This window comes from Sus scrofa, chromosome 5, assembly GCF_000003025.6.
Source record: "Sus scrofa isolate TJ Tabasco breed Duroc chromosome 5, Sscrofa11.1, whole genome shotgun sequence".
In the NCBI taxonomy this organism is placed as follows: Eukaryota; Metazoa; Chordata; class Mammalia; order Artiodactyla; family Suidae; genus Sus; species Sus scrofa.
In genome coordinates, this window is record NC_010447.5 from 43219833 (window position 1) to 43364011 (window position 144179).

At 39.9% G+C, this 144179-nt stretch overlaps 1 long non-coding RNA gene across 2 annotated transcripts; it reads left to right on the top strand.

The window, feature by feature from the left end:
* On the top strand, positions 3271-69960 carry LOC102167067. 2 transcript variants are annotated; one of them, XR_002344058.1, is made up of 4 exons: positions 3271-3721; positions 8286-11212; positions 64991-65035; positions 65852-69960. It is a non-coding gene; the product is annotated as an uncharacterized LOC102167067 (long non-coding RNA). The 2 variants fall into 2 exon arrangements; XR_002344059.1 differs by lacking the exons at positions 64991-65035; positions 65852-69960 and adding an exon at positions 32400-33129.

Sequence of the window (144179 nt, forward strand, 5' to 3'; positions counted from 1 at the left end):
GTTTCTGTTTTCCCCAGTCCTATGGAATTCCTGGGGAACCTGACACGGGGTATGGAACTCTCACTCCTTTAGAGAGCCTCTGTGATATAGTTATTTTCCAGATTGTGGGTTGTCCACCCAGCAATATGAGTTTTGGTTATATTACAAAAGTGCCTTTCCTACCAGGATTTGTTATGGTCACATTATCAGTGCCACATGATAAAACCACCTCCAAATATTTATAAAACCCCAACAGAAAGGACTGTGGATATTGCAACATCCCTCAAAATTAGGCCATATGCAGGCACTCCAGGAAACACCAGTTCACAAGAAAAACTTCAGAGGGAATTATAGGCCAGACTTTGAGAATTGCTGATCTAGAACATTCTTTCAAACTTTAAAAATAATCTTTTGTGAGATTGACATTTTGGAAAATTTGAGTCAATTCTTTTACAAAATGTTCCACAATTTGGATTTTCTGTTTTTTTCCTCATGTTTAGAATTCAGGTTAAATATTTTTGGCAAGCATGCTACAGACATGATGTGTGTGCTTCCTATGCTATTACATCAAGAAACACTTACTGTCTGTTTGGCCCATTATTGGTCTATATTACTTGATTAAGGGAGTGCCTGACAGATCTCTTCATTGTAAAGGTTATATTTCATCTTTTAAATCTGTAGTATAGAAATTGACACACAATCACTTCTGAAATCAGACTTGGAGACCATGTGGATATTTTGTTCTGCACAATGGTTTTAGCATTTGCTGATAATCTTTGCCTAAATTGCTATTACATTGGAAATTGAAAAATGGTGAGTTTTGAATTCTGTCATTTCTTTTACAGTTATTAACAAATGTTATTATGTATAGAAGTATTTGTTATCTCTTCATTCCCACTGTTCTTTTTATAGACTCATGGATTCTTTTAAAAAAATTCAGTAAATTAATTGGGCAAATGGGAACACCTTTGGAGTGCTATCGTGTCCTTTAAACATGTTTCCATCAATCTTTCAGCACTTTCTGGCTTTCTGGTATACGATATTCAAGATTCATTTTCTATTTTCTCTGGAAAATCTCAGAATCAGCCATCTGTCCCAAGAATTTGGCTCCTTCTTGTGGGAATGGTATTTAGATATCAAGATCTGGGCAGAATTTTATTCATTGCTTGGGTGTCATTGTTTTTATATCTATTCAGTAGAGAGAACTGAAATATCTATATGCTAAAAAATAACAAATTCAGAATTATTCATACATGCAACAACATGGATACATTTCAAAAAATATTACACTGAGTAAAAGAAGCCTTGGAAAAATCCTATAGAGCTGAACCAGAAGCCTGGAGTCCAGATTCGCTTAGTTGAGCCCAACCTAGATCAGCTAAGCCCACAGCCCAGCTTCAGATATGTAAGTAAGAAATAAACTGGTGGTTTTTCAAGCCACTGAGATTTGTACAGCATTATTGCAGCCCAAAACCTGGAGAATGAGAAAGAAAGCCTAGAGAGTATGTGGTTTTGAAAGTTAAGAAAGTGCTTCAAGGATGGGTAGTAATAAATGGTTTCAAATACTGCTGTTCAGACTCACAGATAAAAAGAGAACAAACTTGTGGTTGCCAAGAAGGAGAGGGGAGGGAGAAGGATGGACTAGGAGTTTTGAGATAGTAGGTAGAAATTATTTCGTTTAGAATGGATAGACAATGAGATCCTCCTGTATAGCACAGGGAACTATACCCAATTTTCTGGGATAAGCCATAATGAAAGATATATATAAAATGGAAAAGTATATATGAAAAAAAGAATGTCACTTTGCTGTACAGAGAAATTAGCACAACACTGTAAGTCAACTATGATAAAAAAAAAATTAGGATCGTTAAAAAACCCCAATACTGCTGTTCAGTCTGTTACACTGTAGACAGGGTGGGGATACTGAATTCAGTGCCCTGGGAGTTATTGGTGAACTTAACGAGATCAGTGTCAGAAGGCTGGTTGGAAAGTCTGATTAGAGCAGGCCTAAGAGAGAAGGGGAGATGAGGCATTGGAAACAGTGAATTAAGAATCAAGTTTTGGGAGTTCCCGTTGTGGCTCAGTGGTTAACCAGTCCCACTAGGAACCACGAGGTTGCGGGTTCGATCCCTGGCCGTGATCAGTGGGTTAAGGATCCGGCGTTGCCGTGAGCTGTGGTGTAGGTTGCAGACGTGGCTTGGATCCTGTGTTGCTGTGGCCCTGGCGTAGGCCGGTGGCTACAGCTCCGATTCGACCCCTAGCCTGGGAACCTCCATATGCTGTGGGAGTGGCCCAAGAAATGGCAAAAAGACAGAGAGAAAAAAAAAAAAAGAATCAAGTTTTGTTTTGTTTTCAATTTAGGATGGGAGAATAGCAGCAGGTTTGTATGATGATGGGGCAGTCAGGAAGAGGGGTGATGGAGCTGAGGTCGGGAGTTCGGGGGTTTGCTGGTGTGACCTCCTGGAGTAGCAGCACCTTGTGGAGTCTCCTGCACTGACTTCTCACAGGAAGACTCTAATGAGTGTCCATCCAGCATCACTCACAGCACTCAGCTCTCCATAAACTATAACTGGATTTACTGGACTTGAACATATTTTCAAAAAGGCTGGTGAAGAGCAGTATATTCCCGGAGGGTTCCCATCATGGCCCAAAGGAAATGAATCTGACTAGGAACCATGAAGTTGCCAGTTTGATCCCTGGTCTCACTCAGTGGGTTAAGGATCTGGTGTTGCAGTGAGCTATGGTGTAGGTTGCAGACGTGGCTCGGATCTGATGTTGATGTGGCTGTGGCATTGGCCAGCAGCTGCAGCTCTGATTAGACCCCAGCCTTGGAACCTCCACATGCCTCAAGTGTGGCCCTAAAAAAAAAAAAAAAAAAAAAAAAAAGAGCAGTATATTCCCAACATTTTTTGGACGTGAAACCCAATTCATTTGATGGTCTCAGCTCAAAATCTGATGCAATAGTGCTTCCACATGATAAATACTCAGATCAGCAATTTTCTCCTTAATTCCCAGTCCTTTCATTTGGATACCACCTATGAAGAAGTGGCAAATTTCATCCAAATGGGGAAAAAAGAGAACAACAGGCCAGCAACCTCAGCTTCTAATCCATTAAATTGCAGTGACACACCCCAAATTAGTATTTCTTATTGTTCAGTCAGATTTATTTCCCTCAAAATGAAATTCTTATCTCTCTACAGAATGCTTTTTTTCCAATAAAAACTTTGTTACCAGCATCAGAGTTCCCACTGTGCTGCAGTGGGTTAAGAATCCGACTGCACTTTTAAATCTGAGAGGACAAGATGGCGGAGGAGTAGGGGGACACGCTCGCCCTCTCCCACAAACACAACAAAAAAAAAACACATCTACAGAAGAAATGACTCGCACAGAACAACAACCAATCGCTGGCAGAGGAACCTAAACTCCAATAACGGCAAGAAATTCGTGACATTATTGGGCAGAACGGGAGAAAAGAGGAGAGTGAGAGAAGGTGAATCCGAGCGGGACCGGCGCTCCCGAAAGGGAACTGCGGAGGAGAAAGGGATCCCGCACCCTGGAAAGTCTCCTACCGGGGAAAGATCAAACCAACCGGAGGAATCTCCAGATGCAGAGAAGAGTGTAGCAGTAAGTCGGAGTACGGAAAAACGATCAAGAACCCAACGGACCATCTGAACTACGGGCACAGTCACCAAAAATTGAGACGCCTGGGTGGGGGCTGGGCACCGAATCCTCGGCTCCAGAGGTTAGTCCCCGGGAAAGGGCCGGGGGACGCCTGGGTGGGGGCTGGGCACCGAGACCTCAGCTCTGAAGGTTGGTCCCCGAGAGGGGGCCGGGGGACACCTGGGTTGGGGCTGGGCACCGAGACCTCGCCTCCGAAGGTTAGTCCCCAAGAAAGGGCCGGGGGACGCCTGGGGGTGGGGGCTGGGCACCGAGACCCCGGCTCCAGAGATTAGTCCCCGGGCTAGGGGGGCGGGGAAGAGCGGAAACTGCTTGGGAGGTCTCTAAACCATTTGACGGGGCAGAGACTGCCTGGGAGACTAGAAAACAAAGCTGTCGCAGAGGAAGGGAGCAATACTCTAGGGGCGGGGAAGTGGAAAGCCGCCTCAGAGGGAACCTGGGAGAAGAGCCTGGTCTGCGCCCGTGCTGGGGAGGGGAGAGAAGAAGGGGTGGGTCCCCATAGAATACCCCCCACGCCACAACAAGCTTACAGGCCCGCTAGCTAGCAGAAAGCTGTGCTTCCCAGTGCATTCCCTCCCCCCACCCCCGCCACCCCCTACGCTCTCGCCGAACCTGGGGCTGCCTGCCATCCAGGAGGGCTGGCCTCAACAATTGCCTGAAGCCTACCACCGCAGGGGCTCTCCCTGCACAGGCCTGCTTGCCCTTTGGAGGGGCTACACTTCCACAGAGCAGCACCAAACACCACCAGCCCCCTAAAAAAGGCCTGCAGCCCAGAAAAGCTAGAACAAGCCTAGCCAGGCCGTGAATAGATCGACCTAATTCTCCGACGGTTTTTCTGAGACGGGCTCCCCCGGGGAGGAGCCTCTTGAGTCTCCAAGGGCCTTGCTACACGCCCAAGACCCCAGGGGGTGCTAAGACCTAGTGGACCAGCTGCATAGGACTGCCAGCTCCAGGCAGGACCCCCTGCAGCCCAGAAAAGCTGCAACAAGCCTGGCCGACTTGGGAAAAGATCTCAGACGATCTTTCTGAGTCGGGCTGTCCTGGGGAGGAGCCTCTTGAGCCTCCAAGGGCCCTGCTACCCGCCCAAGACCCCAGGGGGTGCTGAGACCTAGTGGACCAGCTGCATAGGACTGCCAGCTCCAGGCAGGACCCCCTGCAGCCCAGAAAACCTGCAACAAGCCTGGCCGAATCGAGAAAAGATCTCAAACGGTCGTTCTGAATCGGGCTGCCCTGGGGAGGAGCCTCTTGAGCCTCCAAGGGCCCTGCTACCCGCCCAAGACCCCAAGGGGTGCTGAGACCTAGTGGACCAGCTGCATAGGACTGCCAGCTCCAGGCAGGACCCCCTGCAGCCCAGAAAAGCTGCAACAAGCCTGGCCGACTTGGGAAAAGATCTCAGACGGTCTTTCTGAGTCGGGCTGTCCTGGGGAGGAGCCTCTTGAGTCTCCAAGGGCCCTGCTACCCGCCCAAGACCCCAGGGGGTGCTGAGACCTAGTGGACCAGCTGCATAGGACTGCCAGCTCCAGGCAGGACCCCCTGCAGCCCAGAAAAGCTGCAACAAGCCTGGCCGACTTGGGAAAAGATCTCAGACGGTCTTTCTGAGTCGGGCTGTTCTGGGGAGGAGCCTCTTGAGCCTCCAAAGGCCCTGCTACCCGCCCAAGACCCCAAGGGGTGCTGAGACCTAGTGGACCAGCTGCATAGGACTGCCAGCTCCAGGCAGGACCCCCTGCAGCCCAGAAAACCTGCAACAAGCCTGGCCGAATCGAGAAAAGATCTCAAACGGTCGTTCTGAATCGGGCTGCCCTGGGGAGGAGCCTCTTGAGCCTCCAAGGGCCCTGCTACCCGCCCAAGACCCCAAGGGGTGCTGAGACCTAGTGGACCAGCTGCATAGGACTGCCAGCTCCAGGCAGGACCCCCTGCAGCCCAGAAAAGCTGCAACAAGCCTGGCCGACTTGGGAAAAGATCTCAGACGGTCTTTCTGAGTCGGGCTGTCCTGGGGAGGAGCCTCTTGAGTCTCCAAGGGCCCTGCTACCCGCCCAAGACCCCAGGGGGTGCTGAGACCTAGTGGACCAGCTGCATAGGACTGCCAGCTCCAGGCAGGACCCCCTGCAGCCCAGAAAAGCTGCAACAAGCCTGGCCGACTTGGGAAAAGATCTCAGACGGTCTTTCTGAGTTGGGCTGTTCTGGGGAGGAGCCTCTTGAGCCTCCAAAGGCCCTGCTACCCGCCCAAGACCCCAAGGGGTGCTGAGACCTAGTGGACCAGCTGCATAGGACTGCCAGCTCCAGGCAGGACCCCCTGCAGCCCAGAAAAGCTGCAACAAGCCTGGCCGAATCGGGAAAAGATCTCAGACGGTCTTTCTGAGTCGGGCTGTCCTGGGGAGGAGCCTCTTGAGCCTCCAAGGGCCCTGCTACCCGCCCAAGACCCCAGGGGGTGCTGAGACCTAGTGGACCAGCTGCATAGGACTGCCAGCTCCAGGCAGGACCCCCTGCAGCCCAGAAAACCTGCAACAAGCCTGGCCGAATCGAGAAAAGATCTCAAACGGTCGTTCTGAATCGGGCTGCCCTGGGGAGGAGCCTCTTGAGCCTCCAAGGGCCCTGCTACCCGCCCAAGACCCCAAGGGGTGCTGAGACCTAGTGGACCAGCTGCATAGGACTGCCAGCTCCAGGCAGGACCCCCTGCAGCCCAGAAAAGCTGCAACAAGCCTGGCCGACTTGGGAAAAGATCTCAGACGGTCTTTCTGAGTCGGGCTGTCCTGGGGAGGAGCCTCTTGAGTCTCCAAGGGCCCTGCTACCCGCCCAAGACCCCAGGGGGTGCTGAGACCTAGTGGACCAGCTGCATAGGACTGCCAGCTCCAGGCAGGACCCCCTGCAGCCCAGAAAAGCTGCAACAAGCCTGGCCGACTTGGGAAAAGATCTCAGACGGTCTTTCTGAGTCGGGCTGTTCTGGGGAGGAGCCTCTTGAGTCTCCAAAGGCCCTGCTACCCGCCCAAGACCCCAGGGGGTGCTGAGAACCAAGTGAAATCTGCTACCATCGTGGGGTGGACCTCCCAGTCCTGTCTGCCCTCAGGAAGTCCTCCTTTGCTTCAAAGAAACACTGTTAGTCCCATCAACACTCCAGAAAAGCCACACTGTCTCAAAAAAAAGATTGACCAACAACGACAGCCCTCAGGAAATATTCCAGGGCAGTGACAAGGCAAGCACTACCCGATAACGGAGAGTACAACTCCCTCAGGAGAAAGAAGACAACAAGCAAGATGAAGAAGCTGAGAAACCACCCCCAGTCAAACCAACAGGAGAACTCACCTAAAACAGTCAACAATGAAACTGATCTCTGCAGTCTGACAGACCTGGAGTTCAAAAGAGAAATAGTGAAAATACTGAAGGAATTAAGAGAAGATATGAACAGCAATGCAGATACCCTCAGAAAGGAGCTAGAAAATATAAGGAGGAGCCAAGAAAAACTAGAACATTCATTTGCAGAGATGCAAACTGAACTAGGGGCAGTAAAAACCAGAATGAATAATGCAGAAGAACGAATCAGTGATATGGAAGATAGAATAATGGAAATCACTCAATCTGGTCAACAGACAGAAAACCGAATCAAAAAACTGGAAAGCAATATAAGAGACCTATGGGATAATATAAAACGGGCCAATCTACGCATAATAGGAATTCCAGAAGGAGTAGAAAAAGATAAAGGAATGGAAAATATATTTGAAGAAATTATCGCTGGAAACTTCCCAAATCTAAAGGATACTGGATTCAAGATACAAGAAGCACAGAGGGCCCCAAACAAACTGAACCCAAACAGACCCACACCAAGACACATCATAATAAAAATGGCAAAAGTTAGTGATAAAGAGAGGATCCTAAAGGCAGCAAGAGAAAAACAGAATGTTACCTACAAGGGAACCCCCATAAGAATATCAGCTGATTTCTCTGCAGAAACACTACAGGCCAGGAGGGAATGGCAAGAGATATTTAAAGTGCTCAAAGGAAAAAATATGCAACCTAGAATACTTTATCCAGCAAGAATATCATTTAAAATAGAAGGGGAAATAAAAATTTTTCCCAACAAACAAAAACTTAAAGAATACAGCAACACAAAACCCAGGTTAAAGGAAATATTGAAAGGGCTTCTCTAAACCAAAAAGAAAGGAAGGAAAGGGAAGAAAAAAGAAAAGAAAAAAAAAAAAAAAAAAAAAAAAAAAAAAAAAAAAAAAAAAAAGAAGAATCCGACTGCAGCATCTTGGGTCACTGCAGAAATGCAGGTTGGATACCTGGACTGGTGCAGTGGGTGAAGGGATCTGGAATAGGTTGCAGCTGTGACTCAGATTTAGTACTTGGCCTGGGAACTTTCATATGCTGCAGGTGCAGCCATAAAAAAAAAATGATTTTATTACTAGCATCATGAGCTCCCTCAAGACAATCGGGAATCACTGTGATAAGTAGCTGTTATTTCCTACGCACCCTGCTAGAGCAATCTAATGAAAGCCCCACAGTATAATTCACTCCCTCAAGCATCTACAAGGATTTCGGGAACTTGCCCACAAGGCGCTGGGCAAGTTCCCTGGATACCAAGTGCTCCAGGATGGGGTGATGTAACTTTTTCTTTCATATCATTCTCCCAGACAGATTCCCAGGAGGAGTGTAACACCTGCTGATTTGACGCTTTTCCGTCTAGCCATTCCATGGCATGGAACAAAAATGACAAATATGGGTGAGTGTTCCCAGCTGAAGGAGGATTGCCAGATTTACAACAAACAAACAAATGAAAAGCAGGACCTCGCAATTACATTTGAATTTCAGGTGAAGAATGATCATTTTTCAGGATATATATGTCCTAAACATTACATGTTTCTTGAGAATCAAATGAGCCTTCCCTGGGTAGCATTCCCCAGCTGGCTTACCCCTGGAGGCTTTGCCTACTTTGAAATATCTCTCTTCAGAGTTCCTGTCATGGCTCAGCGGAAGTGAGTCCGACTAGCATCAATAAGGACACAGGTTCGATCCCTGGCCTCGCTCAGTGGGTTAAGGATCGGCTGCGGTCTAGGTCTAAGACAAGGCTTGGATCCCACATTGCTGTGGCTGTGGCATTGGCCAGCAGCTACAGCTCTGATTAGGCCCCTAGCCTGGGAACCTCCATATGCAGCAGTGTGGCCCTAAAAAGATAAGAAAAAAAAAAAAGAGAAAAATCTCTATCCTTCAATAGTAAGTGCTCTGTCTTTGCTGCATCCACACTTTTGTCTTTTTGGACATTAAGGGCTAAGAGACGGAAGTAGGTCCCCAGGTTGCAAGCCTAGAAAAAGGTATAAGTGGAAGCTTGAAATGAAGCATAAATGGGTAAGACATTAGCTGTTCCCCATCCCTTTCCCTAGTTGCTCTTTATATCTTTTGCCCCAGAAATGCAGGTCTCGGCGTCAGAGTTATCTGCTTAAGTCTCCAAATGTGTCACCGTGAATTCGGAGTGAAAGTTCCAATGGTCGTTCCTTTGCTGGTGTGCAAGCAAGTCCTCTATCACTTTTTTCTCTTCCGGAGGTACCAGCACTGTCCCACAAGATAGCTTGTGCTGGGGCAATTGTTGTCTTGGTAGGGGAGAGGCTCATTCCTGGTGCTTCCTCCTCCACCATCTTCTTGGAATTCTCTGGCTCCTCTGTTTTGTTTGATTCTCAAGAACTCAGCGGAGCTGGAGCGAGCTAAGCTTCCAGGTGCTAGAGTAGCTGAAGATGACAAGCCCAAACAAAAGAAACAGTCAATCAAGCCTTTGAACATGTGTGGTGGTGGTAATGTAAGCAGGAAGCTAAGCTGGGGAAAGTGCCGACTCTTTTGCTTTATTTTTCCCCCGGAAAGGCAAGCTGGTAGAGGGGCAGGGGGTGCATATCTTCCTACTGAGGAAGCCCAGAACAAAGCCTCCTGCCCTCTAATGGGGTTGCGGGGGGGGGGGGGGAGGAAGAGAAGGGGAGGGACTAGGAGTGGACAAGTGTTGAGTGTGGACTCAGAGTAGAGAGAAATGGACAAAAGATGGTAAATCTTTATTTTTGTTAATAAATCCAAAAATAATTCGTAGCCCTTCTTGGCTGGAAGAGTCATCAAAACTAGGTTTTGTGTTGAATAAAAGGAGGAGAAAAAGCAGGACTATTTATCAGTAAAAGATCAGGAAGGAAAAAAAAATACAATGAATAAGAATAGGAATTCTTGTTGTGGCTCAGCAGATTAAGAACCCGATATATTGTCTATGAGGATGTGGGTTCGATCCCTGGCCTCACTCAGTGGGTAGGATCCAGCGTTTCTGTGACCTATGGTGTAGGTCAGCAGCTACAGCTCTGATTTGTGACCCCTAGCCTTGGAACCTCCATGTGCTGTGGGTATAGCCTTAAAAAGGCAAAGAAACAAACAAACAAAAAAGACAGAGGAGTAGTATTTAAAGTAACTCTTTAGAAAGATAAACACCAATAAGTACCAAAAATATCACTTTTATGTTTAACATGACACAAGTGAACTTATCTATGAAACAGAAACAGACTCAGAGACATAAGGGAACAGACTTGTGGTTGCCAAGGGGGTGGGAGAGGGAAGGGATGGAGTGGGAGTTTGTGATTAGCAGATGCACACTATTATATATACAACAAGGTCCTACTGTATAGTACAGGGAACTATATTCAGTATCTTGTGATAAACCATAATGAAAAAGAATATGAAAAATAGTATATACATGTATGACTGAATCACTCTCCTAAACGGAAGAAATTAACACATGGTAAATCAACTATATTTTGATAAAATAAATTAAAAACCCTACCATATAGATAAAAAATAAAGTAACTCTTTAGTCTTGCCATTTGAGTCAAACTATGATTTAAAAAAAGCCAATAGGCTTCCAATAGTTCACATGAATTAGTCTGTAACCGCTTCCTCATTCGTGATTCTATTTGTGGTCAGTAAAGTCATGGTGCCTCATTAATACGCTTTTTTGTTTATTTGTTTTTTAAAAGCACAAAGGATTCATGATAGTCAACATCCGGATACATGAAGCAGAGCGCAAACTGCTATTTCACTTTTAACAACCATATTTTTAGTATTCAAAGAATTCAGTGAGGATATAGGTTTCTTAATAACTTAAGAGGGAAGAAACATAGAAAAAAGGCAAAGGGAAACTCCAGTCCACGTGCAAGTGGTTTATTTCTTTTATCCTGATGTTTTGGATTCTATCCATGTTCATCCAGGCCTGTGCTTAATCTGGATTTAGTTCCATGGCTGCTTTATGGGTCTAGTTGAATGAGAAATATCTTCAGGGTAGGAAATAAGAATCTATCTTTAACACTACTAGGTTGTGGAAACCACTCTCTACATATACAAAAACTTCAATGATTAATACAATAATTACCACTATTATTTTCTATTGTTTAAATACTAGAAAACCAGTCATTATTATTTTGCAAAATGCCGCACACAAGCACAAGGTGTTGATTCTAAAGTGAAGGAAACTGAAATATATGATTTCCCAGCAGAGGGACTCTTGTGGACTTGAAGAGGTTGAAGAGACCTGCAGGGAATCCAGGTGAGTTTTATTCTAGCGTATCATTTCCTGATGGCCTTGACTTGTAAGAAAACCGTGCTTTTCAGCTCTTGTAAAAACCGTTAAAATGGAGTTAGTAAGAAAATTTTTTTCTCCCCATTTTTTTTTATTGTGGTAAATACATGTAACATAAAATTTACCATCTTAACCATTTTCAAGTATATAGTTCAGTGGTTTTAAGTACATTGTTGTGCAACTATCATCTCAAACCATCTATAGAACTTTTTTCATCTTGCAAAACTGAAACTCTGTACCCATTAAACAACTTCCAATCCACCTTTCCCCCTCTTCTCACAACCACCATTTTTCTTTCTGTATCTATGCATTTGACTACTCTAGGCACCTCATATGAGTGAAATAGTGTATAGTATATATCTTTCTGTGACCAGATTATTTCACTTAGTGTAATGTCCTCAAGTTTCATCCATGTGTCAGATTTTCCTTCCCATTTAAGATATTAAAATTATATTGTATGTATGGACCACATTTTTTCTTAGCCATTCATCCATTGATGGATTCTTGGATTGTTTCTACATTTTAGCTTCCATAATACTACTACTATAACAGTTATTCAAATAAAAAATACAAATGTATAATGATTATACAAATACCTCTTTGAGATCCTGATTTAAATTTTGGGGGTAAATATCCAGGAGTGGTATTATTTAATCAAGTGGTAACTCTATTTTTAGTCTTTTTTTTTTTTTTTTTTTTTTAATGGCCACACCTGCAGCACATGGAAGTTCCCCAGCCAGGGATTGAACTCAAGTCACAGCTGCCACCTACACTGCAGCTGTGGCGATGTTGGATCCCTAAACTCACTGTGCTAGGCCAGGAATCCAAACCACACCTCGAGCCAATGCAGTCAGATTCTTTCAGTTTTTTGAGGAACTGCCATTCTGTTTTCCATGGCAGCTCCACCATTTTACATTTCCATGAAGGGTTCCAATTTCTCCACATCCTCTCCAATGGTTGTTATTTTCTAGGTTTGTTTGTTTGTTTGTTTGTTTTGGTACTGCCATCCTAATGGATGAGGTGGTAACTCCTTGGAGTTTTTATTTGCATTTTCCTAGTGATCAGTGATGCTGAGTATTTTTTCATGTGCTTATTGACCATTTGTATCTCTTCTTTGGAAAAATGTCTAAGTCCTTGTGCATTTTTGGATTGGATTTGTTTCTTTTGTTGAGTTTTAGTAGTTATCTATATATTCTAGACATTTATCCCTTACCAGATACGTGATTTGCAAGTGATTTCTCTCATTTGTGGGTGCTTTTTTTACTCTGTTGATAGCATCTTTTGATACACAAAAGTTTTCAATTTTCATGCAGTCCAACAAGTCTATTTTTTTTTGTTGTTGTTACATGGGCCTTTGGTGTTATATCCAAGAAATCACTGCCAAATCCAGTGTCATGAAGATTTTTCCCTAGAAAGTATTTTCATTATAATCGAACCTTAGAATAATCACCTAACCTGCTCAAGACCCAGTTCAGTAACATATCTTTTTACATCACTAATATGATCACCCAGCCTATGCTTAAATGTCTCCATGATGATATACTCAATACTTTTTAAGGAAGCCAGGATCATGAATGAAAGAAAATCTAGAAGGACTAGAAAGACTAGAAAGTCTTTATTTTAAGGTGTATGCCTCTGGCATCTACTACTCAGTTTTAATTTGGTACTCAGTCTATCTAGAGAAACACAAAATAAATTTCTCTTGCTGCAGAGAATGTGTTAAAGTGTTTGAGGAGCATCATTCCACCCTTCCCAAGATTGTTTTTTGGTGGGAGACACAAGTATCCCACTGAGTATTATATATGCTGAGAGTTTAAAAAATTGTTTTGCAGCAAAGGAATAGTCACTGTGATTTTTTCAATTTCAGCAGAGCAATTGCTGTAGACATATTAATTCAAAATAATAAAGCCAAAGTTAGTAATGGGACCCTTAGTTAGGAATACTTATTTGTACATATTAAAACTGATACATATATTTTAATGCTTACAACATGATGTCTTATATCTTGTAGAAGTTTAATATCTATGGCATGAAGTAAACCTTATATACAGTTTGCTCACTGCTAAGTCATTTACAAACAACAAGGAAACATAGAAATGCCAAATCTGGCCCACCCCTCATCATGCTATTTTTATTAAAAGAGGCAAATAATGAAGAAATATGATGGATTTTAAGAGAAATGGTTAAAATGAACTTGCACAATATGTATTTGGTGATTGATTAACATTTAACCAGAAAAGGAGTATGGTGTAGAATCTAGTTACATTCCTGTGTTCAAGCCCTATTTCTGTCACTCATTAGCTGTGTTACCTTGGATGAGTTACTTAATCTTTTTGTGTCATAATTTATTTGTAAGAAAGGATAATAATATTACATACCTTAGAGTGCTATTGCCAAGGTTTAAAAATTTGTTAATACATATAAAATTTTTAGAATAGTGTATGTCATACAGTGACTATCCAACACATTTTCATTGTTATATTAGCTCAATATTCTACTCTATATGTTTTTCCTCCATGTAGCGATCATTTGATCTATTGGTAAATCAGAAAAAACTTTTGTGTTCAGAACAATGTCTTTATAATTTTAGTAACAAGTCTATAGTAGTAATGTGTAGATTTATAATGAAAATTATTATGTTGGTAATGACTGTTTAAGAAGATACACAGATCACCACAAGGATCCTTCATGTTGGTTTCTCCCCCCCCTCCCCCCAGGGCTCCACCTGCAGCATATGGAAGTTTCCAGGCTAGGAGTTGAATTGGAGCTGCAGCTGCCAGCCTACGCCACCAGCCTACGGGATCCAAGCCGCGTCTGTGATCTACACCACAGCTCATGGCAACACCTGATCCTTTACCTTCTGAGTTAGACCGGGGAAGGCCCCCAGATCCTCATGGATACTGGTTGGGTTCATAACGCACTGAACCACAATAGAAACTCTCACCTTTTTCTAAACATGCTTACTTCTATCTCAGCTCCTCTCTTCCTCCTAATCCCTGTTTCTTTATTTCTAAAAAATTTATCCTTTTGAGAATGTTATATACAATATTTACAGAGTTGCAGGAAGTTGCAAAGATAGTACAGAGCAGTCACATGTACATTTTACTTATTTATTAAGCAAACTCACAAAAGTAGTTTTACAGTACATGTATAGTTCTAAGTCATCAAACAAGTGCAGATGGTTTTATGCAATCACTGTTGCTGATTATAGTTGAGATTTGTAAAAAAAAAAAATTGAAAATTGAAGGATTGTGAAATATCTATGGAGAAAAACCCAATAAATATTTTAAAATATCAGAAAAGAAGGCTGGTCCTGAAATGTTTACCAGATGAGAGAACATCCAGATAATTTTCATGTCAAATTTGACATTATTATTGCCGTTGAGAGTTCCAAATCAAATTAATGTCTCCAAATGGCTTTGCTCTGCTTTTCAACATTAAAAAAAAAAATCGCTTGCTCATTTTCGGACAAAATTATGTTGCTTGGAATCTTTAGATGTCACAGATTCCAAACACTGGCTTTACCAGAAAAAAGAAAAACATGGTGTTTCTGTTTGTAAATATTTATCAATGAACAAACTGGGTATATTTTATTTTTTAATATTTATTTATTTATTTATTTTTTATCTTTTTGCCTTTTTCTAGGGCCGCTCCTGCGGCATATAGAGGTTCCCAGGCTAGGGGTCTAATTGGCGCTATAGCCACCGGCCTGTGCCTGAACCACAGCAACTCGGGATCCGAGCCACATCTGCGACCTACACCACAGCTCATGGCAATGCCGGATCCCCAACCCACTGAGCAAGACCAGGGATCGAACCCACAACCTCATGGTTCCTAGTTGAATTCGTTAACCACTGCGCCACGACAGGAACTCCCTATTTTTTAATTTTTAAAATTAAAATTTTTTTTTTTGCTCTTTAGGGCTGCACCTGTGGCATATGGAAGTTCCCAGGCTAGGGGATGAATTGGAACTAGAGCTGCCAGCCTACACCAAAGCCACAACAGCATGGGATCTGAGCCACTCTGTGACCTACACCACAGTTCATAGCAATGCTGGATCCTTATCCCACTGAGGGAGGCCAGGGATCGAACCCTCATTCTCATGGATACTAGTTAGGTTTGTTTCCGCTGAGCCACAAGGGCAACTCCTGGGAGTACTTTTATTTTAATGCTGTAGATATTAAACACCTACTGGATGTAAGACAGTGTTTTAAACATAGAAAGAAGCAGTCTTTCTCCTCTAAGTACTTCCAATCCTGTAGGGGACATAAAATATAGACACCTAACACCACAATTTAACAGACTGTGACTTTCAAATGACCAGTGTAGATAGTAAGTATTTGAAAGGTTCATAAGCAGCAGGGTAAGAGTGGCTGGCTGCACTGGCCAGAGAGCAAAATTCTTTGTGGATGAGTGGCTTCTTGGGGTTGGCTATTCTAAGGACATATGCAAGCAGAAAGGTAGAAATGTCCAAAGCATATTTAGCCACTAGTCAACTGGAAATGAGGCTTTTTGTAGGCAAACAGAAAGAGAAAACTGAAAATGATAACCCTGGGGTATTTTGAGAGCCTGAATAATCAAAAACAAAAAGGCTAATTATTTTCTTTTTCTTTTCTTTCTTTCTTTTTTTTTGGGGGGGGGCAGCCCCTGCAACATAAGGAAGTTCCTGGGGCAGGGGTCAAATCAGAGCTGCAGCTGCCGACTTACACCACAGCTCACAGCAACGCCAGATCCTTAACCCACTGAGCGAGGCCAGGGATCAAACCTGCATCCTCATGGATGCTAGTCGGGATCATAACCTGCTGAGCCACAATATGAACTCCCTTAAAGGGCTAATTATGAAAATAAATTTAAGCCATTATGCCCATTAACCAAAAGTTTCATTAGACAAATATGTTGATGATGTTAAATTTCACTGTTTAGGCTTAAAGATTGGAGTCTCAATATTAATTCATAAACATAAAAGCCTTGACAAGCCTTGACTTGATCAAATGTTTCTACCTTGAGAGCTTTGTTAAGAAATGTTTGCTCTTTTAATGTTTCTTTTGTGGACCCTACGACTTTAGGGTCCTTTGATTTCAGCTAAAGAGCCTCATGTACAGCATTAAGTGCCTGCAGAGGTTGAAAATTAAGAGAGAATGAAAGCAGATTAAAGTAAAACCTGCTGAAGTGATAAAATGAATACTTATATATTAGCTGGTATGTATGTCAAATAGTACTGTGGGTGAAATCAAAACATTCACATTTTTCATTTTCCATTCTCAATGACTTTCTCATCGAGAAATAATGTGGCTCTGACAAAGTAATTTCCTTGTACTCCAGGTTTTCCATTTACAGATTGGTGACTATAAAATGTCCCTTAATCACTTTACAGGGAGGTCATTCAATACAGTTGAAAGAAAACAAGATCTGGGGTTGGATGTTTTGCCCAGACCATGTGTCCATCTAACCATCAGCCTCGTCTTAGGTACCCCACTGAGGACAAGATAAGGTGCCCCTTTGCCCCTAGCACCCACTGTCATACGCCCCTGCAGCCAGAGATTCCTTCAAGCACATATCCGATCATTCAAACATCAAAGATTCTCATAGGATGAAGAACAAAACCCTTGCCCTGATCCCAAACCTTGTGGGGTCAGGTCCCTTGCAGCCTCTATGGCCGCATCTCGCTGTGCCCTGCTCTCTCACTGCACCCCTCAGATGTGCTGTTCACTGTTGACACAGGGCCTTTGCATGTGCTCTTTTGCAATACTCAGTTCTCTGAGACTTCTATTAATGACCTAGTCTTCATTTCCACATCACTCCACAGGAAAATCTGATTTCCCAGGCCACTCAGGTTCACAGATTGTATGCTCTCTAGGGACAATGCTGTTCTTTATGACAGAGAGCAGGGCTGTAATTGGTCTTGCGATTACTTGTTTACTATCTATTTCCTCCTCTGGACTGTAAACTCCATGAGGATGAAGACAGTGTCTTTTTCCTTCTCATTATTTAATTCTTGGTACCCATGGAATGTCTAGAAAATAACAAACATTCAAAAATGTCTATTGAGGAGTTCTCAGTATGGTGCACTGGGTTAAGAATCTGATCACAGGAGTTCCTGTCATGGTTCAGTGGTTAATGAATCTGAACAGGAACCATGAGGTTGCAGGTTCCATCCCTGGCCTCGCTCAGTGGGTTAAGGATCTGGCATTGCTGTGAGCTGTGGTGTAGGTCATAGACTCGGCTCGGATCCCGCATTGCTGTGGCTCTGGTGTAGGCTGGCAATCACAGCTCCAATTAGACCCCTAGCCTGGGAACCTCCATACGCCATGGATGCGGTGCTAGAAAAGACAAAAAAAAAAAAAAAAAAAAAGAATCTGATGGCAGTGGCTCAGGTCTCTGTGGAGGTGTGGGTTCAATCCCTGGCCTAGCACAGTGGGTTAAAGGATCTGGTGTTGCCACAGCTGCAGCATAGGTTTCAGTTACAGCTCAAATTCAATCCCTGATCTGGGAACTTCCATATGCTATGGATAGGGCCATAAAAAATGTCTATTGATTTTATTAATGAATTTATTGGTTGTGTGTCTTTTAAAATAGAGATAAAAAATAGCTTCTACAGAAGGTGGTTCATTTGCTTTGCAGGATTATTATCAAGATTAAATGGATCAACATGGATATGAGAAGCCATATGGTGCACAAATGCTAGTCTTTTTTTATTATAAGGATCACTGAGGACAAGATGAGATAATACCACTTAAAATCTTTAGCTCAAAAATACAGGAGGGCTTAAAAAAATCAAGACTAATATCAACTCTACCAGGAAAGGAATGGTCAAAATGGGAGAATAACTAACATTTACGGGGCACATATTGTACACCAGGTTCTGTGATAAACACTTTACAGGATTTGGTGGCATTTATGTCGACATTAATCATGAAAAACATCTCTAGTTTGTATCGACGTTTACTAACTTAAAATTCAGATGTTAAAATTCTTGGAGTCTTACTTCCCATCAAATATCTTAAAAATCAATAATATACTGCACATGGAAAATGAACTTTTTATCATTTCTCTCTCCCCCCCACCCCACATACATATCTATTGCACTGCACAAGTAGAAGTAAAATAGCGGACACAAAACTAATTTCTCAATGACCTGGGTACAAAATCATCTCCCTAGAATTTGTGACTTTCCATGTTAGACAACCTTATAAAGTATCAGGAAGGGAAAAGGAAAGAGATTGTGATGCTTGGGCCAAACCTAAGGCATCCAGTAAAGCAGCTGTTGTCACCTGCTCTTTCTTCTGGGAGAAAGAAAATTTTCTCTACCCTTCCACGTTCTTCCAGGTGGCCTAAGAATGAAATTGACATGAGCTAGATGAACAGGAGAAATTCAAACAAAAGTTTAATAACATGGATACATGAAAGGGACCCAGGAAAACTGAGTAATTCACCCAATTGGCCAAAACCCTCATCTTAAATACCATCTTCAGCTAATGACAAAAGAGGATGTTGGAGATAGTGGTTTGGGACTTCAGAGGGGAGGAAGGCAATTCACATGGAGGTGGAAAAGCAAATGTTTGGTAAACAAACGTTTGCTGGGCCATGCTAGAGGCAATGGAATACAGAGAGGAATTTTAATACACAGACTCTGCTAAGTTCCTCCCTGTCTTTGCAGCTAGTTCATACCATGGTTATTTGGAGAGAGCTCGCTTTCTGGGACAGATCTTCTATCTACATTCTTTTAAGCAATTAGCAGGGAGATCAAAGTTTCCTCCTGAGTCTTTGGGGTCATGGTAATTTTGAAATCTTAAAAATGCACATGCCATATATGACAAAACTCTACTTAAAAGAGACACATGCACCCGCATGTTCATTGCAGCACTATTCGCAATAGTCAGGACATGGAAACACCCAAATGTCCATCAACGGACGATTGGATTAGGAAGATGTGGTATTTATACACAATGGAATACTACTCAGCCATAAGAAAGAATGACATAATGACATTTGCAGCAACATGGATGGAACTAGAGACTCTCATACTGAGTGAAATGAGTCAGAAAGACAAAGCCAAATACCATATGATATCACTTATAACTGGAATCTAATATCCAGCACAAATGAACATCTCCACAGAAAAGAAAATCATGGGCTTGGAAAACAGACTTGTGGCTGCCTGATGGGAGAGGGAGGGAGTGGGAGGGATCGGGAGCTTGGGATTATCAGACACAACTTAGAATAGATTTACAAGGAGATCCTGCTGAGTAGCATTGAGAACTATGTCTAGATACTCATATTGCAACAGAACAAAGGTTGGGGAAAAATGTATACATATAAGAATAACTTGATCCCCTTGCTGTACAGTGGGAAAAAATAAATAAAAAAAATAAACTGTATACTCTGGATTTCAAAAAAAAAAAAAATGCACATGCCAGAGACATTTTGCAGTGGCAAGTTTTGCTCCCCTCCCGTAGGCTTATTGAGGCTCCCTCCCCAAAGGCTGCCCTATTTTCTTTTAAACTCTATAAAATGCAAGTCTATTCCATGTTTTGTGTAATGAAGATTTACCTGACCTTGCAAATACCCAACTGAAGTCCTGGAGAGAACTTAGTCCATATGCTCTAAAACAGTGTTCAAAGCAAGGTCATGCTGATGTGTAAAGCCAAGTGACATGCTGTTTGCTGTACCAGAGATACCTGGCTATCTGGAAGATTCAGACCTCAATGAGCACACTTTTAGGACAGAAAGGGGCAGCAAACTTAGAGTTACCAAAGGGGAAAGGGGGGAGGAATAAATTAGGAGTTTGGAATCAACACTACTCTATACAAGACATAAACAGCAGGGATCTTCTGTATAGCACAAGGAATTATATTCAATGTCTTGTAATAACCCATAATGGAAAAGAACCTGAAAAAGAACATATATATTTTTATCTATTATCTATCTGTCTGTCTATCATCTATTATCTATCTATCTATCTATCTATCTATCTATCTATCTATCTATCTATCTATCTATCTATCATCTATCTATATCTATCATCTATCCATCTAAAAACTGAATCACTTTGCTGTACATCTGAGTCTAACACAACAAAGTAAATCAAATAAAAATTCTTAAAAAAGATAAGACGGGACTCAACATACTTTACTGAAAAGGTTACTCTTTAAGATGTGTGAGGCTTTTCTTTTCAGTCCAGTGGCTCCTAGATGTGGATGGGTGCCCACCTTTGGAACAGTGGCAGCTCTGCCAGGAGTTTAAGTAACACTAGTGCTTAGAGATGCTTTTTCAGAATGTCAAAGTTCCAAATTCTTTTTTAGCCTACATTGCACATTTCATCTGGGAAGTCTTGTGTGTGTATGTATATGTGTGTGACATTTCTTACTGGGACATTTTTGCAGCCTGAGGCTGGTGGCACATGAACTTACCCCTCACAACAATGAGTGTGGGCTTCTCTGCTCTGGGCAGGATGCAAATCCCTCCTGACCACTGCTTAATCCCAACTCCAGGGTCTGATCGGTGCTACTTCCTCTGTGGACTGTTCCTCGTGGCTCCTGCTGCAGGTCTCCAGCATCTCTACTTGCTCTAGGTGTGATCCCTTTCGAGTTCATACTGACATTCCTATCCACGGAGGGTAGAATCATGCCCCACACCCCTGAGGCCAGAGAGTGCACATAACTCAAAAGAGCATGTTTAGTTTGGCCCCAAAAATGAATGTACATTTTAAAATTAGTTGCAAAGACTGACATTTTACATGAAATTCCAGCCTTTGGATTTCTCTTGAAACACTGGAAGATCTGACATCTCAAAAATCACATCCCTTTAACAGATGCACTTAGCAGAAACTGACTGCTTATCACCTGAGGCATATGCTCTTCATTTGAACTAAAGCCCTTGCCTGTGGGTAGCTAGTTAGTCCTTGTTCTGGAAGCTTTGCACAAGGTGCCTCATCCCCCTTGTTGACTGGACCATGCAAACAACAAAGCAAGCTCATCTTCCCCTTTCCCAAGGTGCCAAGTTTATTACAGCAGGCGTGTATGAGCAGAGAAGGGGGGCATGGGGCCAGATGGCAGGAAACCATACATTTTTCAAACAGCAGGGTCCAGAGTGACAGAAAACCACACATTTTGGGGTGATAAGTGCCCTAGAGGCAGACAAAGAAAGGTATGAAAGGGTGTAAATCTCCAGCATCCAAATGTAACCTGTTATTCATTATTCTCTCATTATAATAAAATTAACTACATCTATAAGTAGTACCCATCATGCACCGATGTCATGACACCTCCAATAAAACTAAATAAGGACAAAACACCCTCCTCCCTTTGGGAAGGTGGAACTGGAATGAAGACGAAGTTGTGATTTTCTCCATCCTATTTATTCTTACTTTTTTTAATTTAGAGGAGTCCTTTCAGTATATCTTTCCGAATGGGTTTTGTATTGCTGTACTCTTTCAGTTTTTGTTTCTTGGAAAAATTCTTTATTTCTCCTTCTATTTTAAATGATATTCTTGCTGGGTAGAGTATTCTAGGCCATACATTTTTCCTTTTTAGAACTTTGAATATACTTTGCCACTCTCTTCTGGCCACTCTCTTCTGGTGTTTCTGTAGGGAAATCAGCTGATAGCCTTATAGGGGTTCCCTTATAGGGGTTCTTTTTGTTTTTCTCTTGCCGCCTTTAGAATACTCTCTTTATCTTTAACTTTTGCCATTTTTATTATACTATGTCTTGGTGTGGGCCTGTTTGGGTTCAACTTGTTTGGGGCCCTCTCTGCTTCCTGTATCTTAATATCTCTTTCCTGATGATTTGGAAAGTTTTCAGCCATAATTTCTTCAAATATACTTTCAATCCCCTGTTCATTTTCTTTTCCTTCTGGAATCCCTATTATGTGTAGACTCTACCACTTAATGTTATCCCATAGATCTCTTGTATGGCTTCCACGTTTCTTCATTTGGTTTTCTGTCTGCTGTCCTGATTAGGTGTTTTCCATTATTTTATCTTCCAAGTCAATAATTCATTTCTCTGTGTTATCCATTCTGCTCTTCTGTGCCTTTAACACAGCTTGCAAATGAATTTTCTAATTTTTCTTGGCTCCTCCTTAAATTTTCTAGTTCCTTTCTAAAGTAATCTGCATTACTGTTCATATCTGCTCTTAATTCCTTCATATTCACTCTAAATTCCTTCAGCATTTTTACTGGCTCCTTTTTGAACTTGGTGTCTTATTTACTGCAGAGGTCTGTTTCATCGTTTGCTACTTCAGGTGAATTCTCCTGTTCTTTTAACTGGGAATGGTTCCTAAGCTTCTTCATTTTGCTTATATTTTTCTTATTCTGTGAGTTTAGGGAAAACAACTACTTTAGTCTTGGAAGGCTATTTATATGTGAGAGCACCCCTGGGTATATTGTGAGGGCTTACTACTTATTTTTTGATGTGAGGTCTGCTTCTGGCTTGGATGCTTGCTCTCTCTTTCCTCAGTATGTGTGCAGGCTGTTATCCCCTTGATAGGATGCTGTGTGTGCTTTCAGGGAGATGGAGGCAATAGGCAGGAATAGTAGCGTGGTTGCTGGGCCCTTTACAGTGTCAAGGACCCATGGGAAGGTGGTGCAGGCTGCTCCTAGTTGCAGGGCCCTGGGAAGTGGCAGTGATCCTCAGGCAGGCGTAGATGACACCTGGAGTGTTTGGCAGTGGCAGCAGCAGGGAGTGTGTGTTCCCAGGGAGTGAGAGCAACAATAGGTGATGTTGATTGCAGTGCCCTTCTCCGTCCTGACCTCTGAGGTGACTTCGGCCTCAGGTGGTGCCTAGTTCATGGACCTCTAGTGGTGGTGAGCCATTCCCACCTCTGGAGTTTGAGATGACTGTGGTGGTTTGCCCCCTCCACCTGTAGACCATGCAAGAGGTGCCCTGTCATGCTTAGCCTATGCAGGAGGTGCCACCATCCATAGCCCACCCAAGAGGGGCCTGTTGCCTGTAGTCTGTGTAAAAGGCAAGCCTTGCTGCCTACAGCCCTGCCCTCTGAGAGTACACACATGTGCAGAGAAAGATATTTCTGTGGCAGCCTGTCCCTGCTCCACTTGCCCTCTCCAACAATAGTACCTTGCTTCTCCTGTGGGCCCAGACCTCCTCCAGGGTTCCCTTGGCTGTGGCACTCCACTCTCCAGCCCATGGTACAATGCTCCCTAGCCCATCAGGCTATCTTCACACAGCGAGCCCTAGTCCTCTCCCCAGAACTGACTTCTGGAGCCTGCGTCTCAGTGCCCAGCCCCCTTTCAAGTGTCTCAGGCTGTGGTTCCAGGGGCAGTGGTACCAATGATCTGTGCAGTTCTCTGTTTTGTCCTCCTCAGTTTAGCTGCTGACTTTTCTCTGAGGTTTTGAGGTTCTTCCATCTTGGTAGATCTCCTGGTTATTTAGCTGGCTTCCCAGGGTGTAGCTTCCTTTCCTCTTTCACAGCTCCCTTTCAGGAGTGCTAGTCCTATCCTGCTTCCTTCTCTCTCTCTCTCTTTTTCTTTTGTTCTACCCTATTATGTGGAGGGTTTCTTGCCCTTTATGGAGGTTTAAGGTCTTCTGCTAGCATTCAGTGGATGTTCTCTGTGAATCATTCCATATGCAGATGGTTTTATTTTTTTTTTTTGATGTGTTTGTGGGAGAAAGTGAGTGCCATGACTCTCTTCTCACTTAAATAACTCCTCAATTTTCTTTCTCAATTTCTGTCTTGTTTCTGAATTCCTTCTGCAACAAGAACCTAATCTTTGGGAATATTTTGGTGAGCCAGCCTTTGGGAACATGTTTATTCCTAGTGCTTGCCCTGTTCTATAGGGCTTTTGAACAGCTTGAATAAAGATTTGTTTATTTGTATTTTTCTTTTTGGAAACAGACCAAATAGTTTAATAGTAAGGGGCAGGGTGGGAGACAACCAGCACCAAATATAAAACAAAACAAGCAATCAAGTATTTCCGGAGTTTGGTTTCTGCTGTTTCTTTTAAGCTATGTATATCAATGAAAATGTCCATTTCAAGGGATTGCAACAGGGCTTCCCAGTGAAGAGGAGCTGAGAATGCACTTGGTCACAGAAAATGAAATGAACACTGACACTAACTCAGCTTCTCCAGCCACCAAAATCCCTGGAAAGATGAGCTAGGTGATCCAAAGTTGAATCTTCCTCCACCTGATCCAAAGAAAGATCTTTCTACCTTCATTAAATTCATTTGTGTAGCCCTCACACATCAGAGGACATCACCCTGCTGCTAATTCATTTCTGGTCAGAGTCCTGCCGGATCAACAGCAGCCTCTTCATGTTCATAGTTGTTTTTAACCACAACCTCAGGGTTTCTCTCTGTTCATGAGTTAACTTTTGTGGGGAAGTTTTGAGCCCATTAAATGGAGGCATTTTAAATAATCTTGATTTCACCAAGTGCTTGGCAATCCCATGCATACAGCTCTGCTCCATAGCCTCACACACACCTGTGGCAGGACAGCGTGAGATGCAGGCAACAGACCAGAGCTAGTAAGCCACAGCATCAGGCATGTCCTGGGGCCACTCAAGATGCCCACTGATACAACTTACACTTACTCCATGAACCTATAACCCATGTCAGGGTGGAACCAAGTGTCCTGGAGAGGTTGACTTTAACTTTTTTTCAAAAGAAACTTTTGGGGGTGGCCCAGCTTCTCACAGTGGGTCATGCCTCACCCCATTCACTAGTTAAACATAAGAACACCTATTGTAGGAGTTCCCGTCATGGCACAGTGGTTAACGAATCCGACTAAGAACCATGAGGTTGCAGGTTTGATCCCTGGCCTTGCTCAGTGGGTTAAGGATTTGGCGTTGCCCTGAGCTGTGGTGTAAGTTGCAGACGTGGCTTGGGTCCTGCGTTGCTGTGGCTCTGGAGTAGGCTGGCAGCTACAGCTCCAATTCAACCCCTAGACTAGGAACCTCCACATGCCACAGGAGCGGCCCAAGAAATGGCAAAAAGACAAAAAAAAAAAAAAAAAAAAAAAGAGAACACCTATTGTATAAGCCTTAGATTTCAAACTACACTTTTTTTTTTTTTTTTTTTTTTTTTTTTTTTTACAGCAGGAACACATTATCAGGTTTTATTCACGTCTACATGATAGCTGAATTAATTGCATTTAATTAATTGAATGAATTAAAATTACTGAGGTTCAAACATGATGAAACAATTTCATGGCTTCACAGCACATCTCTGAAGGGCAGACAAAAGCAAGTGACCCAGCATAGAGCCCAAGACATTATTTTCTTTAAGATCTCTGAGTATGGACATTTTTCATAACTTGATGCCAGCTTGCTATTACTGAATATTTAACCTGAACAATAAAAAGGAAATGCAGAGTGATAATTAAATTAACAATTCCACAGAAATAACACCATCAGCTTGTGAATAAAAATGTGTTAGAAATTCACATCGAGCACTGTGATAATCCAAAAGTCATCCCATCTTGCTACGCCTGTTATCTTCAACTTTGTTAACTCCAGCAACTCATGTACTGCAAGATATGATTTAAGAAATTCTGTGGATGCAAATATGGTTGATCTGTTTTTCAATTTTCTTAAATTTACAGAGACTTTATTTGTGTCCCAGAATGTGGTCTATCCCAGAGAATGTTCTCTTCCGCTGCTTTTGGATGGCATATTCTATAAATGTCTATTAAGTCCATCTGGTCTAATACATCATTTAGGGCCTGTATTTCCTTGCTGGTTTTCTGTCTTGATGATCTGTCCATTTCTGTAAATGGGGTGTTAAATTCACCACTATTATGTTATTTTTGATTTCTCCTTTTAAGGCTGTTAGCAGTTGCTTATATATTGATGTGCTCCTATGCTGGCACACACATATTTACAATAGTTATATTCTCTTTTTCAATTGATCCTTTGATCATTATGTAATGTCCTTCTTTGTCTCTTTTAACATCTTTATTTTAAAGCCTATTTTTTTCTGATATGAATACTACTGTTCCAGCGTTCTTTTGATGTCTATTTGCTGGAATATCTTCTTCCATCCTTTTACTCTCAGTGTGTATGTGTCCCTAGAACTGAATTGGGTCTCTTGTATGAATCTGGTTTTTGTATCCATTCAGCCTGTCTAGGTCTTGTAGTTGGAGCATTTAGTCCATTTACATTTAAGGTAATTACTCGATACGTATGTTCTTGTTGCCATTTTGTTAATTGCTTAGGATTTGTTTTTCTTTGCCTTTTCCCCCCTTTTTTGTTCTCTTGTGATTTGATAAGCTTGATTCCTTCTACTCTGCCATCTTGTCTTTCTGGCCATTTGTGTTTTTGTATTGACCTTTTAGTTTAGGAGGAGAAGAAGATAAAGTACATCTAGGATATCTTAATTACAAATGCATGTGGCCTTGAAAACAGTCCTGACAGCCATATATCTGCTGTTCACGAGTCTCTGACCTGTCACCACCTCACACAAGTCAGCCTGTGGGTACTGAGTAAAGGGGCAGTGTTCTGCTGGGGCTCCTCCCCACAGGTCAGAAACCTTTGCAGTGGCATGAAGATGAAAGTGAGCCATGGGAAGGAAATGGGTCAGAGGAAACATGCCCTTCTTATGTTGTAATCCTCCACTGAGTCACGCTTTTTATCTTGAGGAGGGAAAAGGTGGAAAAAGGCAGATCTTTCGAAGAACCTAAAGGACTCTTCAAATTTATTTTCTCTTTTGGCATAACTGATACAGTTGGAAAAGTTTCCTTGTGACTCAAGTAGCAAATTCTTGAAGGAGAAATGGGCATTTACTTAATGGATCATGTGTAATCATATCTGCCTACAGTTCAGAAGTGATAGGGCATGGGATTCCAACCTAATGAAGGGGAGGTGGGTTTGTGGGTCCCCTGGAAACTTGCCTGGTGTCCTGATAACACCATTATGAGAGTGAATCACCTTCTGGAAACTTTTCCACTCTAGCCCCTGATGTGAGTTCTGAGTCATCCCACCACATCAAACTAACTTTCTAGGTTACTACAACTCTAGGAAGTTGAGGACCAGGAAGTTTAGGTTTATGCTTGTGATTTTTCTAAGAAACATGCAATTCAAGTCATATAAATTAAAAAACAAAGCATGGATATTTCTTCTTTTATGCTCTCTATAAAACAGTTCCCCCACTCACCTGTGACCATTATGGACACTTTATGAGAAACAATTTTCAGTATTTGCTCACACATTCATCTTTCATGTACACTTGAAATGAATAACGTAATCTGGGATTCTCCCAGCAACCAGTTTTTTTTTCCTAATCTGAGGTTTTCTCAGCACTCAGCAGAGTGTGATCAACACAACACAGTGACATTTTAAGCAAGAGAGAAATATCACTTTAAAGAGGAAATGCCAGGAATTGTAAATATTAAGAAAAAAGCATGGCATGAGCCATGAGCCACAGAACACAGAGAATACCCCAGTCAGGAGACCATGGCAATGGAGGCGATAAGAGGGGCAGAATAAAATAAAAAGCAAACTGTGTGACAGATAATTGCAGCTTCTGATTTTTCCAAACCTACATTCATCTCAGACACGTCTGGTTTCATTTTCTATACTTCCAGGAATACCAATCCTCTTTCAGTTCCTGGAATCCTCAGGCAAAACACAATTTATGTTGATTTGCCTACTCAAAGAGTAGCATGATTGTCCAAAAATACCCAAGGGATTGGACTTGTAGAAGAAGAGAAATTGACACTGGGTAATTTAGTCTAGGTCTATACTGCAAATTTAGATTTTATTGGTCTAGTTTTCATTTTATTCTTATGCTGGATGAAGTTATAGACCAAAATTCATGAAAGGAAACTATGTGATTGGATGTACTATAAGTTAATTAGTCTAGTTTTTTTTTAATAGTTCAAAAACCTGGGGCTAATAATTTATAGGTGGTCAGAGTCATTAGAAATGTTGATTTTTTTTTTTTTCCTTTTACTGTTGATGACTATTACCTGGGGCAGAACTAGGCAGCTTTTAATGTTTGTGGGCTTGTAAATGTTTAAAAGTCTATCTGTGAAGATGGGTAACAGCCAGTTCTTAGTGCTAAAGGAGGCTCAGAGGAAAATCAGTCAGCAGGGACCATTCTCTTTCTAAATCCAACAGTTTGTCTTACTTCCTCATTTTTTTTGGATTTCTTTGCTAATTTTTACACAGTGTTATCTTCTGTTTGGGAAAGTTTTAGTGTTTAATTTCTATGGTATAGTACTTTCATTGGTCTCTTTTATGTCCTCCTTTTCTCTTCCCTTCCCCGCACCCCACCAGCCCCATTATTTATTATTTTATGACCTTGAGCTAGCCACTTAATTCTGTACACCTCATCTATAAAATGAGATGTTTAAACATATTTCTTTATAGTTCACCTTCCAAAATTCTGTTTTTATTCACTCCCAAGGAGAATTTCTACTTGATTTTATTTATTTATTTATTATTTATATTTGAAAATATATTATTTATTATTTATTATTTATATATGAAAAAGTCCTAACTAAATCTGTATTTCCAGCCTCAATTTCTCTCACTGTCAATTGTCCACATACCATTACCACATAAATGTTCAATTAACATTCAAACTTAAGTGCTGAACTCTGCTTGTGGAAGTGAAAGTTTGCACCCTCTTTTGGAGCAAATTAATAGCATGTCTTAAGTATCATAAAATATATTCATATATGTTAACCCAGGAATTCTACTTCTAGGAATCCATAATAAGAAATAATTCATGATGTATTTATGGAAAGCTATGTTCATTGCTTCCACTTCTCCAAATTGAAAGGAACCTAAATCACCAATATAAAGGGACACATTATTTTGATAAATAGTAAAAAAAAAAACCTATTGAAATACTTTAGTTCCTTGAACATGTGTGTCATTATATATATATAACTTAATATAACAACATATGAAGTGAACCACCTACAGAGTTTTTGCAGGAAATATACCAAAGTGATAATAATTGAGTATTCAGATGGCAGGTCAGTTATGAATTTTTTATTTTGTTTTCTCTTTTTCCAAGCTTGCAGTGATATATATATCCTGACACACACACACACATTTTTACCACTCTTGTAATAGAAAAAAATAATATTGAAAGTTGATCTTATTTCTTTTCTTACCAAAATCTTGCTTCTCACTGGCTTCCCCATGGCTTCCACCAGAGTGTCTTTTCAGGTCCTCTGGTGTTCTGCTCTGGAGTACTAAATTTTGTAATTTTCTTCTCCTTTGACTTCTCATCCTCAAACCATCCCCAAGTGCAGTAGCATTTTCTACAACAGATTCTGTCCATTACCACCATTTCAATAGAGTTCATTAGCCTCCAACAGAGGAATGCTTTTAGCACAATATCTGCCAAAGTATCTTTGACCACTTGGTGGACAAAACAAAGAAATGTGGGCTGGATGATATTATTTAGGTAAATTTGTAGCTAGTGGACAAACTATAAAACTATACCAAGAATGTTTTTGTTTTGTTTTGTTTTGTTTTTGCTTTTTAGGGCCCCAGGTACAACATATGGAAATCCCCAGGCTAGTGGTTGAAATGGAGCTACACAGCTGCTGGCCACAGCCACAGATGCAGCAATGCCAAATCCAAGCTGCATCTGTGACCTACACCATAGCTCATGGCAATGCCAGATCCTTAATTCACTGAGTGAGGCCGGGGATCGAACCCAAATCCTCATGGATCCTAGTTGGGTTCATTACCACTTGGCCACAGTGGGAACTCCTTATATCAAGAATCTTGATTAAGACAGAGATCAACTTGGACAAATGTTTTCTCAGGTCAGTCTCCCAAAGCAACAGAAATAAAAGAAAAAATAAACCAATGGGACCTAATCAAACTGACAAGCTTTTGCTCAGCAAAGGAAACCGTAAAAAAACCAAAAAGACAACTTACAGAATGGGAGAAAATAGTTTCGAATGATGCAACTGACAAGACCTTAATCTCTAAAATACACAAACTTATACAACTCAACAGCAAAAAAATTGCAAATGGGCAAAAAACCTGAATAGACATTTCTCCAAAGAAGATATACAGATAGCCAAAAAGCACATGAAAAAACGCTCAACATCACTGATTATTAGAAAAATGCAAATAGAAAATACTATGAGGTAACACCTCACACCAGTCAGAATCTCCATCATTAATAAGTCCACAAACAACAAATGCTAGAGAGGGTGTGGAGAAAAGGGAACCCTCCTACATTGTTGGTAGGAATGTAAATTGGTACGACCACTGTGGAAAACAGTATGGAGATACCTTAGAAAACTATACTTAGAACTACCGTATGACCCAGAAATCCCACTTTTGGGCATATATCCAGACAAAACTTTCCTTGAAAAAGACACATGTACCCATTGTCTGTTCATTGCAGCACTATTCACAATCACCAAGACATGGAAACAATCTAAATATCCATCGACAGTTGAATGGATTAAGAAGATGTGGTACATGTACACAATGGAATATTACCTAGCCATTAAAATCTAACAAAATAATAGCATTTGCAGCAACATGGATGGAACTAGCGACTCCCATGTTAAGTGAAGTAAGTCAGAAAGAGAAAGACAAATACCATATGATATCACTTATATCTGGAATCTAATACATGGCACAAATGAACCTTTCCACGGAAAAGAAAATCATGGACTTGGAGAACAGACTTGTGGTTGCCAAGGGTGAGGGGGAGGGAGTGGGATGGATTGGGAGTTTGGGGTTAATAGATGCAAACTATTGCTTTTAGAATGGATTAGCAATGAGATCCTGCCATGTAGCACTGGGAGCTATATCTAGTCACTTAAGATGGAGCATGATAATGTGAGAAAAAAGAATGTATACGTATATGTATGACTGGGTCACTTTGCTGTACAGTGGAAAATTGACAGAACACTGTAAACCAGGTATAATGAAAAAAATAAAAATCATTATAAAATTAAAAAAAAAAGAGATCAACTTGGAAACAGGGTACTAATCTAATCTGGTGCTGAACTCTTCACCATTTTTACCAATGACTTAAATGACCAATCAGAAAATATTCACAGCACATTTGCCCAGTTGAGCTAGCTATGTGGTATTCTCTATACAATGAATGTCAGAAAAAAAGAGAAAAAAATCCCCCAAAATCTAACATTTCAGACTAATGTCAGGATGATGAAATACAGATAAATATGAGTACTTCAACTTAACTTTAAGAAATTTGCTACACAACTGCCGGATGGGTGAGACTCGATTTAACAAAAGTTCATGTGGGGAGTTCCTGTCTTGGCTCAGTGGTTAATGAATCCGACTAGGAACCATGAGGTTGCGGGTTCGATCCTTGGCCTTGCTCAGTGGGTTAATGATCCGGCGTTGCCGTGAGCTGTGATGTAGTTTGCAGACAAACTACATCGGATCCTGCGTTGCTGTGGCTCCAGCATAGGCCGGCAGCTACAGCTCTGATTTGACCCCTAGCCTGGGAACCTCCATATGCCACGGGAGTGGCCCAAGAAAATGGCAAAAAAAAAAAAAAAAGTTCATGTGAAAAAAAAATCATCAGAGGTTTCAGTTGACTATATCCCCAATATAAGCCACAAAGTCATATGGAGGCAACCCCTCAAAAAAGCCATTTGATATAGGGTCCAGAGCAAGGGAAGAAAATATTTTCACTTTACCCTGGATTTACTGAACCTGAAAACATAGTTTAATTTGGGGTGCCTTTTTTTTTTTTTTTTTTTTTTTTTTTTTTTTTTTTTGCTTTTTATGGTCCTACCCGCGGCATATGGAGGTTCCCAGGCTAAGGGTCTAATTGGACCCACAGCTGCCAGCCTATACTACAGCCACAGCAGTGCGGGATCTGAGCCACACCTACGACCTGCTGGATCCTTAACCCACTGAGTGAGGCCAGGGATCGAACCTGCATCCTCATGGATACTAGTCAGATTTGTTTCTGCTGCACCACAACGGGAACTCCCTGGGGTTCCTTATTTTAAGGGAGAAAGCCAACAATTTAGAAGTAATAGAAACATTGTGTGAGGAGGGAGGAATGTAAGGAAATCAGGGCAAATAAGGAAGGGCTAAAAAGAAACTAGGTGTTGAGTTTATAGAAAAATCGCATAGGAAGTGCTATGACAGCTCTGCTCAGATACATGACTGGATCTCAGGTGAAAGAAACATCTCACAGATAAAGTTTGAAAACAAGTCTTTAATATATTGCAGGGGTCTGAGAAACTGGATGCTCAACAGAGTGGCACATGAAATGAATTTCTTTGTTGCCAAAGAGTGAGTCAGATCAAGTTTTTTTAATAGCGTCTCTGCGCCTGACATAGTGTCTAAAGTATTCTACAGAAGTCAACACATGAGGATGGAATAATGAAAGCTGGAGAGAGAGATGGCTGCTCTGTGTCTTTGATGCTAAAATAAATTGCCTGTGGAGGTGAAGTCAGAACGTTTCAATCTTTCAACTATATTCACCAATCTCATAGCATTTTAGAGTCACATTTAAGGTATGAAAGACTGGCAAAAGATGTGTGGCTTTTTGACTTAGGAAGGGGTTTAGTTTTATTAATATGCTGTTTTCTTTAAAATTGTTTACACTATCAACTATGTCAAGTGCAAAACTTCTCATCTGTTTACCCTTGTGGTTTATTTAGATGAAACTTATCTAATTATTGATAGGAACTTGCCAATTCTTAAACATAAACGAGGTAAAAATGCATTTTGGCCCATTTTAAAGTTTAACTACTACTAAAAAAATTGTCAAGAGGAAGAATGAATGTAGAAACACAGCAGAAATAGATAAAATCAATTTCAATATCTCTAACTATCTCAATCATTTTCAAATAGTAACTTTTCATGAACTTGGAGCTTATTAATTTAATTTAATTTAATTTTTTTTTTTGTCTTTTTGCTATTTCTTTGTGCCGCTCCTGTGGCATATGGAGGTTCCCAGGCTAGGGGTTGAATCGGAGCTGTAGCCACCAGCCTACGCCAGAGCCACAGCAACGCAGGATCCAAGCCGCGTCTGCAACCTACACCACAGCTCACGGCAACGCCGGATCCTTAACCCACTGAGCATGGGCAGGGACCGAACCCGCAACCTCATGGTTCCTAGTCGGATTCGTTAACCACTGCACCACGACGGGAACTCCGAGCTTATTAATTTTAAATCACTGATCACTTTCAAGGCTAACATTCAGCCCTATCCTCTATAAGACCAATATAGTTAAAACGTCAGGAAATATTAAGAAGGTAAACTTTTCCCCCTCGGATTATATTAACATTGTTATTTGTAGAGAAATTACAGTACTAATTAGAGCAGAGATATAAATTATTAAAGTATTGATTGGTGATTAGTTGATGTTGGAGATACTCAAAAATATTAAACTCAACGAGACATTAAAGATTATGTAGTATAATGATCATTTTTCAGATCTGGAAATAGACCCAGGAGAGGACAAAGCCTGAGCCCTCTGCTGGTTGCTGAAATGCCAGGTCTAGAACCAGGGTGTCCCTGTTCACAGCCAAATGCTCTTCATTATCACACCACAGGGAACTGAAATGCAAAGTGAATTCTCAAGTACAAGGTACTGAGCTAAGCCCTCGCAGGACCTTGCCCTTTTCTTAAAGAAATAGAATCTTAGCTAGGAGACAAGCCTGAAAGTCTGACAATCCAAACAAGGCAGAGTCCAATAAAGCAGTTCTGGGAAGGACTAAAGCAGAGGCACCTACTTACAGCTCATTAGTCATCTTTCATGAAAAGGGAGTCAAGTTTAGAACATGCGTAGAGATCCTGGATGACATGTTCTTTATTTAAGACTGGATTTACATGAGAATTAAGCAGCAAAGCATCCCAGCCTTCAGTTCTTTGGTGAGGATGTGTGTGTGTGTGGGGGCGGGGGGGGCTGTACTTCTTTGCAAGTTAACAAGAGTTAAAAATAGTAACACCTGCAAACAATCTTATTTTTCTCCTGATGGTTTTTTCTCTAAGATGATAGAGAATATATCATTGACCAATAGGGGATTATCCTGGCCTAAAACCCACTTGCACCAGAGGAATAGTGAACATTGTATGAGAAATCTAGTCTTATAATTTTTGTCAAGAAGAAAATTGACAAAATATCAGGTATGAATTAAAGTCTATAGTATGAATATATTGGAGTTCCCATTATGACTCAGCAATAACGAACCCGACTAGTATCCATGAGGACATGGGTTCAATCCTTGGCCTCCTTCAGGGGGTTAAGGATCTGGCATAACTGTGGCTGTGGTGTAGGCTGACAGCTACAGCTCCAATTCGGCCCCTAGCCTGGGAACCTTCATATACTATGGGCGTGGCCTAAAAAGCAAAACAAACAAACAAACAAAAAACCCAAAAAAACAACAAAACAACCAAATAGGAGTTCCCCGTCGTGTTCCAGTGGTTAATGAATCTGATTAGGAACCATGAGGTTGTCGGTTCGATCCCTGGCCATGCCCGGTGGGTTAAGGATCCAGCTTTGCTGTGAACTGTGGTGTAGGTTGCAGACTCAGCTCAGATCCTGAGTTGCTGTGGCTGTGGCGTAGGCCTGGCTACAACTCTAATTAGACCCCCTAGCCTGGGAACCTCCATATGCCATGGGAGCGGCCCCAGAAAAGGCAAAAAAAGACAAACAAACCAACAAACAAAAAAACCAAACAAACCCCAGATGCCTATAGCATGAAAACCTGTGTAATGTTAATTTATAAAATTGAGTTCAATTTAAAAATATCATGTGAAGTTGAATGGAAACAGTAACTGGTTTGTCAACAATGGAATCCTAAGCAAGAGAAGGGCATATTCATTTCCCTCCTGGGACCTATGGATTTTGGGTGCAGGGGAGGAGAGGGAGGGGAGAAAATCTTGCTTGTTTCTTTTTTTTCTTTAAAAAATTTTAAACAGGAAAGCCAGGCTCGCAATTGTTCTAGCTCATTTAGGATTCCTTTGCAGTAGTTTCCTCTGACCTATGCTTCTTTTCCTGGGCGGTCAATCCCCTCCACCCCCCTATTCAAATAACCCTGGAGAGGAATTTGAATGTGTTTATCTGTGGTACAAGTTTCCACTTCTGTAGGAAGTTAAGTAGAGCAAATCGGGTTATGGCTGAGAATGACATTAAAGTATCAGTGGAATAAGTTCTTATTTAGTTTTGTTAGCTTGGGAGGAGAGAACATCTTTATTAACACGTTGTTTAGATACTTTAAGATGAAAAAAAAATCATTTGTTTTGGTAAAGATTTATTCTGCATTTTCAATGAAAGTGGACAAAAAGTAGGGTTCTCAAGGTGCTAACAGAGTCTTTGTCTTTGAATCCTCACCAGAAAGAGTTGTTATGATTTAAGAGGTGCTTTGGGAATTCTTGGGTTTTCTATCTGCATTTCTGATGTGCTGCTTGGGAATTTTGTTCAATACTTTTCAAGTAGTTCACCTTACCTTCGCTCTGCTTTCAGCAGAGCATGGTCCAGGACAATGACTTGGCATCCGTGTCTCAGGGATCTGGAAGATGACTTGGCCTCTAAGTGACTAATCACACCATTGCAGGCTGTGCCCCAGGGAAACAGAGCCACCTGCCCGAGACATGTACGGTCATGGAACAAAGGCAGTAATTTTATACATAATTTATGTGAAAGGATATGGAAGATCAGCTCTCCTAATACAATATTTTTATGGGAAGGAGCTTGTTCTGTCTCCCATTGTTGGCTCAGAGCAGCCTGGAAGTTACCCAAGGCCTCAGAGTTACTGCTTTTTCAGTGAAGATGCTCTCTTGCTGGTGCCACAGGGAGCCATCATCCAGGTGTCAGTGTCTTTACAGGTGTTGATCGCTTTGCTACCACATCCATACCAGTTAATCAGAGTATCTGGGGCGGGGGGTAGAAGCCAGTCATCACTATCTTTAAAGAGGTCCCTAGATTATCCTATTGTGTAGTTAACTTAGGGAACCTCTGCTCTGTGACCTTTCTCCTAGTCAGTAATTCCCAAATTTGAGGGCATAAGAATCATGTAGATTATGTGCAAAAACGCTAACTTCCAAAAAGTTTCAGTAGGTCTGGAGTGTGGCCCTAGCATCCACATTCCTAATAAGCAAGCACCCCTGGTGGTTTTGAGGTGGGTTTTGTCACAGTGAAGAACACTGCCTTGGTAAGCATGTGAAGTTTGCCCCATCCATTAACTTGATGTCAGGCTGAGTTCAACAAGATGCCAGGGCTAAGGAAGAGAGTAAAGAAGACAGTGTGAACCAAGGCCAAAGATCCCCGTGGCTGACTTGCTGGAACAAGATCCCTCTGATTGTCAAGGTGCCACGAGGAGGCTGGAATTCCTTCTTACCTAAATAGTCTCCTTTATATGTTCTCTACCAAACACACACCCACTTTGGTCCTGGGCCCTAAAGTTGGCTATTTGTTGACACAGGGTGTGGTGATGGGAAGAGGCAGTGAAAAGAAATTTCACAAGAGCTTTGTTTTGAATGTCTACTTTTGTGGTATTGAGATAAGCATCACAATGTGAGCAAAATCTCTTGCTGTCCTGTGAGCCCCACTCTCTTCCCGGGGGTCTCCAAAAAGTGAAGGGTTTTGGACACAGGCCTGGGACCAGCACCAACCTCATATGTTCACTTCTTCTTCCTTTTCTTCTCCTTCTTCTTTTTTAGGGCTGCACCTGTGGAATATGGAGGTTCCCAGGCTAGGAGTAGAATCGGAGCTGTGGCTTCTGGCCTGCACCACAGCCACGGCAACTCCAGATCCAAGCTGTGTCTGTGACCTACTCCACAGCTCATGGCAATGCCAGATCCTTAAGCCACTGATTAAGATCAGGGATAGAACCTGTGTCCTCATGGATCCTATTTGTATTCATTAACTGCTGAGCCACGAGGGGAACTCCGCCCATTATATCTTTTCCAAGAGCAACATTTACTAGAAATTAGATTCCATTCAAATGGTGTAGATTTTTTTATTATGCATATGTCACTTCATAGGAATTGCCCCTGTGCTTATCAGCTGTGACACCACCTTCCCTTGTGTTGGGTAAAAGCATGTCATCACTTTAGTTTCCTGGGGGTTTTATTTTTTAATTTTTTTGTTTTTCATCTTTTTAGGGCCTCACCCGCTGCATATGGAGGTTCCCAGGCTAGGGATCGAATTGGAACTGTAGCCACCGGCCTATGCCACAGCCACAGCAATGCCAGATCTGAACCATATCTGCGACCTACACCACAGCTCACGGCGATGTCCTGGCGGTTTTAATGATAGAAATTCATCACATTTTCTTTTGACAATTAAGAACTTGCTCATTTGTCAGTTTAGGAAAAGTTTCTTAGCTTTCTTGCCCAAGGTTTCATGATATTTTCATTTAAACTGAAAACAGGTTCTTTGAAAAGGTATGGATATTTGGGGAGAATTTAAGACACATACAGTTCCAGAAGTGAGTGGAGTTAGTGAACCACTTGGTGGCAGTACACTCCCTGTTAACCACAGCATGAACCGGAACTGCTGGGTGGGCTTCTTAATTTCTAGACTTTTGTGGGAGTCCTTTTTTTCCTTTATTATTATTTTTTGATCTTCAACCTCTCTGTCAAATTAAAAAGTACACTTTCTCCTTTTTTCCCCTATCGGCCTGAATTACACATAAAGATTAGACCTGGTGACCTCTTAAAAAATTATTGAATTTTGAGAGTTAAATTGTAAAAATTCTGAATGAGATCACTGACTTTTCTGTGGCCCATCATCCAGTCTAAATACATGCTTATGTTTGGAGAGAAGAAAAGCGGACTCCATTTTGTTCTGTGTAGACTCCGTGTTCAAAATGTCACAAAAATTTTCCGAAAACATCTACTGTGCTACATGAATACCTTCCAATTTTTCCACAAAATTTGTCACAGTAACTTTTTCATCTCACGTCCATTTAAGGGAAAAAGGGTGTGACTAAAAATGTAATTTAATAATAATTATGAGTAACTGGCCTACCCAGGCTGCACAGCCCATTAGTGACAAACCCTGCACTGGAAGTGAATGTTCTAAAAACTTACATCAGGATCAGATGTCTACATATTTAGAAATGAGAAGCTTGAGTTTGGTCAGGGGAAAAGCCGTGATAGATAGATTAATTACAATGTAAGTGGATTTAGTACTTAGGCTGGTCTTTATTTTTTTTATTTTTATTTAATTTTTTTTTTTTTTTTGGCCTTTTTTGTCTTTTGAGGGCCTCATCTGAGGCATATGGAGGTTCCCAGGCTAGAGGTCTAATCGGGGCTGTAGCTGCCGGCCTACACCAGAGCCACAGCAATGCCAGATCTGAGCCTCGTCTGTGACCTACACCACAGCTCTTGGCAAGGCCAGATCCTTAACCCACTGAGCGAGGCCAGGGATTGAACCTGCAACCTCATGGTTCCTAGTTGGATTCGTTTTCGATGCACCATGACAGCAGCTTCGATGTAAGTTTTTAGAACATTCACTTCCAGTGCAGGGTTTGTCACTAATGGGCTGTGCAGCCTGGGTAGGCCAGTTAATCTCCCTGAATCCTAGTTCCTCATCTGAAAGTGATTAGGTTGGGTAGAAAGATCCTAGGGCCTTATTTTCCCCTTTTAAAAAAGTATGTGTAACAACAACAACAAAACAACAACAAAAAAGACAAAAGACAAAAAAAAAAAAAAAAGTATGTGTGTGTGTGTGTGTGTGTGTGTGTATCTATATATATATGAACATATCTACATGGCTATGTCTATACCTATGGCTAAGTTTTCCAAGTGCATCCTTGAAAGACAATGGAAATATAACATCTATTATCTAACTTGGGGAGATTCCTTTGAATAGACTTTATATACAAGCTGTAAATAAGAACTATATATATGGGTAATAACTATATATATATATATATATATATATATATATATATATATATATATATATAGCCCATGGTGAAGTAGGTTAAAATATGACTGCAGTGGCAAGGTCACAAAGATTTAATCCCTGGATTTAATCCCTGGCCTGGCACAGTGGGTTAAAGGATCTGGCATAGGTCCCAGCTGTGGCTTGGATTCAATCCTTGGCCCAGGAACTTCAATATGCCTTGGGCGATGCCATAAAAAAAGTATACATGAGTAAGTACATAACTATACAAGTACTATATAAATGTACTAAGCAAATTTCTCTATGTAAGTAATATATAAGTATACTATATGTAAGTAATAACAAATGAAACTTTTTTTTCTGCTCAAAAAACACAGAAAGGGAAGAAATCATTTGTTCGGTCTTTTGGTATCCTATCGGTCTTTGGTATCATATTTGCATCATTGCCCCAATAGTGAGAGGCACCTGGTAGTCTACCCTGGATAGTTTATTGGACGAGCTTTGGTTGCCCTGAGCATTTCACTCACCCCTGCTGAAGAGGGAAGAATAGAATGACAGATCTTCCTCCACTTGCAGTGGGAGTTACATCTTGATAAACCCATTGTAAATGGAAAATATCCTAAATTTGTTTGTCTATGATATACCTAACCTATTGAACATCATAGCTTAGCATAGTCTACATTAAACATGATCAGAACACTTACATTAGCCTACAGTTGGGCAAAATTATCTAACACAAAATCCATTTTATAATAAAACATGGAACATCTCATGTAACTAATTGAATACTGTATGGAAGTGAAAAACAGAAAAGTTGTGTGGATATAGAGGGATTCTAAGTGTACAGTAGTTTGCCCTCCTAATTGTGTGGCTGACTGGGAGCTGAGGCTTGCTGCCTTGTCCAGCACTGGGAAAGCATATACATCATGAGCCTGGGAAAAGATCAAAATTCAAAATTCAAAGTACAGTTTCTGCTGTGTGTGTTATGCTTTCACGCCATCGTAAAGTTGCAAAATTGTACGTTGAACCACCATGAGTCAGAGACCTTCTGTATTGAAAAGTTCTGACTCTGTATAGATAAGAACAGAAACGAAGTTGACTCACATAAGAGGCCTCACACAGGGTCTGACAAAGAGTAGAACTCAGTAACGTTAGTCCCAATCCTCTCCTTATTTGCTCCTTTGAAATACCTGGTATTCACTAGCTCTTTGAGGCAACTGCTTCTGAACCCCAGCAGACAGTTGCTTGCTAACTTAAGGGCTTATTTCTGCATATGTGGAGCCAGGTCCTATTAAGAGTGACCTGACATGGTCAAGGTGGGATGTTAGCTCCAAGTTTAAATAATTTCAAAACGTATGCAAATATTTATGCCAAACCATTCTATTATTGGAAAGAAAACACTAAAAACAATATTCTTAGCAGAAAACACATCAACAAGAAAACATACAACTAAAATTATACTTAATGGTCAAAGGCTAAAATTGGAAATAAGGCAAGGACATTTATTCTTATCACTTGAACTCAACATCGTATTGGAGGTCCTAGTCAGTAGAATAAGGCAAGAAAAAAAAATAAAGTTATACAGATTGGACAAGAAAATTAAATGGTTTTTATTCACAGATGACATGATTATATATGTAGAAAATCCCAAAATAATAAAACTTACTAAAACTAGTGAGTTTATTTATCAAGTTTGCCAGATAAAAGATCAATATACAGAGACCGTTTTTTTATATCCTAGTAGTGCACATTAGAAAAAAATATTTAAAAATGCCATTTATAGTAGCAACACAAAAGCGTAAAACTAGGGGAAATTAAAAAAAATAACATCTCTCTGTTGAAACAATAAAATGTTACTGAAAGAATTTAAAGAAGTGCCAAATAAACAGAGAAATAAACAAATTTCATGAGTTGAAAACCTCATATTAAGAAGTCATTATTCCCAAACTGATCTATAGATTCAATGAAATTCTAATCAAAATCTCAGGAGGCTTTTTGTAGATACTGACAAACTGACTGTAAAATATACATAGAAGTGAAAAGTACTAGGGAAAGGCCAAAATAATCTTGGAAGATTTAAATACTTGATTTTTGAGACTTGGTAACTGCAGTAACTAAGACAATATTATATTGGTATGAAGATAAACATTTAAATCAATGAACGTAATAGAATTCAGAAATAGAATCACACAAGTATGACCAACTGATATTTAACAAAAATGAAAAAGTAATTCAGTGGAGTAGGATAATTTTTTTCAATAAATGATCTTGGATCAATTGGATAATAGTATACAAAATACTAAAAAAGTCAACCTAAATCTTACCCCCTTAGATAAAAATTAACTGAAAACACACCATAGATCTAAAAATAAAATATAAAACTATAAAAGATTTAGGAGAAAACACATGGGAAAATCTTCCCTAACAGGGGTTAGACAAATAATTCTTAGCTAGGACACCAAAAGTGTAATTCATTATAGAAAAATTTGATTTCATCAAAATTTAAAACTTTCATGCTTCAAAGGACACCATCAAGAAAGTGAAAAGAAAACCTACAGAATATTTGTTGTGGGAGAACATATTTGCAAATCACATGTCTGATTATGTGTTATATCCAGAACTCATAAAGAACTCCTACAGTGCAAAAATAAAAAGACAAACAAACCCATTACAAGGGGGCAAAGGATGTGAACAGACATTTCCCCAAAGAAGAAATATGGATGGTCAATGAGCACATGAAAAGATCACCACATCATTACTTACTAGGGAAATGTAACCACAATCATATGTCCTTTCATCCCACTAGGATGGCTATAATAAGAAATAGGGACAATAAACAAGGGCGAAGGGTAAGGACAGATGGCAACTCTCACATAGCCCTGGGGAAGGTGTAAAGTGTGCAGTCACTTTGGAAGACAGTTTGGTAATTCCCCAAAATGTTAAAGTTACTGCATGACTTAGCAATTCCATTCCTAGGTATTTGCCCAAGAGAAATGAAAACACGTTCATCCAAAAACTTGTACACTAATGTTCATGGCAGTATTATTCATAATAATTAAAAAGCAGAAATGACTCAATACCCATTAATCAATAAAAATTATCATATATCCATATAGCAAAATAGTATGTCCATATAAAGAATGAAGTACTCATGAGAATATGCTACAATGTGGATGAACTTAGAAAACATCCTGCAGAGTGAAAGAAGCCACTTATGCATGATATTATATGATTCCACTTATTGTAAATGTTTAAAATAGACCAATACAGGGAGGCAGGAACTAAATTATTGGTTTCCAGGGGCTGGATAGAGGGGAGAATGGAGAGTAACCTTTAAGAGGTACAGGTTTTTTTTGGGGGAGGGAATGATGAAAATGTTCTGGAATTAGATGTTGGTGATAGTCACACAATTAATTTTGTAAATATACTTAAACCCACTGAATTGAACCTTAAAAATAAACTAATAAAAATCACACAATAGTACTATGTAACTTTCAAGAATATGTATATAATTAAGATTACACTTAAGCATATTAGGAGTGCCCTTGGGATGGAGAGAAAAAATTTAAAAAAAAGTAGGAAGAGCATACACCTCCCCCCCCCAAAAAAAAACCAACTAGAGAGAGAATATCAATGTTTGGCAGGGATCAGAGTTGGGGCTAGAATTTAGCTACAAAAAGGCAGCATGAAGGAATCTTTTATCCAGTGATGGAACTGTTCTGTATCCTGATTCTTGTGGTGTTTTTACAAAGCCACACGTGCTAAAATTCATAGAATTGCACACCAAAGAAATTTTTTTTTTACTGAATGCAAAGTTTAAAAAAGTATATTGAGACACGTGTTATATTTATTATTTTAAATATAGTTATTTTATGTATTATTAATCATATATTTATTATTATTTAACCCTCTTCCATTTTTTTTCCCCATCAAGTGCCTGTATTACTCTTCTTTAGGTGAGCAACCTCCCTTAATCCGTTTTTTACTAAGTCATGCCTTCATCAACCTGTTGGGTACGTCTCAGCTTATTCCATATAAGGTAGGCTGCATAAATATTGCTCACACTTTTGTAGGCAGAATTTCAGAGATGGATGAAGCTTACAGATAACTTTCCTAATCACATATAAAGGTATTGATTTCTTTTACATTAGAAATGGGCTTAAAATGTAACCTCAGTCAAAAACCAAGGCTTCTATTCAAACAAGAGCTTCCACTCCGAATTCATAATACTTGCCCTATGGTAGTCACCACGAGCACGGTAGATGGTATTACTACTTTAGATTAGTTAGAACACCTTTTTATGAATTTCCTTTGTCTTTTTAAAAAAGACTTTATTTTTTAGAGCAACTTTAGGTTTAAAACAAAACTGAGATGTATAGAGATTTTCCATATACCCCTTGCCCCCACACGAATAGCCTCTCCTATTATCAATACCACTCACAAGAATGGTACCTTTGGAGTTCCTGTCATGGCTCAGCGGAAATAAATCTGACTAGTACCCATGAGAACATAGATTTGATCCCTGGCCTTGCTCAGTAGGTTAAGGATCGGGCGTTGCCCTGAGCTGTGGTATAGGTTGCAGATACAGTTGGATCCAGCATGGCTGTGGCATAGGCCAGCGGCTACCGCTCCAAGATTCGACGGGAACATCCATATGCTGTGGGTGAGGCCCTAAAAAGACAAAAAACAAAAAAACCCAAAAAAACAAAAAACAGAAAACTAAGGATAAATCTACATTGACACATCATTATCACCCAAAGTCCATAGTTTACCTGAGGATTCACTCTTGGTGTGTCTAGTCTATGGGTTTGGACAAATGTATTAAAATGTATCCATCATTATAGTAACATACAGAATATTTTGTTACTTAAAAAATCCCCTATGTTCTGCCTATTACTGGATCCATGGTTTGGCTTTTCCCCGAATATCATATAGTTGGAATCTGACTGTATGTAGTCTTCTCAGGTTGACTTCTTTTATTTATTAACATGCATTTAAATTTCCTCCACTCTTTTCATAGATTGATAGCGCATTTCTTTTTTAGTGCTGAATAATATTCTGTTGTCTGCATGTGCCAATTTATTTATCCATTCACCTACTGAAAGAAATTTTGGTTGCTTCCAAATTTGGCAATTATGAATAAAGTTGCTATAGAACATTTGTGAACATTTTCGTGTGGACAGAAATTTTCAACGTTTTGGGTAAATACCACAGTGCAATTGCCGCATTGTATGTAAAGAGTGTGTTTCATTTTGTAAAAACCATCAGACTGTCTTTTAAAGTAGCTGTGCCAATTTACATTCCCACCAGCAATATCTGAGCATTCCTTTTGCTCCATGTCCTCACCAACATTTGCTGTGATCATGGTTCTAGTTTTTGGCCATTCAAATAGTGTGTAGTGGAATTTCATTGCAGTTTTAATTTGCATTTCTCTGAGATGTGATGTGGAGCTTCCTCTCATATATTTACTTGCCATCTGCATGTTTTCTTTGGTGAGGTGTCTATTACGGTCTGGCTGATTTTTTAATCGAATTGCTTTTTTTTTGGTTGAATTTTAAGAGTTCTTGGTATATTTTCGATAACAATTCTTTATTAGGTGTGTGTTTTGCAAATATTTTCTCCTAAACTCTAGCTCGTCCTCACATTGTCCCGAATGAGACATGTCATGTCTGTTTTTCACAGAGTGGATATTTTTAATTTTGATGAAGTCCAGTTTGTCTTTTTTCTTTTCTTGTTTCTGTTTTTTAAAAAATATAACATGATGCTTTCCTTTTCTTGTTTCTGTTTTTTTTTTTAATAGAACATGTTGCTTTCCTTTTCTTATTTTCTTTCTTCTTTTTTTTTTTTTCTTTTAAAATATAACATGATAAGCTTTCTGGTTTCCAAACATGGCTATAAATGCCCTGTTTACATCCTACCACCCAGAAAAAAAGCGCTCCACCTCCATCTTGCCACTTAGCCCTCAAGTCCACTTTTGGAGGTCAGTCTCTCTCTGGAGCAAGCCCAGCTATTCTTCCCCTGGCACAGTTAGTTTAGAAGGCTGTTTTATTTATTTATTTATTTTTTAATGTATAGTCGTTTCTTTTAAAAAATTTTGTTTTATTAATGAGATGTAGAAGCCTGTTTTAAATCCTGAATATGTAGAAGCCTATTTTAAATCCTGCTTTTGGGTAAACTGAGGTCAGTGTATTAGAATGGCACTAACTTCTTGCCAGAATGATTTTGCACATACACACAATACTATAATCCCCTTTCCCTAGGAGTTTTTCTGAGAAAGGGGAAAATTGTACAAATAATCATGTTAGAAACTACTGGATATACTTCTGAAGAGCTACATGTAAATTGGAAAACTGAAACTATTTCAAGTGCATCAGGGAAGACTTCCTTTACAAAAGGAAGAGTTAATCTCTAGTTGATGACTGTTTCAGTCTGGAATTTTGTACATTAGGGCCTTTTAAAGCAGGGTACACCTTGATTAGCAAGGGCATTGAAAAGCTATTTTTAAAAGTAATATTCACACCCTAGGATGTGGTGAATTTTATTATTTTTTTTTCTAGATTTAATTTGTGGAAATCTTTTGGGAAGACAGTAGAAATTAATCTAGGTTTTGAGGACAGGAAAGTCCTTTTCAGACTTTCTCATCCCTTGGCATTTGGACGAGGACAAGTCCTTGGGGGAGGGTTCAGGATGGAGAAGTTTCACTGGGCCTTGGGAAAGAGCCTGCACCTGAGCCTACCAAGGGGGCTCAGACTGGCAGATATGAACTTGAATGGTGTGGGCCAGTGATATTAAAAATGTTTCAGCAGTGCAATCCATTCTTCAAAATAGTCATAAACAAAAGCTTAACATAGATAAACAAATGAAAGCCACTGTTTGCTGTTTTCTCTGAAGCAAACTAGGGAACCTGGACTCCTACTGATAAAGGGTAGCTTTGAGCATATATTTTAATGGGTGCCACTGACTAGAGGGTGAAACCAGGCGGGTCTTCCACTCATCAGCTGTATGACTTGGGTTATTTGCTGCCTTACCTCTCTGAGCATCAGGGCCCTAATCTGTGCAGTAAAGGTTAACTTCTACCTCTCCAGGATCCTGAAGAGTTTAAGAAGGTAACATGAGCATATGATATCACTTATACATAGAATCTAAAATATGATATAAATGAGTGTATCTGTGAAACAGGAACAGACTCACAGACATAGAGAACAGACTTTGGTTGCCAAGGGGAAGAGTGGGAGAGGGATAGACTGGGAGTTCGGGGTTAGCAGATGCAAACTATTATATATAGGATGAATTAACAAAGAGGTCCTACTGTATAGCACAGTATCCTGAATATGAACTATATTCAGTATCCTATGATAAACCATAATGGAAAAGAACATTAGAAAGTATATACAGCGCACACACAGAGACATACACATATATATATATATATATTTTTTTTTTAACTGAATTACTTTGCTGTATAGCAGAAAAAAACACAACACTATAAATCAACTATATTTCAACTTAAAAAAAAAAGACAGAAGGTAACATGACTACTGTGCTTGGCAGAGGGTCTGTAGATGATAAGAATAAATATTAAAACCACTGTTCTTTTCCCATGAAGCAGCCAGCTTCCCACCTGGCCTGAAATTTCCATCTAAAAGATCACAGATTCCTACGAAGCTGTGGGAATTACCTCCAGAAGAAACCCTGAAAATAGAAATATTTCTTCAGAAGAGGAAAAAGACCTGTAATTTCTTCTCTGGGCTTTTTTAGTTGACACTAGAGTTTAAGAGTTGAGAATCTTAGACTCATACTTCCAAACACAGACTCTTAGAATTAGAGAAGTCTTTAAGACCAACTTCTTTTACAAATGTGAGAAGGGAATGTCCAAGAGGTTTTCAATCGTCCTTGGTTGACCTACCACAGTGGGAGGACACAGACAACTCTCTCCAGCCTGCTTCTTTTCTAAGAAATAAATGTGATGATGCTTGTCCTACCAAACACTCTGAATGGTTTGGCTCCAAAGGAAGAGGAAATACCCTGTAAATTGACTTTCAAGTGTCAGTTACTGCTGCTCTTTTTACTTGGAGGAGGAGGGTAGCAGGAAGGGTGAGGGACAGAGGGCTCTGGATACTGCCCAGCAGACAGATGGCAATGCGTGAAGACATCAGGCTGGGGAGACTGGGCTCTGTTTGAGGGTGATTAAAATGGAAGGTTGGTAGGACTTGCCTACAATGGCTTCCAAAAAGGGGGTGCATTACAGAAAGTGTGAGCCTTGTGTGGAAGCAACTTCCCCAAAGGCAGGCCTGAATGAGGAAACTCAACAGTGATGCACTTCCTGGTGTTTTTTCTCTCACTGCTGTGAACCTACTATTGTTCATGTGTCTTTTCCTGGCCTGCATAGAACACTTAAAGCAAGTTATTTCTATCTTTTTTAGCCACATCTGAGGCATATGGAAGTTCTTAGGGTGGAACTGAATCTGAGCCGGAGTGGCAATCTATGCTATAGCTATAGCAATGCTGGATCCTTTAACCCACTGCACTGGGCCAGGGGTCAACCTGGTGCCTCCACAGAGACAAGCCAGATCCTTAGCCCACTGTGCCACAGCAGGAACTCCCTAGAACACTTTGAGATTGGAAACTCTTGATCGTATCATGAATCTTAGATACAAAAATCCAGTCTGTAGGGCAGGATAAAATTGATTCCTCTCTAGTTTAAGATATGAAGTTTAGGAAATAAAGGAAGTTGGGGCAGACATGAAATTACATGCCTGACAATCTAAAGTAAGATAATGGGTGCAAGAGATGATTTCTAAGCAATATGCCTCTGCTTCTTTTAACTGAATCAGTCCTTCTTCAACCCACATCCTGATTCACAGGTTGTGTAAAGTCATCACTCAGGACAGAGGCTGAAAGGGACTGGATTTCAAATGCATCCAGGAAAGTGGGGAAAATAGTCTCCCTGAGAAGGCAGACTACAGACAGTTCTGATTATTTACAAAGCAATCTAGCCTCTGTCAGAGATAATGATGAAGGTAATGATGTTCCACTTTCTCTAGGAGAGTGAAAACAAAAGCAGGAGGTTCCTTATAGCTTTGCTCTCACCCACGGTGCTTTGGGAGCAAAACTGTCTTCTGCCCTCAACAGTGTCTGTTGCAGCCATCACAGCAAAAGACAGGATAGTGAGAAAGATATTCCCTTGCAAATCTGGAGAGTTTGTGGGGTAGATTTCTTAACAACATTTTCATGCTAAGTTCAGTAGAAATCACAGTTTAAATGGATGGATTTTGGTGAGGAGGGGTTATAGGAACACTCATGAAACCATTTGAACATTTAGAAATGTTTTCTTAGAAATAACTCCAAAATCTTGAGAGAATAGATAAGCACTTTAATCAACTTTTAACAACTAACTCGGTTTTATATAAAAAGCTGAGTATAAGTCATTAAAACAACAAATGAACTGAAAGAGTTTGCACTTTTCAAAAAACCCTTAAATGAAATTCTTCGTAACATTCTATTTTATTTGATGCATTTTTAATATCTGTATTTATTTATTTTTTTCCTGACTACCGACATGAGGTTTCTGGATCAGAGGTAGAGTAATTATTTACTTACAGAATATGTTAGTGTTGGTTTCTCATGCCCCGGGCTCCCCTTTGGGGCAGTGGGATGACAGCAGATGTAAACTGCATGTACAAGAGGAGAGGACCACTCTAATTTTGTAATTTGGAGCTTGCATAGGAACTTTTGTACAAGGGCTCCCTCTTCTCCAGAGAGAAGGAGAGAAACTTTATCTTTTATGTAAACAAATCCTATGTTGGAAGAAAAGCAGAAGGTCCATAGATGCCTCAGCTCTTTGAAACATAAATGTGTGGCCCAGCATTTTATTACCCTGTGAAATATAAACAAATGGTTCCAGGGGAGAGAAATCTGTAAATCTCTCAGGAATAATTAATGCACTTTTTCTAACTTCCAAGTCATCCTTTAATTCAGTTTGCTAGCAATTTTTTGTTCAAGAAAATCTGTGCAGAACATCAAATTTTTTTGTTCAAGAAAAATCTGTGCTCTTTCTCAGCACCATAAAATGTATTTAGGTGGACTTGTGTTTCCCATTCTATGATAATTGATTATTTTATCTGGAGCACTGTACAGCATAAGAGAGTAATAGAAGATAGTGGTGCAAAGAGACTGGATTTTGGAGAATTATGAATATTAACAATATATGTGGACTATATACATGCAGGCAGTAGGTAGGCTGTGAATATCTCTGACTTCATAAGTTTAGAGGAAGAGTGGGAAAAGTATGATATCAGCTGCAGAAGAAAAAATAATGGATGACTGCCTAAGCAAAGAATGAGAGGCTTTCAAAATCATGGAGGTCAATGCCATTAGGAGTGAGAAGATGCATGGGAGGAACGGGAGTAATAAGAGTGTCAAACTCTTCGTTTTGGAGAAATCAGGATGGCTGAGGCCTGAGAAAAAAACCCTAGACATTCACTTTACTTACTCATTAATTTTTTGTCTTTTTAGGGCCATACCCACAACCTATGGAAATTCCTAGGCTAGTGGTCGAATCGGAGCTACAGGTGCTGGCCTATGCCATGCCATAGTAATGTGGGATCTAAGTTGCATCTCTGACCACAGGTCATGGCAACACCAGATCCTTAACTAACTGAGTGAGTCCAGGAATCAAACCCACATCCTCATGGATACTAGTTGGATTCATTACCACTGAGCCACAATGAGAACTCCTAGCCATTCACTTTAGATGAACTCAAAACTTTTTTTTTTTTTTTTTCTTTTTATAGTTGCACCTGAAGCACATGGAAGTTCCCGGGTCACAGGTGGAATTGGAACTGCAGCTGTGGCCTACACCACAGCTGGTGGCAACACAGGATCTTAACCCAGTGAGTGAGGCCAGGGATAGAACCTGCATCCTCCCTGAGACAAAGTCAGGTCCTTGACCTGTTGAACCACAATAGGAACTCCATGAACTCAATATTCTTAATAAAAGCTTTGCATGATGTTAAATGCTGTTGGGTGGATAGGGGACTTAGAAGAAGGGAAGGGAGCATGCATGATGAGGGAAGAATGTATTTAGGAGAAAATCCACAAATGATGAATTTTACTTTTTTCACTGTTTTCTTTAGAGTTTTATAAGTGTCCCCATTCAGCTCAAATTTGTCATTTTCTCCTTCAACCTTTGGCATCTAGATGAAAGCTTAGAGGAATCAGAAAGCAGGCAGGGGAGTTACCCAGGGTTGAGGCCTGGCCAGGCAGTTACAAGGACAAATCAGGACATGACAAATTCTAGGATAGCAGTTATTTATTTATGTTTATTTATATATTTCATATTACACATATTTTTAACTAGTTATTCTTATTATTGAGATGGCAGAGTGAGTTGGAAATGGGCTTAGGGATGGAGAAGTTGGTGCCGTGAAGTAGAGTGACCAGAGTCCTAATGATGGTAAAGAATAGGGCCAGCAGCATCATTAATAAGTCCACAAAAAACAAATGCTGGAGAGGGTGTGGAGAAAAGGGAACCCTCCTATACTCTTGGTGGGAATGTAAATTGGTACAACCACTAGGGAAAACAGTACCTTAGAAAACTAAATATAGAACGACCATATGATCCAGCAATTCCACTCTTGGGTATATATCTGGACAAGACTTTCCTTGAAATGGACACATGCACCCAGATGCTCACTGCAGCACTATCCACAATAGCCAAGACATGGAAACAACCTAAATGTCCATCGACAGATGAATGGATTAAGAAGAGAATACTACTCAGCCTTTAAAAAGAACAAAATAATGCCATTTGCAGCAACATGGATAGAACTAGAGACTCTCATACTAAGTGAAGTAAGTCAGAAAGGGAAAGACAAATACCATGTGATATCACTTATATCTGGAATTTAATATCTGGCACAAATGAACCTTTCCACAGAAAAGAAACTCATGGACTTGGAGAACAGACTTGTAGTTGCCAAGTGGGAAGGGGAGGGGAATGGGATGAACTGGGAATTTGGGGTTAATAGATGCCAACTATTGCCTTTGGAATGGATAAGCAATGAGATCCTGCTGCATAGCACTGGGAACTATGTCTAATCACTTATGATGGAGCATGATAATGTGAGAAAAAAGAATGTATATATGTATGTGTGACTGGATCACCTTGCTGTACAGTAGAAAACAGACAGAACACTATAAACCAGTAATAAGGGAAAAAAAGTAAAAATCACTAAAAAAAAAAAAAAAAAGAAAAAAGAAAAAGAAAAAGAACAAAGCCAGCAAGAATGAGTGAGAGGGGAGAAACTCTCATTTAAATTCAAAGGACATTTATGTTGTTTCCATGTCCTGGCTATTGGGCTTATCAGACACAACTTAGAATAGATTTACAAGGAGATCCTGCTGAATAGCATTGAGAACTATGTCTAGATACTCATGTTGCAACAGAAGAAAAGGTGGGGGAAAAATGTAATTGTAATGTATACATGTAAGGATAACCTGACCCCCTTGCTGTACAGTGGGGAAAAAAAAAAAATTCAAAGGAAGTGGGAGTTTCCGTTGTGGCTCAGTGGAAATGAAACTGACTAGTATCCATGAGGATGCAGTTTCCATTCCTGGCTTTGCTCAGTGGGTTAATGATCCGGTGTTGCTGAGAGCTGCAGTGTAGGTCACAGATGTGGCTCAGATCTGTTGTTGCTGTGGCTGTGGTGTATGCTGGCAACTGCAGCTCCGATTTGATCCCTTAGCCTGGGAATCTCCGTATGCCATGGGTGCAGCCCTAAAAAGACCAATAAATAAATAAATAATTAAAAAAGTCAAAGGAAGGGAATGCAGTGTTTTGTTCTGAGAAGAGGAAAGTGAGTATAGAGAAATGTTGGGAGTTTTCACCTGTCAGTCATGACCTCCAGGTCAGGAAGAGTCAGGAGAAAGAATGGAAGCAATGGTAGAGGCAAGAGGGTAAGGTCAAAGGGGAAAATTTCAGGATTCAGGTAGTAGAAATGAAAGTCTCAGTGATGAGGAGGTCAGTGGTACCATGCTGGGAAGTGCTGAGGAAAAATAGAAGTTAAGAGCTCTGATATGGAGGAGGCAGAGGAATTGGGAAAGTAACAGGTATAAGCTGGAGAAAGTTGAAGGTGAGGAAGGATATGCTGGGGGCAGGAAGATGAGAAAACAGGAAGGTTGGAAGTATGCTGAGTATCAATGTGTGTCTGTGAGAGTGGGTGCAGTTGAATTGTGCTTGAAGATGAGGATGTAGGGAGTTCCCTGGTGGCCTAGCTGTTAAGGATTTGGCACTGTTGCTACTGTGGCTAATTGGGTTCTATCCCTGGTCTGGGAGCTTCTGTATGCTGCAGGTAAAAAACAACAACAACAAAAAACAGAAACAAACAAAAAAACAGAAGAAGATGAGGACACAGGAGTTCCGGTCATAGCTCAGTGGTTAATGAATCTGACTAGGAACCACGAGGTTGTGGGTTTGATCCCTGGCCTCGCTTAGTAGGTTAGGCTGGCAGCTGCAGCTCTGACTAGACCCCTAGCCTGGGAAACTCCATAAGCGGCAGGTGCGGCTCTAGGAAAGGCAAATAAACCAAAAAAAAAAAAAAAAAAAAAAAAAGAAGAAGATGAGGATATAGAACTTGCCAATGCCAGTGTTGGCTTGACAACATGATGTTCTGAGCTCTCTGTAAGGTTTTTTTTATTTACATGTTGACCTGCCACTAAAGATTTTGTGGAGCTTCAGGCAGAAAGAAGGAAAGTTTGAATCAGTCTTAATGCTATGGGAATGAAATGAAAGGCAATATATCTGATTAAGAGCAAAAAGAAAAACAATTTTTCCCATTGTTTGAATGTATTTCAAAAATAATTGTTACTAAAAAAGTGGTTAAATGTCTTTTTGTCTCTTTATTGCATTGTAATTCAATTTTCTAAAGAATCAGAGGCAAAAAACCCATTAAATATGTGCTATTAACAAAATAATCTTGTATGTGTATTTCAATATATTCTCGGTAGAAAATATCAACAACTATTTTATTTGCTTAGAGAATACTGTTACAATAACCCAAATATAAACATTTTATTACAATGTTCTGATCTTTCGGGGACTTATGCTCATCCATAAAATGTTTATGCTAATCTTGCCTATTTTCAGGACATATAAACTTGTTTACATTCTAATTTCCAAGTATAACTAGCACTAATTAATATAAATTAAGGATGCCAGCATAGAAAGCTGTCCATTTCAATCCTTTGCATTGAAACTGTGCTGCACTGGATCTTAATGGATTAGTTTCAAGGTCATGTGAATAAAAGTGTAGTCTAGCCCTGTGAAAACACCCAGTGTGGCCGGCCATATGGTTTCAAGAATCCAAATAAAATTTATCCCCAGTGCTCTAAGATGTTTCCATGGGAATGGATGTTCTGAAAGAACAATGTCTTGTTGAGAGTTTCTTGGCTAGACAAAACCTCATGTTTCTATCAAAGTCCAGGTCATTAATAAAGAACTGCCAGCAGTGTTCCAGCCCTGAGGTGCTGCAAGGAGGCAGAAGACTGTAATGGTTTCACTGGGCTTTAAGCACCTAACTCATCTCCCAATTTTAGTTTCCTTATATTTTTGTGCTTATAATATGTGTTAAAGTACTTACCACACGGAGTTACAGGGTTGCTCAAATCCAGTCTAGACTAATCACATGTAAAGAGACAACATGGGTTCTTAGAGTGATATTAGGTTCCAGATGTAAAGAACTTTTTTTTTTTCTTTTGTCTTTTTAGGGCCACATCTGGGGCACATAGAATTTCCCAAGGTAGGCATCGAATTGGAGCTGCAGCTGCCAGCCTATGCCACAGCCACAGCAACACCAGATCTGAGCTGTGTCTGTGACCTACACCACAGCTCACAGCAATGCAGGATCCTTAACCCACTGAGCAAGTCCAGGGATCGAACCCACATCCTCATGGATACTAGTCAGATTCTTAACCTGCTGAGCCAGAACAGGATCTCCTCTTTTTAATTTTTTTAATTAACTAAAGTCTATACTTTATATTTTTCCTGTTATTTCTTTCTTTCTTTCTTTTTTAGAGTATAGTTGTTTAAGGTGTTGTGTCAATTTCTGCTGTATAGCATAGTGACCTAGTTATACAAATACACATATTCTTACCCCTAGAGATTGGACATAGTTCCCTGTGCTGTACAGTAGGACCTCAAAGCTTATCCATTCCAAATGTAATAGTTTTCATCTGCCAGCCCCAAACTCCCTGTCCATCCCACTTCTCCCCCACCCAACCCCCGGCAACCACAATTCTGCTCTCATCGGTAATCTGTTTCTGCTTTGTAGATAGGATCATTTGGGCAGTATTGTAGATTCCGCATGTAAGTGATATCATATGGTATTTGTCTTACTCTTTCTGACTTACTTCACTCAGTATGAGAATTGCTAGTTGCATCCATGTTACTGCAAATGGCATTATTTTGTCCTTGTTAATGTTTTTTAAAAGGTAAAATCATGGCTGTTATATAAAAAGAAACTTTACATGTGCTAAGGATTTTAGCTCACTGATTAATGAGAGAACCAGTACAATGTTGTAACTAGGTCAAAGGAGAATTGAGAGGAATAGGGGAAATGAATTTATAAATAGAAGGAAAACTGGTCAGTATCCACAAGGATCAATTGCATTCTGTGGAAACAATTTATATTTCCACGGACCAGAATCGTTTGCAAAATACCAGTTCTCTACAAGGTTTTCACAATTTATCTTGACATAGATTACAAAAAGGATCATGTTTTTATAGGGTAAAATTAAAAAAAAAAAAAGTTACCCGCCCAGAGAGAAGTAAACAAAATCTTAAGTAAATAGTAAAATTGAGCAAATAAAAGTTAAATTGAAAATACCCTTTCTTTCTGCCGTTGCCTGATTGCTCTAATTTAGTAGCACAGATATCTTAAGGCAAGTATATTAAGATTCAGTTATCTAAATTGGGATGATGCCTGCTGTTTTCTGGGTCACCTCTCTTTGTCAGGGATGCTGGGTCAGGAAATGTAAACTAACTTTATTGTCTTCATAACTAATATATTATTTAGGAGGATGCTTTGCCCCAAAGAAGCAAACACACATACTTATGGATTTAAATATAAATTTCTGCATTGGAGAGGTATTTGAGCAGCATGGGGTATAGACAAAAAAGTAGACAAGGACTCAAAGGGCATTGGCTTAAACCTGAATCTCCTAAAATGAAGAAAAATAATCACTAATTTTGTTCCTCATATTTAAATGGAATGATTATAATAATACCAATCTCAGAACATTGTTGGAAAGAAAATTAAATAGCGACCATGGACTAATTCTATAAAGTAAAAAGTACTCAAATGTTAGCTATTGCCATAATTTTATTCTCCTGGATTGAGTCACTTATAGATGACACACATCTGTATGTGGAGGGGCAGATGGCAAAACGGTTTGGCAATCTTCGCCTTAAAATGAATTTGCTGTGTGATCCTGAACTAGTCATTGAAACTTCAGGACTTCAATGCTTCTCTGCCCATTTTTCAATGCTTCTCTGTCCATTTCACAAACTAATTGTGAGGTTCTAATGCAATAATGACCAGCACCCTGAAAACTACAAAGTACCACAGAAATATAAGCCGCCATCACCAATTTGGCTAAACATGAGGAGCAGAGGAAATTAGATATTTTCCTTTATTGGTTATCTTTAAGTAACCTTGTTGTAAAAAATAACCATTTCCATGTTTAAAAGAATCAATTTCCCCCTAAATTTTATTCATATATACTAAGGATAATATGTGACTTTAAAAGGAAAGTTAGCAGATTCATTCTCTCCCCTAGGGCTTTCCAAAATGAACTTTAAGAGATCTTGCTATTGCTTTCATTTGGAGCCGCAATGAACACAATGTTATAACCATTAATGGAAGGAAATCTTCCATTACAATGAAAAGGCTTTTGTAGCTAGATCATTAAAGCTGGTTCCTGTAGAAAGAATTGTCCAAACTGCCCCTCCGCCTTCCCAACAGCTACACAAAACCACACACACATAAACATGGATCTTGAAATAAGATTTTAATGATACGTATGGTCCAGGGACCCAAAAAGCTTTGAAAGGAATTTTCCCAGTTTTTCTGTTATTTGATCCCAATGGTTTTTAAAAAATAATGTGGCCATAATAACTTAAAAATAGCAGAATGAGATAATAAGCATATAGTTCTAAATCTAAATAGTGCAACAGTAAGAAGTTATAATTGTCTTGGTTAACTGTACCTCAATAAAGCTAGAAAACAGCATCCTTGCTCTTCCTTTTTTAATAATTTTCTTTAATTTTTTTGGCTGCACCCACAGTGTATGGAAGTTCCGGGCCAGGGATGGAATCTGTGCCAGAGCTGGAACCAGAGCCCATAGCAGTGACAATGCCAGATCCTTAACCTGCTGAGCTGTGAAGGTGTTAAGGTAGGATATGATAGGGACTCTTAGCAGGGTGATTCAAAATAGGCCATTTATCATTAACAAAAATAGGAGGCCTGTGATCAAACGATGAAGACACACGCAGATACCAGAAGAATGCTCTTCGGAGCATCTCCCTATAACCTTTGTCCCCTGCAAATAAGGCATCCTTGTCAGAAACCAATCAGAGGATCCAAAGCGCCCCCTTATGCACGCTAGGAGTAGAGGGTGTTGGGACAGGACATTAGTGGGGCAAGAGAATAGGGGTCTCCAAACAGGTCCATGATATAGGAATATAAGGAAAGACTCAGTTGCAGTCTGCGCCAGTCCCTACCCAGGGCGGCCTGCTTTCTCTGAGGGCATAAATAGAACTTACTGTACACTGACTTTTGTACACTGCTGTACATTGTACATCATTAAAGCTGGTTCCTTTAGAAAGAATTGTCCAAACTGCCCCTCTCCAGGTCTCTTGATGGAGACCTCTGAGGCAACCCACAGGAGCATTTTTTCGCTGGGCAGTGAACCGGCACGGCTCATTAAAAGAGTCCGGGTCAGACCTGTTACACTGAGGTGTTGGTTCAAGGGGAAATTTCCTTTGACCCAGAATCGCTTCCATCCTGAGCTGATTACTCCTGCCTGGAGAGACTGCCTGCCTGCATCCCTGCACGGCAAGACCACTGGCTCTATCCTGGTTCTCCTGCAGCACCTCCCAGCTGGGAACAACCTCCCGCCAGACTGCCTGCCTCCATCCTTGCTTGATGAAGCCCACTAGCTGTAACCTGGTGCTGCTACCGTGCTACTTGGCCTGCACCTCCAGTCCTTGTTATGTATAGGCAAGGACCGAGAAAGACAGTGCAGAACAGAGGAACCTGACAAAGGATCTCCATTTTTTTTCTCCCATCCTTTGATTCCCTTTTATTTTGTTAGGAAATTTCTTGATGCAAAAATGGTACAACTTTAAGAGCCTGTGCTTCTTTGTTCAATTTCATCATTTTTTGGTTTATACCAAGTAGATCATCAGATTTTCAAACTTAGCTTGTGCTGAATTCTTTTTCCTTCATTTAAATATATAATATTATTTTATTGACATCAATTTTGTGTAGTGTGTCTATCCTTGTTTTTTTCCCAAGACAGATGAAATACTTCATAAACATAAATTATAAAACCTATTATCTTGTACTATATTAATATTATTCCATGATTAAATCAGTGCTAGTCTCTTAACATGGGGCTGAAGATAAACATGCATACACAAACAGACAAAAATTAGTAGGAGGGAAAAATCTCTATGTGAATATTCTCTAAAAGTTGAGTAAAAAGGCAGGAGAAAAAGGTACATTTCAGCGAAGCATTGAGGTAATTAAGTCCATTCTATTATGGTGAAGAAAAAAGAGCATAAGCTACCTAATTTTAAAGGCAGTGATAAAGGGGCAGGTAATAGGTGTAAGGGGAGCCTTTGACAAATCATTGATAAAAGATAGAAATGGGGGCAGCCTGTCAACCAGTGTCTGTTCTTCTAGGCAGCCATGACTTTCCCAGGAATGAAGTGAGCTAGCAAAACAGCTTCCCAAAAAAGCTTAAGTACACACATAAGAAATTTAGGAGTTCCCTGTGGTGGCACAGCAGTAATGAACCCGACTAATACCCATGAGGATGCAGGTTTGATGGTCTTGCTCAGTGGGTTAAGGATCCAGTGTTGTGAGCTGTGGTGTAGGTTGCAGATATGGCTTGAATCTGGTGTTACTGTGGCTGTGCCTGTGGCTGGCAGCTACGGCTCCAATTTGACCCCTAACCTGAGAATGTCCATATGACATGGGTGTGGCCCTAAAGAAAAAAAGATATTTATGTATCTTCCAACAAATTAGGAATTCTAGCATTGTTATTAATTGAAATAGAACATAAGTATTTATACATAAAAAGGCAAATCTAGCTTTATTGTCATTCAAAGTAGCTTATTAAATTTTGAGTTTTAAAAGAAAACACTTCAAACTATTTTTTAAAGAAAAGTTTAATGTTAAATTTCAATTTTTCATCTTTGTAGATGAAAAATGTTTTTCATTTCAAATGTTCAACATTTCAAATGTTTTATGAAATGTTACAATGGTATGACGATGGATGATCAAACTTCTGAAGAGGTATTTTATTTTTTGGCTGCCCCAAGGCATATGGAGTTCCCTGGGCCAAGAATCACATCCGAGCTGCAGCTGCAACCTACACTGCAGCTGCCCACTGCTCCTGACTGGGGATGGAACCTGTGCCCTCACGCTGCAGAAATAACACTGTGCCACAGTGGGAACTCCTGATGGGTTATTTTGATTTATTTAAACAAAGAACCATGACAGATACTTTTAGATATACAAAAATGGACAAGTATATACTCTGATTTTTCAGAAGTTTATAAAATGAAAAATTTAATATATATTAACTGCTAACCTACTAACAAGTAGAGATGAGTGTATCCCTTATTCCAACCTTTTTTTTTTTTTTTTTTTTTTTTTTTTTTTTTGTTGTTGTTGTTGTTGTTGTTGCACTTGCAGTATCAGGACGTCCCAGGCCAGGGATCAAACTCCTGCCACAGCTGTAACCAGAGCCATAGCTGTGACAGCTCTGGATCCTTAACCTGCTAGTCATGAAGGAACTCCCTCCAACCATTTTTACATTTCTTTGCCATTCATATTATTTTCAGTATGACTTTTAAGTTTAGAAGTCCAACTCCTATTCCCACCACTACTGCCTGCAGTTCACTTCCACTGTGGCCATTGCCACCACTATAGGAATACATGATGCAGAACTTGTCACCCAGTCTTCAATGACCCTGATTGTATTATCAACCCTTAAGAGAGCAGTGAGTGAAAAGCAAACACCATTGATTACGTCTAGGAGTTATTCATAAGGGCAAGTCTTATCACTACCAACTGCAAGCAAATTTTACTTTGTTTCCTATGTCTAGTAAAGATGGTTGTAGTCACGAGTCGTAGTCATGCTACTTTGGTTACCACACCTCATGTTGTTTTTCTTTCTCTAGACTAGTCTTTTCCTAATAGCGTAACTGTGGAATGCTTTGTCTTGGGAAAATTTTTACCAAAAAATTTTCGTGGGAAATTCTGAATACCATTTTTCTTTTTAAAAGATTCGTAAGATGAGTTGGGTTATTGAAGACTTTCGTAACAAAGGATCCTACTTATCTTTGCTTAACTCAGCATGTTCTATTTGACCACTGGAATCTCCCCTGGCCATATTGTATGAGTAGCTATGAACATCCCATAGAACTTGCATTTCCAGGAAGACACTCTGGTAAATACTTATCTTGACAGACAAGGGATAGAATCAACTCAGAGGAATGTTATATCCTCCCAAATAAGGATAAGCTCTTGGAGGAGGCCACAGCATGGCAACTAATGAATTTGGGGAGGAAAGGATTTCTGGGACTCACAAGGGCTGCCTGATCAATGGTAGACAACACTTAAGGAGATTCCTGAGATTTAAAAGAGCCCAGTTGTGCTGTGAATGTAAGCTAGAGAGCCTTCTGACAGTGCATCTTTGCCTCTCCTGTGCCCATGTTCAGTGTCAAGGTTGTTCAGGATATGTGCATGTGTGAATTTAGCCTAAGACAATATAAATGCTAAGCCAGAATTATCAAACTCCTAAGTTTGGCACAGATTTGTTTTTTGTTTTTTGTTTTTTTTTAAATCCAAGTATTATGTGACAAAAACAAAACACTGAAAACCTTCTTTACTTTCTCACCAGAAATGGTATGACTATGCCAAATTTTCTGTTTTTTGTCTGTTTGTTTTTTGGCCAAGGTGCACAATAGCTTGATGTAGGATCTCAGTTCCCCAGACCAGGGATTGAACCCTGGGCTGTAGCAGTGAAAGCACTGAGTCCTAGCCACTAGACCAGCAGGGAACTCGTAACTATGCTGATTTTTATGATTATTTTATTTTTTTTGTAAAAAGAAAAAAGTCATTTATAAACATTAAAGTCGTTTATGAATTTTGCCTCTGGAGGTGCACAAATTTGGCAAGAGAGCATAGATTTGACACATTGTAGTGAATATAACCCCTAAGTAATGCAATTTAGAAACAGTATACAAAGCTAGCATGGTTAAATAAACTCTGACTTTTTATGGCTTCTAGAGTGACTTGCGAGCGCTTTTGGTAGGAAATTTTCATATGATGCTGAGTCCCTGGCCTGGTGACATTGCCAACAACCTGCTCCATGGAGCTCTCTTTGCACACAGATGGTGGGGATTCTTTGATTTGTATATGGGAGACTTATATAAGTGTCTGTAGATCAGGCCATCAGTAAAGCTAGCATTACAAAGAAGAAAAACTATATAAAATTTATGTATATAAAATACATCATATTCCTAAAGTGGTTCTTCATTTGGACTCATCAGTTGTCTCATTTGCTCCTTCTTCTGCCATGAGGTCTTACTTTGTCTGAGGTAGAAGATCCTGGTGAGCTACAGGAGAATAAAATTTAAAATAATGCACAATTATTAAATTTTTAAAAAGGCCAGCACTCTTAGAGTTCAAATGCAAAAGCAAAGAAAATGTGTGCTGATGTAAGGAGAAAGGGAAAATGCTTCCTTCCTGAACGATAAAGAAACCAAGTGATCACAGCTACAAAATTCAGATGTTTCTGCTACATTTAAAGTGGACATATTTTGCAGTTTAATAGAGTCTCTCCATCTCTGCCACCTGAAGACCAAAATTGTGGAGCTGGCTTTAACGTAGAAGAGCTGAGAATAAAGACAGGACCTATGCTTGTCAAATCCTTTGATAATCAAACCTGTGCTTGCCTCCTGTCCTGTCCTATAAGAAGATCAATTTAATTTTGGAGCAGGAAGAGTTCCTCTTGAAGGGCCATAGAAGACACCTGGCAGTAGCTTAAAAGGTCCACACAACAGCTTGGGAAGCTGTTTGGAGAGACACCTTATTAGAGAAAATATACAGATTTGGGTCCTGTCTTACTGCTCCTTGATGTACCTTTAATTGGCAGAATTCTAAGGTCTTCCCTACTGGGAAGCACACTGGGAGCAGTGACAGGGACAGCATATTTCTTGAGCTATTTCCAGAAAAATCAAGAGGATATTGTAGCTATGATAGGAGGTGGTGCTAAAAAAAAATACCCTTGTGTTCCAAGCCCATGAAAGATCTTGGGTTTAGAGACAAAAACTATTTTATTACTCCCTGGATGTGATTTCAAAGAACTTATCTCATCAGGCTTTATTGATTTAAGAAAGTTCTGTGACCTCTGATAGATTTGGGGGGGGGGTGTTGTGTGAACTCAGTGAAGGCAATGCTGGTTGCTAGATGACAATCAGCAACAGAAAGCATATCTGGGGATTATGTTATTTTCCCCTTTTATCACAAGAAGAGGTAATTTCCTTTTTTTTTTTTTTTTCTTTTTCTTTTTAGGGCCATACCTGTGGCGTATAGAAGTTCCCAGCCTAAGGGTTGAATTGGAGCTCAGCTGCTGGAATATGCCACAGCCACAGCCACACAGCATTTGAGCCATGTCTGTGACCTACACCACAGCTCATGACAACGCTGGATACTTAATCCACTGAGTGAGGCCAGGGACCAAACCCATGGTTACTAGTCAGGTTCGTTACTGCTGAGCCACAGCGCAAACTCCTAGAAGAGGTAATTTCTTAAAACTTGATCTTTTTCTTATTTCTCTGGGTTTGGAAGCCCTGGAAATAAGCATCTGAGCTGAAAGCACTGACTAGAGGGAAGGTCAGAGCAAATTCTGAAAGAGCTTCTACAACAAGCTCACATGTCTACCCCTCACACAGCTCCCCTCTCCAGCTACGCTCAGCCCACCTTCTGCAACGTCATACTCACTGTCTCACTGTCCTTTAAATAGTTGAGTTCCCTGTCTTCAGGATTGTTTTACTTTTCTTTTTGATCTGAAACAAGGAATAAATTTACCTCTGAGCTCTTACAACCAGAAACAAACATCAAGAAGGAGAAAGGAAAAAAAAAAAAAAAAAAAAAAAGAGCTCTTTGAGTAAAGAAGAGTTTTGTTTTAACAAATAGCCTCAAACTAGAATTCCCTTGTTGGCATTTACTGTAATTTACTGACTCTATTACCAGGCTGCAGTCCCCCATCTGCATAATGACATTTTAAAAATTTCTCTAATGACAAAGTTCTGAAGAAATATCTTCCCTTCTAAGTATCCGATTGGTAAAAATTTCTGTAGGATTCACTTAACCACAGGTGAATGCGACTTTATGAAACAAAGCTGAATTTTATTAACAATACTCTTCAGCAACCACCTGGAAAAATACTTCTTTTTTTTTTTTTTTTTTTTACAAATTTAGTTTTATAAAACACATACTTTTCTCCTGTTTTACTAAAAAGTTATGCAAAGATTAAAAACTGCTTCGTGTTTTTCTCTTTAATTAAATATGTGTTGGAATTATATTGCAGCTTGATGTCTTTGGAAAAGTCAGGTGGGGTTTATTTCTATTGAAAAGATGTATAGTTTAAGAGATGCCAGTGTTTCAACATCAATTATCAGAATAAACATATCTTAACTCTGACTTCTACTGGTATGTTATACAGAAGGTTTTTTTCATAGTTATTTCTTACCTGATTGAAGGAAACTCAAAAAGACCCATTGGTATTAAAAACAAATACTTCACTGAACTGGAAAAACTGCTGATTATCAGTCCTGGGGTGAACAGCCACTGCATTTAGTTAGCCTCACCATTGAAAAAATTTTTCATCTTATAAGATGAATTATAATTTTTGTAAGACTATATAATATGCTCAAGTAATAAACCTTATTGTTTCATTTTAAAACACAAATTTAAGTATAGAGATGAATAGTTTGATGAGCTGCACAGAAAGGGAAGACTGGAAAGAAAAATTTTTTTTGCTTGCATTATACTTCTTTTTTTTTGTCTCTTTAGGGCCGCTCTCCTGGCATATGGAAGTTCCCAGGCTAAGAGTAAAATTGGAGCTATAGCTGCCAGCCTACACCACAGCTCACAGCAACACCAGATCCTTAACCCACTGAATGAGGCCAAGGATTGAACCTGCATTCTTATGGATACTAGTCAAGTTTGTTACCACCACACCATGATGGGAGCTCCATATTTATTTATTTATTTATTTTGTCTTTTTGTCTTTTTCTAGGGCTGCACCCACGGCATATGGATGTTCCCAGGCTAGGGGTCTAATTAGAGCTGTAGTGCCGGCCTAAGCCAGGGCCACAGCAACGCGGGTTCCAAGCCACATCTGCGAACTGTAACACAGTTCATGGCAATGCCGGATCCTTAATCCCCTGAGGGAGGCCAGGGATCGAACTCACAACCTCATGGTTCCTAGTCAGATTCGTTAATCACTGCGCCAGGAGGGGAACTCCCATATTTCTTTTTTTTTTTTTAAATTGAGGTATGGCTGATTTAAAATATATTAGGTGCAGGTGCTCAACATAGTGATTCCATATTTTTATAGATTATACTCTGTTTAAAGTTATTATAAAGTATTGGCTATATTTCCTGTCATGTACAACATATCCTTGTAGTTTATTTATTTTATTATAGTTGTTTGTACCTTTTTTTTTTTGTCTTTTTTGCCATTTCTTGGGCTGCTCCCGTGGCATATGGAGGTTCCCAGGCTAGGGGTCCAATCGGAGCTGTAGCTGCCAGCCTACATCAGAGCCACAGCAACGCGGGATCCTAGCCACGTCTGAAACCTACACCACAGCTCATGCAATGCCGGATCGTTAACCCACTGAGCAAGGGTAGGGATTGAACCCACAAACTCATGGTTCCTAGTCGGATTTGTTAACCACTGTGCCACGATGGGAACTCCCTGTTTGTACCTCTTAATCCCTTATCCCTATCTTGCTCCTCCCCCCTTCCCTCTCCCCACTGGTAAATACTACTTTGTTCTCTATATTTGTGAGTCTGTTTCTTTTTTTGTTATAATCACTCTTTCGTTTTACTTTTTGGATTCCACAAATAAGTGATAACATTCAGGATTTCTCCTTCTCTGTCTGACATATTTCACTAGGCATAATATCCTTCAGATCCATCCATGTTGTTGCAAGTGCCAAAATTTAATTCTTCTTTATGGTTGAGTAGTATTCCATTGTCTGTCTGTCTGTCTATCTGTCTATCTATCTATCTGTCTATCTATCTATCATCTATCAATTTATCTCTCTATATCTCACATCTTTATCCATTCATCTGTGGACACAAGTTGTTTTCATATTTTGGCAATTATAAATAATACTGCTATAAACATTGGGATGTAGGTCTTTTTGAATTAGTGTTTTTGTTTTCCTTGGATATAGACAAGGAGTGAAATTGCTGGGTTATATGGTGACTCTATTTATGTTTTCCACAGTGACTGCACCAATTTACACTCCCACCAACAGTGTACGAAGTTTCCCTTTTCTTCATATCCTTGCCGCATTTGTCATTCGTGTTCTTTTTGATGATTGCCATTCATCATTCATCCAGGTGCATGTATCTTTTTGAATTATAGTTTTCTCCAGATATACGCCCAGGAGTGGGATTACCGGATCATATGGTAACTATTTTTAGTTTTTTATGGAATCTCCATATTCTTTTCCATAGTGGCTCCATCAGTTTAAATTCCCACCAGTGGTGATGAGGGTTTTTTTTTTCCCTATCCTTGCCACCATTTGTTATTTGTGGTCTTTTTGATGACAGCCGTTCTGACCAGTGTGAGGTGAGATACCTCATTGTAATTTTTATTTGCATTTCTCTGATAATTAGTGATGTTGAGCATCTTTCCATGTGCTTTTTGGCTATCCATATGTCTTCTTGGGAGAAATGTCTATTTAGATCTTCTGACCACTTTTTTATTAGGTTTTTTTGGGAGGGCTATGCCTATGGCATGTGGAAGTTCCTGGACCAGGGATTGAACCTGCACCACAGCAGTGACCAAGGCTGCTGAAGTGACAGCACCATATATTTAACCTGCTGTGCCATAAGGGAAATCCCTGGGTTGTTTGTTTTTGGTTACTGTTATATGAACCATTTGTATATTTTGAAATTAAGCCTTTGTTTGTTGCATTATTTGCAAATATATTCTCCCAGTTCATAGGTTTTCTTTTTGTTTTGGTGATGGGTCTGTGCTGGCCCAATTCTGGGTCTTTTGTGATTCTATAAAAATTTTATGATTATTTGTTCTAGTTCTGTGAAAAACACCATGGGTAATTTGAATAGAGATAGCATTAAATCTTATAGTTTGCTTTGGGTACTATGGCCATTTTAAGAAAATTAATTCTTCCAATCTAAGATTACAGGATATCTTTCCATTTCTTTAACTGTTTGATTAGATTGTATTTGTTTATTTTTGCCCTTATTTCTTTTGCCTTAGGAGAATTAGAAGAAGAATGACAAACCAAGCCCAAAGTCAGCAGAGGAAGGAAATAAATAAATATCAGAGAGAAAATAAAATAGAGATAAAAAATTAAAAAAAAACAATAAAACCAAGTATTGGTTTTTTGAAAAGATAAACAAAATTGATAAACCTTTTCCTGGGCTCACCAAAAAATGGACCCAAATAAACAAAATAAGAAATGAAAGAGGAAGAATAACGACTGATACCAAAAACATACAAAAAATAAGATAATACTTAAATAGTTATACGCCAAAAAATTGGACAACATAGAAGAAATGGACAAGTTTCTAGAAACAGAGCCTGTCAAGAGAGAATCAAGAAGAAATAGACAATTTGAACAGACCAATCACTAGAAGTGAAATTGAATCTGTAATAAGTAGCTGCCAGCAAACATAAGTCTAACACTGGATGGCTTCACTGGGGAATTCTACCAAACATATAAAGAAGAGATTATTCATATCCTTCTCAAACTACTTCAAAAAACTGAAGAGAGGGGAACACTCCCAAATTCATTCTGTGAGGCCACAATTACCTTAATACCAAAACCAGACAAAGATGCTATAAAAAAGAAAATCACAGACCAGTCTCTTTGATGAATACAGATACAAAAATCCTCAACGAAATATTAGCAAACAGAATCCAACAGTACATAACAAGGATCAAGTTGAATTCATTCCAGGGTTACAAGGATAGTTCAACATACACAAATCCATCAATGTGATACATCACATTAACTTAAGGAAAGACAAAAACCACACAATCATCTAAGTAGACACAGAAAAAGCATTTGACAAAATTCAATATCCAGTCATAACAAAAACTCTCCTCAAAGTTGATATAGAGGGAACATATTGCAACATAATAAAGGCCATTTACAACAAACCCACAGACTAGATAATACTTTATGGTGAAAAGCTGAAAGACTTCTTGCTAAATTCACTAACAAGACAAGGATGCTCACTCTCACCAATTCTCTTTAAGAAGGTATTTAAATCATAGTCACATCAATCAAACAAGAAAAAGAAACATATCAAAATTGAAAGAGAAACAGTAAAATTGTCACTATTTGCATATGATATATACTCTATATAAAGATCCCTAAAGTCTCCACCCAAAAACTATTAAAATAAATGAAGCCAGGAAGATTTCAGGATACAAGATTAATATACAGAAATCTGTTGCATTTTTATATACTAATAATGAAATATAGAGAAAGAAATTAAAAAAACAATCCTGTTTAAAGTCCCATCAAAAAATATCTAGGAATGAACTTAACCAAGGAGATTCAAAGACCCTTATTCTGAATGTGATGAAACATTGATGAAGGAAATTAAAGATGATTCAAAGAAATGGAAAGTTATCCTGTGCCCTGGGATTGGAACAATAATTAATTTTGTTAAAATGGCCATACCACCCAAAGAAATCTACAGATTTAATACAATCCCTCTCAAAACAGTCATGGCATTTTTATAGAACTGTAGCAAATAACTCTAAAATTTATATGGAACCACAAAAGACCCAGAATTGCCAAAGCAATCCTGAGGAAAAAGAACAAAACTTGGTGCATAACTCCTCCATACTTCAGACTATACTGCAAAGCTACAGTAAGCAAGAAGTTTCTGCTTATGGTGCAGTGGGTTAAGAATCTGAATGCAGAAGTTCCAACTGTTGCACAGGTGCAGGTTCGATCCCTTGCCCAGTGCAGTGGGTTGGAGGATCCAGTGTTGCAACAGCTGTGGCTGGGGCTCTGATTCAATCCCTGGCACTAGAATTTAAAATAAAAATTTAAATTTATTTTAAAGTAAAAATTTATGTAAAAATAAATTTATAATTTTTACAAAAAATTATTTAAAAACAAAAAAAAAAATTTAAAAAAAGCTACAGCAATCTGAACTGGATGGTATTGGCACAAAAACAGACTTGTGGATCAATGAACAGAATAGAGAGTCCAGAAATAAACCCACATACCTATGGTCAATTAATCTTTGACAAAGGAGGCAAGAAATTACAATGGAAAAAAGATAATCTCTTCAACAAGTGGTGTTGGGAGAGCTGGAGAGCTGCATGTAAAACAATGAGTTTAGAACATTCCCTCACACCATCTACAAAAATAAAGTCAAAGTGATTTAAAGACCTAAATGTATAACATGAAACCATAAAATTCTTAAAAGAGAATAGAGAGGGAATGCTCTTTGACATAAATTGTAGCAATATTTCTTGAAAAAAGTCTTTTCGAATGAAAATAATAGTGCTTTGATTTTAAAATATATCTACACATATGACTATTAGATGACTAAATGAACCCTGTTTTATTATTTTAAGTATAATAACGCTTCTTGGATTTAATGATCTAGACTGCTAGACTTTACCACAACATTTAAGATCTAAACATGAACACAACAGAGTAATAACCTCATTCCAGCAGAGGAAATTCCTCCACGTGTTAAACTTGGGTAACAAATGTTGGAATTTTAATTCCTTCTAGAAGCACCTTCTAGTTGGCATCTGAGGCCATCCATAGTTATGAGAATTATTTTAAAATTTCATTCAAAATAAGCTATGCAAAAAGGTGGTGGTTTTCCTCTTCAGTGGGTCCTCATTTTTACAATGTTCAAACTGCATGTTTTATTGAATATAGTTCCTATAAGAAGAATAATATCATAATCTTATTGAATACCCTTAGGACATCACTAAAAATGAAGCTAATTTGCATTGGCAGTTAGATTTTGTTGTATTTTAATACAGCTCTAATGCAATAATATTCCTTTACTAGTGACTTTTTTTAAATACATTTTTTTCTTATTGACAATTATACACCCAAGTCTTATGAAATTACCTTGAGGAGTTCCAGTTGTCCATATGGGAATGGTAATTAGGTTTATTAATCGGCAATATTATTGTAACAAGTCTCTGTGCATTAGGTGAATTTTAATAAAAATAAGGTTAGACCTTTCCTTTGCCAGATTTTAACAAATTCCAAAGTGAGTTAGGGTTTCTTTTGTACAGAATCATTAAGAGCATCATCCTTCCTTCTTGCTTATACCCGAATAGAAAAACAGCAACATCAAGGAACTTCAATCCTGCTTGCACGGTTTTCTTTCCTTTTAGATCTTCTGCTTACAACATCAACAACAGACATATCAGAAGCATGTGTGGCCACTGCAAGGGTCTCACAGCTGTCCAGTCACACTTCAGTCCTCCACAGGGCAGGGTAATATATCTCAAGTTTGAGCAAAATATTAGAGTAGAAAATCACTCAGTTAATTTACTATTTTTTTTGTGCTGAATTCGTACATGTGAAGAGGAAAATGGCGTCTGGGTGACCGGTAGTCTCAACTCTCTTATCAGGATTACATCCTGCACATGGCTGGTAATCCGACAACCGGGGCACATCAGCAAGTCTTAGAGCACTGGGTGCCACAGGGATGGAAGGCATCTAAGTAAACATTTGTTCTGTGGAACATGGTGTAATATTCTGATGACATTGGAGAGACCAGCCTTATTCTCTGAGCAGTAGCAAGCCTTATTTTGCATTCCCAGATGCAGGGTTCTTGATGACCAGCTGAAAATAACAATAACTTCATCCAGTGAGTGTGAACAATAGTAGAAACTATAGTTTTTATTGTTTTATCTGTAGAAGATAGATTTCACCTCGAATAGATACTCTTTTGAAATTAGGTTGTGATGATGATGTACAACTGTAAATATAATAAAATTCATTAAAAAGTGAAAAACATAAATGATCTTCATTAAAAAATTACTAGGTTAGCAGACATTCTCTGTTCCCTTTGAGATATGTACTGAGTTATGCCCTAATCAATACTTGAGAAAGCACTCTGCTTCTTATGAAACCTGTGCACCTCTGCTCCCACTGATTGAGTTGTTTGTTTGCTAAGAGTCATTTAATATCTATTCCCAAGTTTATTCAGTTGCACTTTCTATTGCAATTGCATGGTTTAGAAAATCATTCTACAAATGGATAAAACCATTTGATTAGTGAAAACTCATAAAAGAGAAGTTCCCGTCGTGGCTCAGTGGTTAACGAATCCGATGAGGAACCATGAGGTTGCGGGTTCGATCCCTGGCCTTGTTCAGTGGGTTAGGGCCCCGGTGTTGCCGTGAGCTGTGGTGTAGGTTGCAGATGCAGCTTGGATCCGGTGTTGCTGTGGCTCTGGCATAGGCCGGTGGCTACAGCTCAGATTCGACCCCTAGCCTGGGAACCTCCATATGCTGCGGGAGCAGCCCTCAAAAGAGGCAAAAAGACAAAAAAACAAAACAAAAGAAAACAAAACTCATAAAAGAGTTGTCACTTTTATGAAAATCAAGTGCATGCTTTGGAGAGTCTAAAAAAAGTGAAATTGCTAAAAAATATAAAACTGCTGTCTAACTAGGCATTGATGAGACAAAACAGTAAAAGACTGAAGGAGAAAAATCCTAAAAGTAGTGGATTCTTTACTCAATTTACTTGCAAATATCTTTAGATTTTTGTTCAACTTTAAAGATATCAAACTGGTGCTAGCCGTAGGTGATACATTTTAGATACAGCTTCTGTGAGGAATGTTGATTGAATTTTCCAATCGATAGGTTCTAACTAAAAGATCTTGGTCTGACTGTAAAATATTGGTGAATGTGCATTTGTATATTTTAGGTTCAAATTAAATGTTTGAAGTTAAATATTATTTTCTTTATGATTCTTGGCTTTAAACTAAGTTTTTAAATTACTCAACCAACTTTCGCCAATTAGAAGTTCACTAAAGGGCACCCTCTGCACTTTATCCAGATAAGACCACTGTGATCTTTTTGTATCTATCAGATGAGGCATTACCTGGGAGTGCTTGTGCAGGATTGGATGGGCTGGACTTTCTACTCCCATCATGTGAGCTGGAATGGAAGAAACATACCTCAGGGTAACTCAGTGGTCTGAAAGCTTTGGAGGCATAAGGAAGATCCACCAGGGTTTTTCTGATTCACCATCATACAATATAAACATGAGTGCTGCCCCTCACAGCAAAGAAAAGCTAACATTCATCTTTGCTGAAGATTTTTTTTTTTTTTTTTGTCTTTTTGCTATTTCTTGGGCTGCTCCCGCGGCATATGGAGATTCCCAGGCTAGGGGTACAATCGGAGCTGTAGCCACCGGCCTACGCCAGAGCCACAGCAACGCAGGATCCAGCCGCGTCTGCAACCTACACCACAGCTCACAGCAACGCCGGATGTTAACCCACTGAGCAAGGGCAGGGACTGAACCCGCAACCTCATGGTTCTTAGTCGGATTCGTTAACCACTGCGCCACGACGGGAACTCCTTTGCTGAAGATTTGAAGGAAGAGTTTTGACTTTTTTCCCCTTGATGACTTTTTAAATGAAAACTTCACCTTAATTTAATTTAATTTATTTTTTTCCTTTTTTGGCCATACCTGTGGCATACAGAAGTTCCCAGGTCAGGGATCGAATCTGAGCTGCATCTGTGACATATGCCACAGCTGCAACAACATTAGATCCTTAATCTACTGCACCGCAGTGGGAATGCCAAATCTGCAGCTGTAATACAATATTTTCCCAGGGCAAGTTTTCCCACACTACATAAATGTATTTAAATGGGCCATGCCCAGAGGGAAGGGGCAGAGGTAATTCTGCAATATTGCAAAAATAAAGATTTAAAAGAAGTAGAAGAGTCATGTTGTACATCGTTACCAGTTTATTAGGGTAATTTGAGAGCTATAAGCCAGCCAAAAATTGATTGGATGGTAAAAAATACAATTAGAATGACTAACCTCACTTTTGTTTTTGGAATCTACACAGTTGTTACAGCTTGGAACCATGATTGTTAGAACTGATTTCAGATGCTTTAACCCTGTATTTCCCTATTATTCTCTTTCTTGCTGTGTGCAAATATGGAAAAAATTAGATACCCTGAAGTGGGGAGATACGATAGGCCCCTGGAAGGGAAAGGAATTCCTCCCACAGCAACTTTTATGTAAAAGCAGCAATCTTGAAATAAAGGCAATATTTCAGTCACCTACAATAAGTAATAGATAATCATAATGAATAATCCTGTTGTTTTTCCTTTCTCTCTAACGTGATAGAGAGTGACAATTTATTTCAAAAGACACCAGCATTCACTGAACATTCCAGACAGTAAGGAGAGTATTTTCCAACAAGCCAGATTTTTGAGCCTGGTCTGAAAAGATGAAATACTTCATCAATCACTATGTGGTATATTTGTAGCTTTAATTGTTTTGTTTTTCATCTCTCAAGAGAAAATGCTTCTCACAGAAGCACAAAAATGTTAATAAATCAGCATTTATTTTTATTGTTTCAGTGGAGATATACTCGATGGTGTCCAACTGACAACTTATGATAATTCTTTAAAATCAACCACCAGTGAATCACAATCACTTTATATCCTTATCCCAAGTGACTTAATGTCTGCCTTGGCTTTCTGTTTGAGCCTGACAGAAAATAGATTTTAAGAACAAAAAGGGAATTCCTGTCATGGCTCAGTGGTTAACGAATCTGACTAGGAACCATGAGGTCGTGGGTTCAATCCCTGGCCTTGCTCAGTGGGTTAAGGATCTGGTGTTGTTGCTGTGAGCTGTGGTGTAGGTTGCAGACATGGCTCAGATCTCCCATTGCTGTGGCTCTGGTGTAGGCCGGCCGCTACAGCTCTGATTAGACCCCTAGCCTGGGAACCTCCATATGCCGCAGGTGCAGCCCTAGAAAAGAAAACAACAACAACAAAAAAAGAACAAAAAGGTATTTAGTAAAACATTTCCTTTCCTCCTACATTTTTTCTTGCAGGTAAACTTACTGCTCATTTTCTCTCACACAAGAATGATGTGTAAAACAGTTAAATGTCAATTCAGTGTTCAAGCCAAAGTTTAAATAATATTTTCTTATTGCTAAAGTACAGCATTTATTTATTTATTTATTTTGTCTTTTTGCCTTTTCTAGAGCCGCTCCCACAGCACATGGAGGTTCCCAGGCTAGGGGTCCAATCAGAGCCATAGCTGCCATAGCCATAGCTGCCAGCCTATGCCACAGCCACAGCAACGCCAGATCCGAGCCGTGTCTGCAACCTACACCACAGCTCATGGCAACACCGGATCCTCAACCCACTGAGCAAGGCCAGGGATTGAACCCGCAACCCCATGGTTCCCAGTTGGATTCGTTAACCATTGAGCCCCAACGGGAACTCCAAGTACAGCATTTTTTAAAAAGTATAAAAGTCAACTTAATTCCAGTAATCTAAGATACTTGTAGCAAACCTAAGTCATGGTGGGACAGAATTTGAACTCCAGATCTAAAATTCATACATTTTTGAAAAAGAAGTAGTAAGTAGTGATCAGAAATGTTGTCAGTTTCCTTCACTTTTACTCATAATTTCATGAACTGTATTTGAAGTGGTTTTCTCAGGGGAGGAGATGGAGATGAAGAGTAAGCTGAGCTTCCTCTCATCAAGGATGCATCAAAACTCCATCTACATGTGGAGAAAGTCTCACTGAGAAGAAGCTGGCAGAAAGACTTCCGCAACCAAGCCTGTAAAGAAAGATCCACACAGAGTCAGTGGAAAGGGGGGAGAAGTGATCAGGTTGGAACCTGCACCCCTAGGAGGATTCACAGAAGAGGAATTGTGTGGGCTCAGAGATGATCCCTAGGGAGAGATGGTTTACACCATGTGTTGAGCCCCCCAGATCTAGGGACCGACAGTGGGAAGTGAGCCCCCTCAGCTGGTTCAAAAACCAGTGGGACAAACAGGAGTGCTGTAAGAAAATGAGGCTCAACTTATGAAGACTATGCACACACTTACTCCTGGGAATTCATAGAGGAAGAATATCAAAACTGCCTGGGGCTCTGGCTGCTTACCCCGACTGTCCCACTGTTATCTGCCCCCCAACCTCCTGGCCCTCTCCCAGTGCTTACTCTAGCCCTTCCTGCTCCAGCTCCCCACTAGTGAGGAGGCTGTTTCTGGGGAGGGTACTGCTGGGGGAACAGAGCTTCCCTGGACCTGGCACTTCATCTGAACAAGGTGAGGGCAGCTATAGCTGATGTTGGTGGAGATGTCAGGTTGGGAGCTGTCTTGAGTTCTGACTGGTGTGCCAGAACCCCTCCAGTTCCTACTCTGGTGGGGGCAGGGAGAACACACATGTAGAGGAAAAGAAACCAGCTCAGACTCAACCCGTATGGATTCTGCTCCAGGACACTGGGACCCACCCCGCTCCTGATAAGCAGTGATGGCCACTGAGCATAGGAAAAGCCCTGAATCACACCTGGCTCTATCTCTAGCTCCTCCATCTCCTAGCTCAACCTCCCATGAAGGTGAGAGCTGCCAGTACATCCTGGGGGAAGATGTAACTTGTAGTCATCTGACCCTGCTCTCCACCAAAGCCCCTGGAGACAATCAGGCTGCACGAGGATGCTCCCACACTCCTTCCAGATGGGATGGGTAATTGTTTCACTTAATATCCTAGAGACAGAGAAAATTAAACAAAATGAGAAGGCAGAGGAATATGTTTCAAGTGAAAGAACAATAACCTCCCCTGCCCTGGAAGAACACACAATGAGACAGAGATTAAAAAACCTTAGCTGATAAAGAAATCAAAGCATTCGTAATAAGAATACTGATTGAACTTGGGAAAAGAACAGGGGAACACAGTGAGTATTTTAAGAAGGAACTATAAAATACAAAAAAAGTTCCAGTCAGGAGGAATTCCTGTTAGGTATCAGTGGTGAACAAACCTGACTAGTATCCATGAGGACCCAGGTTCGATCCTTGGTCTTGCTTAGTGGGTTAGAGATCTGGCATCACTGCCAGCTGTGGTGCAGATTGCAGATGCACCTCAGATCCAGTGTGGCTGTGGCTGTAGCTGGCAGGTATAGCTCCAATTTGACCCCTAGCCTGAGAGCGTCCATATGCCATGGGTATGGCCCTAAAAAAGACAAAAAAAGAAGTTCCAGACAGAACTGAAATGAAAATGGCATTAGAAGGAATTAATGGTAGATCAGGTGATAGAGAGGAATGCATATGTATATGGAAGATGGAATAATAGAAATTATCCAATTAGAACTACAAAAAGAGGAGTTCCCATGATGGCACAGTGTAAACAAATCCAACTAGGAACCATGAGGTTTGGTTCGATCCCTGGCCTCGCTTAGTGGGTTAAGGATCCAGCGTTGCTGTGAGCTGTGGTGTAGGCTGGAAGCTGTAGTTCTGATTAGACCCCTAGCCTGGGAACCTCCATATGGTGAGGGTGCAGCCCTAAAAAGACAAAAGACAAAAGGCAAAAAAAAAAGTAGTACAAAATGAAAAACAAATTTTAAAAATGACAGTTTAAGTGACCTCTAGGAAAATGCCAAGAGTTTTTGCCTTATAATTTGCTGGGAGCCACAAAGTGGCTAAGAAGGATAATCCTGTGTGAGGCCTAACTGTAAGCAAAGCTACAGCAGAGGCTGAAGAAACTGAAGCTGCAAAGCAGTTTCGAAGAATCCCCCAGCTGATCCTGTTTAGTAAAAATTTCTGAAATATGATTTCCTCTTCTATTCTTGCGCTTCTTTTCTGTCTGACGCTTATGTGTGTTGTGAGTCATTCTTGGCTCATAATATTGGGAACTTCCTCAAATTCCTGAGCTTCCACCCAAGTATGGGCCATTATTTACTCATAAACCTAAGCCCTTGTTAAATAGGTTAAAAACAATTGAACCATGCATAAAGAACTTTCCTAAGAATGGGAAGTTTCCCTTCAGAGGAGTAAGAGTAAATATTATGCAGAACTGCCATGTAGGCCTGGAGATCTTTGTTGGACTCTGGTCCGTCCCCATGGAGACAGATTAGGGGGTGGTTTGGGTGTTGCCCATGGCCCAACAATTGTGGATATTATAAGACAAGACATATTTTTTTCTATAATAAACGCTACCTGTTGGGACCCAGCAGGTGGAAATTATTATTATAATTGGCAAGATTTTTTTGATATATAGATTTTATAATTAATAAAGATCTTTATAATAGATAAGGTTTATTTAAGACAGTTTATGTTCGCACAATCTGCTAATGGTTTGAGGTCAGCCTGACCTTGAAAGCAAACCATGTGTGAATACCCCACTCCCCATTAATGGCTGTTCATGCCTGCTAGAGGAGCACAATAGGTAGCTTAGGCAAGAATATTTATCACCTTATGCCAAATCATTGTTAAAGTAAAAATTAGATACCTATTATTCTGCTTGCTATTTACTTATTTTTTAAGAATAAAAGTACAGTTTGTACGTAATCTTCATTTAAAATCTAAAACTAAAAGAATAGTTTGGAATAATAAATTAACATATATTGTTGTTTGTATAATCATGCATAAAAGTAAAATGTATAAAAGCTGATGCTCTCCTTTCAATAAAAGGGTCATCTGCAGCACTTGCTGAGGGAGTTGGCTCCAATTCTTTCCACGCCTGTTTGTAGCCCCTCCTCCTGTTCGTCGTCTCCTGGCTGCTGGGGCTGGACCCCGGCAATAATTGTCCCAGAAGGAAGAGAGAGAGAGAAAGGGCTCAAATGTCTTTGATGAAATTATGACTAAAAATATCTTGATCCTGAAGAAGGAACAGATTTCCAGGTACAGGAAGCACAAGAGGTCTCAAAGAAGATGGGCAAAAAGAGACCCATACTGAGACATATCACAATTAAAATGGCAAAATTAGAATTCTAATGGTGGCAAGAGAAAAACAAAAGTTTCATACAAGGGAACATCCTTAAGGCTATCAGCTGATTTTTCTACAGGAACTTTGCAGGGTAGAAGGGATTGTAATGGTATATTTAAAGTGCTGAAAGGGAAAAACCCACAACATGGGATACTCTGCTCAGCAAGGTTAGCATTCAAAATTGAAGGAGAGATAAAGAACTCAGACAAGCAAAAACTGAAAGAGTTCATCAAACTAAACCAACTCTACGAGAAATGTTAAAGAAAAAGTGGAAAAGAAGAGGCTACAAAAAGAAACCAGAGTTTCAGAAATCCCAGTGTGGCTCAGTGGGTTAAGAACCTGATACAGAGTCTGTGAGGATGCAGGTTTAATCTCTGGCCTTGCTCAGTGGATTAAGGATCCAGCATTGCTGTGATCTGCAATGTAAGTCACAGATGTGGCTCAGATCCACTGTGGCTGTGGCTGTGGGATAGGCCTGCAGCTGCAGCTCCAATTCCACTCCTAGCCCAGGAACTTCCATATGCCGCAGGTGAGGCCATAAAAAGAAACAAAAAAGAAGAAAAGAAGGATTTATAATGGTTGGGTCACTTTGTTATAGAGCAGAAATTGGCACAACATTGTAAATCAACTATAATAAAAATAAATAAACTCATAATACAGATGGCTGGAAAAAAAGAAACCAGAATTTATAGGAAATGAAAAACATAACTAGTAAAGGCAAATATATGGTGAATATTGTGGATCAACCACTTAAATAAGTGTGTATGAAGACTAAAAGAAGAGTTCCCGTTGCGGCGCAGTGGTTAACGACCCCGACTAGGAACAATGAGGTTGTGGGTTCAATCCCTGGCCTTGCTCAGTGAGTTAAGGATCTGGTGTTGCTGTGAGCTTTGGTGTAGGTTGCATATGCGGCTCAGATCTGGCATTGCTGTGGCCCTGGTGTAGGCCAGCGGCTACAGCTTTAATTAGACTCCTAGCCTGGGAACCTCCATATGCCACAGGAGTGGCCCAAAAAATGGCAAAAAGACAAAAAAAAAAAAAAAAGGGGGCTAAAAGAAAAAATTGTAAAATCGACTGTAACTACAATGAATAGTTAAGGGTTAAACAGGAAGATGTAAAATATGACATCAAAACCATAAAATGTGGGGGACAGAAGTAAAAAAATGTAGCTCTTGTAGGAAGTATATGAACTTAAATGATTATCAGTTTGTGATTTTTCTCTATCTAATGGTTAGGACTTCAAGATTTGAGAATTTAGTATCTCAAGATTTATGAGATACTATAGTTCCCATTGTGGCTGAGAGGTAAAGAACCTGACTAGTATCCATGAGGATGAGGGTCTGGTCTCTGGCCCTGCTCAGTGGGTTAAGGATCTGGTAGTGCCATGAGCTGTGGTGTAGGTTGCAGATGCGGCTTGGACCCTGCATTGCTATGGCTGTGGTGAGCTGCAGGCAGGCAGCTGTAGCTCTGATTTGACCCCTAGCCTGGGAACTTACATATGCTACAGGTGTGGCCTTAAAAGATTTATGAGTTACCAAACATGCTTATATGAAAAATGATGACAAAGGCAGGTGTGTATATTTGAACTAACATGCTATCTGTGTATGAACAAAATGCCCTTAGCGTGTAAACATAGGGTTTGTATGTGCTAGAGACACAGCTGGAGCCTGGGCTGGGCTCCATCATCCCACCTGAGACATCTCCAGGAGCACAGCAGTGCCCATCATACACCTGAGGGCACATCATACAACCAGGGAATCATGAGGTTCTCAGTCATCAGATCAGTCTGGCTTTTCTAATTTAGGGTGTAGTGGACAGAAGACGAGGTGACACTGCAGCTGCACTGCTGCAAAGCTCGATGCTGTGGAGGACAATGATGGGCACTGATCCTGCTAGGGGAGCTGGCATTAGGCAGACCTTTTCTTCCTTTCCCGTCTTTCCATCTACAGATGAAATAGCTTAAGTGGACTTTTGTCGGCACGATAAAGAACTAAAGAGAGAAAAGATGCGTGGTTTTCATCAAAGGAGAATAACACATAACCACAACCTCTTCTACAAAGCATGAGAGGAGGTGCACTGTGTAGTGTCCCTTTGTTTTCCATCTCTTCCCTTTATTCTTTCCCACCAGTCCCATGTCCTTCAATGTAGGAAACCATGCAGTTGTCTTGTATGCAAATCTCTCTCCCTTCCCTCCCCAGCCTGCAAAATCACTGCTTTCTCTTTCCGTGTCTGTTGGAACAGACACATTCCAGACCTAGGGGTGTGTATGGGGACTCAGGAAGCTCTGGAATTGCTCTACAATGGTGGGTAGTAAAGTCTTTTTGTTTGAAAGGATTGTCTTGCACCTGGCCTGGCTGACAGGCAATCGGTTCTGAATAAATGGAAGGAGAGAAAAAGGTCTGTGTAGAATGGAGCAAAATCCTAATAAGGGGAGATCCCAGAAGTGAGAAGGTTCTGGAAAAATTAATTTTCAAGCATTTGAAGTTCTAGTAGTTCAGTCTGTATGCAGGGCCCACTATATGCCAAACCCTGTGCTAAGTGCTGCGGACAGAGTTCCAGCCCTCAGTGAGTTTACGGAAGTGCAGGAAATCAGGGTAATTATAAAATACCTTGTTATACTGGCTATCAACGAGCTGCAGGAACAGAGAAGAGACTTATCCCAAACATGGGGACCAGGGAAAGCTTCACGGAGGGAGGTTTTAAAAATTCATTTTATTTTTAAAATATTTAATTAATTTACTTACTTTAAACTTTATTTTTTATTTTTAAAATTTTAGACGGGTTTTAAAAATTTGTTTTATTTTTTAAACATTTTATTTAGCAAACATTAAAAAAATTTTTTTTTTTTTTTTTTGTCATTTCTTGGGCCGCTCCCGCGGCACATGAAGGTTCCCAGGCTAGGGGTCGAATCGGAGCTGTAGCCGCCGGCCTATGCCAGAGCCACAGCAACGCGGGATCCCAGCCGCATCTGTAACCTACACCACAACTCACGGCAACGCCGGATCCTTAACCCACTGAGCAAGGGCAGGGACCGAACCCGCAACCTCATGGTTCCCAGTTGGATTCGTTAACCATTGCGCCACGATGGGAACTCCTAAAATTTTTTTAATTTAAACTTTTTTGTATGCCCCCATGGCAAACGGAAGTTCCCAGGCCAGGGATGTAATCCGTGACACAGCAGTGACCTGAGCTGCAGCAGTGACAATGTCGACTCCTTTACCCACTAGGCCACCAGGAAACTCCTGGCAAGATTTTATTTTATTTTATTTTTACTTTATTTTATACAACTTCCTGGGAATAGAAGAGCATTATTGCATGTCCTAAAGTCCCTGATTTTCACCTAAGGACTATTTTTCAGGAAGAGTACTCTCAACACTGACATTCTTATTTATTCTTCTACCTTTCCTGGCATTGATAGAAAATTGTCCTTTGCTTTGATTTTCATGTATGAAAGACACAATAGAAAACTGAATGCTATTATTTTAAGTCCATATTTGTTAATACTAAGACATACGATACATAAGGAAATGAATTCTCCATCTTCTTAACTTCTTTTTTCACCTCACTCCATTTGGAAGTTTGCATTTTTAGTTTATAACTCTCAAGCTAACAAACAACAGTTAGTAATGTGGAGAGTTTTTCAATTCTGAAAACTTTATGGACTTTTTTCCCCCAAAGGGTTATATCAATATCTATGTTTTGTTATTTCTGATTAAACTTAAGTTTGGACCTTAATGTTAGTAATAAAGTGACTTCAAAGTACAAATGACTAGGACTAGCTTATTCATTTAAAGAGTTTATAATTCTTTTCCGTTACAATGTAATAAGAGTAGCTGCTAACATTCACGAGCAGATACTCTGTGACAGATACTGTTCTGAGCACTTTACATATATTAATTCCTTTAATCCTTATAACCTTATTACACCAAATTATGCATGGGACACTGATGAACAGAGGGGTAGAGTAATTAGCCCAAGGTCACACAGCCGATAAATGGCAAAGCTGGTATTTCAACCCAAGTACTGACTATGGGGCAAAAAATTTTAAAAAGATGGATTGAAATCTGTTTGGGGTAAAATTGTCTGGACCTTCTGTTGGTTAGATTGAGGTGAGCCATCAAGTGGGAAGTTGGAAAGGCCTAGAGGAGAAGGTCCTGATGATGGCCCAGGTACTGGGCAGTTATATTTCTCCAAGATAACATTTTTTTAACTTAATATTTGTAGTGGGTTAAGTTGTAGCCTCCTAATAGATATGTCAACCAGAAACTGTGAATAGGACCTTATTTGGAAAAAAGGGTCTTTATACATATAATAAAGTTATCTTGAAATGAGATCATACAGGATTATCTCAGTGAGTCCTAATTCAATAAGAAGTGTCCTTTTGAGAAGAAGAGGAAGTGTTCCCATTGTGACACAGTGGGTTAAGAAACCAACATAGTGTCCATGAAAATGTGGGTTTGGTCCCCGGCCTTGCTCAGTGGGTTAAGGATCTGGCATTGCTGCAAGCTATAGCATAGGTCAAAGATGTGGCTCAGATCTGGTATTGCAGTGGCTGTGGTATAGACCACAGCCAGAGCTCTGATTTGATCCCTAGCTTGGTATGTGGCCTTAAAAAGAAAAAAAAAAAAAAAAGAAATTTAGTGGAAATGTTTGCATATGAGAGATTGCACCTCAAGACCTAGCCAAAGCTTCTATAGTTAGAATACACTAATGGAGAGCTTGAGGAAATCTCAAAGTCCTGGGAGCTGACAGGAAGTTGGAAAGGAAGAGACCAATACCAGGAAAACAGAACCTGAGGGCAGCAGATCCAGAATTTACAAATGGCTGCTTTATTTATTTATTTATTTATTTATCTTTCTATTATTATTTTTCTTTTTTAAATTGTTATTTCCCCAACACAATTTTTCCCCCCACTGTACAACATGGGGACCCAGTTACACATACATATACACATATTTTTTCTCCCATTATCATGCTCCATTGTAAGTAACTAGACATAGTTCTCAGTGCTACACAGGAGGATCTCACTGTTAATCCATTCCAAAAGCAATAGTTTGCATCTGTTAACCCCAAGCTCCCAATACATCCCAATCCCTCCCCCTCCCCTCGGGCAGCCACAAGTCTGTTCTCCAAGTTCATGATCTTCTTTTCTGTGGAAAGGTTCATTTGTGCCATGTATTAGATTCCAGATATAAGTGATAGCATATGGTATTTGTCTTTGTCTTTCTGGCTCATTTCACTCAGGATGAGATTCTCTAGTTCCATCCATGTTGCTGCAAATGGCATCATGTCATCCTTTTTTATGGCTGAGTAGTATTCCATTGTGTATATATTCTACTTCTTCCTAATCCAATTGTCTGTTGATGGACATTTGGGTTGTTTACATGTCTTGGCTATTGTGAATAGAGCTGCAATGAACATGTGGGTACATGTGTCTTTTTTAAGGAAAGTTTTGTCTGGATATATGCCTAAGAGTGGGATTGCTGGCTCACATGATCATTCTCTGTATAGATTTCTAAGGTTCCTCCATACTATTCTCCATAGTGGTTGTACCAGCTTACATTCCCACCAACAGTGCAGGAGGGTTCCCTTTTCTCCACACCCTTTCCAGCACTTGTTATTTGTGCACTTATTAATGATGGCCATTCTGACTGATGTGAGGTGCTACCTCATAGTAGCTTTGATTTGCATTTCTCTAATAATCAGGGATACTGAGCATGTTTTCACGTGCTTGTTGGCCATCTGCATATCTTCCTTGGAAAAATGTCTATTCAGGTCTTCTGCCCATTTTGCAATTGGGTTGTTGGTTTTTTTACTGTTGAGTTGTATAAGTTGCTTATATATTCTAGAGAGTAAGCCCCTATTCTGTAAGTTGTCTGTTTGTTTTCTTTTTGGTTTCCTTTGCTGTGCAAAATCTTCTCAGTTTGATTAGGTCCCATTGTTTCATTTTTGCTCTTATTTCTATTGCTTTGGGAGACTAACCTGAGAAAATATTCATGATGTTGATGTCAGAGAGTGTTTTGCCTATGTTCTCTTCTAGGAGTTTGATGATGTCCTGTCGTATATTTAAGTCTTTCAGCCATTTGGAGTTTATTTTTGTGCATGCTGTGAGGGTGTGTTCTAGTTTCATTGATTTGCATGCAGCTGTCCAGATTTCCCAGCAATGCTTGCTGAATAGAATGTCTTTTTCCCATTTTATGTTCTTGCTTCCTTTGTCAAAGATTAATTGACCATAGGTGTCTGGGTTTATTTCTGGGTTCTCTGTTCTGTTCCATTGGTCCATACGTCTGTTTTGGTATTAGTACCACACTGTCTTGATGACTATGGCTTTGTAATATTGCTTTAGGTCTGGAAGAGTTATGCCTCCTGCTTGGTTTTTGTTTCTCAGGTTTACTTTGGCAATTCTGGGTCTTTTGTGGTTCCATATAAATGTTTGGATTGTTTGTTCTGGTTCTGTGAAGAATGTCATGGATAATTTGATAGGGATTGCATGGAATCTGTAGATTGCTTTGGGTAGTATGGCCATTTTTAAAAAATTAATTTTTCCAACCCAGGAGCATGGAATATCTTTCTATTTCTTTACATCTTCTTTAATTTCCTTGATTAATGTTTTATAGTTCTTGGCATATAGGTCCTTTGCTTCCTTGGTCAGGTATATTCCCAGGTATTTTACTTTTTGTGGTTCAATTTTAAAAGGTATTGTGTTTTTGTATTCCTTTTCTAAGGTTTCATTGTTAGTATACAGAAATGCCACTGATTTCTGAATGTTAATCTTATATCCTGCTACTTTGCTGAATTTGTTGATCAGTTCAAGTAGTTTTTGGGTTGAGTCCTTAGGGTTTTCTATGTATAGTATCATGTCATCTGCATACAGTGACAGTTTTATCTCTTCTCTTCATATTTGGATTCCTTTTATTTCTTTTGTTTGTCGATTGCTGTGGCTAGCACTTCCAAAACTATGTTGAAGAGCAGTGGTGAGAGTGGGCATCCCTGTATTGTTCCAGATTTTAGTGGTAAGGCTTTCAGCTTTTCTCCATTGAGTATTATATTTGCTGTGCATTTGTCATAAATGGCTTTGATTATGTTAAGAAATGTTCCCTCTATATCACTTTGGTGAGAGTTTTTTTTTTTTTTAAATCATAAATGGATGTTGGACTTTGTCAATTGCTTTCTCTGGATTTGTTGAGATGATCATATGGTTTTTGACTTTTCTTTTGTTAATGTGGTGTATGATGTTGATTGATATGTGTATGTTGAACCATTCTTGTCAACCTGGGATGAATCCAACCTGGTCATAGTTTATGATCTTTTTGATATGTTGTTGGATTCAGTTGGATAAAATTTTGTTGAGAATTTTTGTGTCTATATTCATCAAAGATATTGGCCTATAGTTTTCTTTTTTGGTGGTATCTTTGTCTGATTTTGGAATTAGATGGTAGCATCATAGAATGTCTTTGGGAGTGTTCCTTCTTCTTCAGTATTTTGAAAAAGTTTAAGGAAGATGGGCCTCAGTTCCTCTTTGTATTTTTGGTAATTCGCCTGTGAAGCCATCTGGTCCTGGAGTTTTATTTGTGTGGAGTGTTTTTATAACACATTCAATTTCATTTCTAGTGATTGGTCTGTTCAGTTGATGAATTTCTTCTTGATTGAGTTTTGGCAGGCTGTAAGACTCTAGAAAGTTGTCCATTTCTTCTAGATTGTCCAATTTGTTGGCATATAATTGTTGATAGTATTCTCATATTGTTTTTTGTATTTCTGCAGTATCAGTTGTGATTTCTCCTTTTTCATTTCTTCTTTTGTTTGTTTGGATTCTTTCTCTCCTCTTCTTGGTGAGTCTAGCCAGAGGTTTGTCAATTTTGTTTACCTTTTCAAAGAACCAGTTATTGGTTTTATTGATTTTTTTTCTATTGTTTTTTGAGTCTTTATTTTATTGATTTCCCTTTGATCTTTATGATTTCCTTCCTTCTGCTGACTTCAGGTTTTTTTTGTTCTTCTTTTTCTAATTCATTTAGGTGGTGGGTTAAGTTGTCAATTTGAGATCTTTTTTCTTTTTGAGGAAGGCCTGTATTGCTATGAACTTCCCTCTGAGCACTGCTTTTGCAGCATCCCATAAATTTTGAGTGGTTGTGACTTCATTATCAGTTATCTCAAGGTTTTTTTTTTTGTCTTTTTGCCACTTCTTGGGCTGCTTCTGTGGCACGTGAAGGTTCCCAGGCTAGGGGTCTAATTGGAGCTGTAGCTGCTCGCCTATGCCAGAGCCACAGCAACATGGGATCCGAGCCACACCTGCAACCTACACCACAGCTCTCGGAAATGCTGGATCATTAACCCACTGAGCAAGGCCAGGGATTGAATCCACAACCTTATGGTTCTTAGATTCGTTAACCACTGAGCCATGACGGGAACTCCTCAAGGTATTTTTTAATTTCCTTCTTGATTTCCTCATTGACCCATTGGTTTTTTTGTAGCATGTTGTTTAGTCTCCATGTAGTAGTTTTTTTTTCTCATTTCTTTTCCTGTGCTTGATTTATAGGTTCATGCCGTTGTGGTCAGAGAAGATACTTAAAATAATTTCTATATTTTTAAATTTGTTGAAGTTAGATTTGTGCCCCAATATGTGATCAATTCTTGAGAATGTTCCATGAGCACTTGAGAAGAATGTGTATTCTGAACTTTTTTTTGGATATAATGTCCTGAAAATATCAATTAAGTCTAAATTTTCTGTCTAGAGGATCTGTCCATTGATGTGAATGGGGTGTTAAAGTCTCCTAATATGATTATATTCCCATCAATTTCTCCTTTTATGTCTGTTAATATTTGTTGTATGTATCTGGGTGCTCCTATATTTGGGGCATATATGTTGACGACTGTAATATCCTCTTCTTGAATGGATCCTTTAACCATTAACTAGTGTCCTTGTTTGTCTTTCTTTATGGCCTTCATTTTAAAGTCTATTTTTTCTGATATGAGTATTGTAGCTCCTGCTTTCCTATCTTGTCCACTGGCATGAAATATCTTTCCCACCCCCTCACTTTCAATCTGTATGTGTACTTTGTCCTAAGGTGAGTTTCTTATAGGTAGCAGATTGAAGGTTTTTGTTTTTTTATCCAATCAGCCACTCTGTGTCTTTTGATTGGAGCATTCAGTCCATTGACATTTAAGGTGATAAGTGATAGATGTTTAATTATTGCCATTTTAAGCCTTGTATTCCAGTGGATTCTGTGATTCCCCATTATTCCTTTCTTTTTTTGGTTGTATGGTTTCCATTTATTTTATGCTTGAGTACTTTTCTTTCCCTTTTTGTGAATGTAATGTTCAGTTTTGATTTGTGGTTGCCCTGTTTTTTAAGTATGTTAACCCCTTCCTATAACCGTGTGCTTTTTAGTCTGATAGTCATGTAGGCTAAAACACTTCATTACAATAAAAAAATTAAAAAAAAGAATCTATTTATTTCCTTACTTTCCTTGCCCATATTGTATGATTTTTATTTTATTTTTTTAAGCATCTTCAGGATTAGATCTGTATGCTGGCTTATTTAAGTGATTGTCTAATTGTGGTTTCTTCCATCCTAGTTCTTCCTCTTGATTTTTTATTTTTTTTAATTTAGAGAAGTCATTTCAGTATTTCTTTTAGAATGTGTTTTGTATTGCTATACTCTTTCATTTTTTGTTTGTTTGAGAAATTCTTTATTTCCCCTTCCATTTTAAATGATATTCTTGCTGGATAGAGTATTCTAGGTTGCAGATTTTTTTCCTTTCAGTGCTTTAAATATCTCTAGCCATTCCCTCCTGGCCTGTAGTGTTTCTGTAGAGAAATCAGCTGATAGCCTTTGAGAGTTCTCTTATAATTGACACTTTGCTTTTCTCTTGCTGCCTTTAAAATCCTCTCTTTATCTTTAACTTTTGCCATTTTTATTATATGTCCTGGTGTGGGCCTGTTTGGGTTCAACTTGTTTGGGGCCTTTTTTGCTTCCTGTGTCTTGAAATCAGTATCCTTTAGATTTGGAACATTTCCAGTGATAAATTCTTCAAATATATTTTCAATCCCCTTTTCTTTTTCTTCTCTTTCTGGAATTCCTATTATGCATAGATTGGCCCATTTTATATTATCCCATAAGTCTTTTATACTGCTTTCATATTTTTTCATTTGGTTTTCTGTCCGTTGTCCTGATTGGGTGATTTCCATTATTTTATCTTCCACATCACTAATTCCTTCCTCTGCATTATTCATTCTGGTTTTTACTGCCCTTAGCTCAGTTTGTATCTCTGCAAATGAATTTTCTAGTTTTTCTTGGCTCCTCCTTATATTTTCTAGTTCCTTTCTGAGGGAGTCTGCATTACTATTCATATCATCTCTTAATTCCTTCAGTATTTTCACTATCTCCCTTTTGAACTCAAAATCTGTCAGACTGCAGAGTTCTGTTTCTTTGTTGATTGCTTTAGGTGAATTCTCCTGTTGCCTTAATGGGGAATGGTTTCTGAGCTTCTTCATCTTGCTTGTATTTTTCTTGTTCTGTGAATTTGGGGAAGCCAAACTATAGTTTGGAACAGTCCCTGCGTGCTGCGGCAGTGGGGCATATTCCGAGGGCATGCAGGGCTGGCTGGCTTGCGCTGCTGTGGCTAGGCGCTTCCTGCAGGCAGTCGGGGCTGGCTGGAGTGCTGCCGCTGTGGGGCGCTTCCCAAGGCTGCTTGGGGCTGGCCAGGGTGCCCTGCGGTGGCGGTGCACTTCCTGTGGCTGGGCGGGGCTGGCTGGGGTGTGCAGCGGCAGTGGGGGGCTTTCCGAGGGTGGGCTGGCCAAGTAGTTCCACAGCAGCGGGGCACTTCCCCAGGCTGGGCGGGGCTGACCGGTTCATGCCATGGTGGCAGTGCACTCCCCCGTGCAGCCAGGTGGGGCTTGCCAGGGTGCTCCAAGGCAGTGGGGCGCTTCCCGAGGGCAGGCAGGGATGGCCCGTTGTACTGCGGTGGTGATGCACTTCCTGCTACTGGGAGGGGCTTGCCAGCATGCCCCGTGTTGGCAGGGCACTTTCTGAGGGTGTGTGGGCCCGGCTGGGTTGCTCTGCGGCAGAGGGGCACTTTACAATGGGGAGAGGGGCTGGCCCTGTGCGCTCCTTGGCAGCAAGGTGCTTCTCAAGGGTGGGCGGGGCTGACGGAGCGCACCACAGTGGAGGTGCGCTTCCCTCAGCCTGGCAGGGCACTTCCCGAGGGCCGGTGGGGCTGGCCAGTGGACACGCGGTGGCATTTCACTTCCTGATGCTAGGAGGGGCTTGACAGGGCGCACTGGGGCAATGGAGTGCTTACCGTGGGCGGGTAGGCCTGGCTGGAGAACACCATCGTGGTGGTTGGCTTCCCGCATGTCTTGGAGCCAGTCCATCATGGGATGGCAGGTGGCTTCTGGCCAGGAGCATGCAGGATGGAGGAGGGGTGGATGTGCTGGGAACGCTCTGCTCTCTGCTAGCTGACAGGCAAGCCTGCACACGGGTGCAGGGAGTATTCTATGGTGGCCCGCCCCTCCTCCTTTCCCCTCCCCAACAGTGGTGCCTTGTCTCTCCTGCCGGTTCAGACCTTCTCCAGGATTCCCTCTGTTGTGGCTTTCCACTCCCCAGCCCTTAGTGTATTGTTCTGTTCCCTTTGCCTGCATCGCACTACTTCCTAGTCTTGTAGGCTATTTCCACACCACCAACCCCAGCCTACTCTCAGGGCCTGACCTCCAGAGCCTAGGTCTTGACTCCCAGCCCGGACTCCAGCGTCTCAGTCTTTGGTGTCTGTGCCAGTGGTTCAGACGATCTGTGCAGCTCTCACTCTGCTTCTCAGTTTTCAGACCTGCTGCTGTGTTTTCCTCAGTGTCTTGGAGATTCCTCCAACTCAGCTGATTTTTCTGTCAATTAGGTGGCTTCCCTGGGTGTAGGTTCCCTTTCTCCTTCACAAGCTCCCTCTCGGGAGTGCCAGTCCCGTCCTGATTCCCCTTCTCTCTCTCTCTTCTGGTTTCTATTGTTTTACCCAGTTATGTCAAGAGATTCTTGCCATCTTTGAAGATTTAAGTTCTTATGCCAGCATTCAGTTGATGTTCTGTGCCAGTTGTTTTACCCATAGATGTGTTTTATTGTTGTGTTTGTGGGAGAGGGCGAGCACATCCCGCTACTCTTCTGCCATCTTGCCTCTATCCTGCTTCATTGATTTTTAGTACACGTGAGTTAGGAGCACAGTTGATAAAACTGAAAAAATAAGAGTTCCCAGAGTAAATTAAGAATTTACTCACAGAAGCAAGAGCTGCGTGATGGTGGCAATAATGATTTAAAAAAAAAAATTCTGATTTGCATCCAGAAAAAGTTCAATCTCAGAAAAGAGTTCTTTGTAAGATGTAGATTGCAAAAAAAAGCTTAGGCTAGGAGGCCATCTTCTTAATGCATTTAAGGATTTCAGTTACTGTACTGGTATGAATACTTTTTTATTGGAATTGATCCTTTACTTATCTGGTTAGCATAGTTATCCTAATTTATGTCTCAGATAAAGAATACACAAATGGTTCTACAAAAGTATGAAAAACTCAAAGCGTTGTTTGTTTGATGGCAAGAGGAAGTGGTAATATTCATAACAGCCATGTAGGGATGGTTGGAGTTATTCAACCCCAAGAATACACTATTTTTCCATCGTATTCTACTGTAAATGCCTTCTGTAACATTTTTCACTACTCTTTCCCCATCTTCCATTTTACAACGAGCAAAAAGAAAATAAAAATGAGCTCAATGCCAAACATTCCATATACCTGTGAGACAGGAGGGAAAGGGACAGGATACAACTGCTAGACAATGAAGAAGGGGGACAGCTGTTGGGATGTGATAAAAGTCAGCTGGAATCAGCTGGAATCAAGGTGGCATCAAGAATAGTCTGGTCATTGACCTTGACCTTGAGTTCCTTATGCCTTCATTGAAATACTAAATAAAATGCAGCCTCCCTTTTGCCATGCAGTTTCTAGGTGGACCATCAAAGGCCAAAAAATGGGCAGTAGCCCAGTTCCTGGAAATACCCACCCTTCTCTGAAGTAGTAAGGATTCCTCCCCCTTATAAACCTATGAAATGACTCAGCCCATAAAAACCAACAATCCTGTGCCCTGGGGCTACTCTCGTAATTCTGAGATGGTCTGCATTCTGCCTATGGAACGTGTATCTCTCTGAGCAAACCTGCTTTCCCTTTACTATGGTTCCCGCTCTTGAATTCTTTCCTTGTGAAGCTGAAGACCCCTCACCTTGGACATCTGTTCCAGGACATCTCCTTCTCCTGCAACACCTGCCATTTCCAGGATTGCTTCTATTTCCAGAGTCAGGCTTCTGTGTTGCCTTCTTGGTGCCCTAGGGTAGCACTTGTAAGGGTTTTAATTTAAATATACAGTTATTGCTATGTTTTCCCCACAAGGAAATGTAAACATCATAAATTATTTTGGTCAATCCACAATTGTTACTATAATTCCATCAAGTCAAGTTTATCATTGAAGACTTCCTTTAACTTTGAATCATAATTCCCATTTGTTTCTTACACTCTTTTGTTGTAGAACTGTAAAAACAATAAAAATACAAGTTTTACCAATTGCGTCTTCAAGTTTTAAAAATATTAAGCTGTTTTGATGTGACTGAATAGTGAGCAGAAGAATATTTCTGAGAAAGTAAACAAATTAAAAAAAATTAAGTTAAAAAAGAGTAGTGTTCAACTAGAGGCTGAAAGGGATAATATTTTTCTCTCTAAATTTTGGGCCCTCCTTTGACCTGACTCCCACTTTTGACAATGGCTACACGTATAAAAACCAATTCTTACATAATTCATAGTAAGTATTATTAGCATAATACTTACTATGAATCAAACTCTGGGCTAAACACAACATTTTCATGTATTCACTGATTTAATTTTATCAATGACCATGTCAGGTGGGTAGTATTACTGTCATTTCCATTTTAAAGATGAAAAATCTGGGAGTTCCCATTGTGGCTCTGCAGGTTAAGAACCCAACATAGTGTTCGTGAGGAGGTGGGTTTGATTCCTGGCTTCGCTCAGTGGGTTAAGGACCTGGTGTTGTCACAAGCTGCTGTGTAGTTCGCAGATGCAGCTTGGATCTGGAGTGTTGCTGTGGCTGTGGCTGTGGCTAGCAGCTGCAGCTCCAATTCCACCCCTAAACTGGGAATGTCCAGATGCCACAGGTATGGCTATAAAATCCAAAAAAAAAAAAAAAAAAAAAAAAAAAGAAGAAGAAGAAGAGGAAGTGAAGAATCTGAAGCATAAAGAGGTTAAGTTTTTTTTTTTCCCCAGGGTCACAAAGCTAGGAACAAAGCTTCAAGCTCTTAGAGATTAGATTTAACCATCTCCTGTACATGAGCAAAATCAGTCTTGAGATTTGGAGCTAATGCGTGATGTGAAGCCAGAAAGTGCCATGGGAAAACCAGCTGGTTAGGATTTCACTCTCACAGGGCTTATATTCACTGTGGTAGGTCTGCTGCTCTCCCTGGCTCAGGAATTCAGAGCATGGCCAAAAGGAGTGTGCCCCCTGCAGAGGGAGAGGATAATTTAGGCGAAGGGTTGGAAAACTTTCTATAAAGGTCCAGAGAGTAAAAGTTTTTGGCTCTGCAAGTCATTTGCTCTCTCTGTTGCTCAACTCAGCCATTGTAGCATGACAGCAGCCACAGAGAACACGCAAACAGGCAGAGGACTGGATCTGCCCAAAGGTGGTAGTTTGCTGACTCCTGGTTTGAAGTGTTATTTTTCATCCTTAATCTATAGCGATATCAGCTACCACAGAAGCCCACCAACTTCCTCCGAGTGAATAGATAACTGGGCATCCTATGTGGCAAGGATGTGACCCCAATTTTAGTCTTTCCTGACTGAAGTGACAGGTTCTTAACCTGTGGTCCATGAACACTTGTAAGCAAGTTTCAGAGAGTCCAAAAATGGAATATGAGACAAGATACTTTATTTTACATCTTTTTTGGTATTTTGAAGACTCTGGAGGAAAAATTTATCAGTTTGAATTATCTCAGTAATTGCTTTAATTTTCAAAAAGTGAAAAGTCACATGGGCTGTAACTACACCCAGGTGAAGAAGTGTGGTCATTACCATCCTTGGATTTGGACACCAGATGGTTTCTTATTAGTTGGAATGAAAGAAAATTCCTTGTAGCATGATTATGAATATTTCTCTTTGCTTACCCTGGGTCTAGCTTAGGTTGAGAACATAAAAACAAATGTTTATGTATTTTTTGGCTTTTAAATCAAAAGTATGCTCAAATCCTGGCATTGTCACTGCGGTGGCCTGGGTCACTTCTGTGGCACAGGTTTGATCCCTGGCCCAGGCACTTTATATGCCATGGGTGTGCCTTCCAAAAAAATGACTGAGTTAAAATGTATCAACCATTGAACATGGCATCCCAGTAAATGGAAGCCCCTCATTAGCCACAGTGCTGAGTGCTTGTGTTTCTGGTGTGTAAGGGTCTTGCCAGTGGAAACTGTGGGGACTGGGTGGGGAGGGTGGTGGTCATCCTGAAATGTATTGGACATGGATCTCTTTTGAGCAATGAAGCTCTTTTGAGGAAGGCTGGCACTTGATCAGAATTTGAGTTTTCTCAAAAACAAAGGTCAATGCTAAGGTATTCAGTAAGACTGCGTCTGATACTGCCAAGAAAAACCACCCCATATAATTAGAGAGGCCTTGGTGAAACCCTATGTCCTAGGAATGATCATGAGTTTATAGTTTGGAACTGAGAAAAATAGGAGCAGGGCCTCTATCGTCTAAACTGTTGATACGTCTACTTGCTACAGCAGATCATGCTAAAATGAGCAGTTAGGCCTTTGACATGCAAGTAAATGAAATCACTGACTTAGTACAGATCTTCTCTGATTTTGTTCCTTATTCCATGGGGTTACATCCCAATAAATCTATTGCATTTTGAAAATATCACAAGTTGAAAATGCATTTAAGATAGCTAATCCACCAAACAACACAGCCTAACCTCACCCACCTTATGTGTGCTCACTTACATTAGCCTACAGTTGGGCAAAATCATCTAACACAAAGCCTATTTTATAACAAAGTGGTGAAAGTCTCATGTAATTTACTGAATACTGTGCCAGAAGTGGAAAAGCAAATGGTTGTCTGGGTACAGAACAGTTGTACGCATTTTGGTTGTTTTTGCTCTTGATCGCATGACTGACTGGGAACTGCAGCTGCCCAACCTCACGAGAGAGTATTGTACCAAATATTGTTAGCCTGGGAAAAGCTCAAAATTCAAAATTCAAAGGACAGCTTCTACCAAATGAGTATTGCTTTGGCTCTATTGTAAAGTTGACAGACCTTAAGTCAAACCATATTAAGTCAGGGGTTGGCTGATCTGTACAGCCAGCTCTTAGGCTTTGCCCTGTTAGCTAATTAAAGACTTACTCATTTTTTGAAGTTTAGTGAGAGTCCTAAAAAGAAGTATCTTTGGACACCTGACTTAGTGCTCTGACAGTACCGTCCCTGTGCAGACATCACTGTGTTCAAGGGTTTTTCTCACGTGCTGCCATACCCTCTAGGACAGGACCAGTGTCACTGTCTCTGCATCTCAGCTCTTAAGTTATAGCAATGATATCAATAGTTTGCATTGCTTTACCATGTGCCACTCTTCTCTTGTGTTTACATGTATTGCCTTATTTCAACTTTGTACTCAAGATATAGATGAGGAAATAGAAGCCAGGATGGTTAGGCTATAATTCTGACACAATTCCAAGGTGTGTCTGACACCACCAAGCAATTCTCTGATACTGGCTGGATGTCCAATCGGATCCCACAGGTGAAGGGCTCAGTCCTACAAGATGGTCCCCTCACTCACTTCAGATGCCAATCACAAGTCCAGGTTGTTATCTATGCTTCTGACCTGCTGTAAATTGGAGGTTCTCACTACCCGCTCCTTGGGTTTTATGTATTTGCTAGGATGGCTCACAGAACTTGGAAAGACATTTTAGTTATTAAATAATCAGTTTAATATAAAAGTATCATTCAGGAAGAGCCAGAGGGAAGAGATGCATAGGCAAGGTATAGGAAAAGATGTGAAGTTTCCATGTCCTCTCAAGGGGTGCCAGTCTCCCTGAATCTCCACGTATTCAACAACCTGGAGGCTCTCTCTGAACCCCTCCCCACCTTTTTTTTGTAATGGAGGCATCATTACACAGGCACGACAGATTAAATCATTGGTCACTGGTGATCAAACTCAATCTCTAGCCCCTAGAAGTAGTGGCTAGATGTGAAACTTGCAACTCTTCCATCAGGCCACATGGTTGGTTCCCTGGCAATCATTCTTAGGTTTCTAGGGGCTTTTAAAAGTCACCTCATTGACATAACAAAAGACACCTTTATCCCTCTTAACACTCAGGAAATTTCAAGAGTGTTTTAAGAGTTCTGTGCCTAAACCAAAGATGAAAACCCAATGTATATTTTTCTTACTATAAATCACAATATTATGGGTAACTTGCTCAAGGTCACATACATAGTAAATGATAAAAATAAGAGAAAGACTGGAGAAGTGTGGTTTAATGCAGACCCTATGTAAACAAAAGCACTATATTTCACTGTGCTGTATCATAGCAGTGATTGTAAAACTCATCCAAACATTACCCAGCATAAACAAATTTATAAAGGTACCTGGACTTGAGAAAATAATTATACAGTTAAAGTCTTAGATTCTTAAATATTATTTCAGTATAAAGAGCAAAAAAGATGACATCCTGTTTTCTAAAGATAGTAATAATTTTTCTTGCATAAAACAAAATTTTTTCAGATTCTCTCCATTGGCCTCTCAGATCACAAAGTTTTCTTTCATCACAGAGATGTAGTGGTTGTGTTTTAATAATCAAATCTTGACTTACTACACACTGTCTCGAAAGATCTTTCTACATGCAAGGTGAAGGAGCTTTCTTTGAATTGATGGCATCTGCTGTTTTTATCACATTGAACTTGGGTCTACTCACCCACCTTGAAGCAAAGCCAATTTACTGACACTGGGTTGTGGTGAAGGAAAGTACATCATTTTATTGCAGAGCCCAGCAAGGAGTATGGGCAATTCATGCTCAAAAGACCCGAAGTCCTGGATGGTATTCAGGGGAGTATTTTTTTAATTTTTCATTTTTATTATAGTTGATTTACAATGTTCTATCAAAATTTCTTCTAACAGCAAAGTAACCTGTTATACATACATATATATGTATATATGTGTGTGTGTTTATATATATATACACATTCTTTTTTTCACCTTAGCTTCCATCACGTTCCATCACAAGTGATTAGATGTAGTTCCTTGGCCTATACAGCAGAATCTCATTGCTTATCCATTCCAAATGCAATAGTTTTCATCTACTAACCCCAAACTCCCAGTCCATCCCATTTCTTCCCCCTCACTCTTGGCAATCACAAGTCTGTTCTCCACATCCATGAATTTTTTTCTTTACTGTAGACAGGAACATTGTGCTGTATATTAGAGTCCAGATATAAGTGAGATCATATGGCATTTGTCTTTCTACTTCTGACTTACTTCACTTAGTATGAGAGTCTCTAGTTCCATCCATGTTGCTGCAAATGGCATTATTTTGCTTTTTTTTTTTTTTTGGCTGAGTAGTAATTCATGGTGTATATATAACACATCTTCTTAATCCATTCATCTGTCATTGGACATTTAGGTTGTTTCCATGTCTTGGCTATTGTGAATAGTGCTGCAATGAACATGGGGGTGGGTGCATGTATATTTTTCAATGAATGCTTTGTCTGGATATATGCCTAGGAGTGAGATTGCTGGATCATATGGTAGTTCTATATTTAGTTTTCTGAGGAACCTCCGTACTGTTTTCCATAGTGGTTGTACCAATTTACATTCCCACCAACAGTGTAGGAGGGTTGGGGGAGTGTTTTTAAAGGCAATATTTGAAGTGAGGGCTGTAGAATGCATGACTTTCTTTTCACTGGTTGTTGGTGAAATAACAGGGTGGGGTTTTGGGAATCTCAACCATCAACCTTCTGGTGTCAACCAGTCTAGGTTCTATGTGCTTGTGGTCAGCAAGCAGCCACCATTCTATACCTGGGGGTGGTGGTGAGTGTCTTAGTTCTTGAAGAACAACTCAAAGATATCCATCAGATATTATGTATATTGCTTGGTGAGAAATGAAGACTGTTTTATTGGCAAAGTATTGTCATTACTTTTTAAAATTGTTTTTCCTTTGTTTCTGCATTCTCTCACTTCCTTAATTAGTAACTGCCTGTGGCTTCTCTGTGGAACTCAGGGGAGGCCTAGTGAGACTAAAGCCTTTTTTCTATAAACAAAAAATGTGGGACGTGGAGTTTCTGTTGTGGTACAGTAGGTTAAGAACTTGACTGCAGTGGCTTGGGTTGCTATGGAAGCATGGGTTGGATCCTGGGCCTGGTACAGTGGGTTGAAGGCTGTGGTGTGGGCTGAAGCTGAGACTTGGATTCAATCTCTGGCCCAGGAACTTCCATATGCTGTGGGTAGAGCCTAAAAAGGGGGGTGGGTATGGAGAGGCTTTTGTACCTGGGAGGGCTCCACAGGGTCTTGACTGGTTTCAATCCCCCCTTATCTTTGTTGCTCTTTAATCTTGAGGGGAACATGTGTAGGACAAGAAAAGAAATAAAGTTTTGGATAGAGAGGTTAATCATAAACTCAGCCAAGGAACTTGGTTTCAATGTGAGAGTTTGAGCCCCAATTTTTTATCCGTGAAATAAGCTGCTGTCTTTCTAAAGATCGACTCCCCAAGGTCACTTGAAAACATGGCTGATTTTCAGGCAAAGGTTTAACAAAGTACAGAATGCTCTTGACATTTTACATAAAAGTTCTGTCAACTAAAATGTGAAAACAGCATTTAAAAAAAAAGATGATAAAGGAAATTATATTATCAGATACTAAAGTCTGGTTTTACAGAAAGACTTGGCCCTGAGTGGTTAGAGAGAACAAGTCCAACAGGATTTGTAATGATATGCTAAAAGCAGACTGGTATGATGGAGATGGAATGAAACCCAAAAGCAAAGGTTGATTTCATTTCATATTTAAAATTTTTAGGGAGTTCCCGGTGTGGCTCAGTGGTTATGAACCTGACTAGTAACCACAAGGATGTGGATTTGATCCCTGGCCTCACACAGTGCATTAAGTATCTGGCATTGCCATGAGCTATGGTGTGGTTTGTAGATGTAGCTTGGATTCCAAGTTACCACGGCTGTGGTGTAGGCTGGCAGCTGCAGCTCTGATTTGGCCCTTAACCTGGAAACTTGCATATACTGTACATGTGGACCTAAACAATAAATAAATAAAATTTTCATATTTAAAAAAATAGATGGCATGCCTTCAAAACTGAATTTAGATTTTCTATCGGAAAAGCAAAACGGTCAAGTTTCAAAATCAGATCAGTTTATTTTCAAATGGTTTATCAAAAACATAATATAGAGAATATCTGTCACTTTTGGTTCATTTCAGAATCTGCCCTTAACCACACCTGGATTCCCCACTGGAGAATCCCTCCCTGCTAACCGTGTGCAGTTGGTGAGACTTAAGGTTTTCTGTTCTCTCCATCATGGACCAGAGTGGAGTCCACTGCTGGGCTCTGGACAAGTCAGTCATCTCAACAACCTAGTGGGGATGAGTGTACATGACCTGAATCTGAGCTCTGCTAATGGGATTCTTTCTACCTGGACGTCAATGCGAGGAGAGACATTGGTGGAAATTTACCCATTTATTCCTCAGATAATTTTCAAGAGCTTACTGTCAAGACCACTTATTAGTTTGCAAGGGCTGCCCTAAGAAAATACCACAGCCTGAGTGGTTTAAAAAACACTTCTCACAGTTCTGGAAGCTAGAAGCCCATGATCAAGGTGTTGGCGGGTCTGGTTTTCTCTGAGGTCTTTTCTCCTAGGCTTGCAGATGGCTGCCCTCTCCCTGGGCTCTCACATGCTCTTTCCTCTGTGCCCACATCCCTGGTTTCCGGGTGTCCATGTGTCCTAATCTCTTCTTCTAAGGACACCAGTCAAACTGGATTAGGTTGTCCACTCTCACCCCCCAGCCAATGGCCGTATTTAACTTAATCACCTCTTTAAAGGCCCAAAGGCAGTCACACATTCTGGGGTACTGGGGATTAGGGATTCAACATATGAATTTGGGGGTCACTATTCAGACTGCAACACCCCCCACTTCTTGTTTACTACAAGTCAGGGTCCTCTGCATTCCCTTCAATTCTGTAAGTTCCCCCCACCTTTGCTACATGGTCTTCTTTTATAAGTTACCCATATCACTTTTTGTCACTTTGCCAGTGCACCCCCAGTGTTGAGTGGTTTGACGGAAAATGGGTCAGACTTTAGGAACTTCTTTGTGTGTGTGTGTGTGTCTTTTTAGGGCCACACCTGTGGCACATGGAGGTTCCCAGGCTAAAGGATGAGTCGGAGCTGAAGCTGCTGGCCTACACCACAGGCACAGCAATGTGGGATACAAGTAGAGTCTGTGACCTTTACCACAGCTCACTGCAACCTTGGATCCTTAAACCCCTGAGCAAGGCCAGGAATCAAACCATGTTGCCATGGATACTAGCTGGGTTTGTAAACCGCTGAGCCACGACAGGAGCTCTGGAACTTCTTTTTCTCGTCTAAAGTTTGTTGAATCTTTGTACAGTGGGAAAAAAAAAAAAATAAAGTTTGTTGAATCTTGCAGTCAAAAGATATGAACTCCCAATTATAAGATTAACAAATACTAGGGATGTAATGTACAATGTGATAAATGATATTAGTATTGTTTTATGTTACATATGAAAGTAGTTAGGAGAATAAATCCTGAGAAGTCTCATCACGAGAAAAAAATCTCCTTTTTTCCATTTCTTTATTTTTTTTCCTTTTTTTTGTATTTTTGTCTTTTTAGGGCTGGACCCAAGGCATATGAGGCTCCTAGGGGTTGAATCGGAGCTGTAGCCACCACAGCAACACTGGAACTGAGCCGTGTCTGACACCTACACCTCAACTCACGGCAATGCTGTATCCTTAACCCAATGAATGAGGCCAGGGATTGAACCCACATCCTCATGGATGCTAGTTGGGTTTGGTAACCACTGAGTCAGGATGGGAACTCCTATTTCTTTAATTTTACACCTATATGTGATGATGGATGTTCACCAAACATTGTGACAATCATTCCATGATGTATGTAAGTCGAATCATTACACTGTATACATTAAACTTATATCAATTATTTCTCAGTAAAACTGGAAGAGAAAACCAAACTTAATTCATAAACACTAAGTTGTTGAATCTACATCTCCTTTCAAAGTCTGCCAGTGAAAGAGATGTTGATGACATTGGAATGATTGGGGCGAGCCAGTGAGATGCTGTGATGGGAATTACCAGTAAAATTTTATTCCTCAGCATTTTCACTTACAAATTAATTCTGTCATCTCTTTTTGTAAGTGCTAAAAAGCTACCTTTTCAGAAATTTTGCATCGCTCGTAATAGACACCATTTTTCCTCTGAGACAGTAAGGAAGGAGGAAGATGAAAAGAGGGCTTGTGAAATAGAAAGTGTGCGAGGGCTCTTATTCCATAGGATCTCTGTCGTCTCAGCAGAGCGATGCTGGCCCCTGTGAGCTCCCCTCACAGACTTCAGGCACTTCACATACTTTATTTCATTTATGCTCACAACTACACTGTGGGAGGATCAAAGTTGCCCACAGGGTTAGGTGAAGGGGAAGGAGGAACAACGCTGCAATGAGAGTCGGGAACCAGGGACATACCAAGAGCCCTCGACTAGAGACGAGCCAATTTCCACTACACAGCCTGGGACAAAGAGAACAACTTTGTGGGGGAGCAGCCCAGGTTAAAGGCATTAGTCAGCAAACTTTGTGGTTTTTTAATAGGAAAAGGAACATAGATTTGAGATTTTTTTTTTTTTTTTTTTTTAAGAGTGTTCCGCTATTGGAGTTTGTCTTAGGTTTTTCTCACAGTAAGCCTTGGGTTATGGCTTTTGGGGAGAAAGACCACCCACAAAGGTAAAGTGTTATTTTTATTATTTATTTATTTTTTCTTCTTTTTTATGGCTGCTGGGGTCGAATTGGAGCTGAAGTTGCTGGCCACAGCCACAGCCACAACAATGCCAGATCCGAGCTGCATCTGCAACCTATGCCACAGCTCGAGGCAACCTGGGATCCTTAACCCACTGAGCAAGGGCAGGGATCAAATCTGAATCCTCATGGATATGAGTCAGGTTCTTAACCTGCTGAGCCAAAATCGGAGCTCCCTAAAGGGTTTTTTTATTACATCACATTGAGAGGCCATGCTATCAGCAAATGGTTGATGAATACTGATGAATACCTTGATCACCTGGCTGAGGTAGCACTTGTCAAGTTTCTCAGTTCTTTTTTTCTCAAAAAAAGACACTGTCCCCACTACCCCCTTCCTTATAGGACTGTAAGGAAAGCAGTCGCTATACAGCAGTCCTATGTGGAAAGCAGTCACTATGCACAGCCTGTACCTAAAGGAAGGAGGAAAGGATTTCTTTGCAAGGTTGGGGATTAGCAATTAAGCACAAGGGAAATCAAGGGAGGGAGGTAAGGGGTAACAGATAGAATAGTGGGTGCATGTCTAAAATGACCAACCACTGGTTGGAGAAGGGGAGCCAGAAGAAACAGGCTGATAGAGCTGAGGGCAGAGAGCTAATTTAGCAGGAATGGATAACTGGCAGTCTGTTGGAGTTGGGCCACTTAGAAATGGTGCTGAGGAGACAAATGAGGGGCCCTGTTGCTCCTGTTCTTCTCCAGCAGAAACCTCTGTTTACACTGCATGATGAGCGATGGTCCCAAAGAATGTTTATACTTTACTACAAGTATCTGGCACTGACATTGTTGTATCCTGCCCCATAAAAGCCTTTCAGGACATGAAAACGCTTTTCATTTCCTTATGAAGCAACAAAACTGCAGATCACAGCTCTGCATTCTGGAATTGCCTGAAAAAACGTACCGCATTTATCTTTCTTCTTTCTGTGTGAACACATTTGGAAATTGCTTGACTGAACAATGAAATTAGGCTTATTGGTTTCATTGTTTATGGCTGATTTTACAGCCCAGCTCATCATTAATATGGTTTCCATGTGAATTCGTAGACCAAAAACCTTCCCATGAGCCTTCTCTTTATATATTCACCTTAGGAGCGGACACGTTAGATATCACATAATGTCACTTGAAAAAACTAAAGGAAGACTTCAAATAAATTATATCCTCCATTCAGCTACGCAGCTAAATTTTCTTAAATTAATACATATTACCAGATCCATGTTACCTCATTTGTTTGGAAACATGTGTGTAAGCAAAGAAATAAGTGGCAAAAGATTCACTTTTATCTGTCTAGTCATACCTGAACAGGGACTCTCTTGACAGCCAAATTTCATTCCGTTCCAAAAGAAAAGCCACAGCAGCAGTACAGTGGACACACTCAGGGTGGTGGCCCCACAATGACTCAGTCACATGCAGAGCTTGCTCAGTCCGTGCTTGAAAAGGATGCAGTGGCTCATGCTGGAAAACTGGGTAGATGCAGGGTGACTTCAGGGCTGTGATGAATGCCCCTGAGCATTTCATCCCAAGCAATTAAGTTGCATAGAAGCTCATTCTTCCCTTAAGAAACACTCACAGGTTAGACTCTAAGGGCTACACCGGCACTGTTGCTAGTTTTTTTTTTTTAAATAAATTTATTTATTTATTTATTGTCTTTTTGCCTTTTCTTGAGCTGCTCCCATGGCATATGGAGGTTCCCAGGCCAGGGGTCGAATTGGAGCTGTAGCCACCGGCCTACGCCAGAGCCACAGCAACGCGGGATCCTAGCCGAGTCTGCAGCCTACACCACAGCTCACGGCAATGCTGGATCTTTAATCCACTGGGCAAGGCCAGGGATCGAACCCACAACCTCATGGTTCCTAGTCGGATTCGTTAACCACTGCGCCACAACAGGAACTCCTGTTGCTAGTTCTTTAGCATTACAGAGAGCTTAAGAGCTTTGCCTCCCACAGTTTTTCTGCCCTGGATTTCAGCAGCTCAGACACTGTGACTAGTCCCAACAGCACGTTCTCAGATCCTGACTGTGCCCTCTGACCCTCGCTCCCACATGTTACTGGTGCGGTACCGCACTACTGGCACTGTGTTTTCAAATTTGGACTTTGTGCTGTAGCAGATCCCATCATAGCTTTGTGGTGTAGACAGTCTCTGGAGCTCTGTAGCTGGTGCTGGGAGAGATGTGGGTTACCACTAGTCTCTCTCTCCAGGGATGTGCGGACTGTGTCCCTGCTCAGGCCGGAGTCCTTATGTTGAAGGAAAATTCACCCACAGGCCAGCCTGGAGCTCATCATAGACAAGCTGTGTGGACATGAGTCTCTTTCTGACTCTGGTCCAGCTTTCCCAGCAGACACGAGATGTTCATGTGTTATCTGAATGAATGTCAATATCACAGCTCTAAAAACCTTTGGTGTGAGGGGTGGCATGTGGTCCCTCATATCATTTCTGTACAAACAGAGATGCTTCCTGCCTGGACTCAGAAGAACATGAGAGTGATTTTTATCCATGTCTTTGTGTTCAGTTTAGCCACAGTCTGGGTCTGTGAAGAGATGAGAATTGTAGACCAGTTTAAGGAGTAAAGAAGTCCTATATATTTTTTGTTGGTTTGTTTGTTGGTTAATTGGCCCGCACCTGGCCTATGGAAGTTCACAGGCTAGGAGTCGAATTGGAGCTGTAGCTGCCGGCCTATACCACAACCACTGCAACATGGTATCCTGAGCCGCATCTGTGACCTACACCACAGCTCATGGCAATGCTGGATTCCTGACCCACTGAGCGAGGCCAGGGATCGAACCTGCATCTTCATGGATACTAGTCATATTCATTTCTGCTGAGCCACAACAGGAACTCCAAGAAGTCCTATATTGTATAAAAAAGTAAGTCACTGTATATTTGGGAAAGTAAGTATATGTTTCTGCGTAAATACGCACATCTATCTCTCTGAATATAGCCTATTCGGTTATTCATTCAGTCATTTGTTCTCTTTTTTGTGTCTATTGACATGCTAAATGCTAAGGACACAGTTAGGAATAAAATAAAGGCCCTGCTGTCAAAGAACTCCAGTCTACTGAGTGAGGTTTGTGTGGTTATGGAGAGCACCTAAATATTACTTCTAAACTTGTATGACTCCTTTTGCTTTTATATTTAATTTTAATTTTTTGGCTGTGCCTATGGCATTAACCCATTGAGCCACCAGGGGTATATGGGAAGGTGTATTTTATTTTATTTATCTATTCTGCTTTTTAGGGCCATACCTGCAGCACATGGAGGTTCCCAGGCTAGGGGTTGAATCAGAGCTACAAATGCAGACCTACCCCACAGCCACAGCAACTCGGGATCTAAGCTGCATCTGTGACCTATACCACAGCTCACGGCAACACCAGATCCTTAACCCATTGAGTGAGGTCAGGGATTGAACCCATACCCTCATGGATCCTAGTTGGGTTTGTTAACTACTGAGCCAAGAAGGGAACTCCTGGAAAGGCATATTTTAAAAGGAGGCTTATAAAAGTTCCCTAGTGGCCTAGCAGTTAAGGATCCAGCATTGTCATGGCTGTGGTGTGGGTTTGATCCTTGGCTCAGGAATTTCTGTATGCTGTGGGTGCAGCCAAAAAAGAAAAAAGAGAAAGAAAGCATCTTTCCACTTTCCCCCTGTTCACCTATCTAGATATCAGCTTTGGTACCAAGGTAGAAAGGAAAGAAAGAAGCATTTAGCACTTCTGTCTTTGGGGAATCAAGAAGTTAGGAAGTCGAGGCAAGTGAGTTCCCACTTCAGGCTTCAGGGTCCAGCATCTTAAAGCTTCAGGGTTCACTGCAGGCCTAAAGGAGTCATTGCCCTACTTACCAATGGGCAGGAACAGCTTGACTGAAGAGTTCGATGATCCTCACTTCACCCTGTCCCACCCATTAATTGTCAAAAATACCTTGCACTGGAGTTCCCGCTGTAGCACAATGGGATTGGCAGTGTCTCTGCAGCACCAGGATGCAGGTTCATCCCCAGCCCAGTGCAGTAGGTTAAAGGATCTGGTGCTGCTGCAGTAGTATTGTAAATTGCAACTGCAGCTCAGATCTAATCCCCGGCCTGGGAACTCCAGATGTTGTGGGGTGGCCAGGAAAGGAAAGGAAAGGAAAGGAAAGGAAAGGAAAGGAAAGGAAAAGAAAGGAAAAAAAAAAAAGAAAAGAAAAGAAAAGAAAAGAAAAGAAAAGAAAAACCCTTGCCTTGAGCCCTGTGCACACCAGAAAAAAACGTCTCTAATATAAAATGAAGGACTAAGACACTCTTCCCACTTGCACAAATTTCTGTGTTTCATTAAGATTTCCTAAAGTTATCTTGTCACTGTTGAAGAGACCATGGTAATGTGGCCAACTGAGAGGGCTGCCAAAGGGTTGTTGGGTGGACAAGAAGTTGATCTTGAGATTCAGAGAGGTTGCTCATCAATGCCAAGGAGTCAGTGAATCTCAACTCTCATCCACTTTTGGAATAAGTTTTATGGAACACAGTCATGCTCATTTCCTTATGTTTTATCGATGGCTGCTTTTCAACTGTAGCAGCAGAGCTGAATAATTGCAATGGGGACCATATGCCTCACAAAGTTGAAAATATTTGCAATCTGGCTTTTCATGTGTAAAGTTGGTTGGCACCTGCTAGGCTGGACAAGGTGCTTCCATGGCCAGATGGAGACAATTTGGGTCCTAAGTTTTCATTTAACAAATAGTCACCAAACACCTATTATGAATCTGGCACTCTTCTAGGCACTGAGATTACAGAACAAAAACAGAAAAAAAAATTGTACTTTTTGTGCTACTTTCCTAACATATCCAGTAATGTTCTTAACAACAAATCTCTATAAACTGGATGGCTGAAAATAACAAACATTTATTCCCTCAGACTTCTGGAGGCCAAAAGTCTGAAAACAAGGTGCTGGCAGGATTAGTGCCTTTGGGAAACACACAGAGAGAATTCATCTTACATCTGTCTTGCAGCTTCCAGTGGCTGCCATCAAACCTAGTGTCCCTTGGCTTGTAGATGCATTACTCCAATCTCCATCTCTATCTTGATATCATTCACTCCTTGGTCTTCTCTTCTCTTCCCAAAACACTTTGTATTTATGGCTCACTCTAATCCAGGATGGTTCTATCTCAAGAGCCTTAATTATGTCTGCAAAGACCCTTTTCCTAAATAAGGCCACATTCCCAGGTTCTGGTGGACATATATTTGGGAGGTGGGCACTGCTTTCATATTACTACAGTTTCTCTCTCTCTCTCTCTCTTTTTTTTTTTTCTTTTGTAGTGCCTCACCCTCAGCATATGGAGTTTCCCAGGCTAGGGGTCAAATCGGAGCCACAGCTGCTGGCCTACACCACAGCAACACCAGATCTGAGCCACATCTTCAACATACACCACAGCTCACAGCAGTGCCGGATCCTTAACCCACTGAGCGAGGCCAGGGATCGAACCTGCAACCTCATGGTTCCTAGTCAGATTTGTTCTCGCTGTGCCACGATGGGAACTCCATATTACTACAGTCTCATAGAACTTATATTCTAAGAATGTATTTTGGGAGAAGACATAACAAATAAGAAAGCCTACAGTATACTGCAAGATGATAAAATGCTCTGGAGAAAAATAAAGCAAGGAAGGGCTTTATAGAGTGGTGATTTTAAAATAGGTGGTGAGAAGAGGCCTCATGCAGAAGATGAATTGACCATCTTCAAAAGTTGAAGAGACCATGCTGTAGTTCTGCAGGAGGAGGGGAGCAAGCCTTGCAGGAACCCATGTATAACCAAGGTCAGTTCATCCCCTTCTTACCTATATAAAGTGAGTCGTGGAGTTCCCTGGTGGCTCAGTGGGTTAAGGATCTGGCATTGTCACTGCTGTGGCTCTGGTTACAGCTATGGCAGGTGTTCGATCCCTGGCCCAGGAACTTACACATGTTGGGGTGTGGAAAAAAAAAAGGCTCTGTCATTAACAGCAGAACTTTCCTGATCACACAGGAGGCGCTGAGGGCTCTCTGTTTATTATCTCAGTTCATCTTCAAAATTATACGCCAATATTTTTAACATTACTTTTTTTTTTTTTTTGTCTTTTGTCTTTTTTGTTATTGTTGTTCTTGCTATTTCTTGGGCCGCTCCCGCGGCATATGGAGGTTCCCAGGCTAGGGGTCGAATCAGAGCTGTAGCCACCGGCCTACGCCAGAGCCACAGCAACGCCGGATCCGAGCCGCGTCTGCAATCTACACCACAGCTCACGGCAACGCCGGATTGTTAACCCACTGAGCAAGGGCAGGGACCGAACCCGCAACCTCATGGTTCCTAGTCGGATTCGTTAACCACTGCGCCACGACGGGAACTCCTAACATTACTATTTTTACCGGTGAAGACATCGAGGAGCAGAAAGCTTAAGTAATTCGGCTCAGGCTGCACTCATAAGAAAAGGCAGAGTAAAGATTCAAATATAGAATTTCAGGCTTTAGAGCACGTGGACTCTCATTGTGCTCTCCTGCTGTGGCTTTGACTGAGCCCAGGAATCCTCCCTCTGCCTCCCTTACTTCCTTTTAAATACTCCATCAACTAAATCTCAGGTGTAACTTTCTTCCTTCTTGCGGGAAATACAGCCAGCATCTAGAAGATCTGAGAGAGTGAGCTGATGTTCTCCAACTGGTCCAGAGGATTGGCCACATTGCCCTAAGTGGCAGAAGACAGAAATAATGATGACAAATAACAGTGATGGTGATGATAATACGATGATCGCTCATGTTTATTGAGTCCTGCCCTGCGTGTTCTTCATATGAGCCTGTCCCTGATATTTGCAGGATGTGGGGTGAGAATGTGAATGGAGACCACATGGCTAAATATTTACTAGTTACACATGAAGCCAACAAACTACTCAGTGCTCTTAGATAAAACATTCTGTCTTCCAGTCTTGACAAACAGATCTTCAAAACAACTCAGAAGGCCATGTTTGAATTTTGAATCCTGAGTTCTTGAAGTCCTGCGTAGGGATATGGAATTGTAGGGGAAGGTGGCCCCAGCCCACCCATGTTCTGTGCAGCACCAATGCATGTCCAAATGCCACCCCCATGTTTGCCAACAGCTGCTTCTTAGCCCTTTCGCAGGTGTAGAGACATTCACTGGTTGGAGCTCAAGAAAAAAAAAAAAGCAGCAGTGAGGATTGCATAGGCTCTGGAAGTAGGCTCAGGACCCCATGGAGCAGGGTTCTGGGGTGGAGAGTACATAGAACCTGGACCAGGAAGTGGGGATGTGGGCTTCAAGTGACACATTCCTCGGACCCTCACGTGCCTAAGTTTCCTTACCCCATTGGTAAAGGTATTGATGGAGGAGGCCCAGAGCCCCCAGATGCATAGGTCCCAGCATTTGCATTTATAATCGAATTTAGAATGAGTCTTTATCAAACCTCTGTGGAGGAAGTGCCGGTATCATGCCCTTTTACAGATGAGGAGTTAAATAAGTTGCCTGCCAGTGGAGTCTGATGGCTGATCTGACTCCAAGTCCTGATACATTATTATAACTCAAAGGAAAGAAAGACCATTCCCTTCCAATTAATGAATCTGCCACAGGCATACAAATGAAATAAAATCAAGATTTTTTTTCAAAAGCCACTCTTCTGAGGTGTAGTTTTAACTACCAAGAACCCATAAAAAATGAGCCTACTTAGGGTTGAAAATTTCTTGGCAAGTATGCTACTTAAAAACCTGATATAATTATTTCAGAAATCAAGATGCTTCTGCACTACAGAAGTGTATTTTCAACATCTGCTTCAATGCAGACTACTAAAGCGAGGGCTGGCTCTGAGAAGTGTGCTCATTCCATTGATCAGGGCAATGTTAGACCTCTTTTTTGAAAGTGGTAAATAAAATAAGTGAGAAGCCATGTGTGTTTCCAATCTTCTAGAAGATGAAATCAGAAGCCAGTTTGCTCTGGCTCTGGGAAAAGATCTGAGCTGCTGACCAGAGACCTTTTCAATGGAGCCAATGCAAACTACTGATATTCAACAAAATACCCCAGAGAACCAAAAGCCAAACTGGAGATGAGCTCAGTATGAAGAAGGCACACTTAAGATGCTTCCCCCAGGCCTATTTGAGGAGCACTATTGCTGCTGCAGAGAATGGAGTAATCCTTTGGGCAACTGATGCCCTCATTCACAGCCTAATGGTATATCTGATTATAAACATGATTTTTTAGACAAGCTGTGCAGCATGCTGTGCTTAAAACAACTGAAGACATTGATATCTTTCACTTACACTTTTCTGATGCATGATCAAAGGAATTTATCAAGAAATGCAAATCAATTCACAATAGCCAGGACAAGGAAACATCCTAAATGTCCATCAACAGATGATTGGATTTGGAAGATGTGGTATATATACACAATGGAATACTACTCAGCCATAAAAAAGAATGACATAATGACACTTGCAGTAACATGGATGGAACTAGAGAATCTCATACTGAGTGAAATAAGCCAGAAAGACAAAGACAAATACCATATGATATCACTTATAACTGGAATCTAATATCCAGCACAAATGAACATCTCCTCAGAAAAGAAAATCATGGACTTGGAAAACAGACTTGTGGCTGCCTGATGGGAGAGGAAGGGAGTGGGAGGGATTGGGAGCTTGGGATTATCAGAAACAACTTAGAATAGATTTACAAGGAGGTCCTGCTGAGTAACATTGAGAACTATGTCTAGATATTCATATTGCAACAGAACAAAGGGTGGGGAAAAAAAATGTAATGTACACATGTAAGGATAACTTGATCCCCTTGCTGTACAGTGGGAAAATAAAAGAAAAAAAAGAAATGCAAATCAGTAGGCATATTAAAAAATGCTCAACATCACTAATTATTAGAGAAATGAAAATCAAAACTACTATGAGGTACCACCTCACACCAGTCAGAATGGCCATCATTAATAAGTCCACAAATAACAAATGCTAGAGAGGGTGTGGAGAAAATGGTATCCTCCTTCACAGTTGGTGGGAATGTAAATTGGTACAACTACTATGGAAAACAGTATGAAGGTACATCAGAAAACTAAATATAGAACTACCATGTGGCCCAGCAATTCCACTTCTGGGCTTGTATCTGGAAAAAGCATTCATTGAAAAAATACATGCACCCTATGTTCATTGAAGCACTATTCACAATAGCCAAGATATGGAAACAACCTAAATGTCCAAGGACAGATGAATGGATTAAATGATGTGGTACATATATACAATGGAATACCACTCAGCCATTAAAAGGACAAATAATGTCATTTGCAGCAATCTGGAGGCAGGTAGAGATTCTCTTACTAAGTGAAACAAGTCAGGAAGGGAAAGATAAATGCCATAGGATATCACTTATACGAGGAATCTAAAATATGGCACAAATGATTCTAACTACAAAACAGACTTACATCATGACCATGGAGAGCAGATATGTGATTTCCTGAGGCAGGGAGAGTGGGATGGACTGGGAGTTTGGGGTTAGTAGATGCAAACTGTCACATTTGGAATGGATAGGCGGTGGGATTTTACTACATAGCACAGGGAACTATGTTCAATCTCTTGTGTTGGGATGTGATGGAATATAGTATGAAAAAACATACGTATACTGGGTCACTTTTCTGTACAATAGAAATTGAAGAAACATTGTAAATCAACTATACTTTAATAAAAAAAGAAATGCAAATCCATAACTTTTAGCAAAGCTTCAAAAGTGTCTTGTTAGACTTTTAAAAGTTTGTTTAGTCACTACATAAAGAGCATACTTTTGTTAACCACAAAAGTGATGTGACAAGACACTATTTTCCATTCCAATTTATATCAATCTACAAAGATGACAATTTTCAATCATTCTTCTTTTTACAGCCACATTTGTGGCATATGAAGTTCTTGGGGCAGAGGTTGAATTGGAGCTGCTGCTGCAGGCCTATGCCACAGCTGTGGCAACACAGGATCTGAGATGGGTCTGTGACCTATACACAACTTTCAGCAATGCCAGATCTTTAACTCATGGAGTGAGGCCAGGAATTGAACCCACATCGTTACAGAAACAATGTTGGGTTCTTAACCTACTGAGCCACAATGGGAACTCCCAACAATTTTCAAATTTCGAGATAATTATTTTGTAGCTTACCATAGAATCACTCAGGTCCATTTGCTAGACATTTGAAAGTCTTATGAGAAGAAAGGGTTGGTAGGAATGGAAAATTTGCTATAATCAGAAAGCTGGCAATCTGGGGAGAAGGTGGACTCATGTCCCCAAAGCAACTCTGAAGTTCTGCTTGGTCATGAAAGCACTTAAAGAGAAAAATACATACATACATACATTGGCTGTTCCCCTGGGGGGCGGGAGAGAAAGTATTTAAAGAGGAAAAGGGGAACGTGATCTCAGTTAATCATGGAGATAAAGGGTCAGCTTCATCACCAACCCCCACTCTGTGCAGGCTTGTCAACTCCTTGCAATCTTTCTTTCTTTTTTTTTTTTTTTGCTATTTCTTTGGGCCGCTCCTGCGGCATATTGAGGTTCCCAGGCTAGGGGTCTAATCGGAGCTGTAGCCCCCGGCCTACGCCAGAGCCACAGCAATTCAGGATCCGAGGCTCGTCTGCAACCTACATCACAGCTCACGGCAAAGCCGGATCGTTAACCCACTGAGCAAGGGCAGGGATCGAACCCGCAACCTCATGGTTCCCAGTCGGATTCATTAACCACTGCGCCACAACAGGAACTCCTTTGTGATCTTTCTTAAGATTCCATCTTGTTCCCACAGTTTGTGAGATTATTGAAGGGGAAGCTGGGGAAGAGGTCTGGTCATTTGTTAATGACTTATTCTTTATTTCTACTTCTTTGATCTAAGGAAAGGAAAGAACCAACAGGTTAGGTGAAGCTGAAGAGAAAGGCAACTCTTCATATCAGCAGCTCCATCTGGCCTGGATGAATGTATTGTAGTGTTTATTACTTATAGTGCAGTGCTCTCTATGAAAGAGATAGATAAATAAATAAAAAGGGAGTTCCCGTCGTGGCTCAGTGGTTAACGAATCTGACTAGGAACCATGAGGTTGAGAGTTTGATGCTTGGCATGCCTCAGTGGGTTAAAGATCCCGCATTGCTGTGGCTGTGGTGTAGGCCGGTGGCTACAGCTCCGATTAGATCCCTAGCCTGGGAACCTCCATATACCACAGGAGCAGCCCTAGAAAAGGCAAAAAGACAAAATAAATGAATAAATAAATAAATAAAAATAAATAAATAAATAAATAAATAAATAAATAAATAAATACAAGGAAAGGCTCGTGGTGTCCCACCACCAGACAAGTGAGCTGAGGAAAGAAATCCTTATCAGAGGAAAATGTGACTAACATGTTTTGCAGCATTTTCTAGTTTTATCATCCACAAGAAATGTAGCATAACATGCAGCACAAAATATGCCACTTGACATGAGGATTACTTGGAGCTGAAGGCAATTGAGAAGAAATAGATTTAAGAAAAGCTATCTGTCTTTCCACTGTCCTCCCTAAAAGCAGGACATAAATTTGTAAAAGTGTCCCTGTTCCCCTCTCTACCAGAAAGCACAGAATTTTATAACCAGAAACATCTCTAGTCTCTAATCAGCTTGGAGATGGCACCAGAGGAATCAATATAACAAACCCTATTATTTCATGAGCTTGTTGGCCATCTGTATATTTTCTTTGGAGAAATGTCTATTCAGATCTTTTGCCCAATTTTCCATTGAGTTGTTGGCTTTTTTGCTGTTGAGTTGTACAAGTTGTTTGTATATTTTAGAGATTAAGCCCTTGTCTGTTGCATTGTTTGAAACTATTTTCTCCCATTCTGTAAGTTGCCTTTTTTTTTTTTTTTAATGGTTTCCTTTGCTGTGCAAAAGCTTGTCAGTTTGATTAGGTCTCACTGGTTTATTTTTGCTTTTATTTCTGTTGCTTTGGGAGACTGACCTTAGAAAACATTTATAAGGTTGATATCAGAGAATGTTTTGCCTGTGTTCTCTTCTAGGAGTCTAATGGTGCCTTGTCTTACATTTAAATCTTTAAGCCATTTTGAGTTTATTTTTGTGCATGGTGTGAGGGTGTGTTCCAGGTTCATTGATTGATATGTGGCTGTCCAGTTTTCCCAGCAACAATTGCTGAAAAGACTGTCTTTTTCCCATTTTATATTTTTGACTCGTTTGTGGAAGATTAATTGACTGTAGGTGTCTGGGTTTATTTCTGGGTTCTCTATTCTGTTCCATTGGTCTATATGTCTGTTTTGGTACCAGTACCACATTGTCTTGATGACTGTGGCTCTATAATATTGCCTGAAGTCTGGGAGAGTTATGCCCCCTGCTTGGTTTTTTTTTACTCCAGATAGCTTTGGCAATTCTGGGTGTTTTGTGGCTCCATATAAATTTTTGGATTGTTTGTTTTAGTTCTGTGAAAAATTTCATGGGTAATTTGATAGGGATTACATTGAATCTGTAGATTGCTTTGGGTAGTATAGCCATTTTTTATGATACTAATTTTTCAAACCCAGGAGCATGGAAAATCATGGCCATCATTAATAAGTCCACAAATAACAAATGCTGGAGAGAGTGTGGAGAAAAGGGAACCCTCCTACACTGTTGGTGGGAATGTAAATTTGTACAACCACTACGGAAAACAGTATGGAGGTACCTTAGAAACCTACACCTAGAACTACCATATGACCCAGAAATCCCACTCTTGGGCATATATCCAGACAAAACTTTCCTTGAAAAGACATATGCACCCACATGTTCATTGCAGCACTATCTGCAACACCAAGACATGGAAACAACCTAAATGCCCATTGACAGAAGAATGAATTAAGAAGATTTGGTATATATATACAATGGAATACTACTCAGCCATAAAAATAGCAAAATAATGCCATTTGCAGCAACATGGATTGAACTAGAGACTCCCATACTAAGTGAAGTAAGTCAGAAAGAGAAAGACAAATATCATAAGATATCACATATCTAGAATCTAATATATGGCACAAATGAACCTTTCCACAGAAAAGAAATTCATGGACTTGGGGAACAGACTTGTGGTTGCGAAGGGGGAGAGGGAGGGAGGGGGCAGGACTGGGAATCTGGGGTTAATAGATGCAAACTCTTGCCTTTGGAATGGATAAGCAGTGAGATCCTGCTGTATAGCACTGGGAACTATGTCTAGTCACTTATGATGGAGCATAATAATGTGAGAAAAAAGAATATGTATACATGTATGTATAACTGGGTCACCATGCTATACAGTAGAAAAGAAATTGTATTGGGGAAATAACTATTAAAAAATAATAATAGTAAAAGCTGAGACAATGATAAAATAAAAATTATATATATATATATAAAGAATGTATACATGCATGTGTAACTGGATCACCTTGCTGAATAGTAGAAAATTGCCACAACACTGTAAACCAGCTATAATGGAAAAAATAAAAATCATTATAAATGAAAAAAGAAAACCACACAAAAAACCCTATTAACCAACCCTTATCTACCATTAGTTTCCCTATGTATTTGCCTTCCCTCAATTTGTTGCCCTTAGAAGCTTAAAGCTCTTTGCCTTTGTCTTGTTATTTTTTCTTTTTTCTTTTTCTTTTTTGGTCTTTTTTTTTTTTTTTTTTTTTTTTTTTTTTTTTTTTTTTAGGGTCTCACCTTCGGCTTACGGAGGTTCCTAGGCTAGGGGTTGAATTGGAGCTGTAGCTGCTGGCTTACATACACCACAGCCACAGCAACTCAGGATCCAAGCCTGCGACCACACCACAGCTCATGGCAATGCCAGATCCTTAACCCACTGATCCTTAACCCAGGGATTGAACCTGCGTCCTCATGGATACTAGGCAGATTCGTTTCCACTGAGCCACGACAGGAACTCCTCGTCACTTCTTTATCAATTTACTGTCCTTTGCTGAGAGCTACATAAGATCAAGTTCCAGCCATTCTTTTGAGTTACTCATCACTAAGTGCTCCCACATGTGGGTATGATACGTATGCTAATAAATTTGTTTTTCCCTGTTAATCTACCTTTTGTCAATCTAATCTATAGAGACCCAACCAATGAAACTAAAGATGGGTAGAGGAAAAAGAAAAGAACCAAGTTTTCTCCTATGATAATAGAATGCTACAGTGTATTCATCTTTCCATTAACTTATTCTTCCTTAAATATTTCTTTAGAGCTTAAGTGGCAAGTATGAGGCCAGGTACTAGTGTCTATGCCTCAAGGAACTAGCATTTGCTGGGGGGTTGACTAGCACAACCCCAAAGATATATTTTGTGATTGTTACTTTATTTGGGAAAAGGGTTTTGCAGATATAATTACATTAAACATCTCAAAATGAGATTATCTTGGATTTTCTAGCTGAGTCCTAGATCCAATGACAAGTGTCCTTGTAAGAGACACACAGAGAAGAGACATAGAGTGAAGGCTATGTGAAGATAGAGGCAGTAATTGGAGGGATGCAGGCACAAAGCAGGAATCCCTAAAGGGCCAGAAGCTGGAAGAGGCAAGGAAGGATTCTCCCCTAGAGTCTTTGGAGAGAGCATAGCCTTTAGGACACTTTAATTTCAGAATTCAGGCCTCCAGAGCATGAAAGAATAAGCTCCTGTTGTTTTCAAACCATCCAATTAGTGGTAATTTGTTGCAGTGTCCCTAGGAAACTAATAAAAGGATGAGAACAAGGACAGAAATAAGATACAGTGTAATAAATATGAATTAATCACATAGTAACTGTGCTCCCGGGAAAGAGGTTTTTTCCTACATATTGCCAAGGGTCTTATAAAAAGTAGTAACAATATAGTATAAGGATATATAGGAATAGAACTTTCTTGATTAAGTTTCTTAACCCAAGGCTACAGTTTTGAAGGCTCCAGCAGGACCTGTGAGCTACATGTTCTATTGATTATTTTTCTTGCTTTCTTGCATTGACCCAGTTGCCCTAGTATAGACCTCAAACCCTCCATATATTTTACTAAGAATTGTATATATCAAACTTGCTGATGAATGAAAGAAACAGAGAGAGGGAGGAGGAAGGAAAAGAAGAAAAAAGGAAAGAAAGAAAAGAGACTCTTGCTTAATGTATAATTATAAGCAGGTGTATTTTTCATATGAAGAAAGTATGAAAGCTTTTTTTTTTTTTTTTTTAAGTTTATAGTGCTTTATTTATTTTTTTTTTTAAATTTTATTTTTTTATTTTCCCACTGTACAGCAAGGGGGTCAGGTTATCCTTACATGTATACATTACAATTACAGTTTTTCCCCCACCATTTCTTCTGTTGCAACATGAGTATCTAGACATAGTTCTCAATGCTATTCAGCGGGATCTCCTTGTAAATCTATTCTAGGTTGTGACTGATAAGCCCAAGCTCCCGATCCCTCCCACTCCCTCCCCCTCCCATCAGGCAACCACAAGTCTCTTCTCCAAGTCCATGATTTTCTTTTCTGAGGAGATGTTCATTTGTGCTGGATATTAGATTCCAGTTATAAGTGATATCATATGGTATTTGTCTTTGTCTTTCTGGCTCATTTCACTCAGTATGAGATTCTCTAGTTCCATCCATGTTGCTGCAAATGGCATGATGTCATCTTTTTTATGGCTGAGTAGTATTCCATCGTGTATATATACCACCTCTTCCGAATCCAATCCTCTGTCGATGGACATTTGGATTGTTTCCATGTCCTGGCTATTGTGAATAGTGCTGCAATGAACATGCGGGTGCATGTGTCTCTTTTAAGTAGAGCTTTGTCCGGATAGATGCCCAGGAGTGGGATTGCCGGGTCATATGGAAGGTCTATGTATAGATTTCTAAGGTATCTCCAAACTGTTCTCCATAGTGGCTGTACCAGTTTACATTCCCACCAACAGTGCAGGAGGGTTCCCTTTTCTCCACAGCCCCTCCAGCACTTGTTATTTGTGGATTTATCAATGATAGCCATTCTGACTGGTGTGAGGTGGTATCTCATGGTAGTTTTGATTTGCATTTCTCTTATAATCAGCGATGTGGAGCATTTTTTCATGTGTTTGTTGGCCATCTGTATATCTTCTTTGGAGAAATGTCTATTCAGGTCTTTTGCCCATTTTTCCATTGATTGATTGGTTTTTTTGCTGTTGAGTTGTATAAGTTGCTCATATATTCTAGAGATTAAGCCCTTGTCAGTTGCATCATTTGAAACTATTTTCTCCCATTCTGTAAGTTGTCTTTTTGTTTTCTTTTGGGTTTCCTTTGCTGTGCAAAAGCTTTTCAGTTTGATGAGGTCCCATGGGTTTATTTTTGCTCTAATTTCTATTGCTTTGGGAGACTGACCTGAGAAAATATTCATGATGTTGATGTCAGAGAGTGTTTTGCCTATGTTTTCTTCTAGGAGTTTGATGGTGTCCTGTCGTATATTTAAGTCTTTCAGCCCTTTGGAGTTTATTTTTGTGCATGGTGTGAGGGTGTGTTCTAGTTTCATTGCTTTGCATGCAGCTGTCCAGGTTTCCCAGCAATGCTTGCTGAATAGACTTTCTTTTTCCCATTTTATGTTCTTGCCTCCCTTGTCAAAGATTAATTGACCATAGGTGTCAGGGTTAATTTCCGGATTCTCTATTCTGTTCCATTGGTCTGTCTGTCTGTTTTGATACCAGTACCACACTGTTTTGATGACTGTGGCTTTGTAGTATTTCTTGAAGTCTGGGAGAGTGATGCCTCCTGCTTGGTTTTTGTTTCTCAGGATTGCTTTGGCGATTCTGGGTCTTTTGTGGTTCCATATAAATGTTTGGATTGTTTGTTCTAGTTCTGTGAACAATGTCATGGGTAATTTGATAGGGATTGCATTGAATCTGTAGATTGCTTTGGGTAGTATGGCCATTTTTACAATATTGATTTTTCCAATCCAGGAACATGGAATATCTTTCCATTTCTTTACATCTTCTTTGGTTTCTTTGATTAAGGTTTTATAGTTCTCGGCATATAGGTCCTTTACCTCTTTGGTCAGGTGTATTCCGAGGTATTTGATTTTGTGTGGTACAATTTTAAAAGGTATCGTATTTTTGTATTCCTTTTCTAATGTTTCATTGCTGGTATACAGAAATGCAACTGACTTCTGAATGTTAATCTTATATCCTGCCACTTTGCTGAATTTATTAATCAGTTCAAGGAGTTTTGGGGTTGAGTCCTTAGGGTTTTCTAGGTATAGAATCATGTCATCTGCATACAGTGACAGTTTGATCTCTTCTCTTCCTATATGGATGCCTTTTATTTCTTTTGTTTGTCTAATTGCTGTGGCTAAGACTTCCAAAACGATGTTGAAGAGCAGTGGTGAGAGTGGGCATCCCTGTCTTGTTCCAGATTTGAGTGAGAAGGCTTTCAGTTTTTCCCCATTGAGGATTATATTTGCTGTGGGTTTATCATAAATGGCTTTGATTATATTCAGGAATGTTCCCTCTATACCCACTTTGGCGAGGGTCTTGATCATGAATGGATGTTGAACTTTGTCAAATGCTTTTTCTGCATCTATTGAGATGATCATATGATTTTTGACTTTTTTTTTGTTAATGTGGTGTATGATGTTGATTGATTTGCGTATGTTGAACCATCCTTGTGAACCTGGGATGAACCCAACCTGGTCATGGTGTATAATTTTTTTGATATGTTGTTGGATTCGGTTGGCTAAGATTTTGTTGAGAATTTTTGCATCTATATTCATCAATGATATTGGGCGATAGTTTCCTTTTTTGGTGGTATCTCTGCCTGGTTTTGGAATGAGGGTGATGGTGGCCTCATAGAATGTCTTTGGGAGTATTCCTTCTTCTTCAACCTTTTGAAAGAGTTTAAGGAGGATGGGCAGCAGATCCTCTTTATATGTTTGATAGAATTCACCTGTGAAGCCATCTGGTCCTGGACTTTTATTTGTAGGGAGTGATTTTATGACCTCTTCAATTTCATTTCTAGTGATCGGTGTGTTCAGTTGGTCTGTTTCTTTTTGATTCAGTTTTGGCAGGCTGTAAGATTCTAGAAAATTGTCCATTTCTTCCAGATTGTCAAACTTGTTGCCGTATAGTTGTTCATAGTATTCTCTTATGGTTTTTTGTATTTCTGCTGTATCCGTTGTGATTTCTCCTTTTTCATTTATAATTTTGGTGATTTGGGTTCTTCCTCTCCTCTTTTTAGTGAGTCTGGCCAGGGGTTTATCAATTTTGTTCACCTTTTCAAAGAACCAGCTCTTGGTTTTATTAATGTTCTCTATTGTTTTTTGAGTCTCTATTTTATTGATTTCTTCTTTGATCTTTATAATTTCCTTCCTTCTGCTGACTTTAGGACTTTTTTGTTCTTCTTTTTCTAATTCGTTTAGGTGGAGGGTTAAGTTGTCAATTTGGGATCTTTCTTCTTTTTTGAGAAAGGCCTGGATTGCTATAAATTTCCCTCTGAGCACTGTTTTCGCAGCATCCCATAGATTTTGAGAGGTTGTGTCTTCATTATCATTTGTTTCAAGGTAGTTTTTAATTTCCTTCTTGATTTCCTCATTGACCCATTGGTTTTTTAGTAGCATGTTGTTTAGTCTCCATGGAGTAGGTTTTTTCTCTTTGCTTTTCCCATGGTTGATTTCTAATTTCATGGCATTGTGGTCAGAGAAGATACTTGAGATAATTTCTATGCTCCTAAATTTATTGAGATTCGCTTTGTGTCCCAATATGTGGTCGATTCTTGAGAATGTTCCATGAGCATTTGAGAAGAATGTGTATTCTGCTTTTTTTGGATGTAGTGTCCTGAAGATATCAATTAAGTCTAACTTTTCTATTGTTTCCTTTAGGATCTCTGTTGCTTTATTGGTTTTCTGTCTGGAGGATCTGTCCATTGATGTGAGGGGGGTATTAAGGTCTCCTACTATGATTGTATTCTCATCAATATCTCCCTTTATGTCTGTTAATATTTGTTGTATGTATCTGGGTGCTCCTATGTTTGGGGCATATATGTTGATGATAGTAACATCCTCTCCTTGGATGGATCCCTTAATCATTAAATAGTGTCCTTCTTTGTCTTTCTTTATGTCTTTTGTTCTAAAGTCTATTTTGTCTGATATGAGCGTTGCAACTCCTGCTTTTCTGTCATGTCTATTGGCATGAAATACTTTTCCCCAGCCTTTCACTTTCAATCTATATGTATCTTTTGTCCTAAGGTGAGTTTCTTGTAGGCAGCATATTGAAGGTTTTTGCCTTTTTATCCACTCAGCCACTCTGTGTCTTTTGATTGGGGCATTCAGTCCATTGACATTTAAGGTGATAATTGATAGATGATTATTTATTGCCATTTGATCCTCGTGTTCCAGTTGATTCTATGGTTCTCCATTCTTCTTTTTTTTTTTTTTTTTTTTTTTTTTGGTTGGATGGTCTCCTGTTATTATCTGCTTGAGTGTATTTTTTTTTTCATTTTTTGCAAATGCATTATTTGGTTTTGGCTTGTGGTTGCCCTGTTTTTTAAGTATGCTAACCCCTTCCCATAATTGTGTGTTTTAGCCTGATGGTCCTGTAAGTTCAAACACTTCATTATTATATTAAAATTAAGAAGAGAGACATACATACAAACAAAAAGGATTATTTACCTCCTAACATCCCTTGCCCACATTTTATGGTTTTGATGACTCTTTTATTTTTTTCTTTTTAATTTTATTTTGTTTGAAGCATGTTCATGATTAAATCTGTATGCTGGCTTATTTGAGTGACTGCTCTCTGATTACGGTTTCCTCAGTCCTAGTTCTTCCTCTTCTTCTTCTTTTTTTTTTTTTTTTTTTTTTTCTTTTTTCTTCCCTTTCCTTCCTTTCTTTTTGGTTTAGAGAAGCCCTTTCAATATTTCCTTTAACCTGGGTTTTGTGTTGCTGTATTCTTTAAGTTTTTGTTTGTTGGGAAAAATTTTTATTTCCCCTTCTATTTTAAATGATATTCTTGCTGGATAAAGTATTCTAGGTTGCATATTTTTTCCTTTTAGCACTTTAAATATCTCTTGCCATTCCCTCCTGGCCTGTAGTGTTTCTGTAGAGAAATCAGCTGATATTCTTATGGGGGTTCCCTTGTAGGTAACATTCTGTTTTTCTCTTGCTGCCTTAAGGATCCTCTCTTTATCACTAACTTTTGCCATTTTTATTCTGATGTGTCTTGGTGTGGGTCTGTTTGGGTTCAGTTTGTTTGGGGCCCTCTGTGCTTCTTGTATCTTGAACCCAGTATCCTTTAGATTTGGGAAGTTTCCAGCGATAATTTCTTCAAATATATTTTCCATTCCCTTATCTTTTTCTACTCCTTCTGGAATTCCTATTATGCGTAGATTGGCCCGCTTTATATTATCCCATAGGTCTCTTATATTGCTTTCCAGTTTTTTGATTCGGTTTTCTGTCTGTTGACCAGATTGAGTGATTTCCATTATTCTATCTTCCACATCACTGATTCGTTCTTCTGAATTATTCATTCTGGTTTTTACTGCCCCTAGTTCAGTTTGCATCTCTGCAAATGAATGTTCTAGTTTTTCTTGGCTCCTCCTTATATTTTCTAGCTCCTTTCTGAGGGTATCTGCATTACTGTTCATATCTTCTCTTAATTCCTTCAGTATTTTCAGTATTTCTCTTTTGAATTCTAGGTCTGTCAGACTGCCGAGATCTGTTTCATTGTTGACTGTTTTAGGTGAGTTCTCCTGTTGGTTTGACTGGGGGTGGTTTCTCAGCTTCTTCATCTTGCTTGTTGTTTTCTTTCTCCTGAGGGAGTTGTACTCTCCGTGATCGGGTAGTGTTTGCCTTGTCACTGCCGTGGAATATTTCCTGAGGGCTGTCGTTGTTGGTCAATCTTTTTTGAGGCAGTGTGGCTTTTCTGGAGTGTTGATGGAACTAACAGTGTTTCTTTGAAGCAAAGGAGGACTTCCTGAGGGCAGACAGGACTGGGAGGTCCACCCCACGATGGTAGCAGATTTCACTTGGTTCTCAGCACCCCCTGGGGTCTTGGGCAGGTAGCAGGGCCCTTGGAGACTCAAGATGCTCCTCCCCAGGGCAGCCCGACTCAGAAAGACCGTCTGAGATCTTTTCCCGACTCGGCCAGGCTTGTTGCAGCTTTTCTGGGCTGCAGGGGGTCCTGCCTGGAGCTGGCAGTCCTATGCAGCTGGTCCACTAGGTCTCAGCACCCCTTGGGGTCTTGGGCGGGTAGCAGGGCCCTTGGAGACTCAAGAGGCTCCTCCCCAGGGCAGCCCGACTCAGAAAGACCGTCGGAGATCTTTTCCTAAGTCGGCCAGGCTTGTTGCAGCTTTTCTGGGCTGCAGGGGGTCCTGCCTGGAGCTGGCAGTCCTATGCAGCTGGTCCACTAGGTCTTAGCACCCCCTGGGGTCTTGGGCGGGTAGCAAGGCCCTTGGAGACCCAAGAGGCTCCTCCCCGGGGGAGCCCGTCTCAGAAAAACCGTCGGAGAATTAGGTCGATCTATTCACGGCCTGGCTAGGCTTGTTCTAGCTTTTCTGGGCTGCAGGCCTTTTCTAGGGGGCTGGTGGTGTTTGGTGCTGCTCTGTGGAAGTGTAGCCCCTCCAAAGGGCAAGCAGGCCTGTGCAGGGAGAGCCCCTGCGGTGGTAGGCTTCAGGCAATTGTTGAGGCCAGCCCTCCTGGATGGCAGGCAACCCCAGGTTCCGCGAGAGCGTAGGGGGTGGCGGGGGTGGGGGGAGGGAATGCACTGGGAAGCACAGCTTTCTGCTAGCTAGCGGGCCTGTAAGCTTGCTGTGGCGTGGGGGGTATTCTATGGGAACCCACCCCTTCTTTTCTCCGCTCCCCAGCACGGGCGCAGACCAGGCTCTTCTCCCAGGTTCCCTCTGAGGCGGCTTTCCACTTCCCCGCCCCTAGAGTATTGCTCCCTTCCTCTGCGACAGCTTTGTTTTCTAGTCTCCCAGGCAGTCTCTGCCCGTCAAATGGTTTAGAGACCTCCCAAGCAGTTTCCGCTCTTCCCCGCCCCCCTAGCCCGGGGACTAATCTCTGGAGCTGATGTCTTGGTGCCCAGCCCCCACCCAGGCGTCCCCCGGCCCCCTCTCGGGGACCAACCTTCAGAGGCGAGGTCTCGGTGCCCAGCCCCCACCCAGGCGTCCCCCGGCCCTTTCCCGGGGACTAACCTCTGGAGCCGAGGATTCGGTGCCCAGCCCCCACCCAGGCGTCTCAATTTTTGGTGACTGTGCCCGTAGTTCAGATGGTCCGTTGGGTTCTTGATCCGTTTTTCCGTACTCCGACTTACTGCTACACTCTTCTCTGCATCTGGGGATTCCTCCGGTTCATTTGATCTTTCGCCCGGTAGGTGACTTTCCAGGGTGCAGGATCCCTTTCTCCTCCGCAGTTCCCTTTCGGGAGCGCCCGTCCCGCTCGGATTCACCTTCTCTCACTCTCCTCTTTTCTCCCGTTCTGCCCAGTAATGTCACGAACTTCTTGCCGTTATTGGAGTTTAGGTTCCTCTGCCAGCGATTGGTTGCTGTTCTGTGCGAGTCATTTCTTCTGTAGATGTGCTTTTTTTGTTGTGTTTGTGGGAGAGGGCGAGCGTGTCCCCCTACTCCTCCGCCATCTTGTCCTCTCTCCTCTGAAAGCTTTTTTTGATTCAATTCAAATAAGTATCACATTTTCATTCCTAAAAAAATGGACTGTCTAATTTTTATCACATTTTCCTAAGACGGTACATTATAGATGCACATCTTTAATGTGAAGATTTGTATTTTCTCTAATTTTAAACTGGCTTAGTGTAAAGTGAATAGTATTTGTAACCTGAAGACATCATGCAAGGAAAGCATTTTTAGTTGTCTTAATCCTTAATGTTTTAACTTCAGGCTTTATCAATTTTTTTTTTCTCTCTAATATATAGCCATGTTACAGGATGAAAAATTTATTGTAAAAATTGACAAAATGCCTCTTCCTCTCTCTCTCTATTTTTTTTCTTTTTACAGCTGCACCGGCAGCATAGGGAAGTTCCGGGGCTAGGGGTCAAATCAGAGCTGCAGCTGGGGCTTGTGCCACAGCCACAGCAATGCCAGATCCAAGCCACATCTGCAATCTATGTCACAGCTTGTGGCAATGCTGGATCATTAACCCACTGAGCCAGCCCAAATATCAAACCCACATCGTCATGGATACCATGTAAGTTCTTAATCCATTGAACCACAGTGGAACTCCTCTCTTCTCTTTTTTTTCCCCTTATTTCTTTCTTCCTTTCCCCCACCTCTCCTCATTACTCTCTTCTTTCCCCTGCTTCTGCTTCCAGATTTCTCAGAATGATGCTTCAATATAGCAACAAAGTTTCAGGCTTCCTTTGCCTTAAGCTCCATGACTTAGATTTTTTTTTTTTTTTTGTCTTTTTGCTATTTCTTGGCCCGCTCCTGCGGCATATGGAGGTTCCCAGGCTAGGGGTCTAATCGGAGCCGTAGCCACCAGCCTACGCCAGAGCCACAGCAACGCAGGATCTGAGCTGCGTCTGCAACCTACACCACAGCTCACGGCAACGCCAGATCGTTAACCCACTGAGCAAGGGCAGGGACCGAACCTGCAACCTCATGGTTCCTAGTCAGATTCATTGACCACTGCGCCAGGACGGGAACTCCAATTTTTTTTTTTTTTTAAGTTGGACCAAAAAAAAAAAAAATTAAAGCAACTTTAATACTTATTGAAATCGACTTTAAATTCACTTAAATAGAGTTGAGACCAAAAATATTCCAACTTGATTCTGATCTGCTGAGTTCCTACCTTTATAGGCACTTGACAAATTGTTGGATGATAAGCTATTTGGGCCTCATATATGCTGGCCTGAAGTGGTTAAGGAGCAAAATCCTAGAGCACTGAACACAGGCTGGTGTTCAAGGAAGCATCATGGAAGGATCAGAGGCTTGGTGACTCCTGTGCAGTGAGACTCTTCGGGTTAGACTTAACCTGGCAGCTGCCAGCTTCTATGAGCCAAGACAAAGCAGACCCCTGTGATTGTTTAATCCAAAGAGCTGATGGATGGAAACATTTCCAGAAAATTGTGTATAACTGCAATCCATAGCTTCTTCATATTCCAAAAATTTCCAAAACCATCCAACAAGCATTTTCTTAGCTCCCTGTCCTTATAGGCGGGGTCTGAAGAACTTCATATTCAGTATACAAATAGATAGATACGTATAGATAGATATAGATATATGGCTCTGCATTTTTTTTTCTTTTGGTGGCCTTCACAAATTCACAAAGCAACTCAGAGAGCAAGGTCATTCATTTTATCTTCTGAGAAATTTATCTTTCTCTAACTAGGTTCTAATTTATCTTTTTGTTTGTTTGTTTGTTTGTTTGTTTTTGCTTTTTTAGGGCTGCATGTGTGGCAGGCATATGGAAGTTCCCAGGGGTCAAATTGGAGCTGTAGCTGCCGGCCTACACCACAGCCATAGCAACGCCAGATCTGGGCTGTGGTGTCTGCAACCTACACCACATCTTATGGCAACAACGGATCCTTAACCCACTGAGTGAGGTGAGGGATCAAACCCGCATCCTCATGGACACTAGCCAAGTTCGTTACTGCTGAGCCACAACAGGAACTCTCTTAATTTATCTTTTAAGATGAGATAGTACTTCTCACCTTATTGATTTCTTATCAGCTCTAAAAATTATGCCACATGTCTAGGTATGAGAGGCAGTAAAGCCTAGTTATGTATGCGAGTTCAGGTTTTTGTATGAGGAAGACCAATTAGTTAAGTCTCTAGGTCTGTGTTATCTAATATGTTAGCCACTAGCCACATGTGACTACTGAGCATTTGAACTGTGGTTCTGAATTGACATGCTGTAAGTATAAGAAAAACATTGTGTTTTAAGACATGGTAGAGAAAAAAGAATATAAAATTTCTTTTTTATTTATAGCCATACCCATGGCATCTGGAAGTTTCCCAGGCCAGGGACTGAATCTGCGATGCAGCTGCAAACTAGCCCAGATCCTTTTAACCCCCTGCTCTAGGCCAAGGATTGAACCCACACCTCTACAGTGACCTGAGCCACTGCAGCCTGATTCTTAACACACTATGTCATGGTGGGAACTCCTAAAATATCTGTTAAGAGTTTTAAAAAATTGACTCTATGTTGAAATAATTATATTTTGGATATATTTGGTTAAATAAAACATACTCTAAAATTAATTTCACTTATTTCTTTTTATTTTTTTTAAAGTGACTAATAGAAACTTTAAAATTCCCCATGTGGTGTTACGGGTGATTATGAGTGTTGCTCACATTATATCTACTGTTTTATACTATTTTAGATCTTAATTTCCTCATCTAGAAGGGGAGGATAATATTATTAATATTTGTTTGGTGGTTGGGCTAATGACAACATCTGGAGCGTATATAATTCTCAATAAATGATGGTAATAACATATAATATAATGCTTGTATTAGAGTTCTCCAGAGGATCAAAACCAGCAGATCTCTCTCTCTATCTTTATATGCATAACTATATCTATCTTTCTCTATTTCTATCCATATAGAGAGAGTTCTTATAAGGAATTGGTTTACATGATTATTGAGGCCAAGAAGTTCCACAATCTCCCACTTGTAAGCAGGAGACACAGGAAAGCTGATGGTATAGTTCCAGGCCAAGTCAGAAGGTGCGAGAACCAGAAGAGCAGATGGTGTAAGTCAGTCTAAGTACAGAAGAAGACTGGTATCCCAGCTCAAGTAGTCAGGCAGAGTGAGCATTCAACCTTCACCTTTTGGTTTTGTTCAGGCGTTCAGTGGATTGGATGGTGCTCACCCACACTGGGGATGCTGATCTGCTTTACTCAGTCTGCTAATTCTAAGGCTAATCTCATCCCCAAACATCCTCACAGACATACCCAAATATAATGTTTATCTAGGTATCTGGGAATCCCTTGGCCCAGTCAAGCTGACACATATAATGAACCATCACAGTACTATTATGGTTTGACTACTGGGCATGTATTTTCTGATGCAGATAATTAGTGAAGTACTTATGTATTATAGGTAGGCGGTATACTGCCAGCAATTCAGTGTACTTGAAGTTTTTAAAGGATGCTAGGGCATTACAATGTGAGTGGAACAGAAGTGTTCCAGCTGAGTTCCTCAGAAGGTTAAACATAGAAGTACCATAGCTCAAGATAAAATATCAAGAGAAAAGAAAATATGGAGTTCCCGTCATGGTGCAGTGGTTAACGAACCCGACTAAGAACCATGAGGTTGCAGGTTCGATCCCTGGCCTTGCTCAGTAGGTTAAGGATCCGGCGTTGCCGTGAGCTGTAGTGTAGGTTGCAGATGCGGCTCAGATCCTGCGTTGCTGTGGCTCTGGAGTAGGCTGGTGGCTACAGCTCCGATTGGACCCCTAGCCTGGGAATCTCCATATGCTGCTGGAGCGGCCCAAGAAATGGCAAAAAAAAAGACCAAAAAAAAAAATGTGTGGGAGTTTCCTGGTGGCACGGTGGGCTAAGGATCCAGCATTGTCACTGCAGTGCCTCGGGTTGTTGTGAAGTGTGTTCGACCCCTGACCCAGAAATTTCTGCATGCCGTGGATGTGGACAAAAGAAAAAATAAAAGATGTAACATTTCTTTAAAAAATACATGTCCATACAAAAACTTTTATATGAATATTCATAGCAGTATTATTTACAATAGCCAAAAAGTGGAAAGAACCCACATGTCCATCAACGGGCAAATGGATAAAATAAATGTTGCACATCCCATACAATGAGATATTATTCAGCTACAAAAGGGAATGAAATATTGCTATATGCTACAATGTGAAAGAAACTCTATGTCTTTGAGTCTGTTTCTGTTTTGTAGATAAGTTCACTTGTGCCATAGTTTGGATTCCAAAATAGGTGATATCATATGTTTGTCTTTCTGTTTCTGACTTACTTCACCTAGTATGACAATGTCTAGCTCCTTTCATGTTGCTGCAAATGGCATTATTATTATTATTTTTTATGGCTGAGTAATATTCCATTGTGTATATTACCACATCTTCTTTATCCACTCATCTGTTGTACATTTAGGTTGTTTCCATGTCTTGGCTATCTTATCCATCCAGAGAAGCACATTTCATAATCTTCTATGAAGGGTTTTAGAATTTGAAACTGCCAAAGCATCTTTGTTAAACATTAAAAGCAAAAGATATTAGAAAAGAAATGAAGAGTTTTGTAGAGACCAAGAAGAAAGAGAGAGAGAGTTGCTAGGGCCTCTCTGTTCTGATTTCTTTTAACTTAGACTCTTTCACAACCTCATTTGCACTAGTAAACCAAAGTAATACCCTAAGATTACACAGCACACAGTATAAAACATTACATATGTTATTGTCACTTATGCTTATCTGAAATCATAATATACTCTTAAAATTTTTTTTTAGCTCTTGAAATTACCATGACATTGTTTATTCACAATATGGGATTTAATGGACACACACAATTATCTATCATGTCTAACATGGTTTGGTAACCTGAAAGTCATGATTCCAGTCAAGTAAGGAAATGTTCAAGCTTATCCTTAGCTCATGCCCTGGACCATGCCATGCCATAGACCACCAAGCTGATCTTTAGCTCCTGAGCTCTTTTCCCATCCTTACCCTGTGGTGTTCTAAACTTTAATTTTAATCTATTTCTTAGCCCAAAGTGTAGGTTAATAAACCTACAAAGCCATTCTATCTCTGCTTTAAACTTCGCACTGCACTTAAGAGGCCAGGCTATACGTAAGACATTGTGGCTTCTGCCTTGCTCTTGAGAATCATTTACTCTGAAGGAAGCTAGCTGACATGTCTTGAGGTCCCTATGGTGTGGCCCCCATTGCAAAGAACTGATGACTACAGCCAGTTGTCATGTGAGTGAGCCTTCCATGTGAGTGAAGCTGATTCTCCAGCCCCAACCAAGCCTTTAAATGAGCAAAGTCCCACAAAACAGCTTGACGACAAACTCACTGGAGACCTTGATCCCGAACCACAAGCTAAGTTAGATTTCTGAATCCAGAGAGTATATGACATCATAGGCATTGCTTTTTTCTAAGATGTCAAGATTTACAGTGATTTGTCATACTGCAGTAGATAATTAGAATAACACTTTTCTATGCTAAATGATATTTTTCTTTTCAGCTCCCAGACATTGAGATTTTTCCCTCTGTTTTCCCACCCTTGTCATGTTTAACAAAACATAAATAGCATTTGATAAAGCTTTATCTTTTTATATTATTTCTTTTACTCATTCACTTCAGATTTTATAGATTTTCACTTCATTCTCCAGTGAAACATTGCCCAGGTCATATTTAACTTTTTTTGGGGGGGGGTTTAAAACATTTAATTTTTTTTTTCTTTTTTAGGGGTGCACCTGTGGCATATGGAGGTTCCCGGGCTAGGGGTCAAATTGGAGCTATAGCTGCCAGCCTATGCCACAGCCACCGTAACACGGGATCTGAGGCGCGTCTGTGACCTACCCACGGTTCACAGCAATGCCAGATCCTTAGCCTACTGAGCAAGGCCAGGGATCAAATCCATATCCTCACGGATACTAGTCAGCCGGTTACTGCTGAGCTACAATGGGAACTTCCTAAAAACGTATTTTTAATGAAAATACTATTTTCATACAATAAAATGCATTGATCATAAGAATTCAACTTAATGGAATTTGTCATTTAAAAACACTCATATAAGTACCACTAAAACCAACATATAGAGCATTTACCTAAATCTAAAAATTCTGACATGCCAATTTTCAAGCAACTCTTTCCCTGCCCTTTGCCCCAGGAACACTTAATTTTCTGATTACTTTCACTTAAGACCAGTTTTAGCTCTTCTTGGACATAATAAATAGTTATTCAGCATGTATTATTCATCTTTTTAACTCAGTATAATGTTTCTGAGATTCCTTCACTTTTTTGATGTATTGGTAGTTTGCTTTTTTAAAATTACATTAGGATTTCATTGTATTGTTTTACTATAATTTGTTTATCCATTCTCCTTTTGATGAATGCCTGGGCTTTTTCCAATTTTGTGCTATTATGAATAAGACTGCTATGAATATAAACTTTCTTGTACAAATATTTTGTAGACATATATTTTCATTTTTTTGAGTAAAATATCTAGAATTGTTAGGTCTTAAGTTAAATGCACATTCAACTTGTAAAAACTGCTAAGCAGTTTTCCAAAGTGATTGTGCCATTTTAAATTTCTAACAGTAATGTATGAATGTTCCATTGCTCCACATTCTTGTTAACATTTTGTGATGTCTTTTAAATTTTACTATTCTAGAGGGTATTAAATGATTAATTTGTTTTTAATTACCATTTCTCTGGTAATTAATAGAGAACTTTTCATTTACTCATAGGACATTCATACAACTTCTGTTGTGACTTGTCCATTTAAATCTTTTATTGGTTTATTAAAGCTGTTTATTTTTGTTGTTGATTTGTAGTTTATTATATATAATGAATATAATCATTTGCTGGATGTACATTATGACTGTGTTTTCCCAATCTGTGGCTCACCTACTTATTTTCTTCATGGTATTCTTTGTTGAGAAAAATTTAATTTTGATGAGATTTGATTTAAAATTTTTTCTTTATGTTAAACACATTTGTGTCCTACTTAAGAAATCTCACAGTGGAGAAGGTATGTCCTGATGTTTTCTCCTAAGAGCTTTATAGCTTTGTATTTTACATTAACTTCTATGATAAATCATGAATTAATTTTTGCGGAAGTGGTGAGATAAGTATCAAAATTTATTTTGTTCCCTAGGGCGGTCTAGCTATTCTAGCATCACTTGTGGTTCACTGAACTTCTTGAATATTTGGGATAATGTCCTTAATACATTTTGGAAAATCCTTAGTCACTATCTTTACAAATATTTCTCTGGTCTCTCATGTCATTCTGGAATTCTAATTACACATATGTTAGATTGTTTGATATTGTTCCAAATATCTCAGGTGCTCTGTTTGTTTCCTTCTTTTGTGTTTCAGTTTATAAATTTACTATTGACTTGTCTTGATGCTTATTCATTCTTTCCTCTGCTGTGTCTGGTAGTCTATAAGGCCTATGTGATGAATTCTTCTGATATTGAAGTTCTTATTTCTACCATTTAAATTTCTTTTTTAGGAGTTTATGTTGTAGCACAATGTGATTGGTGGTGTCTCTGCAGTGCCAAGACTCAGGTTTGATCTCTGGCCCAGCAGAGTGGATTAAAGGATCTGGCACCACTGCAGCTATAGCATAGGTTGCAAACATGGCTTGGATCTAATCCCTGGCCTGGGAATTCCACATGCTGTGGGGCAGCAAAAAAAAAATTTTTTTTTATAGCTTCATGTTTGCTGAAATTATTAATTCCACATTCATTTTATTCTCTTTCTACTATATCCTTTTTATTACAGTCATTTAAAAGCCCTGGTCTGACAATAAAATACTATGGCTTCTTTTTTTTTTTTTTTTTTTTGCTTCTATTGATTGTTTTCTCTTTTAACCACAGGCCAAATTTCTTGCTTCTTTGTGTGTCCTATAATTCTATAATTTTCAATACAATGTTAGAAATTTTGTGTAATAAAATAGTAGAGACTGAGGTAAATAATATTTACCTCCATAAAAGTCATAGTCTTTTTTTGTATCAGATGCCTAGTTGAAGAGCTGAGTCAATCTGGTTAATCTGAGTCTAGGTTTTCTTGCGGTTTTACTTTAATTCAGTTCATCACTGATGTATTCTCAAAACATCAGACTTTGGATGTAAGTTCTCATGAAATTTCAGTATTATCTTTGTGTTTTACATCCAAACAGCCAGCTTTCCAAACTGTAGGAAATGTCTCTCTGCTTTAGAGCCCGGATGTTGGCTGTCTACATAGTTGGGGACTTTGCTTGATTTTCAGGCCTAACCTAGGTTTTCTGCACCCAGGGAGATCCTCATCCTTCTGGAAATGTTTGTGAGAGGTTGTACTTGGCTCTCTTGCCTCACTTTCAGTCCCTGAGATCTGAAAGTGTGGAGAGCCTGGAGGAAGGAAAGAATTTCTGTCAGCTCTCCTACTCCACATGAAATATCTTCAATTGATTTTTCTCAGATGTTTGTTTCTTCCCAGCCAGCAGGCAAAGAACTGGGGAGTGTATACAGCTGCTGAATGTTCATTAAAATCTCAGCTGATTTCTCCTGTTCTCATGGACTGCAAACTCCATTGGTAAGCTGCCTATACTGTTGCCTCTTGAAGTGCAGGGTCTTCAACACTGAACCACTGTATTTTACACTGAGCCACAGTCTTTTAAATTGAATGCAAAATGAGCTTGGTCTTCAATACTGAACCACCATCTTTTAAATTAAAGCAAAAAATTATCATATCATATTGTCAGGCAGCCTATTTATATTGTCAGGACAAAATAGGTCAGCATCTGTCATGAAAAAAATTAATTGAAAAATAGGTAGAATTTAAATTTTGAAGTAACCCAAAGTGTCTGTTTCATGGTGTAAAATATTATGAATAAAAGAAACACATTTCCTTTGTGTTTCTCAAAATGTCCTTATTTTTCTTTTTTGGCTGCACCCACCCATAGCATATGGAAGTTCCCAGGCCAGGGCTCAAATCTGAGCTTCACCTGCAGCCTGCACCACAGCTGTGGCAACACTGGATCCTTAACCCACTGTGCACGGCCAGGAATCAAATGTGTGCCTCCACAGCGACCCCAGCCACTGCAGTCAGATTCCCAGCCCTCTGTGCCACAGTGAGAACTCCTGTCCTTACTTTTCTGATAGATCTTTTTACTTTCATATTAGATTGCTAAATTATGCTTGTGTATATTTTAGTTAATTAAAATTCTCATTTAAAGACACATTAAAATGTTTCAAACATGGAAAAAAAAAAGGGCACCACTTCCTGTTTAGTGGCACCCGATTTTTAGATTTTGACAAATCACTGGGTTTGGGGAGACACTGTCAGAGCATTGTGAACTAAGGATATTAATAACTAGTAATTATTAATAAACTTTAATTTTGAAAATTAAAATATTAATAAATAAAACTATCATTTGTCTTTATTATAATTTCGCAAAAGAAAGGACATTCTTTTTTTTAAGGGGGGCATGCCTGCAGCATGTGGAAGTTCCCAGGCACAGGATTTGAACTTGCACCACAGCAGTGACCTGAGATGCTACAGTGACAACATTGTATCCTTAACCTGCTATGTCACAAAGAAAGGACGTTCTAACAGCAATGAAGTAGAACCTACATAATTTCAGAATTTTAAAAATGCTTAAACTTAGTTTTATAAAAAACTTATTACACTGTCTTTCTTTAATTTCCATGTGCCACAGATCACTAAAATGTCATGGACCAACAATCCACAATGTTTCTTCAACTCTGTTCGGAAATCATTGAGGAGGGACAACTCTCATTTCACAGATCAGAAAGTGGTCAAATGGCAGACTTCTATGGTTTTCCAAGTTATCAGCTATTTCAGGGTTCTGATAATAACCTGCTAAATTAAGTTTCTAAATTAAGTTTCTGATAATATTAATGTCTTCTCTGTTGATGAGAACATCATGAACTTCTAGATTCAGTCTCAATTAACCATCTCTCTTCTTTAGTGACTTAGAAGCACAGATAATCACATGCACAGATAGTATACCAGAATGGATCCCCCATATTGTATGTAATGTCCCTCAAGAAAAAAATATGTTGTGCAAATGGCATAATTTTGTTCTTTTTTATGGCTGAGTAATATTCCATTGCATATATGTACCACATCTTAATCCATTCATTTGTTGTTTCCTGTCTTGGCTGTTGTGAATAGTGCTGCAATGAACATGGGGTGCATGAATCTTTGAATTATAGTTTGTCCAGATATAGATGCAGAGATTCTCATACTATATGAAGTAAGTCAGAAAGAGAAAGACAAATACCTTATGATATCTCTTATATGTGGAATCTAAAATATGGCACAAATAAACATATTGCAAAACAGAAATAGATTTAGAGACATGGAGAATATACTTGTGGCTACCAAGGGGAAGCAGGGGGGAAATGGAATGGACGGGGAGTTCGAGGTTCATTGATGCAAACTAGAACATTTAAAATGGATAAGCAATGAGGTCCTACTGTACAGCACAGAGAACTATACCCAATCTTTTGGGATAGAACATCCTGGAAGATAGTATGAGAAAAAGGATATATATAAAAAAAGGGGGAGTTCCCATTGTGGCTCAGTGTTAATGAATTTGACTAGCATCCATGAAGACACAGGTTTGATCCCTGGCCTTGCTCAGTGGGTTAAGGATCCAGCATTGCCATGAGTTGTGGTGTAGGTTGCAGATGCTGCTCGGATCCTGCATTGCTGTGGCTGTGGTGTAGGCCAGCAGCTACAGCTCCAATTTGACCCCTAGCCTAGGAATTTCCAAATGCTGTGGGGCAGCCCTAAGAAGCAGGAAAAAAAAAAAAAAAAAAAAAGAAGAATATATATATGACTGGGTCACTATGATATACATCAGAAATTTATACTACAGTGTAAATCAACTATACTTTAATAAAAATAAAAATGAAAAATGAATAAATATGGAATTCATTTTTATTGTGATTTTTATTTGATGAAAATTTTTCATTTATATTAATAGATATGATTTTAAAGTTTTACTCAAATAGAAAATAACAGAAGGTCTCTCTTTAAATTCCTCATGTCTCAAGTATCTAGATGTTTGTAAAGCACATTTCTTTTTAAGTTTATAGTAATTTTTAATTTTTCCTTTCTTTTCTTTAGCAATTTCTCTGTCTATATTCTCAGTTATTCAAATAATTTCCATGCCATGTAATATTTCTGCCTTTGCTAATTCTGTTTACTTTGCCCCTATTCCAACAAATGCAAGTTTTCTATTAGCTTAGGATTTGCTCTTTAGTACTACAGCATATAAATTATTTTATTGTGGCATGTGAATGAATGATTAGAATCTATCACTTTTTTGACATCTCTCATTAACTATACTAATTTCTTCAATTGTAAGAAATTCTATTCATTTTGAGATATGATTAAAGTGTGAAAAAAGGAGCCATGAAATTATATGTATCCTGCTGGATAAAAACAAGAGGACAGGAACTCCCATTGTGGCTCAGTGGGTTAAGAACCTGACTAGTATCCATGAGGATGTGGGTTCGATCCCTGGTCTTTCTCAGTGGGTTAAGGATCCAGCTTTGCCATGAGCTGTGGTGTAGGTCACAGATATAGCTTGGATCCTGCATTGCTGTGGCTGTGGCGTAGGTTGGCAGCTAGAGCTCCAATTCAGCTCCTCGCTCTGGGAACTTCAATATGACGCGGGTTCAGCCCTAAAAAGAAAACAAAAATTTGTAATAGGTCAATTTAAACCATCAATATGTTTTCCTGTTCAAAAAGAACACTCATAAAAGTGACATGTGTCATCGGAATAAAAGATTATTCCCATATATTTTACTTATGAAATTCTGATCCTAAAATTACACAATGCTAAGTAGGTGACCAATAACAAAATAACCATTCCTATTCCCTTTATCCAGATTATGGAGTGCAACTGAGAAGAGGGTGGTACAGGGGCATCTTTGAGGTTAGGATAGAGGCAAGATAGCACATATAGAATACTCAGAATTACTGACTTTTTTTATTCTTATAAAATAGAGGATGCAGATTTCCTGTTGTAGCTCAGCTTTTAAGAACATGACATAGTCTCCGTGAGGATGAGGATTCAATCCCTGGATTGCTCAGTGGGTTAAGTATCTGGCATTGCTGCAAACTGTGAGGCAGACCACAGGCTGTGTAGGCCAGCAGCTGCATCTCCAATTCAACCCCTAGCCTGGAAACTTCCATATGCAGCAGGTGGTGCCATAAAAAGAAAAAAAAGAATATTATCAAATATTGTTTATTGGGCAATAATAAGTTGCTCTTCAAATTGTGCTAGAGCCTTTTAAAGCACATAATGGGCTGACTGCTCCTTTAGTCAATTGAAAACAAGGTTTTGAAACATTTCAAGAATGCTACAAAGTACTTGGTTCTTAGGGGATTGGCAATTTTGAAATCCATTTTTTAATTAAAATGTAAGATTTTGATCACTTTTCTTGCTACCTTGAAAACATAAAAGATAATAATTTCTTGATAATTTTTTGGCTTCGGATAACTGACTTTTAGAAAATGGTTATTTTTATATATCATTTTTGAAAACGGTGTAGTTTTAGAGACTGTTGAGTCAAATAGAGAGATCATTTAGTCAGATGAGACAACATGGCCCAAAGTAGCTTCTTGTCTTGCTCTAGGATACGTGACTGACAACTGGCAGAATGAAGACTCTATTCCTTGATTCAGGGTCATTTCCAAGTATCCGAAAGGAAACATGGCCTCGGGATGCTGACATTTGAGTAAAACAAGAGAATATAAGCTTTGGAACAGTTTAAATATTCAGAGCTAAGTGGCATTATGCAGTTTCACGTCTGAATGCCCTTTATAATTTTTTTTTTTCTTTATTAGGGCTGCACCTGTAGCATATGGAAGTTCCCGGCTAGGGGTTGAATCAGAGCTGCAGTTGCCAGCCTACACCACAGCCATAGCAATGCTGGATCCCTAACCCACCAAGCAAGGCCAGGGATCGAATCCACATTCTCATGGATGCTAGTCAGATTCTTAAATAGCTGAGCCACAACGGGAACTCCTGAATGTCCTTTATAATTTTTAAACCATTTTTTTCCTCAAGGACGGATTTCTTGAGATTGTTCCCATTGTCATTTTTCTTTATTTTAATTATTAATTTTTTCATTTAATTTTTATATATTTTAAAATAAAAATTGTATATGTTTAAGGTGATGTTTTGATATACAGATAGAGTGAAGTAGTTTTTACAGTCAAGCTAATTAACACATACTCTCACATAGTTACCATTTTTTTGTGTCTGATGAGTACCCTTGAAACCTACTCTCAATATATGTCCCATTTTTAAATTAAATAAAAAAGAAAGAGGGAAAGAAAGAAGATAGGAAGAAATTAATTACAATCATTCTACTTAACATAGTTAATTTCATATGTCAACAAATATTTTTAGAAAGTTACTATAATTATGTTTAATAAACACAGACACTTGGGCAAGGTAGTCATAAATGACTGCTGCTAAAATCCTGAATTTACTCAATATTTCACATGGAGGTAGCTGTGTAAATTGGAGTGAACATGTGCAAACTTGATAGAATTCAACCTCCTCTGGGGCTGGTTTTTAAAGCTGAGGTAATAAACACCTTAGCCCCACAAGGAATTAATTGTCATACAGGCAGTGGATTGTCTCTCTGGAGCATCTGTATTAGTGACAGAGGACAGGTTAGGAACAGAGGAAACCCGGAGCAGCAATTACCTGGGCATTGAAAGGACACTCTCGGCCACCAGGGAACCCACGGGAAGAGGTTGCTGGCTGGGATGAATGGGCAAACCAAGAACAACAAGCCCATCCAAACTTCCCTGTGCTCCAGTCTCTGAAACACACAGCAGTGGAGGGCAAATTAATCTGGGCTTAATTCCACTTCAGTTAGCATTTAACCATCTCTTTCATTTTCAGGCTCTCATTGAGGAAATGAATAATCAGACCAGTGCAAACTCTTCGACCAGTGTGCTGAATTCATTGCAGAAAACCCTCAGGCTAAAACCTCTGGCTTTGTGGAAATATTCACATGCACCCCTGACACATATATGCCTCTCAGAAACATCGGCTATTTTCATAACCCCACCAGTGACTAATACTTCTTGTTCTGGGTGTGCCCTGCAATAACCTTGCTTCTTAATTGGGCTCCTTTCAGAATCCCTGCCCACCCCACCCCACTTGCAACTCATTCCAGGGAGCAAAGTAGCTGAGTAGGATCAAGCTCACCAAGGCATTAAGGAGACATATTGTCTTCTCAGGAATAGAATGAATTTAAACAATGGGCAACAGCAAAAACCAAAGCCTACCAGAAGAAGCAAAGCTCAGCATGAAGGAAATTAAACCCTAATGGTGAAATCTGGTGTCAGTGAGGGAGATCATGTAAGCTGGGGAGTTTCTTAGTGCCTCTCCAATTTAGTCAGTAAGCAAGTATTTGTTCCATGACATTTTTTTTTTTGGAATAAAAAAATTATTATAGTAGTTCATTAAATTGAAAAAACACTTTCTTTGATACTGTATATATTAATTTGTGAAGGTTTTTCTTTTATTTATAAGTAGCAGAAAAATTTTTATTACTAATAGTATATTATAATAGGCAAAGTATTTATACTTCCATGTATGTATATACTATACTGCATTTGAAGGAAGGTCTATTTAAAATATACTTTGATATATTAGACTTTTTTTTTTTTTCCCCCCAAATAGCCACACTTGTGGCATATGGAAGTTCCCAAGCTAGGGATCAAACCCACATCTCTGTAGTGACCTAAGCTGAATTCTTAACCTGTGGTACTATAGTAGGAACTCTTGGATGGTCTTGTTTTTTGTGTATATTTCAGAGACTGCAGCACAGGGAATTTTTGTTCCTTTGTAAGTAATTATGTCATTTTTTACCTAAAAGAATTATACCTTTTCGATTTAAAACAAAAAGAAAGGAATAGAAAAAGAAAAAAACTGGTATTAACAAGTCTTCATTCTCAAATAGCTACAGTAAGATGCTATATTTCTATGACCCACCAAAATTGAAAAAGAAGTAGACGAGAATAAGGAATGTTATTTAAAAGCAGTGGTGCACTGGGTTAAGAATCCAACTGCAGTGACTTGCTGGCTGCAAAGGTGTTTGATCTCCAGCTGGGTGCAGTGAATTAAAAGATCCGAGTTTCCACAATTTCAGGGTAGGTCACAGCTGCAGCTTGGATTCAATCCCTGAGCTTCCATGTGCTATGGGCGTGGCCATAAAAAATTAAAAATAAATAAATAAAATAAATAAATCCCAGAGAATAAGTGTCTTGTTGACTCTGAACTCTGAGCCTATTATTTATGTTCTCTTTTTATAGGTGAATTTTACTTTTCAGATAGTTGACTTCCTTTGACCCTTTTCAAAAGCTGAAATACTTCTACAAAAGTATTAACATGTCTTTCCCAAGAGATTTGTAAAGAGAATGTAATACACCGTATTAATTAATCCTAAGAATTAAGACAAGGGCAGGTATTAACAGAATTCTGACCTGGTAATTATCCTTGCCCCTGCATTTTTATCTAATGAGCCACCTTTCTCCCCTTCATTGTGATTATTAGAGAGCAGTCCTCACTGCAGATCTGAAAGAGGCATAACATCTCTTTCTTTTTCATTTTTTTTAAAAAATTTAAATTAAAGTATAGTTGATTCACAATGTTCCTTCAATTTCTGCTGTGCATACAGCAAAGTGACCTAGCCACCCATACACATACACATTCTTTTTTTTTTCTTTTTTTTTTTTTTTCTTTTTCCATCATGTTCTAATCCAAGAGACCAGACACAGTTCCCTGTGCTGTACAGCAGGACCCCATTACTCATCCATTCTAAATGTAACAGTCTGCATCTACCAACCCCAAACTGCCATCCATTCCCCTCCCTCTCCTCTCTCCCCCAGCAAACAAGTCTGCCCTCCATGTCCATGATCTGTTTCTGTTCTGTAGATAGGTCATTTGTGCCATATTTTAGACTCCACATATAAGTGATATCATATGGTGTTTGTCTTTCTCTTTCTGACATACTTCACTTAGATGAGAATATCTAGTTCCATCTATTTTGCTGCAAATGGCATTATTTTGTCCTTTTTGTGGCTAAGTAGTATTCCAGTGTGTATATGTACTACATCTTCTTAATTCATTCATCTGTCAGTGGACATTTGGGTTATTTCCATGTCTTGGTTATTGTGAATAGCGCTGCAATGAATATAAGGGTGAATGTGTCTTTTTCAATGAAAGTTTTGTCTGGATATATGCCCAGGAGTGAGATTGCTGGGTTATATGTTAGTTCTATATTTAGTTTTCTGAGGTACCTCCCTACCATTTTTCATAGTGGTTGTACCAATTTATATTCCCACCAACAGTGAGGGAGGGTATCCTTTTCTCAATACCTTCTCCAACATTTGTTATTTGTGAACTTATTAATGATGGCCATTCTGACTGGTATGAGGTTGTACCTCATTGCAGTTTTGATTTGCATTTCTCTAATAATTAGTGATGTTGAGCATTTTTTCATGTGACTGCTATTAAGTCTTCTTATGTAAGTCTCCAAAGACTTCTTTAGGTCTTCTGCCCATTTTTTGATTGGGTTGTTTGGTTTTTTGTTGTTGAGCTTATGAATTGTTTGTACATTTTGGAGATTAAGCTTTTGTAGTTGCATGATTTGCAAAAATTTCCTCTGATTCTGTGGGTTGTTTTTTAATTTTTTTGTATAATGGTTTCCTTTGCTGTGCAAAAGCTTTTGAGTTTAATTAGATCCCATTGGTTTATTTTTATCTTTTTTTGCCGTCATTCCAGAAGGTGGATCAAATAAGATGTTGCTGTGATCCAGAGGCTCCTCTAGCTCTGAAATGAGGGCCTAATTGAATTATGTTACCTTGTAGTATGAGGCCATGGGGGGTAGGGTAGGGTTGGCTTGGGGAAGGGGAGGCTGGTGAGAAGGTGGAGTTCTGTAGCAGGAGCTTTGACACCTGCCGGGGGGCCACTACTCCCTATTCCTAATGGGGAGTGCTGATCCGAAGAGGCAGGGAGCAAGCTTGTGTTTCTCTTTATTTTTAAAAACATCCCATTTAAGATCAGGGCAAACTATGTAATTTCCATGAAGATAAATTTGAAAACAATAGTATTCACAAAAGTTTCTTTAAGGCTAAACTTTAATTGTTCATACTGCTATTTGTCCTCCCTCCTCTCCGACCAGCTTAGATGTAAAATACATATATGTAAATATGCAACTGGATCACTTTGCTGTACACCTGAAACCAACACCACATTGTAAATCAACTATATTCCAATAAAACTTTAAAATATAAGAAGATATTTCTTTCACATATAAGTGACTTACCAAGCAGAAAATTGAGAAGTTAGGAAAAAAATTTTTTGGCACATGGCTAAATTTCCTAGGACAAGAAATGCTGGAGGACAGCCCAATTTTGGATATGGGGGAATCATAGATATGACAAAATTTGCTAAACAGTATATAGCTTATTTCAGCCTAATAGGTTCAGATAAAACTCAGAAAGTCTTGGGTCTAGAAAGAGGGATTTGGGGACATCTTCCAAAGGAAATGATTTAACTTTCTAAGGGACTAATTTAATTTTTAGGAAAAGAGTCCAGTGGAAACCGACTTATCCCTAATTGCAGGAGGAAAGGGAATAGAGATTAGAATTAAAGTACCCAATAATATGGCTGCTAATAGCTTATGTTATTCTTCTCATGAGCAAGTGTGTGACTTCAAGAAAATTACTTTTTTTGTGCTTTAACTGGATAATCAGTTAAAAATAAAGGTGTTGATATCTGACCTAGCCTGTTTCATAACATACTTGTGAAAACAGAGGTGGAATATTAATATATTCCTTATGGTGGACATTATTGGCTAGAATCTTATTTTCTGCCTTGGGAAGATACAGAAAAGACACTCCCTAAGCTGCAAAGAGCTGCAAATACCTTCTCTCAACATCTGAATAGAAGTCTCCATGGTGATTGAGTGTAAGCCCAGAGTCACTCAGTGTCCACAAGGCTGCATATCTGCCAAGCCGCTGATGGAAGAGCCCTGTTTTTTCTCAGTTCTATAAATTACCGCAGGTGCATTTCAGCTCTGGGAGCTCCTGGCTCTCCCTTCTTCCTCTTTTACTCCAAGCTCAGCTTCTAGAGCTTGGGGCATAGCTGAGGAAACAAAGGTACACACACAGATACAGGTGGACACAGACACACACATAGTCAGATCCAGGCTACAATGTGGGGCAAGAGACTCTGGGGGCAGTCTGAAAGTACAAAAAGTTAAAAGCTGATTCGGAAAGTGGAATCACTTCTGTCTTAACTCTTAATGAGTTTGTAGTTGGCTGTGTCTCTGATATACGATTAAACTGCCACAACACCATGCTATGGAGGGGTTAGGGTAGCTCTCCCATGACTTGAACACAGAACTTACCTGAATCGCCAATACAGATGTGGTTGACCAGATGACCATTTAGCTTTTTCTTTCCTCCAAAGCAACAGGACAAAGATTAATGGGGGCAGAAAATGGTTGTTTCAGGACTTCAAACAGCATGGCTGCCGGTCCACATTCTACTGGGGATCCATTTAATAATTTTCATAAGCTCTAAGGTTCACTGATAAAATTTATTTATTTTTATTTTTTTATTTTTAAAAAAAGTTTTTTTCCGTTATAGTTAGTTTACAGTGTTCTGTCAATTTCAACTATACAACAAAGTGACCCAGTCACACACATATATATACATTCTTTCGGGCACATTATCCTCCATCATGTTCCATCATAAGTGACTAGATATAGTTCCCTATGCTATGCAGCAGGACCTCAGTGCTTATCCACTCCAATGCAAGAGTTTGCATCTATTAACCCCAGACTCCCAGTCCATCCCACTCCCTCTCCCTCGCCCTTGGCAACCGCAAGACTGTTCTCCAAGTCCATGAGTTTCTTTTCTGTGGAAAGGTTCATTTGTGCTGTATATTAGATTCCAGATGTAAGTGATATCGTATGGTATTTGTCTTTCTCTTTCTGACTTACTTCACTTAATAAAATTTAAATGAAAAACTGAAATAGCTGGGAGACAAAATTAGATTTATATACTTCATTCTTCCCCCAGCCAATTCAAAACTTGCTTTTCCAAGGCTGAACTTTCTTCCCCAAGAAGCACCAATGATAGGTGAAGGCAGAATAAAATCAGTGTATTTATAAAATTACAAGACATAATAACTCATTCTTTTATCATTTATCAATGTTGTTGCCTAGAAGATGGTGCCTTTGTTCTGTAATCTGAACTCAATAAGGAAAAGGAACCAAATATAATCTATAGAATTTCACTCAGTTGGTGAAGATTGAAATATTCTGCAGCTGCATTTCCTAAAGGTAGTCACATGTTCATTATACTTTGTCAAACAAATGTGGTGAGAAATTTCTGGCTTATTTCATGACATATGAAAGTAACAATAAATTCAGTAAGTTTCTACTTTAGCAACTAAAATGAAGGGAAGGATTTACTTGCATAACAGCATTTGGGAGCTCCTATTAATAGATTCGATTCCTGCTATCATGCTGCATATATGCAAAGCGAAATATCTTCTGTCTTCCAAATGTGTTGCATCTCCTTGCACAGGACTCAGTTTCTATTAGAGACACATGACTATAATGTGTGACCTATTATTTTGCTTTTTAAGGGGTGTTTAAAAAGCTACTTTCACAGATAACTCACTTCCCACATAATTAAAATAGAAGAATAGTTCACTTCCCCCATAATTAAAAGTACATTCCAACAGCCAACCTCCCTCATTTAAAAGGGATATTGTAATTGACTAATAAAAGGCAGCAATAGATAGAAAAAGAAGCCCTGTACTTAAAAATGGCACCAGATTTCTATGAGATCAGCAGATATTCGCATACACATACATCAAGACAGGGAACATGTAACCCTAAAGAGCCTGCTTTCCATCAAATGGCCTCAACCCACAACTTTAAAGTATACCCAGGAAAAAAGATGCTATATGAGCCACATGAAGCTTAAAAATGAGTAAAGATACAGAAAAGAATTCAAGCCAATGATTACTAATTGGGAGTTGTTTTTTCTAGAAAATTCCTTAAGATGGCAAAAACAGATATGTTTGGCTAAAGACAAATAGTAAAATTGATTTTGCAGTAGTATTTGACATTAAATTATTACCCACAAAAGGCCTTATTAAATAAAGGCATAGGTCTGTCTATATCTGTATATATGCATGTATATATGTGTATATATATATACACACACACAGTGTATAGATGGATATATTTGTATGTAGATATATGTGTCTGTATCTATCTGTATGTATATAGATGATTAGAATCCACTGGCCAAGTTGCTGATGTCAAAAGGGATTATGATGGAGTTAAGCGACTGGAATCTTGTGGTGATTCCAAGAAGACTGTCATTAAAAATATTCCTTTCATTGTGTCACTTTTTAATACCAAATGCCAGAGCCTGGTGTTGGAAATTGACCTAGGTCAATTTGGCTGTGTAGGAATTGCTGCGTCCTTTGTAAACACTAGTGGTCTCTGGTGTTTAGAGCCAGAGGGTATGTGACACTGACAGGCAGGTCCTGGAGGAAATACAGCCAGAAGTATAAACATTTATTAGCAAGCAAGTAAAAGCTCTTGTGGGCCCAGGGAACTCCTCACTTGGTCTTGCAGTTCTCCTACACAATGTTGCATGGAATACTCTCTGAGGACAACGTAAAAATACCCAAGACAGAGTAGTCCAACTTCCAGTCAGTTCAGGCTTGGAGCCTTCGTGAAATGTGGGGACGCAGCGCCCAACACAGCCTGAGTTCTAGCTCAGTAAGACTGGTGGAATTCCTTCATTCAAGGGAGATGGTGTCTGTACACATTTCCTAACCAACCATCTATCTTGGCCCCACTTATTCACCAGTATAAAGTTATTTTCTAACAACCTTCACACTAAAGAACAAAGCTTTGGTGTGGATTCTGATAAGAATATTGGAATTGTACATAGAGGTCCCTCAAGAGCAGGGATTCCTGAGTATAGTACTTTACTTTTTTTTTTAAATTGATGTATAATTGATTTACAATGTCGTGTTAGTTTCTAGTGTATAGCAAAGTGATTCAGATGTATGTGTGTGTGTGTGTGTGTGTTTGTGTATATATATATGCACTTTTTCATATTCTTCTCTATTATGGTTTATTATAGGATATTGAATACAGTTCCCTGTGGTATAGAATAGGATGTTATTATTTATATATATATATATATATATTTTTTTTTTTTTTTTGATGGTGTATGGAAGTTCCCAGGCTAGGGGTCGAATTGGAGCTACAGCTGCCAGTCTACACCACAGCCACAGCAACACAAGATCCAAATTGCATCTGCAACCCATACCACAGCTCACAGCAATGCTGGATCCCCGACCTACTGAGCGAGGCCAGGGATTGAACCCGCATCCTCAAGGATACTAGTCAGATTCAATTCTGTGGCGCCAAAACAGGAACTCCTATTTTATATATAATAGTTCATATCTGCTAATTCCATATTCCTAATTTATCCCTCTTCCACCCCCTTTCCTCTTTGGTAACCATAAGTTTGTTTTCTATGTCTGTGAGTCTGTTTCTATTTCAGTAAATAAGTTCATTTGTGTCATATTTTAGATACCACATATAAGTGATATTGTATGATATTTGTCTTTCTCCATTTAGTATTATAATCTCCAGATCCATCCATGTTACTGCAAATGGCATTCTTTCATTCTTTTTTATGGCTGAGTAATATTCCATTGTGTATTCCTTATCCATTCATCTGTCAATGGATATTTAGGTTGCTTCCATGTCTTGGCTGATACAAATTGAATGCAATATTTTATTTTATTTATTTATTTATTTTTTTAAACTTTTTTTTTTTGGTCTTTTTGCTATTTCTTGGGCCGCTCC